The following is a 144,179-nucleotide window of genomic DNA, read 5'->3' as shown; positions in this document are numbered from 1 at the left end:
ATACAATTGGAAGGTGGTAAAGTAAATTTAAGATAACTAAATAGTTATATCGGACAGACGTATCAATATGTCAGCATTCATACAATTGAAAGATGGTATAGTAAATTTAAGATAACTAAATAATTACATTTTAGTGCTAATATATTATGCTAGCAAGGCAGTCTCAGCAGATACTTTAACAGGATAAAGGTACAGGGAACGTCACAAATGATGTCCCAGTAGGATGGTAGAAGGCAGTAACAACAGATAGTATTGGCGAGATAGCACAGTAGGATATTAGAAGCCAAGGTTAGGACTAATTTTGTTATATGTGAACAATTCTGTGACTCTCAGAGCATCAAGTATGCATGCACATGAGTTGTATAGGTTCAGTTACATGGTGGCACAATTGTATATTTGTTTGTATAAGTATACAGTCGCAGGAGTTTTATAGGTTCAGTTACAGAGTGGCACAATTATATAAATGTACAGTAGCTTTGCTGTATTGACTAAGCGGGAAGTGACACGATGTTGCTCACCATAGTCTCCTCATGGTTCCCTGCAGCCCAGTTCTCTGTTTCTGCTGTTATATCTGATTTTCACTCTGCAAATTGGTTGTTGTCGCTGTTAGTTCCCCTTTGGTCGATGTGGTTGGATCGGGTGTCTGTTCTGCTGATCGCGGTGGATTCCTTGGTGCAACCTCCGCACGTGTCTTTGTTGCCCCTGGTCTTTGTTTTCGCTAGTCGTGGAGAGATTTTGAATGTGCTGGTAGGGCAGGGTGAATCGAAGGATCGTCTGATCTTCTTTCTGGGGGTCACAGATTCCCCTCGTGTCGCCACTCGTTTGGTTGTAGCGTAATAGTAGTGGGCCTGATCACCTCAAGAGCCCTCCCAGCAGTACACTGGTGGCTCTGGCACTCACCCCGGGTCGCTGTACGCCTGGATGAGGTGCGTCAGTGAGGGCAGTGTCCGCGAGTTGGTAGCTGGTTCTGCCGGTTCCGAGCTTGATCTCAGGGTGTGTATCAATGAGACCGCGGATTGTCGGCCCTGCTGGCGGTCAAGTTGGGTTCCTGGAACAGCATCTTAGAGGTCGCAGGACATCGGGCGGACTGGACCGTACGAGTGTGCGCCTCTGGATAGGACGATCGACGCTGATTTCTGAGTAAAACTGCGGAACCGATTTCGGTTCTCGTTCCGGCTTTCCACCGTTCACTTCGGTAAGCGTGCTAGGGTAGCCTACAGTCGGGATGTCGGATGGCCTAGCCACTCGAATGTGTGCCTCTGGTGGGGCGATCTCCGCTGGTTTTCGTGTAAAACTGTGGATCCGATTTTGGTCTGCAGATAGGCTTTCCGCGTCTGCTTCCATATTCGTGCTAGGGTGGCCTACAGTCGGTCAACCAGGCAACTGCCATTTCGGACTCTGGAAGTGGAGATCTCTGGAGGAGCTTCTCACAGCACGTCTTGCCAGTCGGCCGTCTTGGTTCACAATGCAACATACATAATGTAAAAGTGACAATAATTGCAAAAAATTAGGGAGTGCCAGGGAGATAAAATTTCTAGATGTAATAAACGACTGTTTCTTGGAGCAACTGGTCCAGGAACCAATGAGAGGGAGAGACATTTTGGATCTGGTCCTTGATAACATGCAGGGCATAGTGCAAGAGGTTGTGGTGTTTGGTCCCCTGAGAGACAGTGATCATAACATGATCAAGTTTGAGCTACTATCAGAGATGAACCCAGAAAGGAACTCTACTGTAGCTGCATTTAATTTTCAAAAGGGTGACTATAATAAAATAAGGAAAATAGTTAAAAACAAACTAAAAGGATCAGTTGCTAAGGTTAGGACACTAAATCAAGCATGGACGTTATTCAAAAATACTACCTTTGAAGCCCAGACCAGATGCATTCCACGAATTTGCAAAGGTGGAAATAAGAGAAAACGACAGCCAGCATGGTTAAAAAGTGAAGTAAAAGAGGCTATTACAGCCAAAAGATTGTCCTTCAAAAAACTGAAAAAAAAAGACCAAAATGAAGAAAATAAAAAGCAATATAAGCACTGCAAAGTCAGATGCAAAGCATTAATAAAGAAGGCTAAAATAGAATATAAAGAGAAACTTGACGCAGAGGCCAAAATTCACAGTAACAACTTATTCAGATACATCAGAAGCAGAAAGCCTATGAGGAAATCCATGGGATCACAAAGGAGGACAAGGCCATAGCAGAGAAACTGAATGAATTCTTTGCTTCGGTCTTTGCGGAAGAGAATGTTAGAGATCTGCCTGTAACAGAAATGTTTTTCATGGGTGATGATACTGAGGAACTGAAAGAAATCTCGGTAAACCTAGAAGATGTACTGAGTCAGATGGCATACATCTAAGGGTACTCAAAGAACTCAAGCATGAAATTGCTGATCTGCTGTTAGTAATATGTAACTTGTCATTAAAATCGTCCATAGTACCTGAAGATTGGAGGGTGGCCAATGTGACACTGATATTTTTAAAGGGTTCCAGGGGTGATCCAGGAAATTTCAGACCGGTAAGCCTGATGTCAGTGCTGGGCAAAATAGTGGAAACTAGTATAAAAAATAAAATTATGGAACACATAGACAAACATGGTTTAATGGGACAGAGTCAGCATGGGTTCAGCCAAGGGAAGTGTTCCTCACCAATCTGCATCATTTCTTTGAAGGCATGGATGAGCCAGTGTATCTAGATTTTCAGAAAGCTTTTGATACATTTCCTCATGAGAGACTCCTGAGAAAATTAAAGAGTCATGGGATAAGAGGCAAGGTTCTGGTGTGGATTAGGAATTGGTTACTGGACAGAAAACATAGGGTTGGGTTAAATGGTCATTTCGCTCAATGGAGGAAGGTGAACAGTGGAGTGCTGCAGGATCAGTACTGGGACCAGTGCTATTTAACATATTTATAAAATGGAAATTGGAACAACGAGTGATGTGATTAAATTTGCAGATGACACAAAACTATTCAAGGTTGTTAAAACACGTGCGGACTGTGAAATATTGCAGAAAGACCTTAGAAAATTGGAAGACTGAGCATCCAAATGGCAGAAGAAATTTAATGTGGACAAATGCAAGGTGAATCACACTGGAAAGAATAATCTGAATCATAGTTACCTGATGCTAGGGTCCACCTTGGGGGTTAGCACTCAAGAAAAAGATCTAAGATGTCGTTGTAGATATTACGCTGAAATCTTCTGCTCAATATGTGGTGGCGGCCAAAAATGCAAACAGGATGCTAGGAATTATTAGGAAAGGGATGGTGAATAAGCAAAAATATTATAATGCCTCTGTATCGCTCCATGATGCAACCTCATCTTGAGTATTGCATTTAATTTTGGTCGCTGTATCTGAAAAAACATATAGCATAATTAGAAATGGTTCAAAGAAGAGCAACCAAAATGATAAAGGAGATAGAACTCCTCTCGTATGAGGAAAGGCTAAAGAGGTTAGGGCTCTTCAGCTTGGAAAAGAGATGGATGAGGGGAGATATGATTGAGGTCTACAAAATCCTGTGTGGTGTAGAATGAGTAAAATTAAATCATTCCAAAAGTACAAAGACTAGGGGACACTCAAGGAAGTGGACAGAAGAAAAGAAGCATCTCTAGAGTGAGGGAGGGATGAGCCTGTGTAGCTAGTGGGAGAGAGGGACAGACAAAGGGGGAAGGAATGGAGAGACAGATGGAGAGATGGTGTGAAGGATCAGGAGAATGGCGGGGCTGAAAAGCAGTATAGAAAAGGGACTATGAAAAGGCAGAGAACATATGAAAATGGAGAGGCTGAAAAGGAAGAATGGGAAACTGAGGAAGGGGTAACAGAGGAAATGGCCTACATATCAGGAATTACATGGAAGGAGATGAAGCTGTTGAAGAAATGAGAATCCGAGAAGATGAGGGCTTTGGAGGGGGTGAATATAGAGGATGGAGACTAGAGGGAACTAGAGACTGAGTGAAAGGCAAAAGAATAGGCTGGAAAAGGAAAGCGAGAAACAGGAGACAACATCACAGTACGGAAACCACACTCTGGTATTACTACTTTTCTTTACCATACACTTGATTCAAGGTAAATATGTGCTCTTACTTACCTTAGACCTCTCATCAGCTTTTGATTCTATAAACCATTCAATGCTCTCACCTCTTCGTTCCACTGACCTATCTGGCAGCACCTTAGACTGGTTTATCTCATTCTTTACTAATAGACACTACACAGTATCTTTTAACAACTCTGCCTCTGTACCATTTAATTCTGTTTCAGGTGTTCCCCAGGGCTCCATCATTTCCCCTATTATTTTTAACATCTTCCTTGCGCCACTTCTCACACTAGCTCAATCACTAGAACTAACAATGTTCATTTACACTGGTGATATACAAATTCTTTGTAGACTAGAAAGCTGCGCTGTCTCTGATATTACCTCACTATCTATCAAACTCTCTAAGATAACAACTTGGTTACATGATCATCATCTAGTCCTAAACCCTAGTAAAACAAAATGTATTCATTTCTCTGAGAAATCAAGTAAATCCCTATAACACCACTTCTTCTTTGTAACACTCCAGTACCACAATTAGACACCATCCGTATACTAGAAGTTCTACTTGACTTGTCTCTGTCTCTCAGACCACAAATCTCCAAGGTGGTGAGAGGCTGTTTTTTCAAATTAAGGATGATACATTCAGTACACTCATTGATTTTTTCCCTCTGCACTCAATATTCTGGTCCATTTGCTTGTTATTTCACAGCTAGATTACTGTAATTCTCTATATCAGAGCCCTAGAGTCAAGGATGTCTGACAGTTACAACTTATTGAAAACACTGCTAGGAAATGCTAGAAAATATGATCATATTACTCCATATAACCTACAAACTTTTACTGCTTGTCTTTAAAACATTTTTATCCAATGAACCCTCTTATCTCTCCTGCTTCCTGACAGTCCAGCCCACCCTCTCGGGTCCACTTCCCAAAATCTGTATGCCATTCCATCTTATTATCTGATCATTCATAAACATACAAGACATTCCGTCGTTTCTGTCTAAGGTCCCCACCCTTGGAATGCCCTGCCCAATTCTCCTCATTCCCAATCCTCCTTTGCAACCTTTAAAATTGAGCTTAAAACATATCTTTTTGCATATGCATATGGAAACTGATGCTGCAGTTCCTGAGTGAGCTGTCCCTTCCCCCTTGCCATACCCCACCTCCTTTCCTATTGAAATGGTTGTAGTTCCTTCCTCCTACCCCTACCCCCTTTCCTACTGAAATTGTTGTAGTTCCTTCCTCCTACCCCATTCTATTTCTTCATTTGTCATTTTCTGTTGCTTTCTTCAATTTTTCTTTTATTTTGTCTCTCTCCTATACAACATTAGATTGTAAGCCACCCTGATGGTCCTCCAAAGGGCAGGATAGGAAGTTTTGAAAAAACCTTGGAGACAATTGGAAGACAGGAAGAGAGAGAGAGATGGGAAGGAGACATTAAAAAGAGAACTTAGGAAAAGGAAAGTGGAAGAGAATGGAATCAACCCATTCAGAAATACTAAATGGCAAAACAGAGGTAGAAAAGAAAAATTATTTAAACATTTTTTAAATTAGATCTTTCTATTTTTGTATTTTGTAGCCTACAGGAGGAAATACGTTTCTGTTTTTCAGTTACTGGTACTACACTGCTTATATAGTCTAGCTTTCTTAGACATTTCCATGTCAGGTTCCATGCCTGTTGCTTTCTAATTTATGGTCTCTTATTCTGCATTGGTGAGGTTCTGTCTGTGTTCTGTATGTATGACTAAGGTGAAGGATTCTGTTAGTGTTTAGTTCCTGTGTAGGGATCTGTACCACTCTAGCTTTTTCTAGTTTCCCAACAGTATCTATACTGGTGCTGTAGAGGGCCCGATATAATAGGGGGTGTGGGGGCTCCTTTCCAGCTGGAAAAAGATTCATATATGCAGCCTACATTTCAACAGAATCCCTCATTTTTAAAATGTATTTGTTTATTTTAACATGTATACCCTGCTTAAAAAACTAAGCAGCTTATAGATTAAAAACATACATAAAAGCAATTCAACAGAAATATGACATCAAAACACACACAAAAAAAGCCTAAAGAGCAAACAATTCCTTCCAGCCTGTACAATGGATATGTTACACAAGGAAAACAAAGGTCATCACTTATTACAAAAAATAAAAAAAATTGTAAACTGGAAACATATGAAGACAAAAAATTAAATGGAAAACCAAAGAAAACAGACCGTGAGCAGCAGGACCCCGAAGGAGAAACAGGTGTATTTCCTTCAGTACAGAACAAAAAACAAAAAAATGGGGAGAGGTGGGTGCTGTTGAGCTACTGATGAACAAGCACATTTGAAATCACCTCTCCTCTCCCTCTTTCTAGATAATCATTCCAAACAGATTATTTATTCTTACAAACTGAATTTTCTTTGCAAACTTCATGTCCCTGTCGAAATCGAGCAAGAGAGAGTCTGCTTCCCTCTTACAATCTGGATCCAAGCGAAGCAAGATCCTCCTTTGCCAGAGAAACCTTCTTCCAGAAAAACTTCTCTCTCTTCGTCAGATCTTATGATGGAAGAAATCTGTGCTTTAAATGATCTTACCACCAAAAATTGAGGGACATTTTCAAAGTCTGAAATAGGACCTCCTCACAAAGTCGTCCAAAATCAGGTAGGTATAATCAAAAATAGTATGGACATCCTTAGACATTCCAAAATCGCAGTGCAAAACGTCCATATCAGGGATGTCCAAAGTGTAGTAAAAAGGACGTGTCTCGCAGAACTGTAGAAGGACGTCCATCTTACAGAACCCCCGTCCTTCGGCAGTTCTCCAGGAAACACGTCCTTTTTACCGTACTTTGCACTATGAATGTTATTTATATTTCCCGTACCTCGATGTTCCGCAACTACATTTACTGTACTTGCGGAACATCCAGGTAATAGAAATATAAGGAACATTCATATTTTATTGTATATATGAAGAGGTTCACACACTTGATAATGATCCATATAAGGAAGGCTCCACACATATGAACATGTACTCATTCATATAAGGCCGCGCACGCGTGACAACAGTCCATGTGTGATGGTCGTCCATGTGCACACCCATCATATATATGGGCCAGGATGTCTATGACCCTTCCATATATGAGATGGTCGTCCATATATGGAACTGTGAATGTAAGGATGTCCATCACACATGGACGCCCATATAAGTCGATGCACGTTTTACAATGGTTATTCAGTGAGAAAACATGTCTCTGAGAAGAGAGCTGTCAGCAGGTCTCCCTTCCACTCTTTGGCCTGGGTTGACCCTGCTTAGCAGATATGCTTCACTGCCAGCTTCTACCTCTTTAGACACTAGTCAATACCTGTTCTCCTTTCTCCCACAGCCAGGACCTACTGGATTCACTGTTCCTTTGACTTGTACTTCAGTGATAACCCAATAAACGGACAGGGACTCCAACATTCTTATAATAAAGGTTTCTCATTTATTTATACCAGTTCGTTTGTAGCAACTTTAACAGCACAGCATACTGCATTATCTCAGGTTCTTTGACATTTGTTCCCATTCACAATGTCACACGGGGTTATATCCACTAGCTTGCTGCTTATAGTTCAGTCCTTTAACATCACTTTCTCTTTTCAGGTAGCCACTAATTATCTTGTTAATCACCAGTTTCTTACAACATACAGTATTTTAACTTCCCATATTCTTAACCTTTTGAGTTACCTTATAGAAGTACCCAACCCTCGAGCAGGTGAACAGGGTCAAAATGACACCATGTTCATTTACCGATCACGGTCTCTAAATGATGTAAAGAAGGCCACAGAAGGCATTCCACACCCCAAAATTAAATCATTAGATTTTGAAACTCTGATTCGTAACTTATGGCAAAGTTACCAGCTAAATGGGGTGGAAATAGAAAGAGCTCTTAGGCAAATTCTTGGTCCTGATTGGTGCCTTATCAGTGGAGATTGGCAACCCCTCAAAGGCAACAACAGACCACTGAATTATGATGACGCCGTCCTTGCCCAAGCTTTGAATAATTTACTGGCACGTATTAGAACTAAATTTATACCAAGGGCAAACTGGACTGTTATAAATAAATGTGTTCAACAAGGAGAAAATGTAGAGCCATATTTTGTTAAAGGAAATCTTTGATATCCATAGTGGCATAAATCCCCCGCCATATGAACAGCAGCTTAAAATGCTTTTTTAAAAGGGTGTTTACCATCTATTAATAGCTTCATTACTAAACATATGGTAACACACTGCACGTGTCATCTCAGCTCTCTTCTTGAATATGTAAAACATGCAGAGACACATTTTCAAGAAAGGAAAAAACAGAAGTCCAACCTATGGTTTTGGTTTGCATTCACCTTTGAGGGAAAAAGATATACCTATACTCATCTTCCTCAAGTACACTATGAATCACCCAACATTTTTTCACAGATTATGTCTGCAAACCTAGCAAAATTTGAACCACCACAAGGAAGTCAGATACTACTGTATGTAGATGGCATTCTCCTAGCCTCAGAAACTAAAGAGCAGTGCAGGCTTGATACTATCAGTCTCCTTCAATTTTTAGCTGACCAAGGCCATAAGGTAAACAAATCAAAACTTCAGTTATGGCAAGCTACTGTATGGTACTTGGGATATAATCTTTCACATGAAGGAAAGCATTTAGATGAAAACCCTAAAATTGCCGTATTACAGGTGCCAAAACCCATTAAGAAAAAAAACAAATGATGTCCTTCCTAGGGATGACAAATTTTTGTAGGCCCTGGATACTTGATTATGCAAGCAAACAAACAGTGGATCCAAAAAACTCCTCTCTCAGATGGTGTTTCTCGAACAAGGTCTTTATTCAAATCAATAAAAACAACCCGACACGAGTCATGTTTCAGACTTAGAGGCCTGCAACAGGGGTCTATGGGTAAATACAACAAAGTAAGCAAAAACCACATGTATATAAGAATTACATATATAAAAAATATATATGATTTAAAAGAGTAAAAAACATTGTAAATAATGTCAACAAATGGATATAATCAAAAGAAATAAACTAAAATAAAGTAAAACATAATATAATAAACATGTATATGAAGGAACATACCTAGTGATTTTTGATACAAAAAATCTTTGATAGAACAATTGTCTGTCTCAGTCAATTTTCTATGATCTGAGATATCTATGACAACAAAAAATAATGCATAAAGTATAACACATATATACAGTGAACATAAAGTGGTAAATATAAAGGAGAAGTAAATCATATATATAAAACTTGTATATACATAGATGTACAAAAATGTTTCATGATGAGGAGAGGAATGTATAATAACAGAAGCAAGCTAAATATACAGACACGAAGTACCACTAAAAAGAATACATATGTGTACCTCTACATATATTTGAAAATACCTATTTATAAAACCTGTTTGTAAAAAATTGTTTATAAAAAAAGTTTTGGAAGAATACCAAGCGTGGAAAGATGTGTGCCTTGATATGGATCTCGAAAAAACAAAAAATTAAAATAGTGTAATCAAAATAAAATATATATGTATGTGATAAAAGATACAAAATGAAAAAGGACAAAATAAAAATATATATATGTATAATAAATCATAAATTAAAAAGTAATGATAAAACTACAAAATAAAATATTACTAATACATGAACATCATGGATATACAATCTGCATATTTTAGTACACCACACAAACATAGCTTTCACTAGTGACTTGAAAAAACAGAGAATCTTTCCATAAAAAAGTTGTTGCTTGTATACTCAAAAGTAACTGCACTAGTGCTTTCTGCATATATATATATATATATATATATATATATATATATATATATATATATATATATATATATGAAACATAAAAAATTAAGTAAAAAAATGAGAATAATGAAACAAAAAATAAACAGTAGAAAATGAAAATTAAAAAGGCAAACAATAAAATATATAATAAAAAAATAGAAAATAAAGAATCAAAAAGAAGAACACCTACTACAGGACCACAAGATGTTACTGGTATGGCTATCGGAAGGGCAGGACGCCAATGTCTGGTGTATAGGGACGCTGTATATCCACGAACAACACAAATATGCCGAGGATCTCTTGAAAAACTTAAATCAATGGGAATAAGGCTATAAATATACAACTAACCACGTACCTCCTCAAGAACACCGCAGCTCGCAACCTTACTGTCAAATGTGATCTTACCAAAGGTCACAGAAAAAGAAGAAGAAACGCCACTATGCAGAATTAAAGCGGTGCTTACCTCATTTGGCGCCAAAAATGTAAAAACAAAAAAAGCTTAAAAGACCAAAACGTATCAAAATTAAAAATATCCTAAAAGTAACATAATATAAAATGATAAACAGGATCAATAAGTTATACTCAAAAAAGAGTCAAATAGACAATGAAAAAGTAGAAAATAAAAAATCAAAATCAAAAAGGAAAACGCCTACAACAGGACCGCTAGATGTAAATGTCTGGTTTATAGAGACACAGTATATTCACGAATGAAGCAATCGTGCCAAGGATCTTCCAAGTAAATTAAATAAATTGGAATAAGACTATAAAATATACCAACTGTACCACATACCGCATTCAGTGTACCGCAGCTCGCAGCCTTCCTGTCGAATGAAATCTACCAAAAAGGTAACAGAAAATGAGACGCCACTGTGGAGAATTTAAGGTGGAGCTAAAAATGACGTGACCTCTTTAGGCGCCAAAAATGTTAAAGCAAAAAACTTAAAAGACAAAAACGTATCAAAATTTAAAAATAAACAAAAAGTAACGTAATATAAAAAAACGATAATGATAAAAAGTATAAATAGGGTATACTCAAGTGAACATAATCCTTAAAATAATAATTAAATAAATGTTGCGTGACGAATGATGTCAGTTTATCTAATTCAATGGTAAACGGATAAATAATGATATACATGTAAAAACATCTATTTGCCATTATATAAAGTGTAGGGGAATAACAGGTGATGTAATGCTCGTCCTCTTCTGAAAGAAGCGTTAAGTACATAAGTATCACCATGCTGGGACAGACCAAGGGTCCATTGAGCCCAGCACCCTGTCACCGACAGCATCCAATAGAACAAGCAATTTGTCCCACCCATCCTAGAAATACTGTATTATTCCCTCGGCCATTCAATAACATTCTATGGCTTTTTCCTCCAGGAAGCCATCCAACCCTTTTTTGAAGTCCACTAAGTTAACCACCTTAACCACCTTTTCCGGCAGCGAATTCCAGAGTTTAACTACTCGTTGAGTGAAGAAAACTTTCCTCCGATTCGTTTTAAATTTACCACACTGCAGCTTCATCGCATGCCCCCTTGTCCTAGTATTTTTGAAAAGCGTAAACAGACGCTCCACATCGACCCATTCCATTCCACTCATTATCTTATAGACCTCTATCATATCTCCCCTCAGCTGCCTTTTCTCCAAGCTGAACAGCCCCAGCCTCTTCAGCCTATCCTGATAGGGAAGTCGTCCCATCCCCTGTATCATCTTTGTCGCCCTTCTCTGCACCTTTTCCAATTCCACTATGTCTTTTTTGAGGTACGGTGACCAGAATTGAACACAATACTCAAGGTGCGGTCGCACCATGGATCGATACAACGGCAGAATAATATCCTTATTTTTGCTTTCAATCCCTTTCCTAATGATACCCAACATTCTATTTGCTTTCCTAGCCGCAGCAGCACATTGAGCAGAAGTTTTCAATGTATCATCAATGATGACACCTAGATACCTTTCTCAGTCCGTGACTCCCAACGCTGAACCTTGCATGACGTAGTTATAGTTTGGGTTCCTCTTTCCCAAATGCATCACTTTGCACTTGTTCACATTAAACATCATCTGCCATTTAGACGCCCAGTCCCCCAGTCTCGTAAGGTCCTCTTGTAGTTTTTCACAATCTTCCCGCAATTTGACTACGTTGAATAACTTTGTGTCATCGGCAAATTTGATTTCCTCACTAGTTACCCCCATCTCTAGGTCATTTATGAATATGTTAAAAAGCAGAGGTCCCAGCACTGATCCCTGAGGGACCCCGCTAACTACCCTTCTCCATTGCAAATATTGACCTTTTAATCCTACTCTCTGTTTCCTATCTTTCAACCAGTTTTTAATCCACAGTAAGACACTACCTCCGGTCCCATTTCCTTCTAATTTCCTCTGTAGTCTTTCATGAGGGACCTTATCAAACGCCTTCTGAAAATCTAGATACACAATATCAACTGGCTCACCTTTGTCCACATGTTTGTTTACCCCTTCAAAGAAATGCAGCAGATTGGTGAGGCAAGACTTCCGTTCACTAAATCCATGTTGACTTTGTCCCATTAATCCATGCGTAAGCAGACGCTCCACATACCATTTTGACCGGCACCGACATCAGACTCACCGGTCTATAATTTCCCGGGTCTCCTCTGGAACCTTTTTTAAATATCGGTGTTACATTGGCCACCCTCCAATCTTCCGGTACCACACTTGATTTTAAGGATAAATTAGAAATCACTAACAGTAGCTCTGCCAGCTCATTTTTTAGTTCTATCAGTACCCTAGGGTGAATACCATCCGGTCCAGGAGATTTGCTACTCTTCAGTTTGCAGAACTGCTCCATTACGTCTTCCAGATTTACAGATATTTCAATAAGTTTTTCTGACTCTTCAGCTTCGAATTCCCTGTCCGGCACCGGAAACCCACCCAAATCTTCCTCGGTGAAGACCAAAGCAAAGAACTCATTTAGTTTTTCTGCTATTTCTTTGTCTTCCTTGATCGTCCCTTTTACACCCCGGTCATCCAGCGAGCCAACCGATTCTTTTGCCGGTTTCCTGCTTTTAATGTATCTAAAAAAAGTTTTACTATCAGTTTTCGCATCTAACGCTATCTTTCTTTCAAAATCTCTTTTTGTCTTTCTTATCAGCGCTTTGCATCTGACTTGACATTCCTTATGCTGCTTCTTATTTTCCTCATTCGGTTCCTTTTTCCATTTTCTGAAGGATTCCTTTTTAGCTCCAATAGCCTCCTTTACCTCACTTTTTAACCACGCCGGCTGTCGTTTGGTTTTCCGCCCTCCTTTTCTGATACATGGAATATGTTTGGCCTGGGCCTCCGGGACAGTGTTTTTGAACAGCATCCATGCCTGTTGTAGGTTTCTTACCCTCTAAGTTTTTTTTTTTACCGTTCTTCTCATTTTATCATAGCTTCCTTTTTTAAAGTTAAATGCTAACATATTTGACTTCCTATGTTTACCTTTTTGAAAGCAAATTTCAAAGGTGATCATGTTATGATCACTGTTGTCAAGTGGCCCCCGGATCGCTACCTCCCGTACCAGAACGTGCGCTCCACAATGACTATGTCTAGAATTTTTCCCTCTCTTGTCGGCTCCTGTACCAGCTGCTCCATAAAGCTGTACTTTATTTCATCAAGGAAGTTTACCTCCCTAGCGTGCTCTGATGTTATTATGATGTGCACATTATCTGGTACAGCAGCAAAAGAGAGAGAACAGATACTCTGTTGTCTTCTTACAGTGACTCCATATCCTGTAGTATGTATATTATTTCTTTGTTTATATTTGATGTAACAAAATTATTTAAGAGGAAGCTGGAAATATTTTATTTTTATCTGTAGTCTGCCTAATTCAGGGCTTCCCAAACTTGCCCAGGTGACCCCACTCCTAGTCAGGTTTCAGGATATCTACAATGGATACAGATTTGCATTCACCACTTCCATTGTATGCAAGCATGATCTTCTGCATCTAAGTACATAAGTAATGCCACACTGGGAAAAGACCAAGGGTCCATCGAGCCCAGCATCCTGTCCACGACAGCGGCCAATCCAGGCCAAGGGCACCTGGCAAGCTTCCCAAACGTACAAACATTCCACACATGTTATTCCTGGAATCTTGGATCTTTCCAAGTCCGTTTAGTAGCGGTTTATGGACTTGTCCTTTAGAAAACCGTCCAACCCCTTTTTAAACTCTGCTAAGCTAACCGCCTTCACCACTTTCTCCGGCAACGAATTCCAGAGTTTAATTACACGTTGGGTGAAGAAACATTTTCTCCGATTTGTTTTAAATTTACTACACTGTAGTTTCATCGCATGCCCCCTAGTCCTAGTATTTTTGGAAAGTGTGAACAGAAGCTTCACATCCACCTGTTCCACTCCACTCATTATTTTATATACCTCTATCATGTCTCACCTCAGCCGTCTCTTCTCCAAGCTGTATAGCCCTAGCCTCCTTAGTCTTTCTTCATAGGGAAGTCGTCCCATCCCCGCTATCATTTTAGTCGCCCTTCGCTGCACCTTTTCCAATTCTACTATATCTTTCTTGAGATGCGGCGACCAGAATTGAACACAATACTCAAGGTGCGGTCGCACCATGGAGCGATACAACGGCATTATAACATCCTCACACCTGTTTTCCATACCTTTCCTAATAATACCCAACATTCTATTCGCTTTCTTAGCCACAGCAGCACACTGAGCAGAAGGTTTCAGTGTGTTATCGACGACGACACCCAGATCCCTTTCTTGGTCCGTAACTCCTAACGTAGAACCTTGCATGACGTAGCTATAATTCGGGTTCTTTTTTCCCACATGCATCACCTTGCACTTGCTCACATTAAACATCATCTGCCATTTAGCCGCCCAGTCTCCCAGTCTCGTAAGGTCTGCACTATGGTTGCCCACAATTCTTAAATGACTGTGAGGTCATCCAAACAAGTCTAAGCCCTGCCCTAGTTGACCTTTGGTGTTTTGCTGCAATGATATGGTAAATTCAAGCACATAAACATAGTAAACGATGGCAGATAAAAGGAAATGGGACTTGATATACCACCTTTCTGTGGTTTTTGCAACTACATTCAAAGCGGTTTACATATATTCAGGTACTTATTTTGTACCAGGGGCAATGGAGGGTTAAGTGACTTGCCCAGAGTCACAAGCAGCTGCAGTGGGAATCGAACTCAGTTCCCCGAGATCAAAGTCCACTGCACTAACCACTAGGCTACTCCTCCACTCCAACCTGTACGGTCCATTCAGTCTTCCCAACAAGAATAAACTCATTTTACATGGTATGTGATACTTTATATGTATACCTGAGTTTGATTTGTCCTTGCCGTTTTCATCTCTACCACCTCCTGCGGGAGGGCATTCCATGTATCCAACACCCTCTCCGTGAAAAAATACTTCCCGACATTACTCCTGAGTCTGCCTCCCTTCAACCTCAATTCATGTCCTCTAGTTCTACTGCCTTCCCTTCTCCGGAAAAGGTTTGTTTGTGGATTAATACCTTTCAAATATTTGAACATCTTTATCATATTATCCTTGTTTCTCCTTTCCTCCAAGGTATACATGTTCAGGTCAGCAAGTCTCTCCTCGAACGGTTTGCAATGCAAATGCCATAAACAGGTAAAACTTGGACTGGTTATGTCTGTTTTGGTAGTGGTCATCCTATTTAGGTTAGAAATCACTTTGCTATGTTTGACCAACTGGATGGATGTATGTTAACCAGGAAAGCTGAGCCAGACCCTGTTTTGCCCCTAATGCATCTCTGGATTATATACATTTATTTTTCTTGGAGATTCTGTAAGTACAAATTTATACGTGCATTAGGGGTAAGAACAGGGCTGTTACAGCCTCTCTAATGATGTGGTAACCAGTCTGGTCATGCTACCAGTATCATTTTATTTTTAACATGTGTCAGACATTAATGATGGGCCTCCAAAACCTGAATATGCATGTTATATTTGCATAAAGACTGCTCAATGCATACAAAATTTATTGTACTGGAACACTAACTATGGATATCCTGAAAACTCAACCAACTGTAGCATCTCTAGGTCTGGTTTGGGAAGTTCTGTAATCCATAGGATGGTGCTAGAGATGTTTGCCAATTGTTTTCATCATGTCCATGTTTGAGGAATGCAGACATTTCAAATGCAGTCTCTCACCCTGGAACCTTATCTCACACACCTGCAGATTCTGAGTGGTATAACCACACCTAATTTAGTACAAGCTCAAAATATTTGCACAGCTGGCTAATGAAAGAATTTCTCCCTTCTGGCTGAATTTCTTGTTTAAAGTGGACTGTTTTCTATAAGAATGCAACTGCTGTGCTAAAGAGGAAAATCTCATCCTCAGCCTGAAATCAGTGTTTGTATTATTAAAGACCTGCCCGGCTCGGCTTGGAATCAGTGTTTGTAGAGACTATAATCTGGTATCAGTGTGTATAGTGATAAAGGAAATCTACCCCTTCCTCAGCCTGGAATCAGTGTAGCATTAAAGGAGATCTGCCTATCCCCCAAGCTAAATTCAAAGTATGAATGTAATAAAATATGAGATATGCTTTTCCTCAGCCTGGAATTTGTGAACCTGGATTGGCCACTGTTGGAAACAGGATGCTGGGCTTGATGGACTTTGGTCTTTCCCAGTATGGCAATATTTATGTACTTATGGAATCTGGTAATTAGATACAGTATGTGTAATATTAAAGGAGAATTCTGTATCAATATAATAATCTCCGGGTATATATATAAGGAGAGGTTTGTGTTTTACATTTATGACAATCTCAAAATACACACAATAGGGGAACAGGGGCTAGGTATACAAGGATTAATCAGTATATAAACAGGGTGGGTATAAATATTGTACCTATAGATTAATCTTGGCATACACATAGGATGGAGTATGTATGTATCCTGAATCAGTCTTGGGTAGAACACCCTGACTTTAATCCATGGGCAATAAAATATATATCTATGGATATTCCAATAAATTTGTGGTAGAGCACATGTATACCTCATCCTATACATATCCTGAAATTAATTCATCAGTACAGCATAAATATCCCACCCTTGGATTATTCATTTCAGGTAGTATCTCTCTTGTAGAGTTAAACCTGCTTGTTTTCTTCTTGAGAAAAGACATGGCTAATTCTCAGAAGGGAGGTTCCTTCTTTTCAGGCACAGTACATCAAACTCTTTGTCCTGGCTGCCACTGAATATCACTTTCCTTAGTCACATGTACATTTTCCTCACGCCAGCTCTTTAATAATACTTATCTAGTTACTGTAAACACATGTCCTTCCTCTCCAATAGTTACAACATCCCTCAACTTATATATAAGGAAACAGTCACCCTCTTATGTTAGGTGAGGATCTGGAACAGGGGCATAGCCACGGGCCAGCCACTTTTGCTCCAGGCCCGCCCACCCGCCCGCCCTAACTAGCCCCAACCTAACAACATCGCTGCTTTTGGGTCTGGTCCGGGAGTGTTGCCTGCCTGAAATTGTTCTCCCTGCTGCTGCCTCGGTCCCTGCAGCATTCTTTTTTTCGCCCGTCGGCGTCGCCGGCAGCGCTACGATTCACAGAGGCCACTCCGCTCCCCCCTGCTGCGTCCATCTGGCCCTACGAAAACAGGAAGTGCATCAGAGAGGGCCGGATGGACACGGCAAGGGGGAGCGGAGCAGCCAGTTTTGCCAGGTGGGCGGTTTTACCGCCCAATTGGGCGGTTTTCCGTGACCCGCCGCGGGAAATTTTGCCTGCAGCGGGTTGCGGTTTTTTTGGCTTCTTTTTTGTCTTTTGGCCGGTTTTTAGGCGTTTTTTTCGGCCGCGGGGGGCGGGGTTAGTGACGTTCTGGGCGGGGCCGATGACGGGGGAGGCGGGGGCAGGGGTGATGACGCGGGGGTGGGGGTGTCAGGGGCGGGGTTTGAGTTTGGGCGGGTTTTGGGCTGGATTTAGGCTGGTATGGGTGGGAAAAAAAATTTCCACCTGGCAACCCTGGGAGCAGCCTGTGTGAATCACAGCGCTGCCGGCGACGGGCAGAAAAAAAGAATGCTGCAGGGACTGAGGCAGCAGTGGGGAGAAGAATTTCAGGCAGCAGGCACCGAGCAGTGGAAGACGCTGAAGTTCCTCGAGGTAGGAGCAGGAGGACAAGCTGATGTGATAAATGTTTGGGAAGGGAGAGGGGAGATTCAAATAAAGGATCACAACAAAGGTAAAGAACTGCATGGAGGGAAGGGGCTGAAAGAGGTGCTGCACATGGGGAGGGAAGAGAGAGGATTAATTTTTTGAGGTGAGGGAGGAAGAGATGCTGCATGGAGTGTAGGTAAGAAAAAATAATTATTTGGGATGGGAGGGAAAGAGAGGTGGGGTGGGAGGGAGAGTTGCTGCACAGGGGGTAAGGAGTGAGGGAGAAAGTTGGACATGGGATGGGAGAGATGCTACATGGGTTGGGGGAGACAACTGTTGGAGGTGGGAGGAAGAGCTGCTGCATGGGATGGAGAAAGGAAGAGATGCTGCACGGGGGGGGTAGAGGTGAGAGAGGGAGAAATGGACATGAGGATGGGGGGGGAGGGAGAGATGCATGGGGAGAGAGAGGAAGAAATGCTGGATGTGGAGTGGGAGAGAGGGAGAGAGAGAAATGTTGGACATAGAACGAAGTAGGAGAGAGGGAGAGATGCTGTATGGGGAAGAAGAAGGAAGAACGAGAGAGATGTTGGACCAAGGGCACAAGGAAGGGAGACAGTGAGAGTGATGTAGACAAAAGGAGAGAGGGAGGAAGAAAGAGAGGTTGAACATGGGGGTGGATAAGAGGGTGAAATGTGGGGGTGACATGTGGGAGTAGGACAGGGGCAGAAAAATGTTGTGCCCATCCAATTTGGGCTCAGGCCCACCCAAAATTGGCTGTCTGGCTACGCCACTGATTCTGGAAGGTTTGTTATTCTCTTTGGGGCTTCCATACTTCTCAATTCCAGCATGGCAGAACCGTCTTCAGCTACACAATAAGCTCTGATTAGGTCATTGTTGAAACACAGGGGCCTTTTTATTAAAGATTAGTACATGCTAATGGACATTAGCGTGTACTAAGTACCACATGGCCCATAGGTATAAAATAGGGCACACAGTATTTAGCACATGCTAGTGTCCATTAGCTTTTGCTAAGCTAGGTTCAGTCTTTTTATTGAATTTTAGAACAATACAAAACAGCATAAAAAGCAATAAACTTTGTACATTATAGTATGTTACAAAGTAACAGTAATTGTAAAAGTAGTATAAAAATTAGAGCTGTACCAAATAGTATAATTTACTATTTGGCCGAATGTGAGTAATGGGCATTTAGCTTTAACATAGCAAATAATAACAGAAGCAATATGAAATCAGAGATCAAGTATTTATTGCAGTAAAATGTAGCAAACTAAAGCCCTGGATTATTCATATTTGAATTTAAATCACTATTCGGATGAATACGAATAATGTATTTGGGGACCAAATTGAATATGAATATTTAGTGCAGCCCTAACAATGATAAAGAGTGAGAATAGCAGTACAATAATTATGATGTACTTTCATAAATTGGAATCACAAAATTTTAGTAACAGATCCCAAACCTCTCTAAAATTGTCCAAAATATTTCAACATAATGCTAATTTTTAAAAAGGGTTCCAGAGATGATCTGGCAAATTATAGACTGGTAAGCCTGACATCAGAGCTGGGCAAAATGGTAGAGACTATTATAAAGAACAAAGCATGGATTAATGAGACAAAGCCAACATGGATTTAGTGAATGGAAATCAGGGCTGATGCATTCCAGTAAGTGTGATAAGCATGTCAGGGTGGTGCCACCGGCGACTCATAGTTCCAGCCCCAGCTGTAGCCCCTGGTCCCCACCTGCCCGCCCTCAGCTCCCGCGACAGCTTCCTTTTTGTTCCTGCCGCCCTGCGTTTAAATATGTTTTACCTCAAAGTGGCGGCAGCAGCAATGAAAGAAGCAGGCTTGCCTTGAGCCTTCCCTCTCAGTGTCCCGCCTTCCTTTGATGTAATTTTCCGTTTCCATGAGGGTGGGACCAGGACACCGTGAGGGATAGAGAGCAGCATAATCAGAGACTGGGACCAACATGATCAGAAAAACAAAGTCACCAGACAACAAAAGTAGAAAAAATAATTTTATTTTCATTGTAGTGTTTTGAATATGTCCAATTTGAGAATTTACATCTGCTGTCTTATTTTCCACTGTATAGGAGGAAACGAGTTCCTTTCTGTTTTTCTGGTATTGTGATGCATGCAGAGTCTAACTTCTTAGGATTTCAGTTTTTTTTTTTTTTTTTAATTTGAAGAGGGGCTTTCTCTGTTCTGCATGTGTGACTGCAAGGCCAAGTGTCTGAATAGGGATCTGTCTGTTAGGTTCTGAGATTTTGATAACATATTGTGTTTCAGATTTGGCAAGAATATTCTCCTAATTCCTGGTCTGTGTGCTAATTTGGTTTGTGTCATTTTGGGTATACTGGAGTTGTAACAGTTTACAGAAAATGTTTATAATAGATGGTCAAGGGAGAAACCGGCTCCAAAGACCCTGGCTGGAAACCGGCAGGGAAGGGGCCGTATGACCCCAAGCAGACCCAGAGGTCAACAGACCGACGGTCGGCCGCTGCCTGGCCTGGATCGACAATCTTACCTCGAGAATCAAGCGATCAAGTGGTCATCCTCTCCGGTCGGGTCAGGCGGAAGGCGTGGACAAACCAGGCCATCCCGCTGATATCCTCCCGAATGGGCCGCAGAGAAACGACCGCAGCTCTTCCCTGCATCGGCAACTCAGTACTGCCCAGCCGGACCTCAGCACTCACCCGCACTCCCAGGGGCGCCAGCCAGCCAGACGGCTGCCCAGAGCCATAGCCACTGAGAGGGGGGGCAGGGAGGACAAAATTCCCCAGGCCTCCAAGGGGGGCCCGGCGCCACAGTCCCACCCTCCCTCCGTCATCGACCGTCTGCCACCGGGCCGGGCCCCCTGCATTGAAATCACAGCATCTCTCACCTCCGTGTGAAAGCGCTGCAGGCAGCAGGAAAGCAGATCGCCTCCCTTCGGGCCTCCATCCCTCCCTGTGCCCTGCCCTTGTCTGACGTAACTTCTGCGAGGACGGGACACAAGGAGGGAAGAAGGGCCGAAGGGAGGCAATCTACTGCCCTGCTGCCTGCAGCGCTTTCATACGGAGGTGAGAGGTGCTGTGATTTCAATGCAGGGGGCCCAGTGGCGACCTCTGGGAGGTGGAGGGGGGAGCGGCGGAGGCAGGGCCCCGGGGGGCAGCCTTGCCCCGGGCCAGCCTCTTGGCGACCCTACCCAGAGCGGCAGGGAAAGAGAGTGGCAAGCGCCGCACACGAGACATGCGCCGAGAAGGACAAGCGAGAGGAGCAGCCGTGAGAACCGACAAACTCGACCAGTCCACGCTGGCCAGCACCTCACGCACCAGCCGTCGTGGTGAGGGCAGCTGTGCCCACTCGGGGAGTGGACAGTCTCTCCATGCACAGGAGCACCAAACTGTGAGTTGTTCGCGGGCGATCGACAATAGAGGGAAGCGCTGGGAGTGGAAGACCTCGGGTGCCTTTCGGTGCTGCAAGCACTGCTAGATGTGCACAGCGCTGCGTACCTGAGCATGGTAAGATGGTCCCTACTGGGACAGAGCTTACAATCTAAGCACATCCCCGCAGCCAAATTGTCTTCTACTGGTAGTGAGGCAAGGAGCTGAAACCCTTTCAATCACCTTCCCACATGTATATTATTGACTAGTTCTCTGAATCCTCGCAAATGTGTGCATGTGAGTATGGGTTTGCACCTAAGTTATACTAGTATCTGAGGTCAGAGGGATGAAACCTGCCTCCCCTCTGTCTCCAGCCAAAGCCTAAATCGAGCTTGAAGACCCCCCCCCCCCCCCGGGCAAAGAGGGAGGAGGGCAATCAGTTGCTGAAAGACAAACTGAGGGAGGACCAATCTTGGAGCAGCCCCCCCTCACCTCCTAGGTCCACTGAACCCCACACTAACCTCAATACTGCTCTCAACAGCTGGAAGGCAAAAGGAAATAACACACAAGACCAGAACACCAGACTCCACACCTAAGAACAAAGATCTCGAATGCACCCAATCATCAGAACACGATCTTACTAACAGCTCACAGTGAGTAGAAACCAAAATGAATACCTTATTTATTTATTGCATTTGTATCCCACATTTTCCCACCTCTTTGCAGGCTCAATGCGGCTTACAATACATCATGAGTAATGGACATATATCAGAAAATGGACATTTAGTGTTACAGCAGGATTTTGATAATGATAAAACATTGTATTAGTATAACAAACAGTTATTGTAAGACAGTTCAGAATATATGTGGTGGAGTTCTGTATATTCACATTGGTTGGTTTTTGTGGTATGCTGAGTTAAAGAGATGTGTCTTCAGTAGTTTGCGAAGTCCGATAGTTCGTGGATCATTTTTAGTTTGCGCGGCAATGCGTTCCATAGCTGTGTGCTCAAGTAGGTAAAGTTTGATGCGTGCATTAGTTTGTATTTTAGACCATTGCAGTTAGGGAGTGCAAGTTAAGGAATGTGCGGGATGATCTTTTGGCATTCCTGGGTCTGACATGTAGGCTGGTGCATCTCCATGAGTGATTTTATGGACTAAGGAGCATATTTTGAACGTGATGCGTTCTTTAAGTGGGAGCCAGTGAAGTTTCTCTCCTAAGGGTTTAGCACTTTCGTATTTTGTTTTACCGAATATGAGTCTAGCTGCAGTGTTCTGGGCTGTCTGAAGTTTCTTGATTATTTGCTCTTTACATCTGGCATAGAGTGCATTGCAGTAGTCAAGATGGCAAAGCACCATAGATTGTATCAGATTGTGGAAAACTGACCTTGGGAAGAAAGGTCTTACTCTTTTTAATTTCCACATAGAGTAGAACATCTTCTTGGTTGTATTTTTCGCGTGGTTCTCGAGTGTTAGGTGTCGATCGATGGTAACTCCAAGAATTTTTAGGGTGTCCAAAATTGGAAGATTCAGATTTGGTGTGTTAATGGCGGTGAATTTGTTCTTGTTATGTTGTGAAGTGAGTATTAGGCATTGGGTTTTATCTGCATTAAGTTTCAACCAGAATGCATCCGCCCATGAGTGCATGATCTGGAGACTTTGGTTGATATCATTGAAAATTTCCTTTAGTTCTTGTTTGAATGGGATGTAGATCGTTACGTTGTCTGCATATATGTATGGGTTGAGGTTTTGGTTTGATAATAGTTTGGCTAAGGGTATCATTGAGTTAAATAGAGTTGGCGAGAGGGTGGATCCCTGTGGGACTCCACATTCAGGTATCGATGTGGCTGAAGTAGACGAGTTGGATGTCACTTGGTATGATAGTGTGGTTAGGAATCCCTTGAACCAACTGAGAATGTTGCCTCCTATTCCGAAGTACTCAAGGATATGTAGAAGTATTCCATGATCAACCATGTCAAAAGCGCTTGACATGTCAAATTGTAGAAGTAGTATATTCTCTCCAGTTGCAATCATTTGTTTAAATTTGGTCATAAGAGTAACTAGTACTGTTTCAGTACTGTGGTTAGACCGAAATCCTGACTGGGAATTGTGGAGTATTGAGAATTTGTTTAGGTAGTTTGTGAGTTGTTTAGTCACTAACCCTTCCATTAGTTTGGTTATTAAGGGAATGGATGCTACTGGCCTGTAGTTGGTTAGTTCACTGGCGCTTTTCTTTGCGTCTTTGGGTATTGGGGTGAGTAAAATGTTTCCTTTCTCCTTCGGGAAGAGTCCATTTTGTAGCATATAGTTCAAGTGTTTCGTAATGTCTGTTATAAATTGTTGAGAAGCAGATGTCATAAGGTTGTTTGGGCATATGTCTAGTTTGCAATGAGATTTGGCAAATCTTTTGAGCGTTTGGGAGATGATGTCCTCAGATAGTGTCTCAAAATTGGTCCAAATTCTGTCTGCTGGGTAAATGCCAGGGTCTGGGTCTAGACAATCGAGGAGTTCGGTGTAGTCACAATTGTACGATTTTTTCGTTGAAGTATCTCATGAGATTGTCTGCACCTGGTGCGTCTTTGCTGTTGATTGTGACTGATGTAGTATTTAGTAGGTTATTCACAAGTTGGAAAAGTTTGTGTGTCCTTGTAGCTTGGTCCAATTATAGTTTTGTAATATAATCTTTTAGTTTGTCTAATGGTATATTTGTATTTTCTTTGGAGTTGTTTCCAGGCGTTAAGTGTGGGTTCATCTTTTGTTTTGTTCCATGCACGTTCTAACCTTCTGACATGGGTTTTAAGTTTTTTCAGCTCTTCATTGAACCAAGGTATTGAATTCTTTCTATGTGAGGATCTAGTTTGGATTGGAGCAATGTTGTCTAATATAGATCTGCATCTGTCATCCCATTCTGAGAGGAATTGGATAGTATCTGCTTTTGTTGTCCATTCGTTGTAGTAGATCTGTTGCCAGAATATTACCGGGTCTATTTTTCCTCTCGTGGTATAGGTTTTTCGTTCTTGTTTATTCTGTGAGTCTTTCTTTCACCATTGGAGGGAGATGTATGCTTTATAGTGGTCGGACCACGGTGCGGGTGTCCATTTTGTTTCTGTTAGTATAAGGTTTGAATCGTGATCGAATTTGTGTGTGACAATGGCTAGTATGTGTCCTTTGATGTGAGTTGGTTGCGTGATTGTCTTGTGGAGATCCCATAGTTGTAGGAATTCTTCACATTCTCGGGTGTTTGTTGAATTCGGATCTTCAAGGTGCAGGTTGATATCTCCTATGATGATGAGATTTGAGATGGAGACACAAGTGTTCGAGATGAAGTCCATGAATTGTGTTTGTGAGTCTTGCCAATTGCTTGGTGGTCTGTAGAGCAGGACTGCCATAAGGTGTTCCTGCAAGTTGGGGTGATTGATTCTTACCGAGGCGATTTCAAGTTGTGGCAGAATGGATTCGGCTGTGGTTGTAATGTTGAACTCGGATTTGTTTATTATGGCTATTTCTCCTCCTTTTTTTCCGTTTCTTGTCCAGTTGGTGATTTTGTATCCTGGTGGACACAGATCTAAAATTATGGGGTCTTCAAGGTCTTGGATCCAGGTTTCAGTAATGAATAGGAGATTGAGATTGTCTGCGGCGATCCAATCTGTTATAATCTCTGTTTTATTTACTACTGATCTGGCGTTTGCGTATCCCATTTGGATTAGTCGGTAAGGGTCAGTATGGGACTTGGTTGTGTTAATTTTTATTATTTGCCTGTTTTCTTGGTATTTAGTTCTGTTGTGTCCTTTCTTCCCTTTCTGTTGGTTATTTCCGAATGTATTTATTTTTCCTTTTAGTTGGTTGTTATTCTTTTGGACTGGTGAGCTGTAGTTAGTTTGTCTGTAGGGTTTATGTGTTGTGGGTAGGTTGTTATTTATGTTGGGAGTGGTCCACGCATAGTGAATTAGGGGGATGAAGTAGATTATCATGAGCAGTTTGTTGATATTCATGTTGGCTGTATTTGGTACCTTAAAATTACTCCTAACAGTCCACTGCTTAACATTGATCCACTTAACGTTAACCACCCCATTATCAGAAAGCAACATTATACGAATACTACACAATCATCAAAGGCTGATTAGAGACACCACACCTCATCGAATTGACAACAGCCTAAACAAAGGAAGAGCACCACCATGCAAACAATCACAACAGAAAGGAAAGAAGGGCCCTAACAAACTCACCTTAACAAAGACACGACAACTAATAAAAATCCACACAACATCAAACACAGGAAATCCATTCCAAACAATCCAAGTGGGCTACATCAACGCTAGATCCACTGTAAATAAAACAGAAATACTAACAAACTGAATCATGTCAGAAAACCTTGACCTACTCCATCACTGAAACCTGGATCCATGACCAAAAGGACCCTATAATCCTAGACCTGTGTCCACCAGGATATAAAATCATGCACTGGACCAGAAAGGAAAAGAGAGGTGGTGGCATAGCACTAATCTATCGATCCTACTTCACCACCGAAACCACTGCCGAGTCCATAACTCCTCAACTCGAAATTGCCTCAATCAGAATCCACAACAAAATCCTACGCGATCATTTGAATTGTGTCCTGTTCTACAGACCTCCAAGTAACTGGAATGAAGGCCAGATAAACTTCATGGACTTCATCTCAAACACGTGTGTAACCAACTCAAATATACTAATATTAGGAGACATCAACCTTCACTTAGAAGACACAAACTCAACTAACGCACGAGAATGCAAGGAATTCTTCCACTTATGGGATCTCGACTGGCCACAAATGCAAGCGATCCGCATCAAAAGGCACACACTTGATCTCATCTCACATAAACTTTCAACAGACCAGAACTTAACTGTTACAGATACTAAATGGACAGAAACACCCTGGTCCTATCACTACAAACTAAACTTATCCTTACACTGGTAGAAGAAAGACCTACAACAAATACAAGAACACACACCCTACAGCACAAGAGGTCAAGTAGACTCGAAAACTTTCTGGCAACAACATAAGTACATAAGCACTGCCACCCTGGGAAAAGACCAAAGGTCCATCAAGCCCAGCACTCTGTCTCCGACAGCGGCCAATCCAGGCCCCAAGAACCTAGCAAAAACCCAAAATTTAATAACGAATGGACAGCACAAACGGACTCCATATACTACCTCCCAGATTGGGATAAAAGATGCAAAAGCATACTAGATAAAATAGCACCCTTACGAACAAAAACCTTGCATAAACACAACTCAACACCATGGTTCAACGAGGAACTGAAAAAAACTTAAAACATAATATAGGAAACTCGAACGAGCATGGAGAAAAGCAAAAGACGATTATACTCACAATGCTTGGAAACAAATACAAAGAAAATACAAATACGCAATAAGATGGACCAAAAGATCATACTGTAAAACTAAAATAGGGACAGATTACAAAGACACGAAGAAACTATACCAACTCGTGAATAAACTCCTAGATACCAACTTGGTCACTACAATGAATACAGACATCCCATCTGCAGATGAACTTGCCAAGTACTTTAAGGAAAAGATTATAAACCTACGCAACACGCTACCTCAAGACAACACTGTTGGAATGTATTGTATTTTTACATGCATTGCCTGTCACCTATTATTTCTCTGTGATTACTCTGTGACCTCTGATGTGAATTACTTAGAGAGGTCACACAGCTATGCAACTTCCTGTGGGGGCAGATGCAGCAGATGCAGCACATGGAGCACATGGAGCTCATGATCTCTCCTAACCTGAGAGAATCTATGGTGGTGTGAGCATCCATTACCATCTAAGCACATGGAAGGAGCTGATAATACAAATGTATAGTAATATGTATATATAAGCCTGTCTGATTATAATCTAACTACAAACTGTGAGTAAACAGATGTTTTGTTACTTCAACTTTAAAGTGACTCAGCAGTGAATTATTCTGGGGTGAATGAGAGAGAGATGAAGAAAGAAATTAACATTTCTAAAGCTGAAGCTGTGTGTACTAAAATCTGCTAATTATTTACTACAAATAATCCAACAAAAGGGTTATGGGCCCAGGGCTCAGGAATTGAAAAAGAAGAGAAATATTACCAGGCAGAAAAAAGGCCACATTTTTCTCTTAAGTTTTAAAGGAAAGATTCAGTCTGTCTCTCTCTCCCCCCACACAGCAGACAGAAGGCTAAGAAAATGGCTGAGGGAAGAAATTCACCATTTTTCTATTCTCTCAAGGTGCCTAGATTAACTGAGTTTAATTATCAGCAGTGGGAATTAAGATTCATATGTCTCCTTCGAGCAAAAAGATTAAATATATGCTTAGACCAAGACAGAACAGCTGAAAATATGGCTGAATGGGACAATGCAAACTATTATGTGAAGTGCATGCTTTTGGAAGCTCTCTCAGAGAAACAAGCCATATTAGTAGAGGGAAAAGATACACCAAAGGACATTTTATATAAACTGAGAACTATGTATGCAACTACATATGCAAAGCAGCAACCAATTTGGTTGGCAGAGTTGAATGAAACCAAATTAAGGGATAAAAGTAAATGTAATGATCACATTATGCATCTTATGTCTTCATTTCAAAAGTTAGATCTTTCTGGAATTCCCATGTGTGATGCATTGAAAAGAGCATTTCTTTTTACCTCACTATCAAAGAAGTTTGATGTTTTTAGGTCTGTAAATGAGGCCATTGAAGGGCAATCTTTTGAACAGGCAACATCAAAACTAAGGCAGGAATGCATAATAAATGATTCTGAGGAGATGTGTTCTCAAAGCAAGTCAGAGAGAAATGAAACAAATTTCTTGGCAAAGAACAGAGGAAGGCGGAGCTATGGGAAAACTCCACCCAAGGGCAAGCTGATTTGCTACTCATGTGGAAAGGAGGGACATGTATCTAAATGGTGTAAGGAAACACAAAACACTCCCTCTAGCTCACCTAAGCCAATGGAACTAAAGAATTCTCAAACCAGGAAATGTATGAAGGACAAAGATAAACACAAGGGCTTTCTAATGGCAGAAAAATCTTTGACTATGGTAAATAATAATTCAAATGAAAGTACTTGGATTTTGGATTCAGGGAGCACATGCCATTTAACCAATTGTAAAGATTTCTTTCAGGAAATGTGTCCAGAGGAAGGTATTCTTAAAACTGCAAACGCAGGGACTGCTAAGATCCAAGCAAAAGGTATTGGATTCTTAAAATGCAAAGTGTCTAACGAAGTTAAAGAAATTTCTGTAAGTGATGTCTTGTATATTCCCCAAGCAGTTTGCAATATGCTTAGTGTATCTACATTAGATAAGAAGGGATTTGTGATTCATTTTGAAAACAGTAAGTGCACAATCTCTAAAAATGATGAAGTGTATGCTGAAGCTTTTATGCATAATGATGTTTATAAACTGAGCATTTCAGGTGAAGCCTCACATATGGCGCAAGTAAGGAAGAATGATGGTAAATGTAGTCTGGAAATCTGGCACCGCCGCCTGGGACATCGTGATTCTAAGGTGATCCAGGATCTTTACAGTAAGCAACTGGCCACCGGCATTCAGATAAGTGCAGATGCTGGTAAAATGGAGAAATGCATAGACTGTGTTACTCAAAAAGGTGTGAGACCCTCATTTCCTGCATACACAGGAAATAGGAGTAATAAAGTGCTGGACTTAATACACAGTGACTTATGTGGACCGTTTAATATCCCATCATTGGGAAATAACAGATTTGTGCTAATATTCTTGGATGATTTCTCTAGATATTGTGTGGCCTATTTGCTGAAAGAGAAAAGTCAAGTCACAGACATGCTGAAGAAATACGTAGCCATGGTGAGCAATAAATTTGAAAGAAAACCAAAGGTTCTTCAGACCGACAATGGTGGTGAGTTCACTTCACAAAGCATGCGCACATTTCTAGAACAAGAAGGCATTCAACATATCACAACAGTAGCTTATACACCAGAGCAAAATTCTGTTGCAGAGAGAAAATTTAGGTCACTTGTGGAAATGACCAGATGTATGCTGTCAGATAGCAATCTCCCTAAAAGACTATGGGGGGAAGCCATTCTCACAGCAGTGTACCTACAAAACAGAATGCCAACTAAAGGCGCTGAGCGCACACCACATGAGACATGGCATGGTAGGAAGCCAAACCTGTCACACATAAGAACATTTGGAAGTACAGCATATGCTCATGTACCAAAGCAAAGAAGGCATAAGCTGGATTCCACAACAGAAAGGGGCATTTTAGTTGGCTATACTCCAGGTCACAAAGGATATAGAATTTTGAATCTGAAAACTGGCATTGTTGGCATAAGACATGTTACATATTTTGATGAAAACAAAAGGGTTGATAAAGGCTGGATTATCCCAGATGAGCCTTATCATCCAGAATATGAAACTAGAACCATAATAGACATGCCAGTGTATATAAATGCCATACCAAGGCAGATGTCTGAAAGCAACTCATCTGTATCTAACGAGGAACAGGCAGAGGAAGCAGACACAGAAAGGATCATTGAAGAAGACAGTACAGTTGGAGAAGGGGAATCAATTGGAGAAGAACTCTCAGATTTAGAGGATGCGGAAAGGTCAGACCAACCTGTTGTCAGACGCTCATCCAGGGAAAACAAAGGTGTTCCACCCCCAAGACTGTCTTACCTAACAAAGTCAGCAGAAGCTCAAGAGCCCTTAACATGGGATGAGATTGAGAAAATGCCAGCAGAAGAAGCTGCTGAATGGCATAAAGCTGCACAAGAAGAAATTGATGCATTGGATAAAAATAATACTTGGATTCTTACAAAATTACCTCCTGGCAAGAAAGCTATAGGATGCAAATGGGTATTCAAGTTAAAAAGGAATGCACAAGGAAAAGTGGAAAGGTATAAAGCCAGATTAGTGGCAAAGGGATATCTTCAAAAATATGGAGAAGATTTTGATGAAGTGTTTGCACCTGTAGTGAAACACACGACAATCAGAACACTTCTGAGCATTGCAGTCTCAAAAGGCATGCAAGTCAAACACATTGATGTGAAAACAGCGTTTCTTCACGGAGATATAACTGAAGACTTGTATATGGAACAGCCAACAGGTTTCATAAATACAAAACAAAGACAGCTAGTGTGTAAATTAAACAAAGGTCTTTATGGATTAAAGCAAAGTGCAAAATGTTGGAATGATAAATTGCATGAAATATTGACAAATTTAGGATTTAAACAAGGTGAAGCAGATAAATGCTTGTACACTAGGTGCACAAATGGACAATATGCATACATTTTAGCTTTTGTTGATGATCTGCTCATTGCAAGCAAAAGTGAGCAAGAGTACAAGGACATTGTAAAATATTTAAACCACAATGTTGAGATAAAAGAACTTGGTAATGTGTCATACTATCTTGGTATAGAAATTGAGAAACAAAATGATGGTTCTTATCTTCTAAGCCAGAAGCAGAAAATAAATGAGCTTATTGAAAGTTTAGGTATGCAAGATGCCCAAGTTGTAAGCACTCCCATGATCACTGATTTTCTGAAGGATGAAACAGTAAGAGAACCTTTACCAGATAACATCCAATATAGATCAGCCATAGGTAAGCTTTTATATCTAGCTACCACATACAGGGCTGATATAGCAAATGCAGTAGGAATTTTGAGCAGAAGGGTCAGCTCACCTACCAAATCAGATTGGACTGCAGTTAAAAGGATGGTAAGGTATTTAAAGGGTACCATTGATTGTAAATTAAAGATTTCAGCCAATAGTAATCCAAAACTAATATGTTACTGTGATTCAGATTGGGCAGGGGATCATTCTAATTATAAATCCACAAGTGGATATGTGTTTATGTATGGAAATGTACAAATTTCATGGGCCAGTCATAAACAAAGTATTGTGAGTTTGTCTTCTACAGAAGCTGAATACGTGGCTGTATCGGAAGCGTGCAGAGAACTGATGTGGATTGAAAAACTTTTGCTGGATTTTGGAATAGCTGAAAAGAGACCAATCCAGATAATGGAAGATAATCAGAGCTGCATCCGACTGTCACAGAATGACAAGGTTCAGTCACGCACCAAGCACATCGCAACGAAATACCACAACGTGCGAGAGTTGGTGAAAGAAGGGGTCATCAGTCTACACTATTGTCACACCAGTGAGATGACAGCTGACATCATGACCAAACCGTTACCCAGAGAACATTTTGTGAATCTGCGTATAAAGCTTGGACTTTGTATGAATAAATAATTGCATGACAGTTATGCATGAGAAGGGGTTTGTTGGAATGTATTGTATTTTTACATGCATTGCCTGTCACCTATTATTTCTCTGTGATTACTCTGTGACCTCTGATGTGAATTACTTAGAGAGGTCACACAGCTATGCAACTTCCTGTGGGGGCAGATGCAGCAGATGCAGCACATGGAGCACATGGAGCTCATGATCTCTCCTAACCTGAGAGAATCTATGGTGGTGTGAGCATCCATTACCATCTAAGCACATGGAAGGAGCTGATAATACAAATGTATAGTAATATGTATATATAAGCCTGTCTGATTATAATCTAACTACAAACTGTGAGTAAACAGATGTTTTGTTACTTCAACTTTAAAGTGACTCAGCAGTGAATTATTCTGGGGTGAATGAGAGAGAGATGAAGAAAGAAATTAACATTTCTAAAGCTGAAGCTGTGTGTACTAAAATCTGCTAATTATTTACTACAAATAATCCAACAAACACTGACATCGAAAACTTCCTTGATGAGTTGGACCCAACCTCTGGTGAATACCCGGCCGACCGAACCTGGTCAAACTTTGACCTCCTGACCATCAAAACAGTTAACCAGGCGAACACCAAGTTCTCCAACACCCACTGCAAACTAGATACCTGTCCTAACCACCTAATGAAATCCGCCCCTGATCGCTTCATAGCAGACCTCACATCCCACCTAAATTACATGCTCCAACAAGGTCTCTTCCCCAAGGAATATGGCAATATCCTACTTACCCCGATACCAAAAGATACCAAGAAAAAAACAAATGAAATTACTAACTACCACCTAGTAGCATCTATCCCGTTGGTAGTCAAACTGATGGAAAGCACAGTAACCAAACAACTTACAGATTATAAGCAAATTCTCAATATTACACGAATCACAATCAGGATTTCGTCCCCTCCACGGCACCAAAATAGTACTAACCACCCTCTTGGTCAAATTCAAACAAGAAATTGCAACAGGAAAAAACATCATCCTCCTACAATTCGACATGTCGAGCGCATTCGACATGGTAAACCACAATATATTAATAAGACTACTAGACAAGTCCGGGATCGGTGGAAACATACTCAGATGGATCAAGGGTTTCCTAACCACGAGAATATATCAAGTAAGATCAAACTCAAACATATCACCGTGTAGGGCAGACTGTGGAGTACCACAGGGATCACCGCTATCTCCAACCCTCTTCAACCTAATGATGACCCCACTAGCCAAGTCCTTATCCAACCAAGGCCTTAATCCTTCCATCTACGCAGACGATGTCATAATATACATTCTTTACAAAAATAAACTGACAGAAATCACCAACGAAATCAAACTAAGCTAAAACATCATGGACTCGTGGGCAAATGCATTTCAGCTAAAACTCAATAAAGAAAAAACACACTGTCTCATCCTCTCATCCCACCACAGTGCGGACAACCCCACAAGTATCAACATCCCAAATTACACTCTCCCTGTCTCAGAACAGCCTGAAAATTCTCGGCGTTATAATGGACCATAACCTAACACTGGATAGCCAAGTGAAATCTACTACAAAGAAAATGTCCCACTCAATGTGGAAACTCAAACACGTGAAACAATTCTTCCCAAGGGAAACTTTTCGCAACCCGATACAATCAATGGTAATAAGCCAATTAGACTACTGCAATGGAATCTATACAGGATGCAAAGAACAATCCTTAAAGAAACTTCAAACTGCTCAAAACACGGCAGCTAGGCTTATATTTGGAAAAACGCAATTTGAAAGTGCAAAACCCCTCTGCGAAAAATTACACTGGCTCCCAATCAAAGAACGCATTGCCTTCAAAATCTGCACCCTGGTTCACAAAATCATCTACGTCGAAGCTCCTGGATACATGACAGACTTAACTGACTTACCAATCAGAAACGCATCCAAATTACCACGAACATATCTAAATCTGCACTACCCAAGCTGTAAAGGACTTAAATACAGATCTACCTACGCATCCTGCTTTTCCTACATAAGCACACAACTGTGGAACGCGCTACCAAAAGCTTTGAAAATGACGTAGACCACCTTTACTTCTGGAAAACACTAAAAACCACCCTGTTCAAACAGGCATACCCTACCGATCCAACTTAAATGCCTGATCTCGGCTACACAAGAAAACTAAAGCACGTAATGAACATAACACAACTCTTCCACTCTATGATTCCTATTGTGGCTTCTGCTACACGAACTCCTATCTTACCACAAATCACATTGTATTTGTTCACACCGGAGTCGGCTAACGCCTCTCCGGCACTATGTAAGCCATATTGAGCCTGCAAATAGGTTGAGCCTGCAAATAGGTGGGAAAATGTGGGATACAAATGTAACAAATAAAATAAATAAATATTTTCAATGATGCCTGTTTGTTTGTGCCATGGCTGGTAAAAGGGGTGTGGTTACTGTGGGTGTGGCTACTGTAGGGGCAGAGTCATAGTGATCCCGACCCTAAGGTTACCCATAATGAATACCTCTACCTTCAGTTGTGTAGCTAGATGATCACACTGCCTATGGAGAAGCTGAGTTCTGCACAAGGTCTTTGGAGAGAACCAGTGGAACCATAGTAACATAGTAGATGACGGCAGAAAAAGATCTGCACGGTCCATCCAGTCTGCCCAACAAGATAAACTCATGTGTATACCTTGATTTGTACCTGTCTTTTTCAGGGCACAGACCGTATAAGTCTGGCCAGCACTATCCCCTCCTCCCAACCACCAGCCCCGCCTCCCACCACCGGATCTGGCACAGACCGTATAAGTCTGCCCACCACTATCTTCGCCTCCCCACCACCAACCCCTCTTCCCCCCACCGGCTCCACTACCCAATTGCGGCTAAGCATCTGAGGATCCATTCCTTCTGCACAGGATTCCTTTATGTATATCCTATGCATGTTTGAATTCCGTTACCTTTTTCTTCTCCACCACCTCCCGCAGGAGGGCATTCCAAGCATCCACCACTCTCTCTGTGAGAAAATACTTCCTGACATTTTTCTTGAGTCTGCCCCCTTCAATCTCATTTCATGTCCCCTCGTTCTACCGCCTTCCCATCTCCAGAAAAGATTTGTTTGCAGATTAATACCTTTCAAATATTTGAACGTCTGTATCATATCACCCCTGTTCCTCCTTTCCTCCAGGGTATACATGTTCAGGTCAGCAAGTCTCTCCTCATACGTCTTGGAACGCAAATCCCATACCATTCTCGTAGTTTTTCTTTGCACCGCTTCCATTTTTTTTTACATCCTTAGCAAGGTACGGGCTCCAAAACTGAACACAATACTCCAGGTGGGGCCTCACCAACGACTTGTACAGGGGCATCAACACTTCCTTTCTTCTGCTGGTCACACCTCTCTCTATACAGCCTAGCAACCTTCTCGCTACTGCCACCGCCTTGTCACACTGTTTCGTCGCCTTCAGATCCTCGGATACTATCACCCCAAGATCCCTCTCCCCCTCAGTACATATCAGACTCTCACCGCCTAACACATACGTCTCTCGTGGGTTTCTACTCCCTAAGTGCATCACTTTGCATTTCTTCGCATTGAATTTTAATTGCCAAACCTTAGACCATTTTTCTAGCTTCCGCAGATCTTTTTTCATGTTTTCCACTCCCTCCCAGGTGTCCACTCTGTTACAAATTTTAGTATCATCCGCAAATAGGCAAACTTTACCTTCTAACCCTTTGGCAATGTCACTCACAAATATATTGAACAGAATCGGCCCCAGCACCGATCCTTGAGGCACTCCACTACTCACCTTTCTCTCCAAGCGAATTCCATTAACCACCACCTTCTGGCATCTGTCTGTCAACCAGTTCCTAATCCAGTTCACCACGTTGGGTCCTATCGTCAGCCCATCCAGTTTATTTAAAAGCCTCCTGTGGGGAACCGTGTCAAAAGCTTTGCTGAAATCTAAGTAGATTATGTCTATAGCTCGTCCCTGATTCAATTCTCCTGTCACCCAATCAAAGAATTCAATGAGATTCATTTGGCACGATTTCCCTTTGGTAAAACCATGTTGTCTCGGATCTTGCAACTTATTGGCTTCCAGGAAATTCACTATCCTTTCCTTCGGCATCGCTTCCATTACCTTTCGAATAACCGAAGTGAGGCTTACCAGCTTGTAGTTTCCAGCTTCTGGGCCCTTCTGTGCCTTCTAGAGACTATCTGTTAATGCTGTGGCAGAAACTTCAAGTTTTAAAACTATGGGGAAAAGAGTATGGAGATTAGCTAATAAAGTTTGCATGCCTTTTTTTATTTTAGAATTCTGTGTTTATCTATGTCCCACAATTCCTCTTTTAAATCCTAAACTTTAAGCTGTGGCAGAAACTTAAAGTTTTAAAACTATAGGGAAAAGGGCATGGAAACTAGCTAATAAAGTTTGCTTGCCTTTTTTTTTTTTTAATTCTGTGTTTATCAATATCCTACAATTCCTCTTTTAAATCCTAATCTTTAAGTTACCAAGCTCAGAATAAAATTAAGTCACTCACCCACAGAAATGTCTTCTCATAACATTTTTTAGTTTCATCACAACAGAGTAGTCCTCTGCACGCACCCTAAGTTTCTGCCGAAGGTGGTGTCGGAGTTCCATCTGAACCAGTCGATTACCTTGCCAACATTCTTTCCCCATTCTTATGCCCATCCTAGCCAAAGCAGCTCGCACACCTTGGACTGCAAGAGAGCATTAGCCATTTACATGAATCGGATGAAGCCCTTCAGACAGTCCACCCAGCTTTTTGTTTCTTTTCATCCCAACAGGATGGGGGTCTGCCATCAGGAAACGCACCATATCAAATTGGCTAGCAGACTGCATTTTCTTCGCTTATGCCCAGGCTGAGCTGACTTCGGAGGGTCATGTTACAGCTCATAATGTCAGAGCCATGCCTGCGTTGGTAGCCTACTTGAAGTTAGCCTCCATTGAAGAGATTTGCAAGGCTGCGACGTGGTCTTCAGTTCACACATTCACATCTCACTACTGCCTTCAGCAGGATACCCAACACGACAGTCAATTTGGACTGTCAGTGCTGCAGAATCTGTTTGGGGTCTAGAATCCAACTCCACCCTTCTAGTTCTGTTTTATTCTGTTCCAGGCTGCACTCTCATCTAGTTTGCATATAGTTTCAGGTTAATCTTCGTTAAGTCCTCACTGTTGCAAGGCCCAATTCACCAATGTTTGTTGTTTTGGGTGAGACTGGATGCTAGGGATTCCCCACTTGTGAGAATAACAGAGCCTGCTTGTCCTCGGAGAAAGCGAAGATACTTACATGTAACAGGTATTCTCCGAGGACAGCATGCTTCTTATTCTCACAATCCCGCCCACCTCCCCTTGGAGTTGTCTTTTTCTGTGTTTTTGTGTTTTTTTTTTTTTTTTTGCTTTTGTGTTAAACTAAGGTGGCGCATTCACATGGCAAGCGGGAAGGCACTCACACATGCGCGCTAGAGCACAGCTCACGTTCCTAAAAGTTCCGGATTTTTCTTTGGCATATTTGCCAAGCCAGGCAACACGGGATGGCGTCTACCCACTTGTGAGAATAAGAAGCGTGCTGTCCTCGGAGAATACCTGCTACAGGTAAGTATCTTCGCTGTCCCTGCCATAAGATACATGCTTATAAGTCTTTGGCAATGCTTCATGAGATTCTATCTTAATGCAAGTAATACATAAGCTACATCAAATAAACACTGTAATAAACAGGCAATAATGAATGCATAAGCATCGCAAGTGAAACTGTACTACTGATAGCACAATGCAAGTGTGGGAAAAACCTGTTCAGGACAAAACCCTACAGAATTTATTTGCATTATAACGACAGTGAATATCATTGGAATGTAGTAACAATCTAATATATGACAATGCAGATAAAACAAAATTAAAACATGAATTAGTAACACTTGGTCTAATCAAGTATTGCTAATTCATGTGTTACTAGGTTTATATGTACTGTATATAAAACCATAACGTGGAGAAAACCTTATATTTTATCATAATAACTACAATGTACCAGCCAAACATAACTTAAGATATCACTTAGAATATGTAACACTGTCGGTAAAATAACACAATCAGTGTGAAATTGTGTAAGATATGGGAACAGTTAGATGTGAGCGATGAAAGTAAATTAAGCCTTTCTACTACCTAACTGATCTAACACAAAAAACCCTTTATTTAGGAAAAATTATGTGCAAATATCAAATAAAGACATACATGTATAATTAAAAAGCCTGTATACCTAAGGAAGACAGGTATATAAGTATATAAGTAATGCCACACTGGGAAAAGACCAAAAGTCCATCGAGCCCAGCATCCTGTCCACAACAGCAGCCAATCCAGGCCAAGGGCACCTGGCGAGCTTCCCAAACGTACAAACACTCTATACATGTTATTCCTGGAATTGTGGATTTTTCTACTACTACTACTTAGCATTTCCACAGCGCTGCCAGGGTTACGCAGCGCTGCACAAGTTTAAACATGGGGAAGGACAGTCCCTGCTCAAGAGAGCTTACAATCTAAAAGGTAAAAACTATGTAGTCAGTGTAGGTATCAGGAATGGGAAGGTGGTTAGGCACCAAAAGCAAGGGAGAAGAGATGGGCCTTGAGTAAGGACTTGAAAATGGGCAGTCCATTTAGTAGTGGTTTATGGACTTGTCCTTTAGGAAACCATCTAGCCCCTTTTTCAACTCTGCTAAGCTAACCGCCTTCACCATGTTCTCCGGCAACGAATTCCAGAGTTGAATTACGCGTTGGGTGAAGAAACATTTTCTCCGATTTGTTTTAAATTTACTACACTGTAGTTTGTGTACCTAAGTTAAACCTGTTATGAATATACAATGGATGTAAGAAAGGGAACTGGTACCTTATGCCTTCCTGTACTTAGGAGGATATGTATGTACACACATATTTATCATAGTAACACTATTTCCACAGTGTTAATATGCAAAACCAAATTTGAAATGCATGCATATGATCTTGAAATTGAATTGACCTTAAAAGTATAAAAGTAAGTCATGACTTAATTGTTTTGCTAGCAGGATTATAAAACCAAAAATCTATGCCCAAGGCAAGAGACACTATGGCCATAAGAAAAAGTATTGAACCATGGTTTCTTCTTTGCTATAGCATAAACAAGATTTATTTTAACCATGTACATGGGTACTAAAGTTTAAAATGGTAAAAGGTGCCCACTGGCAAACATGATTTATTTTGTAGTTGTCAGGATCTGTAAACACAACCCTTTAAATGATAGGTCAAAAAATTGCTTTAAAAAAAATTGTTTAGCAACTAGCTGGACAGAACTAATAAGATTCAAAACAAACCCCACCTAGGAAACAGAAACAATTGGACAGTCCAGAGAAGTATACAGTACTAACTTTTATTACTGGGTGTTCGTTGATTAGTTATGCAACCTCCCAAAGGATAGTGTTAAACATGACACCCTTTAACATTAAAGAGAGTTAGTAAATTAGTAATGTAAACATGTTATCTCCCCCCCCCCCCTTTTTTTTTTGCTGTTCTTCCTTCTTCCCTGAAGACCTGGAGAGGCAAAATTGAAATTTAGTTAATTCTAACCCAGGAGGATCCTTGAGAACCTGTCCTGCCCAGCTGATTTCCCTGAAGACTGCCTAGAAAACAAATACAAAAAGTTTATTCATCAGAACCAAAGTTTTCATAATTTTTTTTCTCGTTCCGTATGGCAGCAAGCTTACCACAGTAGTACAGCCTGAGCTGATTAATATGGACCCACTTTAGTGTACTTTCCTCATCGCCAGACTTCCTAATGCATAGCCTAATGGCTTATCAACAATTTTGTAAGGGCCATTCCAGGTAGGCAAATATTTACGAGACTTGGCCCTTTCTTTCTCAAAATTATAATAGAAGGCCTTATCACCAACTTGATATTCTTTTGCAGTAGCTTTTAGAACGGTTTTCTCCCCTCTAGCCGTTTTATCAAGGTTCCTTTGGGCAAAGGAATATGCGGCCTGCAAGTGTTGGCGTAAATGTATTCTGAGCTGTGGTGGAGCTGGTGTGTTCAGTACAGGTGGATGGGTAGAGTCATTTCCCTACCCATCATCATCTCAAATGGTGACAGCCCCATGAAATGTTGATGTATTGACCTAATAGCCATTAATACCAATGGTAACTTTATATCCTAGTCTCTACCAGAGGTGAACACATACTTTTTAAGATATACTAACCACTGTCTAGTTAACTCTTTCCACCAGACCTAAGGATTGAGGTTGGTAAGCAATATGATATCTATTCTCCACACCTAAAATTTTCACATATGTTGAATGGGGCCCCTGGTGGGAGTCTACCTGTATTGGTAGACCCCAAGTAAACACATGGTTGATGAGAATAGCTGTCATTTTGGCAGTGCAGTTGGGAGCTGGCAAACATTCAAGCCACTTGTTGTATTGTCACGGGTAGACTGAACTACTAGTCCTACCCAGTCAATTTGTGTATCAGACCAGCCATTGATATCTATGGCTCATACGCACCAGCAGTCCTTTGTTCATTTGGAACATCCCTCATGTGGCATCCTTAGCTCCTCATCGTTCTCAACATCTGCTTGAGTGATAGGATTCTTCAAGGGGTCTGAGATGTATTATTTATTTATTTTCTATTTAAAAAAAGGCCCGTTTCTGACACAAAGGAAACGGGCGCTAGCAAGGTTTTCCTGGGAGTGTGTATGTTTGAGAGAGTGTGAGTGTGTGTGGCAGAGAGAGATTGAGACTGGATGCAAGTGTGTCTGTGACCGAGAGAGATTGAGACCAGGTGTGAGTGTGTCTGTGAGAGATTGAGACCGGGTGCGAGTGTGTCTGTGAGAGAATTGAGACTGGGTGCGAGTGTGTCTGTGAGAGAGTGTGTGTGTGAGACTGAGAGTGTGTACCAGGGCCCCCTCCCTCCCAGTCTGTGTCACCCCTTCATCCGTGTTCCAGGGTCGTTGTTCCCCCCTCTCCCTCCGAGTTCCAGGGTCGTTCCCCCCCCCCCCCCACACACTTTTTTTTTTAAAGTTTTTGTACAGGTGGTGCATTCCCCCCTCCTCTCTCGTCCCCTCCTCCTCTCCTCCCAGACTCCCCTAAGTTCCAGACCTCCTCCCTCCTTCTCTCCCTCCCCCGAGTTCCAGACCCCACCTCCCTCTAATTTCCAGACCCCTGGACCCCCCTGCCGCGACCCTCTCGAGCCCCCATCCCACCGCTAACCCTCCCACGCCGCTGTCGCATACCTGTGCTGGTGGGGGACCCCAACCCCTGCCAGCCAGTCCTCTTCTCAGCTGCGTGATGTGGACGAATGATCTGATCAAGCTGCAATCTGTGTGCATGCGTCTGACGTCCTGCACACAGGACGTCAGACGCACGCACACAGATTGCAACTTGATCAGATCCTTCGTCCACGCCGCGCGGCCGAGAACTTCGGCTGGAAGGGGTTGGGGTCCCCCGCCAGCACAGGTATGCGACGGCAGCGGGGGAGGGTTGGTGGCGGGAAGGGGGGCTCGAGAGGGTCGCAGCAGGGGGGGGTCCAGTGGTCAGGAACTCGGAGGGGGGGTCTGGAAATCAGAGGGAGGGAGGGAGGGAGGTGGGGTCTGGAACTCGTGGGGGGGTCCGCGCGGCCGAGAAGAGGACTTCGGCTGGCAGGGGTTAGGGTCCCCCACCAGCACAGGTACGCGACGGCGGCGGGGGATACTGGGAAGGTGATATCAGCCTGGCTTCGGAGCCTAGTAGACCACGAACACAGGCAGCAAGACAGAACGTTTGAGGTGAGAATTATTATATAGGATTGGGATTTATTTACCGCCTTTTTGAAGGAATTCAATCAAGGCGGTGTACAGCAAGAACTCAAACATAAGCTACAGACAATGTCAGCAGTGTTTAAACAATACGAAGTATGGCATAGTATGCTACATTACAATGTCAACAGAATACATAATAAAACATTTTAATAGACAGCATAGGGTTAAGCAAAAATGGAACGTATAGATAAGATTGAGTAACAGGAGTAAGAAAATAAGGGACTAATTTAAAGTAAGTTTAAAATGAGGTTAGAAAGGTGCTTGAACATTATCTTAGCTTGGGTAGGAGTGGATAAACATGTATTGCTATGGTATGTACAGCTGGTGTCATTCTTTGTGTGTGTGACTAGTAAGTTAGTTACTTCTTCCAGGTGAGAAATTTAAGACTCATAAGACAGTTTTTTGAATTTGTACAGTTTACATTAGTTGCACAGGTGCTGCGTTTGTCCAAGTTGGATTACTGCAACTTTATCTACTTGGGCGCACCTAAACATCCAGTGTATGCAAACAATTCAGAATCTATATAAATAAAAATGTAAATGTTCGTTTGTTCAAAATCTCAAATCTCCGAAAGTTCTTCACCGATTGCTTTCAAATTTGGACACAACGTTGCATTCAAATACGCGCATGTTTTATATACCTAATATTATATAGATGTCACAGCTGTCGTACTCGTGGAGCGCAAGCAGTGAGACGAGTAATCGCAAATCAAACTGAGGAAGAACGGCCATCAGCGAACGAGCGAAACAAAGAATGGCTCAAATACGTGCCGAGGAAGCAGCAGAGCGACGTGCAGCTAGACTTGACGATGCACGGTTGCGAGCACGGCGATCGCGTTCTGCAGTTTCAGATCTGCTTCGTTCTCAACAGAATCAACGCGACAGGCTGACAGTGGCTTAAATCTCCGAAAGTTCTTCACTGATTGCTTTGAAATTACACACGTTTTTATATACCTACTATAATATAGATGTCACAGCTGTCGTACTCGCGCAGTGGATGCAGTGCGACGAGTAATTGCAAATCAAACTGAGGAAGAACGGCCATCAGCGAACGAGCGAAACACACAAAGAATGGCTCAAATACGTGCCGAGGAAACAGCAGAGCGATGTGCAGCCAGACTTGACGATGCATGGTTGCGAGCACGGCGATCGCGTTCTGCAGCTTCAGATCTGCTTCGTTCTCAACAGAATCAATGCGACAGGCTGACAGTGGCTTAAATCTCTGAAAGTTCTTCACCGATTGCTTTGAAATTTCGACACAACGTTGCATTTGAATACGCGCGTTTTTATATACCTTGTTCGCTGATGCCCGTTCTTCCTCAGTTTGATTAAACTGAGGAAGAACGGGCATCAGCGAACAAGCAAAACAGACAAACAATGGCTCAAATACGTGCCGAGGAAACAGCACAGCAAAAAAACATCGCTCGAGGCTCTTGATCGATCATTGCAAGATTTGTGTGGAAACATCAGACCATTTGGGAACAAATTAATATTGCTTGCAGGACATTTCAGGCAAACATTACCTGTACTTCCTCGATCGACACCAGCAGACGAAATAAATGCTTGCCTAAAATACTCTACTTTGTGGCAACAAGTAAAGACGTTAAACTTAACTACAAATATGCGTGTCCAGCTGCAAAACGATCAAGTGGCCTAGTGGTTAGGGTGGTGGACTTTGGTCCTGAGGAACTGAGTTCGATTCCCGGCACAGGCAGCTCCTTGTGACTCTGGGCAAGTCACTTAACCCTCCATTGCCTGCCGCATAGAGCCTGCCATGAGTGGGAAAGCGCGGGGTACAAATGTAACAAAAAAATAAAAATAAAAAAATCAGCTCAGATATTCTCACATCAATTGCTGGAAATTGGGAACGGAAAGGTGCCGGTTGATCTGACCTCAGGACAAATTTCATTGCCTCATAACTTCTGCAATTTACTGACCTCAAAACAATTGGTTGAAAAAGTATTTCCCAATATTCAAACTAATTATAAGAATCACGATTCACTGAGTGAACGAGCTATTCTTGCAGCCAAGAACAAAGACGTCTACGAACTGAACAATATTATTCAGTCTAACATTCAAAGTGAGCCACTCACATACAAGTCCGTCGACACTGTTCTGGAAGCAGATGAAGCGCTTAATTATCCAACAGACTTTTTCAATTCACTCGATCTGCCAGGGATGCCACCGCACGTACTGCAATTGAAAATCGGCGTGCCAATTATCATGTTGCGAAATATCAACCACCCAAAGCTTTGCAACTGCACGCGGCTTGCAGTAAAAAAAATTAATGAGCGATGTCGTACAAGCAACAATCTTGACAGGACCTTTCAAAGGTGAACATGTCCTCATTCCTCACATTCCTATGATTCCAACAGATATGCCATTTCAATTTAACAGATTGCAATTCCCAATTCGATTGGCGTTTGCAATCACCATCAACAAAGCTCAGGGCCAATCTTTAGAATTCACCCGTTTACATCTACACACGGATTGCTTCTCACATGGACAATTTATATGTTGCATGTTCTTCAGTCAGCAAACCAGACAATCTCTATCTCTGCACACACAATGGAACAACAAAAAATATTGTATACCCACAAGCATTGTGAAATTAAACATATTAGAAATGTGCGCTTCCTCTTTTCTTTCTTTTCCATTTAACCAGATTGAGCCACAGCAACGCGTGGCCGGGCACAGCTAGTACTGCAATAAAATTATTTCTTTACAGAAGCAAGAGAAAATCTCTTTATACCTCATTGAATTGCACTGGATTAGTTTTAAATTCTTTTGCATTTTATACAAAAATCTGAATAGTGAATGTCAAGTTATTTGATAGATCATGTAGATTTTCTGTTTGTTTTCCCCATTTATTAATAGTATAGAAAGATTTACAATATTTGATAGACTTTCAGCAGTTCAATCATCTAGGCTTTGGAATGATTTTTATATTTGCTTTACTATACAGTCATCCTACTGTCAATTTAAGAAAAATGTGAAAACTCATCTTAAGAGATTTGTTCAAAATTTGTTTGATGTCAGTTATTTGGATTCTTATTATTCTTACCAAGATATTGTCTTTTTTTTTTTTTTTTTACTTATTGTAAACCGCTAAGAACCTGGTAGTTTCAGCAGTATAGAAATACATTGTAATTGTGTCCTGTTCCAGTTATACTATTTGTTGCAAAAGGCGAAAGCTGATTTATGCTGATCCCAGGGATGCACTGGTAGTCCAGAAGCCTGAAGCTACGTCTAGGCTGGTGGAGTATCTGGAACATCTTATTGTGGCAAGGCTCAAGTCTAACGGGGTCATCAGCCACTGAGACAGTGGTATCCACTCGTTCAATTGAAGATAGTCCACAGTAACTCTCCATGTGTTTTTGTTCTTCAGAATAGGACATACGGGAGAATTATAGGTGCTGTTATACTGCCTCAAGCTTCCAAGGTTTTACTCATAAAATGCCAATGGGATTTTACTACCTTTTACTACCACACAAAGACGGGCTTATTATTGGGTTCAGTTGGAACATGAGTGACATGGGAGATCAGTTAACCAACAGTTATATGAGTCAACCACAAAGAGGTCCCAATACTTGTATATCAGATTCTTAAGCTGTCTCTTCTTTGTTACTATAGGCATCAGCCTGGGTAACCTGATACTTCACCATATTCTCAAACCCAGGAAATGGATGATTGTTGCTTATTTCTATGGATTCTTCTACCTTGTCATGCAGAGGTCTGTACAGTATGCACTAAATGCGGAGTAGAGTGGGGTGGGTTTGGAAGATGCCCCACCACCCTCCGAGTCCTATGAGAGGAGCAAATAGTTTTCCTCTAACCTCCTCACAGTAACTTGTTCTCATGTGGTCAAATGAACAACACATCAACAAGACCCCGCGGAGCAGTATACACACATTCAGGTGCCTCACCCCCTGGGCCACAATCTCAGGTTTTGGGTGCCGGGCCAACAGGTAGACTAGCTTCAACCCTACAGAAAGATATCCCGACTAGTAAGCCTAAGGCTTCCTTCTTGCGGATGGTGACTGCCTCCGGTAGAAGGTTATTGACCAACAGAGAGGGGTCTCGGCTGTCTCCATACATGGCACTGCACAGATGGTCAACCCTAATTCCCCAAATCAGGTATTTGGGTTGAAAAAGGCCACTGTATCAAGGATGGCCTGGGAGAATACAGAGCTTTAAAGGAAAGTTCTGCACAACTCCAGGTATCGTAACGTTTTGGGCACTTTTGAACTCACACACCTGTCTGTCCAGGGATGAGGGCTCTGAGTCCCCAACAGGTCCACGGGATCGCCTTCCAGTCTACCCCACAATATATTGTGTAAGAGAACAACTATCGCTCCCAACCATACCAGTCTGATCCCAGCAGTATTTGTATAAACTCCTTATTTCCCACTCACTTGCCATGGGATTGGTAGCATGGAATGTTGCCACTATTTAGGGTTTCTGCCAGGACCTGCCTTGGCCACTGTTGGAAACAGGACACTGGGCTCAATGGACCATTGGTCTGTCCCAGTATGGCTATTCTTATGTTCTAACACTGATGACCCCCAGAATATGCTTGAGACCAAGGCCTGGTACAAGAAGGGTCCTGGTTTGACGTTTTACCCACTAAGCAAGCCCTTGCTCTCTAAGTTGTTGAGAGTGCTGTTAACGAGCAACACATCACCGGGCACCATCAACTAGCCCTGAAAATGGATAGCGCTGGAGCATCAGACCCATACCCGGTCGCTGCCATCCCTGCGCTACCCAATGATGGAGCTAAGCTGCAACAAGAGGTCCACCGCAGTGGGCACAGAACCCCAGTGCGAGGGCCTGAGTGCAGCCACCGCAAGTGCAGATCTCAATGGATCCTCCAGTTGTGGGTCATACACAGGAAACAACCTTTTGGGGTATTACTGGGAACGTGACGCTTAGTATTGATTGTCAGGTATGAAAACAATTGCTCACTTTTATCTATAGAACCGAACTTACAATGCCCAAACAATAACAGAACTCACTCCACAACCAAGTATTATAAAAATATGATGCTTATTTATTTACAGTAGCAGCAAGAACAAAATGAAAAGGCAGGAATGAAGACAGTGAAGGTCTTATCATAAAAACAGCTCAAAGTAAACGCACATTATCTTAGACATCTTATAATTCCGCCACCTATTCCCATAGCGCTACACAGAAGTATATGGCAAACATACAACCTGAATAGATGGTGCCCACATCCAGCAGATGGCAGAGTGTTCCTTAGATGGTCGGTCAGGGGCAAAGCAGGAGCTGCTCAAATGGAATGCCCTCTTTATAGAGAAAAGGCCAGCTCCAGCTACTGAGGTGATTTAGCTCTTAACTTGGCACAGACCCAGTGTTGCTTACAACACCCTTGTTCATTTCAGATTGTTGTGACTTCAAGGACTGCAATGCTGACTCACTGGCACCTTGACACTTGAACCACAAAATCAGTGTTTTCAGGAAATGTGCTTTCCTAGGGTGCTTTCCAACATTGAGTTAGAGAATCAAAACATTACGTGACATGCGTAATGAAACCAAGGTACTTAGACCGAGGAGTGCTTTGTCCCAGTAAACAAGGTGTTGTATTCCGTTTCTTCAGTCATTATGGCTCAGTCACTAAGAGAATTTCAAGTGGTCCTTGGCTGGCCTGCACACACATTCTGGCCTTAGGAGTGGAGTAGCCTAGTGGTTAGTGCAGTAGACTTTGATCCTGGGGGTGGGGTGGGGTGGGGGGGGGGTGACTCTGGGCAAGTCACTTAACCCTCCACTGTCCCAGGTACAAATATTTACCTGTATACACTATGCAAACTGCTCTGAATGTAGTTGCAAATAAATAAACACCCAAAGAAAGTCGCTAAATCAAGTACCATTCCCTTTCCCTTAGCAGTGAAAGAAGAAGTTAGCCACAGCCTATATCTTCAAAGTCAGGTAGGAAATGCTGAATGGTGCCATGTATTAATTCTAAAGAAGTTTGTTGTATAATGGCATGTAGTGCTGTATACACTGTTTTATCTAGGGCTTATTTTGCTACTACAGTTTTGATATCACTAACAATTTGGCCTTCTCTTTGTAATTCATGGTCTATGACTCCATAAAGTCCAGCCCTGTTTGGATCTTGCTTGTTGCACAATTTATAACTCCCGTAAAAGGGGGTGTATATTGTAGTCTGCATATATATAGTATTTTTGATCTCTCGCTTCTAGTTTACTGCATAGGGATGCCATCATAATGTTGAACAGTTAGGGACAATGAGGACCCTTGTGGTACTCCACATTCTGGGGTCCATAGGAGGGAGATGTTATTGGCTAGTTCAACCTGCTATAATCTGGAATTGAGTAAACCATCTTAACACAGGACCTCCAAGCCCGATTCTATCTAGCAAATATAGTATATCATGGTCCACCCTCCTCCATTGAGACAAATGGCCATTTAACCCTACCCCTCTGTTTTCTGTCCAATAACCAATTCCTAATCCACAACAGAACATTGTGTCCTATCCCATTTTCTCAGTCACGAGCGACTGTCAAAATCTTTCTGAAAATCTAAATCCACTATCATCAACCAGCTCACCTTTATCCACATGTTTATTCATGCCTTCAAAGAAATGAAGCAAATTGATGAGGAAAGACTTCCCTTGACTGAAACCATGCTGACTCTGCCCCAATAAACTATGTTTACCTATATGTTCCATATTTTTATTCTTTATAATAGTTTCCACTATTTTGCCCAGCACTGACATCAGGCTTACTAGTCTGTAATTTCTGAATCACCACTGGAACCCTCATTAAAACTCGGTGTTACATTGGCCACCATCTAATCTTCAGGTAGTGTTACAGAACACTAACAGATCAGCAATTTCATGTTTGAGTTCTTTCAGTACCCTTGGGTGCATGTCATCTGATCGAGGCGATTTAGTACATGTCGATTGAGCTCAGTACATCTTCTAGGTTCACAGAGGTTTCTCCGCATTATCACCATTGAAAACCATGTCTGGTACAGGAAGATCTCTTGCATCTTCTTCCATAAAGACTGAAGCAAAGAAATCATTCAATCTCTCCACTATGACCTTGACCTCCCCGAGTGCCCTTTTGCTCCTTCATGATCTAACAGTTCCATGAGTTCCCTCACAGGCTTTCTGCTTCTGATGTACCTGAAAAACTTGTTTCTGCAAGTTTTTGCCTCTGTGGCACGTTTCTCTTCGTATGCTCTTTTAGCCTTCTTTATCAATGCTCTGAACCTAACTTGTCAGTGCTTGCGTTGCTTCTAATTGTCTTCATTCGGGTCCTTTTTCCATTCTTTGAAGGATTGAGCAGGTATTCTCTGAGGACAGCAGGCCTTATAGTCTCAAAAGTGGGTAACACAATCCACATTGCCCAGTTCGGAGCTTATATCAAGCTGAAAGAGACTTGTGAAGTGAAAGACTCGCTCCACTACATGTGCACAAGTGCCTTCCCACCACTGCAAGAGCGTAGGACCGCAAGTTCTATACTATAGCATACGAAAAAAAGTAGACAACTCCTCAGGGGAGGTGGAAGGGTTTGTGAGAATATAAGGTTTGCTGTTCTCAGAGAATACCTGCTACAGGTAAGTATCTTAGCTTTTTCTGAGGAGACAAGCAGGCCTATAATACCAGGCTAACTAAAAACAACCATAGGTCAGTTGGGCCTCGCAGTAGCGAAGACGTAACAGACAACTGTGTGAGAGTGCAGCCTGAAACAAAATAAATCAGGCCTAGGAGGGTGGAGTTGTACTCCAGACCCCAAATCCTGCAGTTCTGTCTGTCCAAACCAACTTAAGCGACAGGTGTCCTGCTGAAGGCAGTAATGAGATGTGAATGTGTGGACTGAAAACCACACTGCAGCCTTGCAAATTTCTTCAATAGAGGTTCACCTCAAGTGGGCTACTGACGTAGCCATGGCTCTGACGTTGTGAGCCTTGACATGACCTGCTAGGGTCAGACCAGCCTGGGCATAAGTGAAAGAAATGCAATCTGCCAGCCAATTAGAGACTGCCATTGGGAAATGCACATTCACCATTTTGTTGGGATCAAAAGAAAAGTTCAGTAAAACTGTGGGGCTTAGTCTGCTCCAAATGAAAAGCCAATGCTCGCTTGCAGTCCAAGGTGTGCAAGGCACTTTCGCCACGACAGGCATGAGGTCAGGGAAAGAATGTTGGCAAGACAATCAAATGGTTCAGATGGAATTACAACACAAACTTAGGCAGGAACTTTAGGATGCATGCGGAGGACTAACCTGCTGTGATGAAACCTAGTATAAGGTGCACCCACTACTAAGGCCTGAAGCTCACTGACACTGCGAGCTGAACAGTCAACCAAGAAAATGATCTTCCAAGTCAAGTACTTCAGATGACTGGAATCCAGTGTCTTGAAAGGAGCTTTCACCAGTTGGATGAGAACAACGTTGAGGTCCCATGACACAGGCAGAGATCTGACAGGGAGCTTTGCAAAAGCAAATCTCCCATGAAGCAAACTAGAGGCTGTCCAGAGATAGGCTTATCCTCTATACGTTAATGATAAGCACTGACTGCACTGAGGTGAACCCTTACGGAACTGGTCTTAAGACCAGTCTCAGAAAGGTGCAGAAGGTAGTCAAGCAATGTCTGTGTAGGGCAGGAAATAGGATCTAGGGCCTTGCCCTCACACCACATGGCAAACCTCCTCCAGTTAAAAGAGTAACACCTCTTAGTTCAATCTTATCTGGAAGCCAGCAAGACCCAGAAGACACCCTCTGGAAGAGAGAAAGAAGCAAATTCTAAGCTCTCAACATTGAGGCCATGAGGTCCAGAGACTGGAGCCTGGGATGTAGAAGAGATCCCTCATTCTGCGTGATGAGGGTCGTAAAATACTCCAATCTCCATGGTTCTTCAGCGAATAACTCCAGAAGACGTGGTAACCAGATCTGTTGGGGTCAGTACGGAGAGATCTGAATCATGATCCCACAGTCTTGCTTGAGTTTCAGCAAAATCTTCCCCACGAGGGGTGTGGGAAAATATGCATACGGAAGACCTGTCCCCCGATACAGGAGGAAGGCATCTGACACCTTATAATTAACCTGAATGGCAGAGAGATCCAACCGATCTCTGGAAGCCTTTAGATATAGTGGAATTAAAAAAGATTCAAAGTGAACAAAATGATATAGGGGATGGGACTAATCCCATATGAAGAAAGGCAAAAGAAGTTACAGCTCTTCAGCTTGGAAAAGAGAGGGCTGAGGGGGGGATATGATTGAGGTCTACAAAATCCTGAGTAGTGTGGAACAGGTAGACGGGAATCGATTTCTCACTTATTAAAAAGTTCAAAGACCAGGGGACATTCATTGAAATTGCATGGAAATGCTTTTACAACAAATAGGAAGCAATATTTTTTTACGTAAAGAATAGTTAAGCTCTGGAACTCATTGCCAGAGGATGCGGTAATGGCGGTTAGCGTTATCTGGGTTTTAAAAAAGGTTTCGATAAGTTTCTGCTTGTGCTGAGAGCTGAAGTAATGAGCTCTCTGTGGGCAATTTGGAGGTTTTTGATGCCAATTCAGGGCATAACAGAGAAATACTATCTGAAGAACCCACCTTTTGCGAAAAAAAATTCAGCCTCTCCCCAACCAGCAAGTATGGTCACTGTTACTGCGGCTATACTCTGCTGGAGTCAGTCAAAATCTCGCCCTCTGCTTCAACTGGAGAGCTACTGCTGTCGACGGGAATAAGTGTGCTCAGGTTGAGCCTGAGGCAGGTGAGAGGAGGCAGCATATTTACATCTGTATGAGTAATTGGCACCTTTCCTCAACTTGCCAAAATACCTCCTAGAGGAGGTGGCCGGCAGGACAGACAATGGATGGTATCAGTATGTTTTTTATATATGGTCAGCAACCTACTCCACACCTTCTCCCCAAAATGTTTATCCCCTCTGCTGAACCACCAGTTCTAAGTCTGAGACATGCAGCCATGAGTCTGCACATCACAATACTTTGAGCAGAGATCCCGGAAGCCACATCAAAAGTGTCAGACGTCCCTGGCTAGGAACTTAGGACATGCCTTCTTTTGCTTGACCAACCGGCAAAGCAATTCAGCCTGCTCAGGAGGGAGAGTGTCTGCCAAATCTAGCAACCTGTGCACCAACTCCCGCAAGTACACAATCATGAAGAGCTGTTATGATTGAATACAGGACACAAGCATAGAAGACTGCAACATCTTACACCAAAAGAGTCCAGAACTCTTGGCCCTTTTAAGGGTGGATTCAACTACCAGGGAATGATGAGACAGCTGAAGCTTATCAAACCAATGGGGTAACTCTGAATCCAGAACATGGTATCAAATATTTTTTGGAAATACCAGGACAGAGAAGACCAATTCTGCATAAGAACATCCTGTGAGATCTTGTGAAAATGGACTGTAACAGCCTCCCTAGGAGAGGACTCAGAGTCCAGGATCTTGAGCATTGTGGCCCTGGGCTCGTCTTCCACTTCTAAAGGAAATGGAATGGCAGCCACCATTTCCTTAACAAAAGAGGGGAAGAAAAGCCTCTCTGGGGGAGACTCTCGAAAGACTCCTCCTCCAAGGAGTATTGAGGGTCATCATTTGACTCCCAAGATCATCAGTATCAGCCAAAACCTCCTGTGGAGAAGAATGAGACCAAGCCTGCCTTGACCTAGAGGAGCCATGTCCTTGAGAGGGGTATTGAGGAGTTGGTTCCCATATTGAAACTGGCGAAGCCTCCTCCATCGATGAGAGAATGCTGACCTGGGTGGCAGTCGATGCTGGGGCTATACATAACACCAGGATCGGAAGCCTCACTACAAGCCGAGGGGGCAAGCGTGGCTGCAACTAGCGGCAAAGCAGGAGCAAGCACCCTTGACGCTGATGCACTGCCAGCCAGCAGCTCAAGGAGCAAGGCCTGGATGCGCTCATCGAAGGCCAACACCGGGAAAGGCTGGGGCATCGGTTTAGAGACCATCTACAGATCTGCTAGAGTACAGACAGGAGGCTAGTCTTGGCTGCATGGAGACTTCCGCACAGCACCTCTTGTATGAGGGGGAGTGGTCCTCCGACGCTTCTCGGGTGCCGAATCCATCGGCGTCCTAGAGCTCCTGGCATGGTGAGTCAAGGAGGTTGATGCCGATTCTTGGCCTTCGCCTGAAGCTGGTCATCGAGGCTCCTTGGTGCTGAGGACAACATCGAATCCTCCCATTGCCTTGGGGTCAGGTCCGATGCAGGTCGGTCCCAGTCAGCATCGAGGCACAACTACTCCCAGTGTCGAGGATGACGTTGAATCCTCCTGTTGCCTCAGGCTCAGGTCTGATGCAGGTCCACAGCAATTGGCGTGAAGGAAAGTGGAGACCCACTCGATGCACAACTGCTCCCAGTGTTGACAGTTCTAGCAGCCATATTGACTGATGCTCCAGATGCAATACCTGACGTCGATGTTGATGCTTTGAGGATTCGGGCTAGGCTCCGAAAATCTCTCACTGAGCCTCTCTGGCCAACTGAGTCCTTTTCTTCATACGAAGACACAGGACACAGCTGGAACGGTAATGATCAGGCCCCAAACACTGAAGACACCAAGAATGGGTGTCTGTACCAGAGATGGTCCTACTGCACTAGGAACAGCACTTAAAGCCATTGGGCACTTTCGTGGACATGGAAGGAAAAACCTCCATAGCCCAATCAAACGACTCTATGGTGCCAAAAAAGGGGCAAAGCACCTGAGAAAAAATAAAGGGAGAATCCGACCAGTCAAGGCTTAAACGTAGGCTAGTGATTCAGAAAAAGAATGGAAACTTAAAAGCTGGAAAAAGACAACTGAAAAATATGGAAAGGGAAAGGACAAAACCCAAACACAGGAAAAGCAGACAAAACACAGCATAAACACCAAAAAAGCACTCAAGCTCTCTCTTGAACCAGGCTGTGTGGAGCAGAAGTAAAATAGCGTCCACTCCACATCACAGTAAAAAAAAAAACAAACAAACAAACAAAAAAACCTTCCGGTCCCGCACTCTCACAGTGGGTAGGAAGGCACTCGCACATGTGCACTGAGGCAAGTCTCTCAATCCAAAAAGCTCTTTCAGATTGCGTTACCCACTTTTGCGTTACTTCTTTTCTGGGCTCCTAAAACGGTATTTTTAAACAACGTCCATGCACCAGATGTGCAGGTCTGTAAGGAAATCCTCTGATTACATTGGGCACACCTTTTGAAGCCATTAGGGGTCTTCTTGGGCATCGAGAAAAGGATCGCAGCCAAATTAAACTCTTCAATTTTGAACCAGGAAAAGGGGCAGTGTTCAAATCGAGGTCATGGCAATATGCAAAAAATAAAGCAAACTTCATGGGCCAAAAAACTAAAAGAAATTAAAAGGGAAACGGAAGAAAGGGCAAAATAAAGAGAAAAATATCTGAAAGGAATGAAAACCCTGATGGGAAGACATAAGGAAAATAAAAAGCACAAATTGCACTTGTACAGAATACAAAGATGCATACTCCCTACTCCACGGAATAACAAAGACCGAAGGACCTGCACTCCCGAATTGGGCAGGAAGGCACCAGCGCATGTAAAGTGGTATGCTGCTTGCAAGTTCTCGATCTCGCTAGTCAGTGTCCACACCGGGCTTCGTGGGATGATGCCACCCAGCTGTGAGAATACAACTGCCTGCTTATCCTTGGAGACATGACCACTCATGCGGTCAAGTTTCCCAATTCTTTGCATATAGCTAGGGGATATCCTGAGAATAGTCAAGGCTGTAAAAAACAAAAGGGATACTGAAATATAGCTGAAGTTTATCAGCACACACCTTCTTGGATTCAATAAACTGTGTGTCTACTCCACTCTTGAAACAAAAGGGCTACTAAAATTTAGCTGATGTTTATCAGCACACACCTTCTTGGATTCAATAAACTGTGTGTCTACTCCACTCTTGAAACTTGAGAAGAAGAAAAAAACCCCAACAACATAATTTCAGGGATCAGCTTTAAGTAAGACTACACACTGGATAAACTAAGAGAAGAGGCAGGCTCACTACAGAAACAATCATGGTAAGCTTGGAACCTAGCTGGTTAGCAGAGACGCAGATAGCTGTGTGCAACTTTTCTTCAGAGATCATGTTATGTGCCAACTGAGAAGGTAAAATAACCAGAAGCTTCAGATTATACAGGACAGGATAAGCCATATGTCTCAAATATGTCCCTACTTCATCTATGGACTTGTAATTTTGCCTTTTCTTAGAGACACTGGGGCTACAAGTCCCAGAGATGCAACGCGTAATAATTTCAAGACTTTGTTCATCTGCTCCATGCCATCTTGAAGCCATCTGCTCATCTTAAATACCCATTCATTATTAAAAAGAAACTGAAAATTGTTGATCTCAACACCTCTAATGCCATAATGAGAATTTAAAAAAAGGTTCTGCAGAAGAAGCTCCATTTTCTCTAGGCCTTCAATGAATCATGTAACTCTATCAGTACAAAAGTACAAAGCATGGCCTTACAGCACTCTAAATCATTCTGGAAAGGCATCATCTCCAAGATATTGCTGACCATGCCCATACAACACACCTTTGCTTTGTTTGTACTGCAGGAAATGGGTATACAGTGCACTCCATTTAAGTGCACGTCGGATAATTGCATGCCGTACTTCAGTCCCGTTTTTGGTGCCATCAATTTCTATGGGGACAAACTTCGGTTTAACGCACCACTGATAAGTCCAAGATTCGCTTATATGTATGGTTTAAGACCGCTCCTCTGCAGGAAAGACTTCGCATAAGCGCACGCACAGAATATGAAAGCCGAATGGCACGTGACAAAGCATTTTCAATGCTGACGAAAACGGTCTCTACTGGCGAGCGATTCTTGATGGAACACTTGCATTCAATCATGCCGAAACTACAGGAAGTAAAACGTCGAAGGCCCGACTGACAATCCTCCTTTGCTGCAATATGGATGGGAGTGAGAAGTTGGAACCCCTCGTCATTGGAAAGAGCAAACAGCCCTGTTGCTTCAAGAAAGTTAAGCAACTTCCTGTGTCATATGAGGCTAACGCAAATTCATGGATGACTGGGGAAATTTGGAAGCACTGGCTAAAGAAGTTAGACACTAGAATGCGGACACAAAAGCGTCAGATTTTGTTGCTTTGTGATAATTGTGCTGCACACAGTGATGATGTCAGGCGTCTGCCACCAAACACTACCTCTCTGATCCAACTTATGGATCAGGGCATAATAGCCAATTTCAAACAACATTATCGGGCTCTTGTGCTACATAATCTGATGGGCGTTATGGTTGACCAGACTGGCAAGGATAAACGTGCTGCTGAACTGGCTCATAATCTATCACTGCTGGATTCCCTACATATGCAGAAAGAAGCCTGGAATCATGTTACACAGGCAACTATTGTGAACTGCTACAAGCGAGCAACCTTTAAGAATGTGGAGAGGGACGAAACAGATGCAGCTGTTGCAAACGTGTCAGATGAACAGGTTATTGACATCCCAGCCAGTGTTACTGAAGAGGAGTTTCATCGCTACGTCGCTGTTGATTACGATCTACAAACAGCTGACAACAGCACTGATGTCGAGATATGCGCCTACACGCAGCAGGCAACAACAGCTGATGAAATGAGCAACGAGGCACATACTGACGAAATTCAACAACCTCCTCCTGTCACTTTTGCAAGAGCGCTGGGGAGTCTCGACACCGTGCGAGCCTAGCTGGAGGCCACTGGATGTCAGTGCTATAACAGTGTTTACCGTCTGGCAGACGTAGTCTATGGAACTCACAGACCCAATGGTGTACAGAGGACTATAACTGATTACTTCAATAAAGCTTAACGTCAGTTAACGGAGACTGTATACTGTACGTATAATAATAAACAGTACTGTACATATGTTTACAAGATGTCAAGCTTCTTTGGGTCACAATGGTTAAATGCACGCTCCAGTTAACTGCATGTATTTCTTTGGTCCCAGACCCTTGCACTTAAGCGGATTGCACTGTATTGGAACAAGCAAATGAACAGAGAGATTATCTTTTAATATAAAGGATCCCGATTAGAAACACTTTAGTTACATACGAGAGTGTAAAGTCTGCATTCTCTGTTGGCCATAGTAGACCCCTTTAATGCTTTAGAAATGTCAAGTAGTAGTAGTAGTAGACCAACATGAAAATTCCCCAAGGATGGCAGCTTCCTAAAAAGATCGTACAGGTCCCTTCTGCGGATCTGAGGAGGGGATTTGTCTGTTTGTTTCTAAAACTCCTGAACAGAATCATCTCTGGATAATTTTCATGTTAGTCCAAAATATGTTATCACAGCCTGCCAAGTATTAAGTGTTGACGGCTCTCTGGTTCCATACCCATCTCTCTATTCTATTCTCTACCTATTGCTGTTCTCTCTTTTCTTAATTGGTTGGAGTTCCTTTCATTTTATGTATTGATTTTATTAATTTATTTGTTAACCGCTCTGAGTTTATGAAGCATGGTATACCAAAACCATAGTAAAGTAGTAAAGTTCCTACAAAACCATCAATGTGAATTAATGAAACATACACAGTTTTAATATTTCTATGCAAATCTGTTGTTTAAGTTATTATGCATGTTACATAACAAAATTAAGTCATTCCTCTTCCACCTCCTCCCTCTCTTACAGAACATGTGTTAGAAAGAGCTGCAAAAGAAAGCAGCAGGTTTTCCCCTCCTTCATGTCCACAGCTGTGAAGTAAGGCTGAATCCCATCTCAGGGGGCCAAGAAAACTTTGGTTGGTTGTCAGTTCCCATTTACTTTGATTTGGCAACTGCAAGCCCAATCAGACCAGCAAGCCCAGCAACTCCCAGCGCCATGCCACCAATGATCGCCATGCCAACGAGACCATCTGCAGGGACACAGAGAGAAAAATTAAAAACAAAGGGGGTCTTTTACTTAGACACACTGGTGATTTTAGCGCACGCTAAAAATAGGCACACACTTAATGCTAAAAACGCCCACAGGAATACTACTACTACTACTTATCATTTCTATAGCGCTACTAGATGTACACAGCGCTGTACACTTGAACATTAAGAGACAGTCCCTGCTCGACAGAGCTTACAATCTAATTAGGACAGACAAACAGGACAAATAAGAAATAAGGGAATTGCTAAGGTGGGGATGATAAAATAAGGGTACTGAACAAGTGAGTAAGGGTTATGAGTTAAAAGTAGCTTCAAAAAGGTGGGCTTTTAGCCTAGATTTGAAGACGGCCAGAGATGGAGCTTGACGTACCGGCTCAGGAAGTCTATTCCAGGTATATGGTGCAGCAAGATAAAAGGAACGGAGTCTGGAGTTAGCGGTGGAGGAGAAGGGTGCAGATAAGATAGATTTACCCAGTGAATGGAGTTCCCGGGGAGGAGTGTAGGGAGAGATGAGAGTGGAGAGGTACTGAGGAGCTGCAGAGTGAATGCACTTATAGGTCAATAAGAGGAGTTTGAACTGTATGCAGAAACAGATAGGGAGCCAGTGAAGTGACTTGAGGAGAGGGCTAATATGAACATAGCGACACTGGCGGAATATAAGTCGTGTGGCAGATGTTTGAACAGATTGAAGAGGAGAGAGATGGTTAAGTGGGAGACCAGTGAAAAGCATGTTGCAATAGTCTAAGCGAGAGGTGATAAGAGTGTGGATAAGGATTCTGGCTTTAGCATTTAGTGCATGCCTATTTTTAACGCGTACTAAAAACGCCAGGGTGTCTAAGTAAAAGACCCCCAAAGTATTAATGAAAGAGAAGAAAGAGAATGGGGTTTGATTTACTAAAGAATTTTTTTACATCCAATTCTATTTTTAGAGAACAAAACACTTAATAAAATCAGGCCTAAAATTTGGAATAATCATTAAAATATTTGTATGAGAATACCTGCTATTTATTTATTTTATTGCATTTGTATCCCACATTATCTCACCTCTTTGCAGGCTCAATGTGGCTTACAATACACTGGATCAGACTATCAGGGTGATTTTCAAAATTTCCCTGTAAGCTCCCATTGGAGTTTACCCTCGAAACTTGAGCAATGCATGCAGAGACCTAAAATAAGTTAATCAATAAACCATGATTGCTAGAAGAAGGTTATGACAGCAGATGAATAGCTTGTGCTAAAAAGCACCTTCTGTTCCTTCCTATGAATGATATTCAAAATGTTTTTTTAGCTATATAAAAATCATGGTCTGAAAATTGCCCCCTCCCATTTCCACTACTCTGGGGTAAAGTTGCATGTGCAGTCCACAATGCATGAAACACAGATTTCACTTTAAATCTCTGGATTCACTGCTCAAATTTCAAAGGGAAACTCCACTGGCAGCTTACAGGGAAATCAAAACCATGGAGTTATAACACTACCACAGGTTTACATACACACACACAAAACAATTTAAATACAGTACATAATCATAAAGACACAGCCATATGTATCTAAGTTGGAAGAAAAGAAATCAGAAAATATAAGACTTGCTCTAAAATTATTCAATCACTGGTCTAAAAACTACCATTTTTCTTTCATTTTAATTATGTGAAATGGTATAGATAAAACTATTTAGTCAATGCATTATTTACAATTATACAGACAATAATCTTTCAAGAAGTCCAAATCTATTCTGATGGTGTCCAGTGTTTGCAAAGATGCATCAGGGACATAATCCAGAACCAGTCTATGCGTCTGCTCATTTCAATACATTCACAAAGGTGACCAATTGTCTGTCAGGTTACCTAAATGATCACTTCTTAAAACATCTGTGTAGTGCAGATCAATACCATTGCTCTGCTAGAAAACAGAAATTTTGCCCTAAGGTCAGTATAATAGCATAGGATTTGTCTACTGGGCTCGAAATGAAAGGAATTCCTTCCCCTTTATCACTTTGGTTGCTCTTCTTTTGAACCTTTTCACATTCCGCTATATCTTTTTTGAGATATGGTGACCAGAACTGAACACTCATCGTGAGGTTGTACCATGGAGCGATACAGCGAAGATACATACCTGTAGCAGGTATTCTCCGAGGAGAGCAGGCTGATTGTTCTCACATGTGGGTCGACGTCTGCAATGGCCCAGGAATCGGCATTTTGCAAGCAAACTATAAAAAAAAAGTTTTGCCAGAGTCTTCTGGCGTGCGTGCAGCAAGCACCGCGCATGCACAGGCCAATTTCCCGCCCGTCGCAAGAATACGTTCCTCAGTTAAATCAAAAGCATAAAAAGAAACAAATCAACACCAAAGGGGAGGTGGGCGGGTTTGTGAGAACAATCAGCCTGCTGTCCTCGGAGAATACCTGCTACAGGTATGTATCTTCGCTTTCTCCGAGAACAAGCAGGCTGCTTGTTCTCACATGTGGGGTATCCCTAGCAACCAGGCTCATTCAAAACAATGACATAACATAGAGTGACATAACAGAGTGACCTGAAACCATAAACAACTAACTGAGAGTGCAGCCTGGAAATTGGGTCTAGGGGGGGTGGAGCTGGAATCTAAATCCCGAACAGATTCTGCAGCACTGACTGCCCAAACCGACTGTCGCGTCGGGTATCCTGCTGAAGGCAGTAGTGAGATGTGAATGTGTGGACTGATGACCATGTTGCAGCCTTGCAAATCTTCTCAATGGAGGCTGACTTTAAGTGAGCCACTGATGCCGCCATGGCTCTAACATTGTGAGCCATGACATGGCCCTCCACAGTCAGTCCAGCTTGGGCGTAAGTGAAGGAAATGCAATCTGCTAGCCAATTGGAGATTGTGCGTTTTCCGATGGCGACTCCCCTCCTGTTGGGATCAAAAGAAACTGGGCGGACTGTCTAAAGGGCTTTGTCCGCTCCACGTAAAAGGCCAATGCTCTCTTGCAGTCCAAGGTGTGCAAACTGCTTTTGCCAGGGTGGGTATGAGGACAGGGAAAGAATGTTGGCAAGACAATTGACTGGTTCAGACGGAACTCTGACACCACCTTTGGCAGGAACTTAGGGTGCGTGCGGAGGATTACTCTATTGTGATGAAATTTGATATAAGGTGCATGTACTACTAAGGCCTGAAGCTCATTGACCCTACGAGCTGAAGTAACAGCCACCAAGAAAATGACCTTCCAGTTCAAGTACTTCAGATGGCACGAATTCAGTGGTTCAAAAGGAGCTTTCATCAGCTGAATGAGAACAACGTTGAGATCCCATGACACTGGTGGAGGTTTGACAGGGGGCTTTGACAAAAGCAAACCTTTCATGAAGCGAACAACTAAAGGCTCTCCAGAGATAGGCATATCCTCTACATGGCAATGATAGACACTAATCGCACTAAGATGAACCCTTACTGAGTTGGTTTTGAGGCCAGACTCTGTTAAGTGTAGAAGGTATTCAAGCAGGGTCCGTGAAAGACAAGAAAGAGGATCTAGGGCCTTGCTGTCACACCAGACAGCAAATCTGCTCCATTTGAAAGAATAACACTTCTTTGTGGAATCTTTTCTAGAAGCAACACTCGGGAGACACCCTCTGAAAGACCCAAGGAAGCAAATTCTAAGCTCTCAACATCCAGGCTGAGAGAGCCAGAGACTGGAGGTTGGGATGTAGAGTGATGAGGGTTGGAAAACAGTCCAACCTCCATGGTTCTTTGGAGGACAACTCCAGAAGAAGAGGGAACCAAATCTGATGCGGCCAGAAGGGTGCAATCAGGATCATGGTTCCGCAGTCTTGCTTGAGTTTCAGCAAAGTCTTCCCTAATAGAGGTATGGGAGGATACGCATACAGAAGGCCTGTCCCCCAATGTAGAAGAAAGGCATCTGACGCTAGTCTGTCGTGGGTCTGAAGTCTGGAACAGAACTGAGGGACCTTGTGATTGATCTGAGTGGCAAAAAGATCCACCGAGGGGGTGCCCCACGCTCGGAAGATCTTGCGGACTACGCCCATGTTCAGTGACCACTCGTGAGGTTGCATTATCCTGCTCAACCTGTCGGCCAAACTGTTGTTTACGCCTGTCAGGTAAGTGGCTTGGAGAAACATGCCATGACGGCGAGCCCAAAGCCACAACTGGATGGCTTCCTGACACAGAGGACGAGATCCAGTGCCCCCCTGCTTGTTGGTGTAAAACATGGCAACCTGATTCTCTGTCTGAATTAAGATTACTTGGTTGGAAAGCCGATCTCTGAACGTCTTTAGAGCGTTCCAGATCGCTCTTAATTCCAGGAGGTTGATCTGCAGACCTCTTTCCTGAAAGGACCAGGCTCCCTGAGTGTGGAGCCCATCTACATAAGCTCCCCACCCCAGGAGAGATGCATCCATCATCAGCACTTTTCATGGCTGAGGAACTTGGAATGGTAGCCCCACGGTCAAATTGGATCGAATCGTCCACCACTAAAGAGAATTCCGAAAGCTGGTGGACAGTTGGATTACATCCTCTAGATCCCTTGCAGCTTGAAACCACTGGGAAGCTAGGGTCCATTGAGCTGATCTCATATGTAGACATGCCATGGGCGTAACATGAACTGTGGAGGCCATGTGCCCCAGAAGCCTCAACATCTGCCAAGCCGTGACCTGCTGAGACGCTCGAACCATGGACACCAGAGACAGAAGGTTGTCCGTCCTTGCCTCGGGGAGATAAGCTCGAGCTGTCTGAGTGTTCAGCAGAGTTCGAATGAATTCCAATTTTTGGACTGGGGTGAGATGGGACTTGGGATAATTTATGACGAACCCCAGTAGCCCTAGCACCCGAACAGTCATTCGCATGGACTCCACAGAGCACCTTCCTTTGAGGTGCTCTTCACCAGCCAATTGTCGAGCTAAGGAAACACAGGCACTCCCAGTCTGCGTAGCAACGCTGTGACTACAGCTAGGCATTTGGTAAACACTCTGGGCGCAGACGCCAGGCCAAAAGGCAATACACGGTACTGAAGGTGCTGTGTTCCCAGCCGAAATTGAAGATATTTCCTGTGAGCTGGAAGTATTGAGATGTGTGTGTAAGCATCCTTTAAGTCCAGAGAGCATAGCCAATCATTTTCCTGAATCATGGGACGAAGGGTGCCCAGGGAAACCATCCTGAACTTTTCTTGGACAAAAAATTTGTTCAGGGCCCTTAGGTCTAGGATGGGACGCATCCCCCATTTTCTTTTGCACAAGGAAGTACCTGGAATAGAATCCCAGCCCTTCTTCCCCTGGTGGAACGGGTTTGACCGATTGGGACTGTAGAAGGGCGGAGAGTTCCTCTGCAAGTACCTGTTTGTGCTGGGAGCTGTAGGACTGAGCTCCCGGTGGGCAATTTGGAGGCTTGGGGTCCAGACTGAGGGTGTATCCTAACTGGACAATTTGAAGAACCCACCGGTCGGAGGTTATAAGAGGCCACCTTTGGTGAAAAAAACCATTAACCTCCCCCCAACCGGCAAGTCGTCCGGTACGGAAAAGTTTACTGAGGCTATACTGAACTGGAGCCAGTCAAAAGCCTGTCCCTTGCTTTTGCTGGGGAGCCACAGTGGCCTTAGGTGCATGCTGTTGACAAGAACGAGTGCGCTGGGACTGAGCCTGGGCAGACTGACGAGAAAGCAGGATTGTACCTACACCTAGCATAGGAATAGGGAGTACTCCTCTTCCCTCCAAAAATCCTCCTAGATGAGGCGGTAGTAGCAGAAGATGCCTGGTGAGAGAGAGAATCCATAGCATCATTGTGCTTCTTGAGCTGGTTAACTAGATCCTCTACTTTCTCACCAAAAAGGTTATCCCCCCGGCAAGGAACATCCGCCATCCACTGCTGGACCAAATGATCCAGGTCAGAGACACGCAGCCATGAGAGTCTGCACATCACTATACCTTGGGCAGCGATCCTGGATGCTACATCAAAAGTGTCGAACGTACCCCTGGCCAAAAATTTTCGAGATGCCTTCTGCTGCCTGACCACCTGGTGAAAAGACTTGGCTTACTCCGGAGAGACTGCATCAACCAAGCTAGACAGTTGCCTCACCGAGTTCCGCAAGTGGATGCTCGTGAAGAGCTGGTATGTCTGGATTTTGGCAGTGAGCAAAGTGGACTGATACGTCTTCCTCCCAAAAAGAGTCCAAGGTTCTAGATTCTCTGACTGGGGGTACCGAGGCATAGTCCCTAGTGCTCTTGGCTCTTTTGAGAGCGGAGTCCACCAACATGGAATTGTGAGGTAGCTGAGACCTCATCAATCCAGGTTCCCCGTGGATCCGATATTGGGATTCAGTTCTTTTCGGGATCACGGGGTTAGACAGAGGGAACAACCAGTTTTGCATAAGGACTTCCTTCAGTACATTATGCAAAGGAGCCGTTTCAGCCTCTCTAGGTGGAGAAGAATAATCCAGGACCTCGAGCATCTCAGCCCTGGGCTCATCCTCAACCTCCATAGGGAAGGGAATAGCCGCAGCCATTTCCCGAACAATGGAGGTAAAGGATAGACTCTCCAGTGGAGAAAATCTCCTTTCTAGTGGAGGGGAAGGCTCAGAGGGAATCCCATATGACTCGTCAGAAGAAAAGTACCTGGGATCCTCCTTTTCCTCCCACGAACGCTCATCTCCAGTATCGGACAAGACATCCCTCAGAGCAGTCCGAAACTGAGTCTGCCTTGACGCCGAGGAACAACGTACTCGATGGCGGTGCCGAGAAGTCGACGCCCACCTGGACTCCGGTGAAGCTGCCTCTACCAACGTCGAAGGGGACTCGACCTGGGTGGCAGGCGGCACCGAGGTCAGGGACCTCACCACAGGCGAAGGCCCAGATGTCGCTGCAGCAGATGGTACAGAATGCGCAAGCACCCCAGAAACCGAAGCAGACTGGTGCAGCAATCCTTCCAGAAGCTCTGGAAGCAGGGCCATGATGCGCTCATCGACAGCCACTGTCGGACAAGGCTATGGGGTCGGTAAAGAAGTCGGTGGCAGAATCTGTCGAGGCTTGGGAGCAGGTACCAAGCTGCCAGAACACCGACACATCGGCACCTCCTGAATAGAGGGGGAGCGATCCTCTCGACGTCAACGCTTCTCGGTGCCAAATCCCTCGATGCTCCCGGCACTGTGTGTCGAAGGAGAACAATGATGGTGTTTCTTCACCTTCGCTTGACACCCGTCATCGAGACTCCTCGGTACCAAGGACATAGAATCCTCACGCCTCCTCGGGGCCGGGTATGATGAAGGTCGGTCCCGGGGAGGCCTGCATAACAGGAGGCCTCGAGGCAGGTGGAGACCCACTCGATGCCTCACTGCTCCCAGCGCGAATAGGTCTTTCAGCAGCCATCACCTCTGCTCCCGACGTCGATGCTTCCCTCGAAGTCGACGCCGCTGACCTCAGTATCGAAGTCGAAGGACCGGACCGAGCCCCAAAAAGCTTTTCTCGTTGGGCTTCTCGAGACGCTTGGGTCCGTTTCTTCATAAGAAGACACAGACTACAAGTGGCTGGGCTATGGTCGGGCCCAAGGCACTGGATACACCAGGCATGGGTATCAGTACCTGAGATGGTCCAGTTGCACCGAGTACAACGTTTGAAGCCGCTGGGTGTCTTTGATGACATGGATGGAAAAACGGCTTCGGCGAAATCAAAAGACGCGATTGTGCCTGTTAAAAGAAAAAAAAGGGCACAAAAAGAAGGGAGCAACCCGACCGCGCGGCCTAAGCAGTCGAAAACAAAGGAAACTTTAAAAGGGGCAAGAATAAAGAAACTACGGGAAGTGTTTTTTTTTTTTTTACTGTAGAATTTTGTTTGGAAAAAGGTTATCAATAGAAATCAAACAAAATAAAACATGGAAAATAAAATAAGAAGATACCTTTTTTATTGGACATAACTTAATACATTTTCTTGATTAGCTTTCGAAGGTTGCCCTTCTTCGTCAGATCGGAAATAAGCAAATGTGGTAGCAGATAGTATATATGAGTGAGACATCCAAGCCTTACTTTGACAGTCTGACAGGGTGGGAGGGTGGGGGTGGGTAGGAGCTATGCATGGGGACAATAGATTGCCTCATCCCTCAAAACACCCAGGGAAAATCTGCTACAGTACAAAGAAAAAAAAAGCCACAGACAGAATCCCTCTTGTAGTGACATACAACCCAGAGCTGGAGAAACTGAGGAAAATCATAAGAGACTTACACAGCCTCTACTTCAGGAAGATGAATTACTGAAAGAGATATTCCCATCCCCACCAGTGCTTGCCTTCCAACAGACACCCAACTTAAAACACAAGCTAATCAGAAGTAAACTCCCAACACAGACTGAAAAGGAAAAGGGCTCATTTCCCTGCAATATATCCAGCTGCAAGCTATGCCAAAACATTTCACAGGACCCCACAGTCATTCACAAAGGAAAAATATTCAACATAAAGGAATCCTTCACATGCTCATCTTCCAATGTGATATATATCATTCAGTGTAAAAAATGTAACGAAGGATGCTATATTGGAGAAACAGGCCAGATGCTTAAGACAAGATTCAATCTGCACAGACATCACATGAAGATAGTCGGTGCCAGTCAGGTTCCCACCCTGGTGGGCCAGCATTTTACAAGACCAGGACACTGCACCAGTGATTTCATAGTTAGAATCCTGAAAGGTAACTTTAAAACAATACAGGAACGTAAGACCTTTGAAGTCAGAATGATTGAATATTTTGACACCCAACAGACAGGACTTAACAAGGATCTGGGTTTTCTAGCCCAATATAAACCATAAAATTGTATTTCTCTGTTTATCACCCTCCTCTCACCTATCCACACCTATCCTGTTATATCATCAATGAAATGCTTTGATGTCCCCATGCATAGCTCCTACCCACCACCACCCTCCCACCCTGTCAGACTTGTCAAAGTAAGGCTTGGATGTCTCACTCATATTTATTTATTTATTTTATTGCATTTGTATCCTACACTGTCCCACCTCTTTGCAGACTCAATGTGGCTTACAATACATCATGGACAGTGGAAGTAAAAAGAGAATAGATATTTGGTTTTATAGAAGGATTTTGGGTTGCATGGTAATAGAATACATGATAGTAATATAGCAGAATACATTATTAAACATTTCTGGATATATGTGGGGAGTTTCACATGTGTTGATCTCTGTGGTATATCTTGTCAAAGAGATGGGTCTTCAGTTGTTTTCAGAAGTTGGTCAGTTCATAGATCGCTATTAAGTTGCGTGACAATGCATTCCAGAATTGCGTGCTCATATAGGAAAAGGTTGATGCATGCATTAATTTGTATTTTAGACCTTTACAGTTTGGGAAATGGAGATTAAGGAATGTGCGAGATGATTTTTTAGCATTCCTGGGTGGTAGGTCTATCAGGTCTGACATGTAGGCTGGGGCATCACCATGGATGATTTTATGAACTAGGGTACATACTTTAAACGTGATGCATTCTTTGAGTGGGAGCCAGTGTAGCTTCTCTCATAGGGGTTTTGCACTTTCGTAGTTTGGTTTTCCGAATATGAGTCTGGCTGCCGTGTTCTGGGCTGTTTGGAGTTTTTTGACTATTTGCTCTTTGCAGCCTGCGTAGAGTGAGTTGCAGTAATCTAGATGACTGAGTACTAATGATTGTACCAGATTACGGAAGACGGTTCTTGGGAAGAATGGTCTTACTCTTTTTAATTTCCACATTGAATGGAACATCTTTTTGGTTGTGTTTTTCATGTGATTTTCAAGTGTTAGATGTCGATCGATGGTAACTCCAAGATTTTTAGGGTTTCCGAAATTGGTAGATTTAGTTTTGGTGTATTGATGGTGGTAAATTTGTTCGTATTGTATTGAGAGGTGAGTACTAGGCATTGGGTTTTTTCTGCATTAAGTTTCAACTGAAATGCATCTGCCCAGGAGTGCATGATATATAGACTTTGGTTGATGTCGTTGGAAATTTCTTTTAAGCCTTGTTTGAATGGGATGTAGATCGTTACATCATTAGCGTATATGTATGGATTGAGGTTTTGGTTTGATAGTAGCTTGGCCAAGGGTATCATCATTAAGTTGAATATGGTCGGTGAGAGGGGGGATCCTTGTGGGACTCCACATTCAGGTGTCCATGTGGCTGATGTAATCAAATTAGATGTCACTTGATATGAGTGTGTGGTGAGGAATCCCTTGAACCAATTAAGAACGTTGCCTCCGATACCGAAGTATTCAAGGATGTGTAGTAGAATTCCATGATCAACCATGTCGAAGGCGCTAGACATATCGAATTGTAGAAGTAATATGTTCTCGCCGATTGCAATCATTTGTTTGAATTTAGTCATGAGCGTGACTAGTACTGTTTCAGTACTGTGATTAGAACAAAATCCTGACTGGGAGTCATGTAGTATTGAGAACTTGTTTAGATTGTGAGTTGTTTGGTCACTATCCCTTCTGTTATTTTGGTTATTAAGGGAATGGATGCTACTGGTCTGTAGTTAGTTAATTCACTCGCATTTTTCTTTGCATCTTTGGGTATGGGGGTGAGTAGAATGTTTCCTTTCTCCTTTGGGAAGAGTCCATTTTGTAGCATGAAATTCACATGTATCGTTAGGTCTGTTGTAAATTGTTGAGGGGCCAATTTCATGAGGTTATTTGGGCATATATCTAGTTTGCAATGAGATTTGGCGAATCTTTTAAGCGTTTGAGCGATGAGATCTTCCGATAGCATCTCGAATTCAGTCTAGATCCTATCTGCTGGGTATACTCCAGGGTCTGGGTCTAGACAGTTTAGGAGTATAGCGTATTCGATGGGGCTGACAGGTATTTTAAGTCGTAGTTGTACGATTTTCTCTTTGAAGTATTTTGAGAGGTTGTCAGCTCCTGGTGTGTCTTTGCTGTTGGTCGTGATTGGTGTGGTGTTTACTAGTTTATTCACGAGTTGGAAGAGTTTGTGTGTGTCCTTGTAGTTTGGTCCAATTTCCATTTTGTAGTATAGTCTTTTGGTTTGTCTTATGGTGTATTTATATTTTCTTCGGAGTTGTTTCCAAGCATTAAGTGTGGGATCGTCTTTCTTTTTTTTCCACGCACGTTCTAGTTTCCTAACTTGTGTTTTGAGTTTTTTCAGTTCCTCGTTGAACCACGGTATTGAGTTCTTTCTGTGCGAGGTTCTGGTTTGAATTGGGGCAATCTAGGAGGAATTGGGTTGAGTCTGCTTTTGTTGTCCATCCGTTATGGTAGATCTGTTGCCAGAATAATACCGGGTCTATTTTTCCTCTCGTGGTGTAAGTTTTTCGTTCCTGTTTTTTAGCTGTGGATTTCGTTCGCCATGCAAGCTTTGTAGTGGTCTGACCATGGTGTGGGTATCCATTTTGTATCTGCTAGTATAAGATTTAAGTCTGGGTCGAATTTATGAGTGATGATGTCTAGTGTGTGTCCTTTAGTGTGTGTTGGTTGTGCGTTTGGTACGTGGAGATCCCATAATTGTAGGAATTCTTTGCATTCTTGGGTGCTTGTTAAGGTAGGATCTTCTAAGTGCAGGTTAATATCGCCTATTATGATAAGGCTTGAAGTAGAGGCACATGTGTTCGAAATGAAGTCCATGAGGTGTGTTTGGGAGTCTTGCCAGTTGACTGGCGGTCTGTAAAGAAGGATTGCATTAAGGTGTTCCTGAAGGTTTGGGTGACTGATTCTTACCGAGGCAATTTCGAGTTGAGGTAGAATGGATTCAGCTGTGGTTGTGATGGTGAACTCGGCTTTGTATATTATGGCTATTCCACCTCCTCTTTTCCCGTTTCTTGTCCAGTGGGTAATTTTGTATACTGGTGGGCATAAATCTAGGATTATGGGATCTTTAAGGTCGTGGATCCAGGTTTCAGTGATGAATAGGAGGTCGAGATTGTGGTGATCCAGTCTGTTATAGTCTCTGTTTGGTTTACTACTGACCAGGCATTTACATATCCCACTTGGATCAGATGGTAAGGTTCGTTCCGGGCCGTAGATGTGTTAATTTTTATTAGTTGCCTGTTTTCTTGGTATTTGGCTTTGCTGTTACCTTTCTTCCCTTTCTGTTGGTTATTTCCGTATGTGTTTGTTTTTCATTTTAGTTGGTTGTTATCCTTTTGGTCTGGTAGGTTGTAGATAGGTTGTCTGTAGGGTTTATGTATTGTGGGTAGATTGTTGTTTAAGTTGGGAGTGGTCCATACGTGGTAAATTAGAGGGAGGAAGTAAATTATCATGAGTAATTTTTTGGTGTTCATGTTGGCTATGGTTCGTGGTGTTGGTTGTGCTTGTTAGGTGTTAGTGAGTAAGCTTTTGTGCGAGCATTAGGCAGTGTTGTTTCTAAAGGATATTCAAAGGATGTCTAGAACTTAGAGGTTGGAGAGCATGTCAGACATCATTATAATAATAGTCATTACAGTGTTGCTATAGTTCATCAATATAGAGAGTGTTACCGTAAGCAATGTGGTGGTAAGCAGTGCTGTACGGCAGTGAAACAAAGCATTACAGTATGAGCAATGCAGTGCAGTATGAACAGTATAGTAGAAGCAGTACAGTATGGCAGTACAGTGTAAGCAGTACTACTTAGACAGTAGGCAACACAGTATATGCGGTATAGTGTAACCATTACAGTATAAGCAGTGCATTATAAGCAGTACAATTTAAACAGTAAGCAGTACATAGTGTAGTCAGTAAATGCAGTGCAATATAAGCAGTACAGTATACGCAGTGCAGTATAATTAATGCAACGTACCCAGTGAGCAGTACAGTATACGCAGTATAGTATAAGCAGTGCAGCTTAGACAATAAGCAGTGCAAACTGATGGGAAATTGTAATCTACATAAGTTAGAAAAGAGAAATACTGGGCTAGAAAATACTGAGTAATTCAATTCTTGTACCCTAATAAATTAGGTAAAATACTGATCTAGAAGGGTATTTCAAGTAGTTAGTCAATATGCAGCGAAACATGCAGCTAAACAAAGGAGTTAACTTGTATAGCGATTTTAGTTATCATCCAAGTTAGGTTTAGTTGTCGTTCAGCTTTTTTCTCAACAGTTCAGCTCAAGCGCCTACAATAGGCTGAGTGCCTAGCCCGCGTGGTCGGCTTGTTTGTTTCCACTGGATGGGTGTGTTGCCTTTTCGGTGGCTCCGATGGCTAGGCTGGACGCAGTGGTGTTTGGTTGGCAGCAAGAGGTCATCCGGCCACACCATAATCGCCTCGGCGGTCCGCTATCTGCCGCTCCTGGCCAACTCTAGTCTCTTTCAGCTGCGGGCCTATCGCCTCTGCTCACCGTTTCCCACTCGTACGTCCACAGTCTCGGGTCTCGTCATCCTTCGCGCTACGTGCAAGGCAGCGCCATTTGTCGCGGGTCAGTACCGTTCACTCTGCAGCTCTCCGGCCGTCCACTGCAATCCTCCACTGGTCACGTCGCACACCTCTTGGGCACTCATGAGGCTCCAGGGTCACTCCGCTGCACTCCGGTTCGGACCCAGGGAGGTCAGGCCTTGTATCGATCTCCTGCAAAGGTCGTCAGCTGGCGTGGTCGGCCGATCCCAGCTCAGCTTGGCCTCGTCCGGTCGGGACCCGCCTTTGCCACGAGGCACGCCGATAACCGCGGCCCACTTCGGTTCGCGCTGGAGCTCAGAAGATCCTCCCGGTCCTCCGATGTGTTATTAGTCGGCTCCCGCTCAGCTCCGGTCCGTTCTGATCCGGTCATGGGTGGTCCGGGATGGACAGCTGGGCTTCGTCCAGTCGGGACCCGCCGTTACCACGAGGTAAGCCAATGGCCGTGGGTCACCTGATCTTCCTGGTCCTCCGGTGTGTCACCAGTCGGCTCCCACTCTGCTCCGGACCGGTCACAGGTGGTCCGGGATGGCTCAGGTAGGTCCACTTCCTCGGGGCCCCGGAGCTCGCGCGCCGGATCTCCTTACCTGTCGGCCATCTTGTGAGATTATTATTATTACATACTATCTGCTACCACATTTGCTTATTTCCGATCTGACGAAGAAGGGCAACCTTCGAAAGCTAATCAAGAAATGTATTAAGTTATGTCCAATAAAAAAAGGTATCATCTTATTTTTTTTCCATGTTTTATTTTGTTTCATTTCTATTGATAACCTTAAGAGTGGACTAACACGGCTACCACACCTCTCTACTTAAGTTTGGAAAAAGAAAAGAAGGCAAAAAGGCACGAAACGGACGAAGACTCTTTCCCGGGCCTGAGAGGGGCGCAGAAAAAAAACTCTACCATACCTCAACGCAGAGAAAAGAAAACTGAGGAAAGCGTTTGTGCGACGGGCGGGAAATCAGTCCATGCATGCGCGCCAGAAGACTCTGGCAAAACATTTTTTTATATTTTGCTTGCAAAATGCCGATTCCTGGGCCGACGCGGACGTCAACCCACATGTGAGAACAAGCAGCCTGCTTGTCCTCAGAGAAAAAGGCATTATAGTATTCTTGGTCTTATTTACCATCCCTTTCCTAATAATTCCTTGCATTCTGTTTGCTTTTTGTCCGATGCCACACACTGGGAGAAGATTTCAGCATATTGTCTACAATGACCCTTAGATCTTGGGTGCTGACTCCCAAGTTGGACCCTAGCATAAGAAAACTATGATTTGGATTATTCTTGCCAATATGCATCATTTTGCATTTGTCTACACTAAATTTCATCAGTCATTTGGATGTCACATCAACATCTCATCTCACGACCATGGGGCTCTACTGGCTAGATCAGGTTATATATGGCACATTAATATTATTTATCTATCATTTGCAGTACCTTTCTGCATGGCTTTCTCAATAAGCTTCTCCAGTTCTAGTGCCTGCATGTTCTTTGGTTCCATTTTTAGAAGATTCCGGACATACTTAAGTGCCTTCTCGTACTCCTGCATTAAAGACAAGGAAGTGAGTCCTCCTGAGGAGAATCTCCACGTTTCAGTTTCCTAGCTCAACCAAGTACAGACTGTAAGGCTAGCCAGCAGCAAGTACTCATTCGGCTCCCCAGATGCCGAGATGCTTTATCACAAAAACTCCGGAGAAAAAAAGGAATGCAGAAAAAATCTAGAATTACATCCCCTGTACTGCAGCTGGAGGCAATCTGATGTGACGCACAATAGCAACAAGAAAAAGGGTATAGTAAAAAGAGAGGGAAAGGGTTGATCTGAGGAGAGTCACATATAGGAAAAAGAAAAGAGGACTGGAGAGGAAGAAGAGTATTTGCACAAGAGGCAGTGGATAATGTCTTAGTAATTAAACAATGTTACAACCTAATACTCACCTTCAGCCTGTAATTGGCCACAGACAGATAAAAGACATAGTCCCTCTGTTCTTCTTTGCCTCCTTTAGGTAACAATTCTAAAAATATAACATATAAAGAACTGCTGCACAGAAATGAAGTTCAGATGAAGAATCATAAAATTTAAGGAGATTGACATTTGAGTCTCAGTACAATGAACACATCATCTGTGGTCTGGGATATATTCACTTTCTCTCCCAGAGTCTCCATGCTAATCCTAAACTCAGTCAACTCTATCGCTTCACCTCATTCACTGGACCCCAATCATAGCTTTTACCAAACCAATTACACATGCAGGTCATCTATCTTCTAGTGTTACCCCCACCCCTTATGTTCAAAGGCCAGTGACCCTTACCTTCTAGAAGCAAGATTCCCTTTCGAATATCATCGCTGTATTTGCTGCGGATTAAGCACCAGGCATACTCAAACTGGGTGCTCTCTGAGACGATGCCTTTGCCAAGTTCGGTGTTGTATTTCTTTTCAAATTTCTGCCAGAGAAGGGTAAAAGAGACAGACAAAATATGGTTAACTTCGTAAGTCCACAACTTTCAACCAGATATTCCTGGGAAACACTACTACCAACTGTCAAGAGAAACGGAATCCATGGTACAAACAGCGAACAGAACAAAAAAAAAAAGCAGCTGAGACCATGTGAGTAAATATTTTATTAAGAAACTAGGGACTGAAGGGGATCCCCTACCAGCACAGATAAGAGCATATCTGCCTGAGAATTAAAGTGTGTCTGGGCCAGACACAGAGGTCAGCGGGAAGAAAAATTGCTCAAAACAACTGGGCACACTACACTAACCAAGCCTTATATAGGATAGAAAGTATGGAAAAAAAATGATTGCTTGCTAAGCAGAAGACAGCCTGAGCATATTACAGCTTACAAATTCTAGGAGGCAGCTCCCTTTGGAATGCAAGTGCTGAGAAGAGCATTAACACTGAGAAATAAAGATCATCTCCAGCATATCCTGGCACTGAGAGACTTCTTTCCTGTTATGGTGTACACAAAATTAACAGCAGAAAAGAAGTGAGGTCCAAAAGATGTCATAACAGTTCCTGTTTATTCTGAATTAAAGATAAAAGGTCTGAAACTCCTGAGAAATTAAAAAGTCGTGAGATAGGAGGCAATGTTCTGTTGTAGATTAGGAATTTGTTGTTGGACAAGAATGTAGGGTTAAAAGGCCATTTTTCTCAAAGGAAGCTGGTGAACAGTGTAGTGCCACAGGGATCTGTACTGGTACTGGTGCTATTTAGCATATTTATAAATGACTAGTAAAAAAGGCCCGTTTCTGGCTGAAATGAAACGGGCGCTAGCAAGGTTTTGCGTGGAGTGTGTATGTTTGAGAGAGTGTCTGTGAGAGTGACTGTGTGAGAGTGAGAATGTGCAAGTGTGTGTGTGTGACAGAGAGTGGGTGTGAGTGTGTCTGTGAGAGAGCGTGTGTGTATGTGAGAATGAGTGTGTGCGAGTGCTTATGTGAGACAGTGAGTGTCCTTCCCTGTCCCCCCTGTCAGGTGTCAGGACTGGGGGGACTGTGGACAGTCATGAAGGCAGCCCCTACCAAAATAATGAAAGTAAGACCATTTGTATAATAATCACTGCATTCCAGAGAACAAAATGGAGCAAGTTCCCACATGCTATCTTTTGCTTTCTGTATTCAGTAGCTAGACTTACCTAAGTGGCTGCAGGTGCAATACACTGAAAAGAAAGCAAGGAAACCTATGAGACGTAGATATGGCCGTCCCCTTGGCCTCTCACGCTCCTCCCTTCTTCTATTTGACTTCCCTCTGATAGGTCCGTCATTCGGTGTGACGCTCCTCCCTTTTCCTGTTTCAGTTCCCTTTGATAGGTCAGAGCGGTGCAGCTGTGACACTCCTCCCTTCTCTGATAGGTCAGGGCGGGGCAGAGATGTAGTGTGCTTAAAAATGGTTACAGAGCTTCGAACATACGAACTGTTGAAGCCTCAGAGTGTGCTTTAGAACGTTGAGGGTGCTTTTTATGTGCAGATGGGGCGTGGCCTACGACCCAGATGGGCGTGGCTGAGACTGAGGGTGAGTAGTCCGAATAGCCTAGCCTACCAGGAGGACAGGAGTTCAGGACAGATGGAGTGAGCTTCAGAACGTCTGAGGGGGGATTTTATTTATATAGATCTGGAAAGTGGAACAAGTGAGATGATTAAATTTGCAGATGACACAAAACTATTCAAAGTTATTAAAACACATACAGGCTGTGAAAAATTGCAGGAAGACCTTAGAAAACTGGAAAACTGGGCATTCAAATGACTGATGAAATTTGACGTATGAGGAGAGACTTGCTGACCTGAACATGTATACTCTGGAGGAAAGGAGAAACAGGGGTGATATGATACAGATGTTCAAATATTTGAAAGGTATTAATCTGCAAGCGAACCTTTTCCGGAGATGCGAAGGCGGTAGAATGAGAGGACACGAAATGAGATTGAAGGGGGGCAGACTCAAGAAAAATGTCAGGAAGTATTTTTTCACGGAGAGAGTAATGGATGCTTGGAATGCCCTCCCGCGGGAGGTGGTGGAAACGAAAACAGTAACGGAACTCAAACATGTGTGGGATAAACATAAAGGAATCCTGTTCAGAAGGAATGGATCCTAAGGAGCTTAGTTGAGATTGGGTGGCAGAGCCGGTGGCGGGAAGTGGGGATGGTGCTGGGCAGACTTATACAGTCTGTGCCAGAGCCGGTGGTGGGAGGCGGGACTGGTGGTTGGGAGGCGGGGATAGTGCTGGGCAGACTTATACGGTCTGTGCCAGAACCGGTGGTGGGAGGCGGGGATAGTGCTGGGCAAACTTATACGGTCTGTGCTCTGAAAAGGACAGGCACAAATCAAGGTAAGGTATACACAAAAAGTAGCACATATGAGTTTATCTTTTTCTGCCATCATCTACTATGTTACTATATTACAAATGCAAAATTATACATATTGGCAAGAATAATCCAAATCATGCTAGGGTCCACTTTGGGAGTCAGCATTCAAGATCTAAGTGTCATTGTAGACAATACGCTGAAATCTGACTTGTGTGCGGCAGCAGACAAAAAAGCAAACAGAATGCTAGGAATTATTAGGAAAAGGATGGTAAATAAGACCAAGAATACTATAATGCCTTTGTATCGCTCCATGGTGCAACCTCACGATGAGTACTGTGTTCAATTCTGGTCGGCAAATCTCAAAAAAGATATAGCGGAATTAGAAAAGGTTCAAAAGAAGAGCAACCAATGTGATAAAGGGGAAGGAATCCCTCTCATATGAGGAAAGGCTAGAGGTTAGGGCTCTACAAAATCCTGAGTGGTGTAGAACAAGAAAAAGTGAATTGATTTTTCAAAAAGTACAAAGACTAGGGGACATTCAATGAAGTTACATAGAAATACTTTTAAAACAAATAGGAGGAAATATTTTTTCACCCAATGAATAATTAAGCTCTGGAACTCGTTGCCAGAGGATGTGGTAACAACAGTTATCGTATCTGGGTTTAGATAGGGCAAGCAGTGGCTTCCCCATGTCTAGGATTGGTGGCATGGAATGTTGCTACTATCTGGATTTCTGCCAAGTACTTGTGACCAGGAGTGGCCGCTGTTGGAAACAGGATACTGGGCTGGATGAACCACTGGTCTGACCCAGTATGTTAGAACATAAGAGCAGCCATACTGGATCAGACCAATGGTCCATCTAGCCCAATATCCTGCTTCCAACAGTGGCCAAGCCATGTCATTAAGTACCTGGTAGAAACCAAAATTGTGGCAACATTCCATGTTACCAATCCTGGGGCAAGCAGTTGCTTCCCCATGACTGTCTCAATGGCAAACTATAGACGTCCTCCAGAACTTGTCCAAACCTTTTCTAAACCCAGAAACGCTAACCACTGTTACCACATCCTCCGGCAAAGAGTTACAGAGCTTAGCTATTCATTGAGTGAAAAAAGTATTTCCTATTTGTTTTAAAAGTATTTCCATGTAACTTCCTTGAGTGTCCCCTAGTTTTTGTACTTTTGGAACAAATAAATCGATTTACTTCTACAAAATCCTGCATGGTGTAGAAAGAATAGACCTCAATCATATCTCCCCTCATCCGTCTTTTTTCCAAGCTTAAGAGCCCTAACCTCTTTAGCCTTTAGAGGAGTTCCATCCCTTTATCATTTTGGTTGCTCGCCTAAGAACCTTTTCTAATTCCGCTATATCTTTTTAGACATACCGTGACCAGAACTAAATGCAATACTCAAGGTGCAGTCACACCATGGACCGATAAAGAGGCATTATAGTATTTTCGGTCTTGTTCATCATCCCATTCCTAGCATCCTGGTTGCTTTTTGACCGCCACTGCACACTAAGCAGAAGATTTCAGTGTATTATCTATGACACCTAGGTCTTTTTCTTGAGTTCTGACCCCCAGATAACTATGATTCAGATTATTCTTTCCAATATGTATCACCTTGGATTTGTCTACATTAAATTTCATCTGCCATTTGGATGTCCAGTCTTCCAATTTCCTAAGGTTGCCCTACAATATTTCACAGTCTGCACGTTTTAACAACATTGAAAAGTTTTGTGTCATCTGAAATTTAATCACCTCACTCATTGTTCTGATTTCCATATCATTTACAAATATGTTATAGCACCAGTCCCAATACAGATCCCTGCAGCACTCCACTGTTCACCCTCCTCCATTGAGAAAAATGACCATTTAACCCTACCTTCTGTTTTCTGTTGAATAACCAATTCCTAACCCACACCAGAACCTTGCCTCCTATCCCATGACTCTAATTTTCACAAGAGTCTCTCAGGAGGAATGTATTAAAAGCTCACCTTTATCCACATGTTTATTCATGCCTTCAAAGAAATGAAGCAAATTGGTGAGGCAAGACTCTGTTCCATTAAACCTTGTTTGTCTACATGTTCTGTAATTTTATTCTTTATAATAGTTTCCACTATTTTGCCCAGCACCGATCTCAGGCTTACTAATACTACTTATTTCTACAGCACAACTAGATGCACGCAGTGCTGTACACTGGACATAAAGACACAGTCCCTGTTCAAGAGAGCTTACAATCTAATTAGGACAAACAGGACAAATAAGAGATACGGGAATTACAAAAGTGGGAATGTTAAAACATGGGTACTGAACAAGTGAGAAAAGGTTAGGAGTTAAAAGCAGAATCAAAAAGGTGGGCTTTTAGCCTAGAATTGAAGAAAGCCAGAGATGGAGCTTGACGTACCGGCTCAGGAAGTCTATTCCAAGCATATGGTACAGCAAGATAAAAGGAACGGAGTCTGGAGTTAGCAGTGGAGGAAAAGGGTTACAGGCTTACCGGTCTGTAATTTCTCAGCTCACCCATGGAACCCTTTTTAAAAATCGTCATCAAATTGTCCACCCTCCAATCTTCAGGTACTAAGGACAATTTTAAAGACAAGGTTACATATTATTAACAACAGATCAGCAATTTCATGCTTGAGTTCCTTCAGTACCCTTGGATGTATGCCATCCGATCCAGGTGATTTACTACTCTTTGTCAGTTTGGCTCAGTATATCTTCCAGGTTCACAGAGATTTCTTTCAGTTCCTCCACATCATCACCCTTGAAAACCATTTCCGGTACAGACAGATCTCTTACATCTTTAACTGTAAAGACCGAAGCAAAGAATTCATTCAGTTTCTCCAGTATGGCCTTATCCTCCCTGAGCACCCCTTTTGTTCCTTTGTGATCTAACGGATTCCCTCGCAGGCTTTCTGCTTCTGATGTACCTAAAAAAGTTTACTGTGAGTTTTAGCCTCTGCGGCAAGTTTCTCTTCATATTCTCTTTTAGCCTTCGTTATTAATGCATTTGCATTAATGCTTAATGTTGCTTCTTATTTTCGTCATTTGGGTCCTTTTTCCATTCTTTGAAGGACAATCTTTTGGCTGTAATAGCCTTTTTTACTTCACCTTTTAACCATGCTGTCGTTTTCTCTTCTTTCCACCATTGCAAGTACATGGAATGTGCTGGTCTGGGTTTCCAAGATGGTATTTTTGAATAACATCTACACTTTATGTTTGAATCATTTTTATTATCACAAACAGACCCATACAGTCGATAGAGCAGTACAGCCTTGTCTTGTAAATTCCATGTCAAATCAGTGAACATTATGTGATACAATACACTGTTTTCAAAACCCCTCACCCCCCAACATTCCCGCCCCCCTCACCCACCCATATCAAGCTAAAGGTTCAATAAGTAGCTTCTCGCTCTGGATGACAGTGTGAGCCACATCGGCTCCCACATTTCTCTAATCCGGGAGCCCGGTGCACTATCCAAATTTACAATTCCACACCTATCCAACCTCATCTGGTATAACAGCTGTGATCTCCAACTTGCCATCATGGGCCCCTTATCTGACACCCAAGTCGCAAGAATGACTTTAATCCCAAAGAAGATGGCCAATTGTATAAAGCCCTTAAACCCTTTCAGAGGAGGAGACGTGTAGGTGTAACAGTAAAAAAGGAGCAACAGGTCATACATGAGCGTGCAGCACCAAAATGAGTCCACAGCATGTAGTAGACCCTTCCAAAAGCACTGAACTATGGGACAGGACCAAAACATGTGTCCCAATGTAGCAACGCCAGCCCCACATTTACTACAGGCCCTGCTCCTAGTCAAAGTTGCTTTAAATGCTCGATACGGAGAAACATATAGTCTTAATAAAAATTTATACAGTTTTTCTCTTTGTAACATCGATAAGCATTATGAGTAAAGGTGTTTTATATAGTTCCTACAAGATCAGGAGTCACATTGCATCAAAGATCCTGTGACCAGCGAGAGGTCAAAAGAGCATAATCCAAATCTGGTGTAGTGTCCTTCAATTGTTGATGATGATATTTTAATGGCACCGCTTAGGCCTCAGAAACCACATCCATCACATCCTCTGTCAGGTCAGTCCAATTCAAGGAGGAGACAATGTTTTATGGTTCATTTATGGCACAATGTGGCTTACAGAAAATTAGGAGGAATTACAAATTATGAAGATACAGATAAAGCGAGAAAAAAAAAGGTTAAACAAGGGGAGCATTGGCTAATAGCTCTACCATTTTCCCCGGCACCGACGTCAGACTCACCGGTCTATAATTTCCCGGATCTCCCCTGGAGCCTTTTTTAACGCCCATTTTTTAAAAAGGCTCCAGGGGAGATCCGGGAAATTAAATTTGCTGATGACACAAAGTTATTCAAAGTCATTAACTCGCGACAGGATTGTGAAAAATTACAAGAGGACCTTACGAGACTGGGAGACTGGGCGGCTAAATGGCAGATGACGTTTAATGTGAGCAAGTGCAAGGTGATACATGTGGGAAAAAAGAACCCGAATTATAGCTACGTCATGCAAGGTTCCACGTTAGGAGTTACGGACCAAGAAAGGGATCTGGGTGTCGTCGTCGATAACACGCTGAAACATAGTAAACATAGTAGATGACGGCAGAAAAAGACCTGCACGGTCCATCCAGTCTGCCCAACAAGACAACTCATGTGTGCTACTTTTGTGTACACCCTACTTTGATTTGTACCTGTGCTCTTCAGGGCATAGACCGTATAAGTCTGCCCAGCTCTAGCCCCGCCTCCCACCACCGGCTCTGGCACAGACCGTATAAGTCTGCCCAGCGCTATCCCTGCCTCCCAACCTCCAGTCCCGTCTCCCACCACTGGCTCTGGCACAGACCATATAAGTCTGCCCCGCACTATCCCCGCCTCCCAACCTCCAGCCCCGCCTCCCACTACCGGCTCTGCTATCCAATCTCGGTTAAGCTCCTGAGGATCCTTTCCTTCTGAACAGGATTCCTTTATGTTTATCCCACGCATGTTTGAATTCCGTTACTGTTTTCCTCTCCACCACCTCCTGTGGGAGGGCATTCCAAGCATCCACCACTCTCTCCGTAAAAAAATACTTCCTGACATTTTTCTTGAGTCTGCCCCCCTTCAATCTCATTTCATGTCCTCTCGTTCTACCACCTTCGTATCTCCGGAAAAGGTTCGTTTGCGGATTAATACCTTTCAAATATTTGAACGTCTGTATCATATCACCCCTGTTTCTCCTTTCCTCCAGGGTATACATGTTCAGGTCAGCAAGTCTCTCCTTCTGCTCAGTGTGCTGCTGCGGCTAGGAAAGCGAATAGAATGTTGGGTATTATTAGGAAAGGTATGGAAAACAGGTGTGAGGATGTTATAATGCCGTTGTATCGCTCCATGGTGCGACCGCACCTTGAGTATTGTGTTCAATTCTGGTCGCCGCATCTCAAGAAAGATATAGTAGAATTGGAAAAGGTGCAGCAAAGGGCGACTAAAATGATAGCGGGGATGGGACGACTTCCCTATGACGAAAGACTAAGGAGGCTAGGGCTATTCAGCTTGGAGAAGAGATGGCTGAGGGGAGACATGATAGAGGTATATAAAAAAAATGAGTGGAGTGGAACAGGTGGATGTGAAGCGTCTGTTCACGCTTTCCAAAAATACTAGGACTAGGGGGCATGCGATTAAACTACAGTGTAGTAAATTTAAAACAAATCTGAGAAAATTTTCTTCACCCAACGTGTAATTAAACTCTGGAATTCATTGCCGGAAAATGTGGTGAAGGCGGTTAGCTTAGCAGAGTTTAAAAAGGGGTTGGACGGTTTCCTGGATTGGCCGCTGTCGTGGACAAGATGCTGGGCTCGATGGACCCTTGGTCTTTTCCCAGTATGGCATTACTTATGTACTTATGTAACAGTGGAAAACTAAGCAGGGTGGGAAACGTAAGGGAATATTAATCAGCAGGGGAACAAGGGGAGTAGGTTGCAACAAAGAAGTAAGTCTTCAATAATTTCTTGAAGAGGGTGTGCTCCATTTGCATTTTGAGGTGCCTCGGCAGAGCATTCCACATTTTTGGGCAGCAGTAGCGGAAAGACGAGGAAAAAATTTTCTTGTATTTGATGCCCTTGCAGTTTGGAAAGTGGAGTTGAAGATATGACCGGACAGCAGGCACAGAATTCCTGAGTGGAAGATCAATCAAGTTAAGCATGTAATCCGGAGCAAGCCCATTAAAGCACAAACTTTAAAAGGTGATACGCTCCTGTACAGGTAGCCAGTGAAGGTTGTAGCGCAGAGGCTGCGCATCTGCGAATCAGTTCTCACCCAAAATCAGTCTCGCGGCTGTGTTCTGGACTGTCTGGAACTTTTTTAGGAGAGAGGGTTTGCAGCCCGCATAAATCCCACTGCAGTAATCAAGGTGGGACAGTACTAGCCAGTGCACAAGGGTGCGAAACAGCTCTCTTGGAAGGAAATATTTAATGCGCCGGAGCCTCCACATAGCATTAAACATTCGTTTGCCGACCAGTTGTCTAACTGTAGGTGCACATCCAGATTCACACCTAAGAGACGCAAACTGTTGGAAATTGGTAGGACATAGCCTTGAACTGGAAGAGTAGTTTCAGTGAGTGGGCTGTGGGGGGACGAGAGTATGATACATTGGGTTTTGTCCTTGTTAAGTATGAACCGAAACACCTTAGCCAGTGTTCGATTTTGGAGAAGCTAGCGTCAATGAGATCAGCTATTTCAGATAAGGTGGTATGAAAGGGGATGTAGATGGTTATGTCGTCAGCGTAGATGAACGGATTGAGGCCAAGATCCGCTAGAGCTGTGGCTAACGGCACCAGCATGATGTTAAATAATGTTGGAGAGAGGGGCGAACCCTGGGGTACCCCGCAAGAGGCAGTCCATGGAGCAGAGATGATTGAATTCACGGTGACCCGATAGGATCTGGAGGTTAAGAAGCCCTTGAACCAGCGTAGAACCGACCCACCTATGCCGAAAGAGTCAAGAAGATGAAGCAGTATGTTGTGGTCCACCATATCGAAGCAAAAGTACTTTCCGACCAATGGATAGCTCTTGTTTGAAGTTTGATAATCTGGTGACTAGTACTCTCAGTGCTATAATGGGTACGGAAACCTGACTGCAAATGGTGAAGGATGTTAAAGTTAGTCAGGAATTCATTCAACTGGACGTTCACCATACTCTCCATTAATTTGATAACCAATGGTATGGAAGCCACTGGGCAATAATTGGAAATAACATCGGATTTAACCTTAAGGTTCTTTGGTATGAGAGTGAATATAATATTACCATGCTCTGGTGGGAAAGTCCCAGTTTCTAGCATATAGTTTAGATAGGAAGTCAGATCTTCAACAAGACATTTCGGAGCAACTTTCAAAAGGTGGTCTGGGCAGAAGTCCAGTCTGCAGTATTTATTAGAGAACTTTTTTAGGGCAGCGGATACGTTGTCAAATAATAAAATATTGAAGCTGGTCCATGTCCGATCAGCTGGGCAGAAATCCTCAGACTTTGGCAAGGAGCCTAAGAATGCGTCCACAGCTGGAATAGTACTAACTGATGTTGAACGTAAGGTTGCAAGTTGAATGGCAGAAGGAAGGTCACCATCAGAGACTTCTAACCTTCGAGTATCAAGGAAGGAGTTTAGGAGTTGATGCACCTTTTTAATGTCCCAGTCCGCTGACTGCAACGTAGTTGAAAAATAAGTTCGTTTTGCTTGCCTGATGGCGTATTTGTATTTTCTGTGACAGTCTTTCCACGCACTAAGTGCTAGATCTGTTTTCCGTTTACGCCAAGCTCTTTCTAGACTCCTGGTCTCAGTTTTTAGAGTTTTAAGGCTGGCAGAGAACCAAGGTGTGGAACTGTGGATGTAGGAAGTTTTCAGGCGTAATGGCGCAAGAGAATCTAGAACGGCCAGACATTTAGTTTCCAGATTGGTAAGGTAATGAGATGATTGTGTATTGAACACGCTGTCAGCACTATAAAAATACTTCCAGAACACAGAAGGGGCAATGACACCTCTGGAATAGTACGTTTGAGTCTTTCGAGGCTGGGGGAGACCTGAGGTTCGCCAGCGGAGGGAGAAATGCAGTTTGTGATGGTCAGACCAGGATGTTTCGGACCAGCTAATGTCACGCAGGAGAAAATTGGCATCATTCAAAAATTTAAAAGAGAGAAGATCTAACGAGTGTCCCTTGCAGTGGGATGGGCAAATGTCAGGGCAATTTAGGTCCCAAAGTCGAAGGAAGTCAAGGAATTGAATAGTGTCGGGCGAACTAGATTGATCAAGTGGAGGTTAAGGTTTCCCAGCAGAAGGATGTTTGAATTCGCCATACAGATATGGGAGATAAAGTCCAGTAGGTCGGATTGACTACTATTCCAATGAACTGGTGGTCTGTAAAACAACACACAAACTAGGTGATTTTGAAGTGATGAGTGATGCACGGTGATTGCAGCGATTTCCAGCGAGGCAGATAGGAGTCCCAAACTTGGCTCTACCTTGAGGTAGGAGCGGTGTATAAGTGCGATGCCACCAACTCTTCTGTCCGTCCTGTCCCAGTGGATGATCTTATATCCTTTAGGGCAGAGATCCAGTACGATGGGGTCTTTGGGAGTTCTAATCCAGGTTTCTGTGATGAACAGTATGTCAGGTGCCTCAGAAGTAATCCAATCCGAAATGAGTTCAGGTTTGTTCACTACTGATCTTGCGTTGATATATCCAACTCTGAATGAATGGAACTGGGCTGTATGAGCCCTCCCGAGTGGGATGACTGTATGATGACATAGCTTGTTCACACAGGGCTTGGACGAGTCTTGAGGAAACGACTGGTCAGAGCAGGTGTGTAGACGAGATGAAATTCGCCTGGTACCAGAGACGAGTGGAATGAGCATAGAACCCTGTTCTGTAGCAGTAAAGGAGAAGTGTATTAAGGTGGGCAAATAGAAAATTTGTAATGAGGTCGACGAGAACATGATTGCATCAAAGTGAAAGTTGGGTACGGGAAAACTTGACGGCGTACAGCTACAATGGCAAATAGCAGTCCAGCATGGATGAAGTAGCATGGTTGGAAGCTTACAAAACCCTGTTGAAGCTGTAAGTATGCAAAATGATGCCCTGAGGGAATTCCATACTTTTGCTGAAGATAATCCTAAGATCTAATATGTCCCTCCTCATCCACGCTTTATTTAAGGCTAGATGCACTAAAGTTAATGAGCCAGCAACATGGGTTTTAAACTGGTTCTAGCCAGTTTAACGTGCAAGTAGTAAACAGGGACATGCACAAAAGGGCATTTTCCTGTCACGGTAGCAGCTAACGAAAATGAAATGCAAATGATCCAAAGGCTATTATAATGAGCTGCACTACCGTTGCAAGGCTATTATAAAGAGATGCACTACCGTTTTTCGATCCCCTTACCATGGAAAACCTAACGGGAGGTCTACACCTCTCGTTGGGGCAAAGGAAAGAATTGGAAGAAAAAAAATGTCGTCAGGGACATCCTTTTTGGACGTCCTTCACTCAAAAAAAAAAAACCCCTACTGAAAAGACATCCTTCACCTGTAACAAAAAAAAAAAAAACCCCACTCCAAAAAGATTCTTTTTGCACGTCCTTCACTTATTATAATAATAAAAAACCCTCTCCAAAAAGACGTCCCTTTTTGGACATCCTTCACTCGTAGGACCCCCCCCCCCCCCCCACTCCAAAAAAGAAGTTCTTTTTGGACATCCTTCACTGCATGATCCCGTTTAGCTCAGCTGAGAGACCTGGAGGTCTCTCAGCCAATCACAGCACGTTTAGCTCAGTGATTGGCTGAGAGAAACCTACGGGCGGAAGATGGACGGGTGTCAAAGACATGTACGTCCTCAACTGCGCTCTCCTGCTAGGATCACGGGAGGAACCCAAGCCGCATCGGAGCCTTCCTGCAGCAGGCCATGGAGGGGGTGAGCGGCACGGCATCTTCCTTTCCCGGGCGGCACAGTGTAGGGCTATTTCCCTGTGGTCTCACCCGGCTGGTCTCAGCCTGTGCAATCCTATTACATCAAGATGGAGTCTGCAACCTCTGACCCTGCACATCAGTGAGCCTGCTTAGCTTTCTGCTTGTGGAAAATCACTGGCAGTCATGTATCATCCAAGGACATGCTGTGGGTAATCAACCCCCCTTTTATCTACCTGAGAAGCTGAAAGGGAGTGAGACATGGCTCCAGCAAGCCGGGTGAGAAACAGAAATGCATATCAAGAAGTAACAGTTTCAAGGTCATGAACAACAGCCGTTTCTTGCTAAGGGAATGAGCTGGACAAAATCGTGATTGGTCCCGGCTACTCACCTGAGAATAAGGGACTAAGGAAAGCAGGAAAAGGAGAAGTTAGTTGGTCGGAATCCATGGAAGAAGTTGGAGCTGGCAAGAAGACTCGTGAGACCTGACGTGGTCCACAACCTTGTGAACTGTCTATCTGGAGAGTGTACCGGTTGGTTCAGCTGTACCCGCACGGAGTGACTGTGACCCCTGCTTGCTGCAGAGACCCTGTCCTATTTCTGAGACTCGCTGTGAGAGACAGCTTGAGTCTGCGAAGGAATCCACTCTTATCTCATCCTAACTGCCGGAGAGATAGCCTGGTGCGACACAGAGATTTATTTCCTATTAGTCTTGGAGTAGCGTTTAGTGTTGTCTTAGCCAAAGACTGGTTACGTCATACTTGTGGTCAGGAGATTGCTGCTAATAACCGTACTTACCTCACATAGTTCAGTAGTATTCCAAATCCAGTTGTGTAATTTACCTAGTAACCAGTAAGAATCAGAGTGTTTAGTGAGTGACAATATATTTTTGAAATTCTTATCAGCAAGTTATATAAATATATTTGTATTGCTCAGCTTTGCTACAGAGTTCTATTTTGTATATCTTCTATTATATATCTATAATAAAATCTAATATATATTTCAGCCTGCTTTTTCAGTTTCGTTCCAGATTCCCGCCTTCCCTAGACACAGATCAGAGTATTTTGCTTGCAAATAATTCTGTATTGGGAATCTGGGCGCAGATGAGACTTTTGGGAGATTTCTCCGATAAGTATCACCTGTGATCTACCTACAACAGGGAGGCACAGGGACGGCCACAGGCAAAGTGGAAAAGGCTGACGTCATCAGGGACATATTTGGCATGCGCAGAACAGCCAGCATAACGCTTCCGAGGGAACAAAGAATGCAAGTGAGTTACGAGTAGCTCATTTGCATTCCACTTTCTTGATGCATGGCCGTTCCCTACCGATTCACTATGGAATCGGTAAGGGAAGGGCTCTTCCGAGGACCTTAGTGCATCTACCCCTTAGAGTCCTAACCATAGCAGCCAATACTTTTAGGTTCTTTTTAACCATTTTCCTCATTTTATTATAGTCACTCTTTCAAAAATTAAATGCAGCTACAGTAGATTTCATTTGCGGGTTCATCCCAGATAGTAGCTCAAACTTCATCATGTTATGATCACTGTTTCCCAGGGAACCCAACACCGCAACCTCTCCAACTTTGTCCTGCACACTACCAAGGACCAGATCCAAAATGGCTCTCCCTCTCATTGGTTCCTGGACCAGTTGCTCCAAGTAGCAGTTGTTTATTACATCTAGAAATGTTATCTTCATGGCACTCCCTGATGTAAAATTTCTCAAGTCAATATTGAGGTAATTGAAATTACCTATTATTGGTCAATTGGGCCCCGCAACGACGAGGACATAACTTAGATTGACCTAAAAAAAAAAAACAAGTGAGACTGCAGCATGGAACAGAACAGAAATGGGCCTAGGAGGGTGGAGTTGAATTCTAAACCCTGAAAAGATTCTGCAGCACCGACTGCCCAAACCGACTGTCGTGTCAGGTATTCCGCTGGAGGCAGTAGTGAGATGTGAATGTGTGGATGGATGACCACGTTGCAGCCTTGCAAATCTCTTCAATAGAAGCTGACTTCAAGTGAGCCACTGACGCAGCCATGGCTCTGACATTGTGAGCTGTGACATGGCCCTCTAGAGTCAACTCAGCTTGAGCATAAGTGAAGGAAATGCAATCTGCTAGCCAACTGGAGATTGTGCGTTTTCCGATGGCAACTCCCCCTCCTGTTGAGGTCGGAAAAAAAACAAACAGTTGGGTGGACTGTCTGTAGGCTTAGTCCGCTCCACGTAAAAGGCCAAGGCTCTCTTACAGTCCAAGGTGTGCAACTTGTCCTCACTGACTCTACGAGCTGAAGTAACAGCCACCAAGAAAACGACCCTCCAGGTCAAGTACTTCAGATGGCAGGAATCCAGTGGCTCAAAAGGAGCTTTCATCAGCTGGGTGGGAACGACATTGAGATCCCATGACACTGGTGAAGGTTTGATAGGGGGCTTTGACAAAAGCAAACCTCTCATGAAGCGAACTACTAAAGTCTGTCCAGAGACAGGCTGACCTTCTACACGCTGATGTTAAGCACTGATTACGCTCAGGTGAACCCTTACGGAGCTGGTCTTGAAACCAGACTCTGACAACTGTAGAAGGTATTCAAGCAAAGTCCATTTAGGACAAGAAAAAGGATCTAGGGCCTTGCTGTCACACCAGACGGCAAACCTCCTCCATTTGAAAGAATAACAACTTTTTGTGGAATCTTTCCTGGAAGCAAGCAAGACTCGGGAGACAACCTCTGAAAGACCCAAGGAGGCAATTTCTAACCTCTCAACATTCAGGCCGTGAAAGCCAGGGACTGGAGGTTGGGATGTAGAAGTGACTCCTTGTTCTGGATTATGAGGGTCGGAAAACACTCCAATCTCCATGGTTCTTCGGAGGACAACTCCAGAAGAAGAGGGAACCAGATCTGATGGGGCAAAAAAGGCGCAATCAGAATCATGGTTCCACAGTCTTGCTTGATTTTCAGCAAAGTCTTCCCCACTAGAGGTATGGGAGGATACGTGTACAGAACGCCTGTCCCCCAATGAAGTAGAAAAGCATCTGACGCCAGTCTGTCGTGGGCCTGAAGCCTGGAACAGAATTGAGGGACCTTGTGATTGGTCTGAGTGGCAAAAAGATCCACCAAGGGGGTGCCCCACGCTCGGAAGATCTTGTGGACAACGCCCATATTTAGCAACCAATCGTGAGGTTGCATAATCCTGCTCAACTTGTCAGCCAGATTGTTTTTGACGCCTGCCAGATACGTGGCTTGGAGAAACATGCCGTGATGGTGCGCCCAAAGCCACATCCTGATGGCTTCCTGACACAGAGGGCGAGATCCGCTGCCCCCCTGCTTGTTGGTGTAACACATAGCAACCTGATTGTATGTCTGGATTAGGATGATCTGGTTGGGCAGCCGATCTCTGAAAACCTTGAGAGCATTCCAGATCGCTCATAGTTCTAGGTTGATCTGAAGATCTTTTTCCTGAGAGGACCAAGCTCCCTGAGTGTGAAGCCCATCTATGTGAGCTCCCCACCCTAGGAGGATGCATCTGTCGTCAGCACTTTTTGTGGCTGAGGAATTTGGAATGGACATCCCAAGGTCAGATTGGATCGAATGGTCCACCACTGAAGGGATCTGCAAAACATGGTGGAGAGATGGATTACATCCTCTAGATCCCCTGTGGCCTGGCACCACTGGGAAGCTAGGGTCCACTGAGCTGATCTCATATGTAAGCGTGCCATGGGAGTCACATGAACCGTGGAGGCCATGTGCCCTAAAAGTCTCAACATCTGCCGAGCTGTGATCTGTTGAGACGCTCGCGTCAAAGACACTAGGGCCAGGAGACTGTCTGTCCTTGTCTGGGGAAGATAAGCTCAAGATGTCCGTGTGTCCAACAGAGCTCCAATGAACTCCAATTTCTGCATGGCGACAAGATGAGACTTGGGATAATCGATTACAAACCCCAGTAGCTCCAGAAGTCGAACAGTCACCCGCATGGACCGTAGAGCTCCTGCCTCCGAGGTGCTCTTCACCAGCCAATCGTTGAGCTAAGGAAACACATGCACTCCCAGTCTGCGTAGCAACGCTGCGACTACAGCTAGGCATTTGGTAAACACTCCTGGCACAGACGCCAGGCCAAAAGGCATTACATGGTACTGAAAGCGCTGTGTTCCCAGCCGAAATCGAAGATATTTCCTGTGAGCTGGAAGTATCGAGATGTGTGTGTAAGCATCCTTTTAAGTCCAGAGAGCACAGCCAAACGTTATCCTGAATCATGGGAAGAAGGGTGCCCAGGGAAACCATCCTGAACTTTTCTTGGACAAGAACTTTGTTCAGGGCCCTTAGGTCTAGGATGGGACGCATCCCCCCTGTTTTCTTTTGCACAAGGAAGTACCTGGAATAGAATCCCAGCCCTTCTTCCCCTGGTGGAACGGGTTCGACCGCATTGGCCTTTAGAAGGGCGGAGAGTTCCTCTGCAAGTACCTGCTTGTGCTGGGAGCTGAAGGACTGAGCTCCCGGTGGGCAATTTGGAGGCTTGGATACCAGATTGAGTGTGTATCCTAACCGGACTATTTGAAGAACTCACTTGTCGGAGGTTATAAAAGGCCACCTTTGGTGAAAAAATATCAACCTCCCCCCCCCCCGACAGGCAAGTCGTCCAGCACGGACACGTTTTCCAAGGCTATGCTTAACTGAAGCCAGTCAAAAGCCCGTCCCTTGCTTTTGCTGGAAAGACCTAGGGCCCTCAGGCGCAGGGCGTTGACGGGAACGCGCATGCTGGGGTTGAGCCTGAACCGGCTGCCGAGAAGCAGGAGTGTACCTACGCCTGTTAAAGGCATAGGGAGCACTCCTCTTCCCTCCAAAAAACCTCCTAGAAAAGGAGGCAGAAGACGTCCGGCGGGAGAGAGAATCCATGGCATCATGGTGCTTTTAGATCTGATCAACCATGTCTTCTACTTTTTCTCCAAAAAGATTATCCCCCCAGCAAGGAACATCCGCCATTCGCTGCTGGGTTTCTGATCCAGGTCAGAGACACATAGCCATGAGAGTCTGCGCATCACTATACCTTGAGCAGCTACTCGGGATGCCACATCAAAAGTGTCGTATGACCCCTGGCCAGGAATTTACGACACGCCTTCTGCTGGTTGACCACCTAGTGAAAAGGTTCAGTGAGCTCCGGAGGAAGTGCTTCAACTAAACTGGACAGTTGCCTCACCGAGTTCCGCAAGTGGATGCTCGTGTAGAGCTGGTAAGTCTGGAGCATAGCGGCCTGATACGTTCTCCTCCCAAAAGAATCCAAAGTCCTAGACTCTCTGCCTGGGGGTGATGAGACATAGTCTCTAGTACTCTTGGCTCTTCTGACAGAAGAGTCCACCACCATGGAATCGTGAGGAAGTTGGGCCTTCACCATTACAGGTTCTCCATGGACTTACTAGGACTCTGATTTTTTGGGGAACAGAGTTAGAAAGAGGGCACAACCAATTTCGCATAAGCACTTCCCTCAGTGTATTATGCAAGGGGACCGGAGCAACCTCAGCAGGCGGAGAAGGATAATCCAAGACCTAGAGCATCTCGGCCCTGGGCTCATCCACAACCTCCATAGGGGATGGAATGTCCTTAGACATTTCCCGAACAAAAGATGAAAAAGAGAGACTCTCAGGTGGAGACATTCTACTCTCAACTGGCGGAGTAGGATCAGAGGGAACTCCACATGACTCTTCCTCTGAAAAGTATCTGGGGTCTTCCTCCTCTTCCCACGAGCGCTCCTCATCGGTATCGGACAAAAGCTCCCTAAGAGCAGCCCGAACCCGAGCCTGTCTCGACGTCGAGGATCGACGACCTCGTGGGGGGTGTCGCGAAGTTGACTCCTGCCTGGACTCCAGCGAAGCTTCCTCCACCAACGTTGAGGAGAAATCGACCCGAGTGGAAGCCGACACTAGCACTGCAAGTGGTACCGACGGGGACCTCTTCACAGGTGATGACCCCGATGCTGCCTCTGCAGTCGGTACGGAAGGCAGCATCGGGGCCATCTGAGGCAGACTGGCGAAGCAACCCTTCCAGAAGCTCTGGAGAACGGCCCTGATGCGCTCGTCGAGAGATTCCATCGGAAAAGGCTGGGAGGCTGGTGCAGGGGTTGGTTGCAGAATCTGAGGAGGTTCGAGAGCCGGTACCAGGCTGCCAGACGACCGACGCATCGGCACCTCCTGTATGGAAGGTGAGCGGTCCTCCTGGCGCCGACGCTTCTCGAGTGCCGGCTCTCTCGGCTCCCCGGAGCTCCCGGTACCGTGCATGGAAGGAGATCGATGACGGTGCTTCCTAGCCTAGCCCGTCATCGGACTCCTTGGTACCGAAGAGAAGGACGTGGAATCCTCACGTCTCCTCGGGGCCGGGTCCGACGAAGGTCAGTCCTGGGGGGCCTGCGTAGCAGTAGGCCTCAAAATGGGTGGAGACCCACTCGATGCCTTGCTGCTCTCAGCTCGATGCAGTCTTTCGGCAGCCATTACCTGCGCTCTCGGTGTCGCTGCTTCCCTCGATATCGATGCAGATGCCCTCAGTACCGATGCTGATGCTGACGTCGAAGGACCAGACTGGTCAGGAAAAAGTTCCTCATGCTGAACCTCTCGAGCCACTTGGGTCCGCTTCTTCATCAATTTACACAGCTTACAGGCAGCTGGGAGATGGTCGGGCCCAAGACACTGAAGACACCACACGTGGGGGGTCGGTGCTCAAGATAGTTCAGTTGCAGCGAGTACAACGCTTGAAGCCGCTGGGAGTCTTCGATGACATGGGCGGGAAAATAGCGGCCGCGAAATTAAAAGGCTCAATGGTGCCAAATGAAAAGGGCACAAAAAAAGGGAAAAAGACCTGCCTAAAGGCCAGCCGTGACAAAAAATAAAGGAAACTTCAAAGGGTGAGGAAAACAGAACTTTTTTTATATATACACTAAAAAAGAAAAAAAGAAGAAAATAGCGGTAAACACTAGAAGTCGTCTCCTGAGCCGGAAAAAAACTGTGCAGCGGCAAAAATCCTCACTGCCCAGAATCACGGAGTAAAAGAAACTAACTAAAGGTGACATGCTCGCGTCGCAGGCGGGAACCTGCTCGCGCATGCGTGGTGCGTCTTGTCCCGCGCAACGCCGTGTTCTCAAAAGTTCTTCTTTTTAAAAAAAGTTCTGGTCTCCTGGGCCGTCGCGGACGACCCATCAGTGATAATATTCAGCCTGCTTGTCCTCGGAGAATGTGTTCAATTATGGTCACCGCATCTCAAAAAAGATATAGTGAAATTAGAAAAGGTACAGGGAAGGGCGACAAAAACATGGACTGATGAGACAAAGTCAGCACGGATTTAGTGAAGGGAAGTCTTGCCTCACCAATCTAATGCATTTTTTTGAGGGGGTAAGCAAACATGTGGACAATGGGGAGCCGGTTGATATTGTATATCTGGATTTTCAGAAGGCGTTTGACAAAGTGCCGCACGAAAGACTCCTGAAGAAATTGCAGAGTCATGGAATCGGAGGTAGGGTATTATTATGGATTAAGAACTGGTTGAAAGATAGGAAGCAGAGAGTAGGATTGCGTGGCCAGTATTCTCAGTGGAGGAGGGTAGTTAGTGGGGTCCCGCAGGGGTCTGTGCTGGGTCCGTTGCTTTTTAATGTATTTATAAATGACCTAGAGATGGGAATAACTAGTGAGGTAATTAAATTCGCCGATGACACAAAATTATTCAGGGTCGTCAAGTCGCAGGAGGAATGTGAATGATTACAGGAGGACCTTGCGAGACTGGGAGATTGGGCGTGCAAGTGGCAGATGAAGTTCAATGTTGACAAGTGCAAAGTGATGCATGTGGGTAAGAGGAACCCGAATTATAGCTACGTCTTGCAAGGTTCCGCGTTAGGAGTTACGGATCAAGAAAGGGATCTGGGTGTCGTCGTCGATGATACGCTGAAACCTTCTGCTCAGTGTGCTGCTGCGGCTAGGAAAGCGAATAGAATGTTGGGTGTTATTAGGAAGGGTATGGAGTCCAGGTGTGCGGATGTTATAATGCCGTTGTATCGTTCCATGGTGCGACCGCACCTGGAGTATTGTGTTCAGTACTGGTCTCCGTATCTCAAAAAAGATATAGTAGAATTGGAAAAAGTACAGCGAAGGGCGACGAAAATGATAGTGGGGATGGGACGACTTTCCTATGAGGAGAGGCTGAGAAGGCTAGGGCTTTTTAGCTTGGAGAAGAGACGGCTGAGGGGAGATATGATAGAAGTGTATAAAATAATGAGTGGAATGGATCGGGTGGATGTGAAGCGACTGTTCACGCTATCCAAAAATACTAGGATTAGAGGGCATGAGTTGAAGCTACAGTGTGGTAAATTTAAAACGAATCGGAGAAAATTTTTCTTCACCCAACGTGTAATTAGACTCTGGAATTCGTTGCCCGAGAACGTGGTACGGGCGGTTAGCTTGACGGAGTTTAAAAAGGGGTTAGATAGATTCCTAAAGGACAAGTCCATAGACCGCTATTAAATGGACTTGGAAAAATTCCGCATTTTTAGGTATAACTTGTCTGGAATGTTTTTACGTTTGGGGAGCGTGCCAGGTGCCCTTGACCTGGATTGGCCACTGTCGGTGACAGGATGCTGGGCTAGATGGACCTTTGGTCTTTCCCAGTATGGCACTACTTATGTACTTATGTACTTATGATAAAGGGGATGGGACAACTTTCCTATAAGGAAAGGCTGAAGCGTCTAGGGCTCTTCAGCTTGGAGAAGAGACGGCTGAGGAACAACTTCCCTATGAGGAAAGGCTGAAGCATCTAGGGCTCTTCAGATTGGGGAAGGGAAATTAGATTCTTACCTTGGCAATTTTCTTTCCTTTAGTCACAGCAGATAAATCCATTAGCTGGTGGGTTGTATCCACCTACCACCAGGTGAAGATAGAGAACACTGAAGAACCACAGTGACCCTTGGACGGCTAGCCCCAACTGCCTTCAGCATTTGAAATTTCCAAAGCAGAGTGAATAAGAAAGGTAACATCATATAAACTTTCCTCACAGCGAACAAATGCCCCAGAACCGGAGCAATAACCATACAAAGGAGGGACGATCTCAACCTCCTGTAATAGAACAGCATGTAGAAATTCTGAGAACTGGTTTCCAACTTCTCCCAATGAGAAGATCTGAACAAAAAACAAAGTCAGACAGGGAGGGATCATGGATTCATCTGCTGTGACTAAAGGAAAGAAAATTACCAAGATAAGAACCTAATTTTCCCTTCCTTGTCATCAGCAGCAGATGAATCCATTAACTGATGGGATGTACCAAAGCACTCCCTACTTAGGGTGGGAACAGGCCACTCCGCGAGCAAGCACCTGCACTCCAAAATGCGCATCCTGCTTCGCTGCAACATCCAGACTGTAATGCCGGACAAATGAGAGCTAAGAAGCCCAAGTAGCCGCACTACAGATCTCTTGAAGAGAGAGTGCACCCGTTTCAGCCCACGAGGAGGAAATCGCTCTCGTGGAATGCACCTTAAACGCTTCAGGCGGAGACCAGCCTGAAAGCAGATACGCAGAAAAGATGACTTCCTTGAGCCAACGGGCTATAGTGGCTTTAGACGCCGGGCACCCGCGTCGAGGACCTGTCAACAATACAAAAAGGTGATCAGAAGCCCTGAAGTCATTTGACATCTGTAGATACTGCAACAGATCCCTGCGGACATCCAAAAGATGTAATTGCCCAAAGGAGCCCAGGAAATCTTCCCTAGAAAAGGAAAGAAGAAAAATGAGCTGGTTCAGGTGAAACACTGAAACTACTTTAGGCAGAAAGGAAGGCACCGTACGTACCGTTACTCCGGACTCCAAGAACTGCAGAAAAGGGTCCCGACAGGACAGCACCTGCAGCTCAGACACGCGTCTAGCTGATGTCATGGCCACCAAAAAGACTGTCTTGAGAGTCACATCCTTCTCCGCTCGCATAAACGGCTCGAAAGGCGAACGCTTCAGAGCCTTCAATACCAGCCCCAGGTTCCAGGCCGGACAAGGCGACCACACTGGAGGACCACACTGCAGCACCCCTCTGAGAAATCCGGCAATGTCCAGGTGAGCAGCAAGGGAAAAGACAGAGACTTTCCCTCGGAAGCATGCCAATGCCGCCACTTGAACCCGCAGGGAATTGTAAGCCAGGCCTTTTTTGTAAGCCATCCTGCAAAAAGTCCCAACACAAGCGAGACAGTAGCCCGCATGGGAGTGATTGCCTTTGAAACACACCATGCCTCAAACTTGCGCCAGATCCGAGCATAAGCTGCGGAGGTGGACCGCTTGCGGGCCTGCAAGAGTGGAAATGACCTTGTTAGAATAGCCCTTGTCTCTCAATTGCGCCCTCTCAAGAGCCAGGCCGTAAGACCAAATCGGCAGGGATCCTCCATAGACACCAGACCCTGAACCAACAAGCTCGGCTCCTGGGGCAAATGAAATGGAGCCTCCACCATCATCCGACGGAGATCTGCATACCACGGACGCCTTGGCCAGTCCGGAGCAATAAGAATCGCCAATCCCCGGTGTAGACAAATCCAAAGTAGGACTCGCCCTATCAAGGGCCAAGGAGGGAACACATACAGGAGGCTCGAGGGCCAGGGTTGAGCCAGAGCATCAAACCCTGCCGAGTGAGGAGCTCTCCTTCTGCTGAAAAAGCGAGGCACTTTGGCGTTTGCACTTGACGCCATTAGATCCATTCCGGGTGTCCCCCCCCCCCCACTTGGCACAAATCTGAAGAAAAACTTCTTCTGAAAGTTCCCATTCCGCCGGGTCGATTTGATGCCTGCTGAGAAAATCGGCTTGCACGTTGCTCTGACCTGCTATGTGAGCTGCTGACAGAAGCTGCAGGTGGAGCTCGGCCCAGTGGCAAATCTGAGCAGCCTCCGCGGCCAGGGTCCTGCACTGTGCGCCGCCCTGACGATTTATGTAGGTCACCGCTGTCATGTTGTCTGACAGGACCCGGACAGCAAGCCCCTTCAGTCTTTTGAAAGGCCATAAGAGCCTGGAATATCGCTCTCAGTTCCAAGCAATTGATGGACCACACCCGCTTCCACGAATGTCCACTGACCCTGAGCATAGCTTCCCTGGCAATGCGCTCCCCAGCCCAAAAGGATGGCATCTGTTATCACCAGGCACCAAGAAGGAAGCGCAAGCGGCATTCCTTGGCGCAGCATCCTGTCGGAGAGCCACCACTCCACACTGAGCCGGGCCCTAGGGAGCCACGTTAGTCTGCGTTGATATTCCTGGGAAATCGGAGACCATTGTTGAAGCAGGGCAATCTGCAGAGGCCTCATATGCGCTCTCGCCCAAGAAACCACCTCCAAGGTGGTCATCATCGACCCCAGCAGCTGGACAAAGTCCCAAGCTCGCGGGCGAGGCATCCGCAGGAGCAGACGGACCTGATTCTGAAGCTTGCACCGCCTTTGGTCGGGGAGAAAGACAAACCCCGAGGCCATGTCGAACCGGATCCCCAAATACTCGAGAGACTGAGAGGGGGTCAGGTGACTTTTGGGTATATTGACCACCCAGCCTAGCGCCTGCAGGACTGTAACCACTCTGGCTGTGGCAAGACGACGTTTGGTTGCCGAATCCGCTCTGATGAGCCAGTCGACGAGATACCATAGTAGATGACGGCAGAAAAAGACCTGCATGGTCAATCCAGTCTGCTCATCTTGTTGGGCATCTTGTTGGGCAAACAAGATAAACTCATATGTGCTACTTTTTGTGTATACCTTACCTTGATTTGTACCTGTCCTTTTCAGGGCACAGACCGTGTAAGTCTGCCCAGCACTAAGGGTGATAAGGGTGAACTCTGATACCCTCTCGCCTGAGACAGGCAGCTACGACCACCATTACCTTGGAAAAGGTACGGGGAGCTGTGGCTAGGCCGAAAGGCAAGGCCCGAAACTGGAAATGTTGTCCCAACACCGCAAACTGGAGAAACCGCTGATGCAGGGGCCAGATAGGAATGTGCAAATACGCTTCTTTTAGGTCCAGAGACGTGAGAAACTCTCCTGGCTGTACCGCCTCAATGACGGAGCGCAGGGTTTCCATGCGAAAGTGTCATACGATGAGGGCCTCATTGACTCTTCGTAAGTCGAGGATTGGTCTGAAAGACCCGCCTTTTTGAGGCACGACAAAATTAATGGAATAGCGGCTGCAGCCGCGTTCAGGGGGAGGCACCGGGATCACCGCTTCGAAGTGCAGCAAGACTTGTAAGGTCTCCTCTACCGCCGCCCGTTTTACGGCAGTGCTGCATCAGGACTCCACAAACACGTCTCTCACCAGGGCACCGAATTCCAGTCGGTAACCTTCTCTGATCAGGTCCAGGACCCACTGGTCCGAGGTAATCTTGGTCCACTCCTCTAGAAAGAGGGAAAGCCGTCCTCCTATTGCAGGAATCAAGGAGTGGACCGGCGTGCCATCATTGTGGAGGATGCCCCTGAACTCCTGGCCTTGAACTGGCCGCTGCGGAGCGTTTGTCCGAGTGAAAGGAGTTCCTCTGCTAAAAATGGGCACGTTGAGAAAAGCCAGCAGAGCGCCCCGGGCGATACCTGCAAGCTTCACGGAAGCAAGGTCTGGAAGAGAAGGGAAACACAGGACCCTTGAAAGAAGGCCTCTCGGCCTACCCTCAGGTAACCGCTGAGGCTTAGAGTCCCCCAGGTCTTTCACAATCTTCTCCAATTCCTCTCCAAATTTTTATTTTTGTTACATTTGTACCCCGCACTTTCCCACTCATGGCAGGCTCAATGCGGCAGGCAATGGAGGGTTAAGTGACTTGCCCAGAGTCACAAGGAGCTGCCTGTGCCGGGAAACAAACTCAGTTCCTAAGGACCAAAGTCCACCACCCTAACCACTAGGCCACTCCTCCACTATAACAGGAGGCCCTGAAAGGGTAACCTCACCAGCCTTTGCTTAGAGGCCATGTCAGCCACCCAATGCCGCAGCCAAAGAAGGCGGCGGGCAGAAACCGCAACAGACATCTGTTTAACCGAAGCTCTGACCAGCTCATAAAGGGCGTCAGCCAAAAATAAAGGGCTGACTCCATCCGCGGGGCAACCTCAGAGAGGGACCCTGCACCATCCGCAGGCTGTTCCACCGCCTGTTGTAACCAGGAAAGACATGCCCGGGCTGCATAGGAACTGCAAATAGACGCCCTTAAGGCAAGGCCCACAATTTCAAAAGACCGTTTCAGCGCGGATTCCAGCCGCCGGTCCCGAATGTCTTTCAAAGCGACCCCATTCTCTACAGAGAGAGTGGTCTTTTTAGTCACCGCCGTGACTAACGCATCCACTTTAGGCATCCCCAAAGGGGCCAAGTGCTCCTCACTCAGAAGGTAAAGCTGACCCATAGCTCTGGCCACTTTCAAAGGCCCATCGGGGTCAGACCATTGAACTGAAATAAGCTCTTGGATGGAGTCATGCACAGGAAAAACCCGAGTAGGCTTCTTAGTACTCGCCATCCTAAGATTAACGAGGCATCGCCCTCGGCAGGATCATCAATCGAGAGGGCCTGCAAGGCGTCAGTAATGACAGCTGGCAGCTCGTCACGGTGAAAATTCCGAACCGCATTGGGATCATCCACATCCAGTGGCAAACAGGCACCCTCATCTGGATCATCCGTCCATGAGGGCCTGCCAGATCCCTCAGACTCCCCACAGTCTGACCACAGGGGGAGGGGGGGAAGGAGGTGCGCCACTTTCAGACGGGGAATTTACCCATCTACGTTTAGCGTCCTTCCAACGCTCGGGGGAAGAAATAACCTCTGAAGTCAGCCCCGGGCCATCAACACCCGGGGGGGGGGGTACCAGAATGCAATGCAGTGTCAGACACCTGTGGGCAGAGCTCTTTTCAGCATGAACGCCCTATGCATTAAAAGCACAAACTCAGGGGAGAAAAACTCACCCTGACCCTCCGCTTCCGAATTAGGAGAAACGGATGTTGGAGCTCCTCTGGCAGCCTCTAAACGAGGCGTCCCCCTATACTGCGAGGGTCGAGACATACGGCGCTTCCAAAATGGCGCCCGCTGCCAGCTCCATCAAGCGGGAAGAATCATCGCTCGGCATGCTCGTACTAGCGCGAGCGTCTAAGGAGCACGTTTTGCACAGCCCCACTGCTGATCTGCGCTTTCCACAATGGGAGCAGCGCTTAACTCCCTCAGCAGCCATCGCCCGACTGGATGGAAATATAGCAATAAAATGGCGGCTTCGCGCCAAAACTTACCCCGTTCGGAACAGCGTCCGCGGGGGAATGGGTAAGGCAGGGAAAGGGCGAACCTATATGCCTTTAAAGTGTGCACCACCAGCCACAACACCCCTGCTCAACTGGCAAAGCACAGGAGCCACCCCAGGCAGAAATCCAGGAGCTGATCAAGCTACATCCATACCTGCTGGGAGATAGAGAAATACTGAAGGCAGTTGGGGCTAGCCATCCAAGGGTCACTGTGGTTTTCCAGTGTTCTCTATCTCCACCTGCTGGTAGGCGGATAACACCCATCAGTTAATGGATTCATCTTCTGCTGATGACAAAGAATAGGCCATTGTCTCACATCACATGATTTTATCCTCGGGAGTCTCAAAGTCAAGAAAATGCAACAATGCAAACACTGGGACAACTCATGCCCCACAAAAACAGCTCAGTGGGGGGGGGGGGTAGTTCAGTGGTGGCAGCATTAGGTTTATCTAGCTAAAGAAAAGGAAGTAAGAAGTTTGGCAGAGATTTTATCCTTTCTATGTTGCCTCAGACCTTGCAGTAGTTTTGTCACAAGACACAGCAGATATTAGAACACAGATAAGAAAGGGTCTCTGAATTACTAATAGCCTCTTTACTATATATTTTAATATGATGTATGCTGATGTCTACCATGATAAATCTACAGCACTAAAAACCATTTCTGCATCGTACAGCCCTTAACAAGCTCGTAAACCACTCATTAACAGAGTGCTTCTGCTGGCAGTAGCTTTCTGCATTAGCCCCTTTTTCCTATGCTTCTGTCTTTTGTAGCTTAACTACTAAAATGTATTACTGTGGCAACTGACAACATAATGTAAATTTACCAAGCCAATGTTATCTAAATGTTTCCTTTCCTGAATATCTACCAGCAGCACTTCCCCTCCCCACTGGCAGCTACAAGCAGGAAGTTTGTCTATCCTAGGCTACAGCAGATCAGGATCAACAGGTAGGGTACAGAAGCATTTCCTCCCTGTCTTCCCTAGCAGCCCTGCAGCACGGAGCTTTCTGCTCCAAACCTAGAAAAGGACAACAAAGAATAGGGTTACCAGATTGTTAGCTTGCAAATTTGAGACACCTGGGTGAGGATGAGGCCTTCCCATGGCAATTTTTCAATAGAAAAATTATCATCTTTATTTCTCTCTTCTTCCACCCTTCCCTTCCAGCCCAACCACCTCCATCTCTTGCTTCCCCCTTCCAGCCCAGTTTGCTGGGATATACAATTAGCATTGTTTCAATGGAAAAGCCCTAGGATTCCTGACCATCTTGTTATTTAGAAGAGTATAAGAAATCACACAGTGATTACACTTAAGCATCAGCTCAGTTAGCCATCACTTACCGATATGTGGGCTATAACCAATAAAATTTATGTTTGTTGCAAAAGAGAACAAGCTCAGTGCTTCTAGACGAAGAAAAATGCATAGTGTAACTAATCCCCCCACCCTCTTAAAAACAAAAAAAAACTATGGCTCCTGCTTCTTCCTTCTGAACTACAATGCTATGATGTGGAGGTTCTTCTCAACCACACTGCGCGTCTCAACCAGGTCCTACCCCCCTCCCCCACTACACCACGTCAAAGGAGGTGGGACCCGGCCGAGTCACGCAGTGTGGTGCTGGTTCAGGAGAGCCTCTGCATTGCAGCACTGTACTTCTCCCTGCCCCCCCCCCCCCCACTACACCACATCAAAGGAGATGGGGCCCGGCCGAGACATGCAGCGTGGTGCTGGTTCAGGACAGCCACTGCACTGCAACGCTGTACTTCTCCATGGCCTAGATCTTGTAGCCACACAGTGACGTGACCGACCCGAACTTCCATAAACATGAAAATTCTAAATATTGATCTGAGCATGCTCGTAAATTCCCGCCATTGTGGTGTGCTATATATACTGTGAAGCCCACAAAGCCCCTCAGTTTCTTTTTGTCCACTGTTACAGAACGACCCGAGTCATTTTTCTCTATCTCATCAGTTATTTCTTTTTCATTCATCATTTGAGAATTTAATTTAGCGACACTTTTATTTACTATGTCTACTCATAAACCATACTGGCCAAGGCAACCCTAGTTTTCGGTGCTCAAGGCCTTAGCTCCTCTTCCTTCACAGCTCCTACCACAAGTTCCAGATTTGCTAACACAACAACAGGGAACTTTGGTGCATCCAAACCTGCGACATCAACAGTTTGGTATATCCAGGTAGTTCGCTATCTCCACCAATGTTTTCCCAGTCAGTGTTTAAGGAGAAATTAGGCCTTACCTGATAATTTTCTTTCCATTAGTTCTTCACACTATTCCAGGACAAGTGGGTAGTTATGTCCATTGACCAGCAGGTGGAGATAGAAAATCCAGCAATGAGCACTACTACCTAGCCACGTGCTAGCCGCCCAGTTCCTTAGTATTGTACATAAGCCAGCAGAAAACCAACCTAAATGCATGAACAGCAAGCAACCAACCAACAAAGGCAAAAAAAAAAAAAAAAAAACCCCAAAACCAACGACAGGATCTAGAACAGTGGGCAGGGCAGTCAGAAGCAAAATAGGCCAAAAATACCGGGAGGGCTCCTGGAATAGTGTGAAAAACTCATGGAAAGAAAGTTATCAGGCAAGACCTAATTTCTCCTTCCATTACGTTCTATCTCACTATTCCAGGACAAGTGGGATGTTCAAAAGCAATCTCTGCGAGGGTGGGACATTGGCCCTGCTGCTCTTAAGACCGCCGCCCCAAAGGACGCACCTGACCGCGCAACATCCACCCTATAATGCTTGCTGAAACAATGCAACGATGACCATGTCGTCGCCCTGCAAACGTCTACCGGAGAAGACAAAGACTTCTCTGCCCACGATGTTGCCACACGCTTAGTTGACTGGGCCTTCAAACCCAAAGGAGAAGCCTTCCCTGCCAGAAGGTAGGCACATGACACCGCCTCCTTCAACCAGCAGGCAATGGACACTTTGGAGGCCATTAGGCCCAAATTCTGTTTACCGAACAAAACAATCTATCCGAGCGACGAAACTCATTTGTCACCTCCAGATACCGGATAAGAACTCTTCAAACATCCAGAAGCCCCAAGGATGCATACCAGCTCCCCACGTCCTGCCAACAAAAGGAAGGCAGCTCTACCAACTGATTAAGATGAAATTCCGAGACTACCTTAGGAAGAAAAGACGGCACTGTTCGTAGAAGCACCCCCCTCCAAAAAACGGAGAAAGGGGTCCCTGCAAGAGAGCGCCTGGAGCTCAGAAACGTAACGGGCTGAAGCGATAGCCACCAAAAATACCGCCTTCAGAGTAAGATCCTTCAGAGAAGCCTGACGAAGAGGCTCAAAGGGAGGATGCTGAAGCGTTCCAAGCACCAGATTGAGATCCCAGTCAGGGCAGGGAGCCCAGAAGGACAGCTGAAGACAACTCACTCCTTTCAGAAAACGGACCACATTCGGGTAAGCCGCCAGTGAAGAATTGCGCAAGCACCCTCAGAAGCAGGCCAAGGCCGCCACCTGGACCTTCAAGGACCCCAGCACTAAGCCCTTGTGCACTCCCTGCTGCAGAAAATCAAGGATGCTGCCCACTGAAGCATTAAAGGGATCCAAACCCCTTTCCGCGCACCAATCTTCAAATATACGCCAGACACGGGCATAGGCCAAAGAAGTAGACCGCTTGCAAGCCTGAAGCAGGGTAGTAATAACCAAATCCGAATAGCCCTTCTTCCTGAAACGAGACCTCTGAAGACCAAAGTGGGAGGGATGTTCCATGGCTACCAGTCCCTGCCGGAGAAGAACCCTCTCCTGCGGAAACCACAGCGGCTGGCCGTCCAGAAGACTGAGGTCGGCATACCAAGGATGCCTAGGCAGTCAGGAGCCACCAAAATCACTCTGCCGCGACGAGTCGCTACTCTTCTCAGCAGACGGCCCAACATCGGCCAAGGAGGAAAGACATACTGGACTCCCTCTACCAGCCACAGTTGAAGTAGGGCATCCAGACCTAATGAATCCTGCTCCCTGCGACGACTGAAGAACTGTGGAACCTTGGCATTGTCCTTCGTGGCCATCAGGTCCATGCAAGGAAGTTCCCAATGCCGCACCACTAGGTGGAACGCCACGGCAGACAGCTCCCACTCACCGGGATCCAAAACATGACGACTAAGAAAGTCGGCTTCTACGTTGAGGACCTCGGCAATGTGGGCGGCTGAGAGGTAAGACAGGTGCCGCTCCGCCCAGACCATCAAAAGGCTGGATTCCCTGGCCAGACGGTTGCTGTGGGTCCCCCCTGCCTGTTGATATAAGATAGTCGCCACATTGTCGGAGAAGACTCGGACCGCTGTCCCCTTCAGGAACGGGAGAAAGGATTTCAGAGATAGCCGCACCGCCTGAAGCTCCAGAAAATTGATGGTCCAGTGGGACTCCTGCAGTGACCACGTACCCTGAGCTAAATGGCCCCTGAAATGGGCCCCCCAGCCTGACAGGCTGGCATCTGTGGTCACTACCTCCCACTGCAGAATGGGAAAGGACATTCCCTGCGCCAGAGACTTGGGGCAGAGCCATCTCATGCTCCGTCTAGTCTCCAACGTCCAAGGCAGTCTGACTTGGTAAGCCTCCGACACCGGAGACCAGCAGGAAAGCAGAGACCCCTGAAGCGGACGCATGTGAGCTCGCGCCCAAGGGACTACCTCCATGGCCGCTGTCATGGACCCTAGAAGCTGGACGTAGTCCCAAACCCGTGGCCTGGTGGCCAACAGAAGGGAACGTACCTGCCTCACCAGCTTCACCCGCCGCAGGTCGGTCAGAAAGACCCAAGCCCGCTGGGTATCGAATAGAACACCTAAGTATTCCAGACACTGAGAGGGGACCAGGCAGCTCTTCTCGAATTGATCACCCATCCCAAGGACTGAAGCAGCCTGACAACTGTGGAAGTCACTTCCAAGCTGTCCTGGTAGGACAACTCGCAAATTAGCCAGTCATCCAGGTAAGGGTGCATTCGAACACCCTGCTTCCGGAGGAAGACTACCACCACTACCATCACTTTGGAGAAGGTCCATGGGGTCGTAGCAAGGATAAATGGGAGCACTCAAAACTGGAAGCGCTGACCCAGTACTGCGGAACGAAGGAACTGCTGATGGAGGCCCCAAATTGGAATATGAAGGTACGCTTCTCTGAAATCGAGAGAGGTGAGAAACTTGCCCTCCCGCACAGAGGCAACGATGGACCTGAGGGTTTCCATCCAAGTGGGTAACCTGCAGGCACTTATTGACACTCTTGAGGTTCAGAATGGGCCGGACCGTGCCTCCCTTCTTGGGGACCACAAAATAGATGGAGTACCTCCCCTGTCCGCGCTTGTCGAGCGGCATGGGCACAATGGCCTGAAGAGACAGTAGTGCCTGAACGGTAGACTTGACTCGTGCCTCTCGGACAGAACCTCGACACGGAGACTGTAAGAAAAGAGGTGCAACCGGGCGGCAGAATTCTAAACGGTAACCATCGCGCAGGATGTCCAGCACCCACTGATCTGAGGTGATGGAGGCCTGCGCGTCCTGAAACGCCTGAAGACGTCCCCCTATCGGACCAACACACCATCATTGCGACTGTTGGGCAGGAGGACCTGTCAGACCTGACTTGACGGTCCCCTTCCTGTCCCCCCGAAAGGACTGACTGGGCTGAAACTTAGGCGTTGCCCAAAGACCGGGCAACCTGGCCTGTATTTCTTACTATCCTGAAGCCGAGGACGAGAGAACCCGGACTGCCGACCAGACGACCTAGGCCGGTCCTCAGGCATCCGCTGGGGTCTAGACTCTCAGAGTTCTTTCACCAGATTACTCAAGTCTTCGCAAAACTACTACTACTACTACTACTACTTAGCATTTCTATAGCGCTGCCAGGGTTACGCAGCGCTGTACAAGTTTAAACACGGGGAGGGACAGTCCCTGCTCAAGAGAGCTTACAATCTAACGGTAATAGACTACGCAGTCAGTGTAGGTAACAGGAATGGGGAAGGTGGTTAGGCGCCAAAAGCAAGGGAGAAGAGATGGGCCTTGAGTAAGGACTTGAAGATGGGCAGGGAGGGCGCATGGCGTATGGGCTCAGGAAGTCTGTTCCAGGCATAAGGTGCTGCGAGGCAGAAGGGGCGGAGTCTGGAGTTAGCGGTGGTGGAGAAGGGTACAGATAGGAGTGATTTGTCCTGAGAGCGGAGGTTACGGGTGGGAACATACGGGGAGAGGAGGGTAGAGAGGTAATGGGGGGCAGCAGATTGAGTGCACTTGAAGGTCAATAGAAGAAGCTTGAACTGTATACGGTAGTGGATTGGGAGCCAGTGAAGCGACTTGAGGAGGGGGGTGATATGAGAGTATCGGTTCATGCGGTAGATAAGACGTGCGGCGGAATTTTGGACAGATTGAAGGGGGGATAGGTGGCTAAGCGGGAGGCCAGCGAGGAGAAGGTTGCAATAGTCAAGACGAGAGGTAACGAGTGAGTGGACGAGGGTGCGGGTGGTCTGTTCAGAGAGGAAGGGGCGAATTTTGCTAATATTATAGAGGAAGAAGCGACAGGTCTTAGCTGTCTGTTGGATATGGGCAGAGAAGGAGAGGGAGGAATCGAAGATGACTCCGAGATTGCGTGCTGAAGAGACGGGGAGGATGAGGGTGTTGTCAACAGAGACGGAAAGTGGGGGAAGAGGAGAAGAGGGTTTGGGTGGAAAGATAAGGAGCTCAGTCTTTGCCATGTTCAGTTTCAGATGCCGGTTGGACATCCAGGCAGCGATGTCGGAAAGGCAGGCTGAAACTTTGGCCTGGGTTTCAACTGTGATGTCGGGAGTGGAGAGGTAAAGCTGGGTGTCATCGGCATAGAGATGGTACTGGAAACCATGACATGAGATCAACGAGCCAAGGGAAGAGGTGTATATCGAGAAGAGAAGCGGTCCAAGGACAGATCCTTGGGGAACCCCAACAGAGAGCGGGATGGGGGTGGAAGAGGAGCCATTAGAAGATACTCTGAAGGTGCGTTGGGAAAGATACGAGGAGAACCAGGAGAGGACGGAGCCCTGGAACCCAAATGAGGACAGTGTGTCAAGAAGTAAATTATGATTGACGGTGTCAAAGGCGGCGGATAGGTCGAGGAGGATGAGGATGGAGTAATGGCCTTTGGACTTGGCGAGGAACAGGTCATTGCAGACTTTAGAGAGTGCTGTTTCTGTCGAGTGTAGTGGGCGAAAGCCAGATTGAAGCGGGTCGAGGACAGCCTGAGAGGAGAGGAAGTCAAAGCAACGGCTGTGGACAGCACGCTCAAGTAGTTTGGAGAGGAAGGGTAGAAGAGAAATGGGGCGGTAGTTGGAGGGACAGGTTGGGTCAAGTGATGGTTTTTTGAGAAGTGGTGTGACTACTGCGTGCTTGAAGGTGTCAGGGACAGTAGCAGTGGAGAGAGAGAGGTTGAGGATGTGACAGATTGAGGGGATAACTGTAGGAGAGATGTTGGTAAGCAGATTGGTGGGAATGGGATCCGAGGAACAGGTGGTGCACTTGGAGGAAGAAAGAAGGCGAGCAGTTTCCTCTTCGGTGATCTCAGGGAAGGAGGAAAAGGAGGCCGGGTTAGGTTGGTTGAGGGAGTGGGTTAAGAAGTCACAGGGAGGAGAAGGCTTGGAAGTGAATTCAAGGTTGATCTTCTGCACTTTATCGCGGAAGTGGTCAGCTAGTGATTGAGGAGAGAGTGAGGGAGGGGTGGGAGCGGAGGGTACTTTAAGTAGGGAGTTGAGGGTGGCAAAGAGGCGACGAGGGTTGGAGCCAAGAGAATTGGTTAATTGAGAATAATATTCCTGTTTGGCAAGGAATAGGGAGGATTGGAAGGAGGATAGCATGAATTTGTAATGGGTGAAGTCTGATAGGGTGCGAGATTTCCTCCAGAGTCGTTCAGCAGATCGGGTGCAGGAGCGAAGGTAACGGATGCAGGGGGTTAACCAGGGCTGCGGATTAGTGCGCTTAGTGGGGCGAGAGACAGATGGTGCTAGGGTATCCAGAGCGGTGGAGAGAGTTTCATTGTAGGTAGAGACAGCCGTGTCGACAGATTCAGAAGACGAGATGGAAGGGAAGAGATTGGAGATGTGGGAGGATAGGGTAGGGGGGTCGACAGCTTGGAGATTCCTGAAAGGCGTGGTTATAGTTGGGCGAGGTTGAGGGGGAGGGTGATGAAGTGTGAGGGTAATTAGGTGATGATCTGAGATAGGAAGGACTGAGGTGCAGAAATTGGAAGGTGAGCAGGAAGAGACGAGAACGAGGTCGAGACAATGGCCATCACGGTGAGTAGGGGTGGTAGAGCATAGTCGGAGGTTAAAGGAGGATATCAGAGCAAGGAATTTAGAAGCGTAGGCATTGGATGGGTTGTCAACGTGAATGTTAAAATCACCAAGAATGAGGGAAGGAGATGCGGGATCAAGAAAGACGGTGAGCCAAGCGTCGAAGTCAGTAAGGAATGAAGAGAGGGGTTTGTCAGGGGGGCGGTAGATGACTGCAACTCTGAGTGGTAATGGATGGAATAGCCGGATGGAGTGAGCTTCGAAGGACGAGAAGCAGTAAGACTGCGGTAGGAGGAGGGGTTGGAAACTACAGGAGGGTGAGAGAAGTAGCCCGACGCCTCCACCGCGGCCATCTGGGCGGGGAGTGTGGGAGAAGAGATAGCCTCCATGACAGAGGGCCGCGACTGAGGCAGAGTCGTCAGGGGAGAGCCAGGTTTCAGTTAGGGCGAGCAGTTGGAGGGAACGAGAGATGAAGAGATCGTGGGTGAAGGGCAGTTTGTTGCCGATCGAGTGGGCATTCCACAAGGCACATGAGAAGGGGAGGGAAGAGGGGGGGAGGAGGGGAATAGGGACGAGGTTGGAGACATCACGGAAGCGTTTGAATGGAAAGGAGGAGGACAGGTGGGGGGGGCCTGGATTAGGGTTAATGTCTCCCGCGGATAGCAGGAGGAGGAGCAAGAGAGTGCGGAGGAGGGTGGGGGAGGTCGGGCGACGAAGGCGACGAAGACGGGGTGCACATAGGAGGAATGGTGAAGGGTTAATGGTAGGAAGGAGATGTTGGAGATTAAGGGCTAGGAAGGAGGAGGGGGACAGGAGAGATGGTGAGGTGGTGAGGGATGCCGTAGCGGGCAGGATGGGAGGGAACACGGGAGGGCAATGGGTTCCAGCGGTAGACAGCGGTAAGGGGAGGGGAGAAAGATTAGGAAGGGACAGGGCAAGGAAGAAGATGTGGACAGGGGCCATAAGTAGTGGTTACAGTGTGACAGGTGTAAGTGTAGTGACAGAGCGAAGAGCCGGAGGCTTGGAATTGGTGGGATTGATGTACTGGAGAGTGGGTAAGTGCGTGGCTGGCAGGTTAGGAGGCAGGCAAGTGTGGCAGTGGCTGCAAGCTTGTAGGCGGGGTGAAGCAGGCTGGTGCGGATGGACAGGAACGAGCAGGGAGAGGCAGGTGGGCTGGAACAAGCAGTGAGGCAGGTAGGTTGACAAGTTAGCAGGTCAGCAGGTAAATCAGTGGGAGACAGGTTAGCGGGCGGGTTGGGGCATGCTGGTGCCGATGGATAGGAATGAGCAGGGAGACGCTGGAGAGCAGGTAAGTTAAGGGCTGACAAGTTAGCAGGCGGGCTGGAGCATACTGATGCAGGAGGACAGGAGTGAGCAGGGAGAAACTGGAGAGCAGGTATGTCAATGGCTGGTGAGTTAGCGGGCTAGTAAGCTAGTAGGCAAGTAAGTCAATGGCTGACAAGCTAGCAGGTTGGCTGGAGCAGCTGGTGCGGATGAATAGGAACGAGCATGGAGAAGCTGGAGCAGGCAGTCTGGAGCAGATGGACTGAGACAGGCAGGGAGAAGCTGGTTCAGGTGGATTGGAACACGCTGGAGCAGATGAGCTGGAGCAGGCAGGCTGGAGCAGGTACTGGAATAAGCAGGGAGAAGCTGGTTCAGGCGGACTGGAACACGCTGGAGCAGATGTGCTGGAGTAGGTAGGCTGGAGCAGGTGTACCGGAGCAAGTAGGCTGAAGCAAGCAAGGAGAAGCTGGAACAGTCGGACTGGAATGCTGGAGCAGGTGTACCGGAGCAAGTAGGCTGAAGCAAGCAAGGAGAAGCTGGAACAGTCGGACTTAAAATCCTCTTTGCTGCACCCAGGTAGCCGCAGTAGCACTCATAGGCTGCTTGTGGCCTGCATAACTTCCCCCGAAAGAGCAGGCTTGACCAACCGGGCTTTGGACGCCGCATCTGCAGACCACACCCGGAGCCACAACTGTCGCATTGCAGAGACCACCAACGACATACCCTTGGCCGAAGCCCTAAACATGTCGTACACAACGTCTGCTAAATAAGCGAGACCTGCCTCCATCCTAGCCGCCCATGAGCCACTCCTGGCCCCCGACCTTTGATGCCATTGCAGACAGGCACGGGCCACAAAGGAACTGCAAATCGCAGCCTGCAAGCCCAAGGCAGCCACCTCAAAGGCCTGTTTCAGGGCCTGCTCCAATTTCCTATCCTGAAGGACCTTTAAGGCCACCCCCACCTTCCACAGGCAAGGTCATCTTCTTGGTGCCACTGTCACCAAAGAATCCACCTTAGGAAAGCCCAACTTCTTCCTTTCCTCTGGAACCAAAGGGTACAGACAGGCCATGGCTCTCCCCACTCACAGACCCGCCTTGGGGGTATTCCACTCTGCAGAGATTAAATCCTGAATATCTGGATGCATCGGCAACAACTTAGAGGGACTCCTAAGCCCCTGCATGTGAACAGACTGCTGGGAACCTGAAGAATCCCCCCCACCCAAGTTCAGATATGGAGAGAGCCAATAAGGACTCCGAAATCATTGCACCCAATTCATCTTTTTGAAAAAGCCAGAGAACCCGAGGGTCATCCCTGTCTCCTGAGGGGAGCTCCCCCTCCTCTAAAGACTTCAGGACCGAAGGGCCCCCCAATGAAGCGGACTCTGCGTCTGACCCCGGAGAAACGGGTGAACAACTCTCCAAAGGGTCGTCCAACAGGATAGGCCAAAGTCTCTTGGGAGGAGGAGAGGCTGAGTCCGACTCCGCACCCCCCGGGACCCCGAGTAGGCAGAGCAGCCCCCCTTGCTTCAATAAAAATGCCTGGTGCATTAACAAGACAAATTCAGAGGAAAAAGGCATACCCTGATCAGGTAAGCCCCCTACTGTGACTGACCCTTTCTCTGCCACTGGCAGAGCACGTTCCCTGACCGCAAAGGACAAAATGGCCGAAGTTCCTGCCTCTGCCAGAGAGGTCGCCAAGAGATCCCCCCCCCGGGGACCCAGAGCACTGATCCAGGCCCGTTATCCCCAGAGAAAGGCCACCAGGATCTCCTCCTCCACTTGAGGACACCGGTCTACACACCATGCAGCGGCCGGAGGAGCGTCTACCCCCACAGGAGGAGCAGCGCTTCACCACCTCAGCAGGGACCGACATGCCGCCGCGCCAAAAAACACCCAGTCAGAGGCCCGACTCGCAAGAGCGCACTGCAAGCCCGCTAACTTGCTCCCTCTTCTTATTTTTTTTACTTTGGCGCTAGTGTTTAATAGAAAAAAAAGCGCACCGCGGGAACTGTGCGACTGTTACCCTGGCCGGCAAACAGATCCACAACTCACCACCTGGATTCTGCAACAGGGTGTGCACCCCTCGAACTCGCCAACCTCCACCTCCCCAGCCAGAATCGACACCGCTGGACTGGAGCCATTCTGATACAGCCAGAAGAAACGTGGCTCTCTCTCTCTTTTTTTTTTTTGTTGGTAGCTGCACAGACACTACCACAAGAGAAGCTCAGGAGGGAAATAAAGGGAAGAAAGCCTCCAGGCCGGAGCAAGACAGGAACCCAGCACCACCAGGTATGTCTGCATTTCCTCAGGTGTGACTCAACTAGGAACCAGTACCCAACCGGACCAGGAGAAACCAACTGGAACACAGAGAGAAACGAAGTGTGTTCATCCACTTGCTGGAGATAGAAGATACTGAGGAACTGGGTGGCTAGCACGTGGCTAGGTAGTAGTGCTCAGTTCTGGATTTTCTATCGCCACCTGCTGGTCGATGGACTTAACTACCCACTTGTCCTGGAATAGTGGGACAGAACATAATGGAAAGTTTTAATAGCCTCCAGAAATGAGTCATTATGTCATTCATATACGACCAAGTGGTACCGTTTTATTACGTGGTGTAAATCACAAGGTCTAGATCCAGTTTCTTGTCCTATTTCTACACTTTTAGATTATTTTCTCCATCTTTCAGATTGTGGCCTAGCATGTTCTTCTCTTAAGGTACAGATGGCTGCACTGTCTGTATTCTATGATTCTATTGATAATACCACCATTAGACATCTTATTACAAAGCGCTTTATGAGAGGACTGATCAATTTAAAGCCACCCCTGCAACCTTGGGATCTTAACCTTGTGTTTGAAACCCTTATGGAGCCTCCACTTGAACCTTTGCAATCTACAAATTTAAAGTTTATTACTTGAAAGACAATATTCCTCATCTCAATTACCTCTGCCCGTTGTATTGGAGAACTTCGAGCTCTAGTTTACGATGCCCCCCATATACTCAGCCAGTACATGATAAGGCCACACTACGACCTCATCCTACATTCCTGCCAAAAATTGGGTCACCTTACCACATCAACCAATCTATTTTACTAACCATTTTTCATCCACTCCCTCACCAAACAAACGATTACACACTGTACCAGAGCACTACTTTCTATATATTTACAACGTACAGCCTATCCAAACAGAACTTCTCAGCTACTCCTTTCTCACTGCTTCTTCGGCTTTGGTCATCATCAGCCAGCGTCCAAGCACACCTTATTGAGATATATGGCCAGTTGCAGCCATTTCTGTTAAACACAATGTACTCTTTAAGATCCCAAACTATTCCTCATGTCACAGCTCATAAACATAAGAGCTATGGCAGTTCTCTATACACACGCTTTTGAAACACTACTGTCTGGAAAAATCCATTGCTTGTTGATTCCAGTTTGGACAGTCAATACTTGATTTTGCCATCTGAACTTGCCTCTGCCTCCATACAAAGGTACCAGGCCTTTACTCTTATTACATTTGGACTGCTAACAAAATGTTATAGTTTTTAACTGTTACCTGTGCAAGCTCGGTAGTCTTCATCTGTGTGACTACAAGATCTTCTGTCCATGGAGAACAACAGGTAAGCAACTCTTATTTCTGTGCTGCCAGCAGAGGCAACATAGAAAGAGCCAGAAGCCGTAAAAGGAAGTTGAGGGGACAGCCAGCTGACGTCAGTAGTGGTGGAAAATGGCAAAAGAGAAAGCAGGCAAAGATACGCACACTAAGTCACCTCTGCCCCCAATGCTAAAATCGGGAGCGCAGATGGTTGAAAAAGGGACTTCTGTTAACCTAGCAAATAATATTGGGGTGTCTGCACACCCCCAGACTGGTGCCTATGCAGGCTGATACTTCTTGCCCTTCTGTATAATTCTGACATCTATTCGGTTGCAAAGACTAAAAATCACTATAAACTAAACTATGAAAGGATGGCTCCTAGAACCACGTCTGCAACACAGCTTCTGAAAGTATCTGTCTCTAAACCACCACCTCCTCCTATTGGTCACAATCCTTTATGGAATGGGGGGAAATAATCAGTTAAAAACGCATGTACCAAAATATTTACTGCAAAAGTTAAAGTTACTGCTCTAACTACTGTACAAAACTCCAAAAATCGGACCTACGGACCAAGACTAACAGTCGATAATACTAGGAGACGATTGTGTGTAAATCAAAGATCATGTACTGTACAGAATTATACTAGCTCCATGTCTGTATGGACAGGTTCAGTCGGTCCTATCTTAGTTACTTTTAATTTCTGCTTCTATAGGAACCAAAAACCACACATGCCCAAATTTAGGAAGAATGCACTAGAGGTCCGGTACAGTCGCTCTCTGACGAACAAGCGGCTGTAAGGTTCAAGTAGAGGAGGAACGGGCTGGAACATGGGTGAAGATCCTGATGCGTCAGTGAGCCCAGTGCGGGTGTGACGAGGAAATGCGACTCTGAAAGCTCTTCTTCCCCACAAAAACAACGCCACTACCGCACAACCTATCAGGCTTTTTACCAGGAGATCCTCCACGGCCACCACCTCGCTCAGCATTGCCTCCATCTTCTGCCCCCCTGCCCCACCCCTTCTGAAGCGCCACCACCTCCTCCCAGGAGCCCACGCGAGCCAGGCCAAAACAAAGATGTTTGCCAAAAGCACACGCAGCGCGTGACGTCTGCACTGCCTACTCTTCCTGCCTGCAAAGACTGTTGCCAAGGAGGTTGGAGAAAGCAAGGAAATTATCGGTAAACCTTGGACAAACATAACGGCATGACGTAACGAAACTGAAGTCGGCTTCTCGCAACAGCCAGCCGCCATAATGGTACACTCAAAAGAAAGTAATCCACGGTGTTCATAGGTATTTCATTTCCGTTATACTTAGAAACACGCCGACTTGTGCAGCATACAGATGTACACAGAGGAACTATCACAACGGAATAACCTCTCATCTGTCAGAGCAGTAATTTGTCCTAAATCTTAATCATTGTGTCACCCTCATCTGTCCGCAACCTCAGTCATCTTCGACTCCTCCCTCTCCTTCTCTGCGCATATCCAGCAGATAGCCAAGACCTGTCGCTTCTTCCTCTATAACATTAGCAAAATTCGCCCTTTCCTCTCTGAGCACACCACCAGAACTACACTGACTCATTACCTCTCACCTTGACTACTGCAACCTACTCCTCACTGGCCTCCCACTTAGCCATTTATCCCCCCTTCAGTCTGTTCAGAACTCGGCTGCACGTCTTATCTTCCGCCTGGACCGATATACTCATATCACCGCTCTCCTCAAGTCACTTCACTGGCTTCCGATCAGGTACCGCATACAGTTCAAGCTTCTCCTACTAACCTACAAATGTACTCAGTCTGCAGCCCCTCCTTACCTCTCTACCCTCCTCTCCCCTTACGTTCCTACCCGTAACCTCCGCTCTCAAGACAAATCCCTCCTCTCAGTACCCTTCTCCACCACCGCCAACTCCAGGCTCCGCCCTTTCTGCCTCGCCTCACCCCATGCTTGGAATAAACTCCCTGAGCCCATACGCCAGGCCCCCTCCCTGCTGCCCATATTCAAATCCTTGTGTAACAGAATCTTCGGCTAAGTAAATCAGGAGACAAGAGGCAAATGGTTCCGAAAACAAGGCAGCTTTATTGCTAGCAATGAACAGTACTGAGTTCAGTCTCAGGATACTGTGTGTCAGAAATCACCTGACACTCACATTTATACCTCCCTGCTGGGCCTGCGCATTAGGCCCCTTGTACGTCACAGTATGACATGTGCAGTAAACATTTGTAGTTCTTGTAGTTCTCACAGTACATATACACGTCATAATACTGAAATAATACTGGCAAAGAAAACGAAACTTATCATCCTGTTTGCACACACACACATAATCATACAATGCTTCTTTCACAGAGGAGATAAGACTCGTTAGGCTCAGAGACGCAGGATGGGGGTGGCAACACCCTCACAGGCTATCTATTCATGTGGCGTCTACGTCAGGCTGAATTCTATGTGCAAGCCTTGGCAACTAAATGTTACAAGCTGTTTATCTAATGCACCTGCATCCTGTCTCAAACAGTTATCAATCTAGCTAGCAGGAGCTGACAGTTTGTGGTTAAGGCACACAATACAAGAAGATGCAAGTGTTCAGTAAACATTCAAGTATAGAGTATGCCCCAAAGAAGGCAAAGTCCATAAGTTGTATGCACAGAGCAAAGTCTATAAGTAGTCTGCACAGAGCTTGAGGTCGTCCTGCCAGTCTAGTGATGGCTGCAGGCTGTGTCCAGTGTTCAGTTGTCCACTCCTACACTTGCTCAAAGCCCACCTCTTCAATGTCGCCTTCGGCACCTAACCACTTTACCTCTATTCAGGAAATCTTGACTGCCCCAACTTGACATTACGTCCTTTAGATTGTAAGCTCCTTCGAGCAGGGACTGGCCTTCTTTGTTAAACTGTACAGCGCTGCGTAACCCTAGTAGCGCTCTAGAAATGTTAAGTAGTAGTAGTATTTGGAGGGGCTGGTTATTGGGGCACCCTAGCCGCGTATTGGTATTTACATTTTTTTTTTCACCTAGGGGCTCAGATGCACTAAAAGCCCAACCCTTACCGATCCCGGTGGCTGCTTGGCGATTTTGAAAAAGCCAGGCATGCATGAAGGCTCAGAGGAGTGGCCTAGTGGTTAGGGTGGTGGGCTTTGGTCCTGGGGAACTGAGGAACTGAGTTCAATTCCCAATTCAGGCACAGGCAGCTCCTTGTGACTCTGGGCAAGTCACTTAACCCTCCATTGCCCCATGTAAGCCACATTGAGCCTGCGCAGGGTACAAATGTAACAAAAATAAAAATAAATAAATTGCATACAAATGAGCAGCTTACTGTTAGCTTATTTGCTTGGAGGGAAGCCAGTCTGAGCATGGCACCTAAGCCGGCTGCTCTGTGCATTCTACAGATTGACTTCCTACACGTGCATAGGAAAGCAAGTAGCCTTTTTTTTGTTTGTTTTTAGAGTAAAGCTGCAAAGAAAGCATCCACCCAAAGCAGCCCCAGGCCTCTTCTAATCAGTGTGCTCTGCATACCAAAGATCCAGGCAGTAAAAGCAAAACAAAGTGATTCATACAACGGTCTAGCACAAAAATACAAATAGATGTAATTACATTTCTGACAGGAGCAGTTCTCCTCTAGCTGGGAGGGGGGATGTCAACATGTGACAAGCTTGGAGGGGTTTTGTTTTACTGCTATGGGAATGCCAAAATATGATAGAAAAAAAGAATAGAGCTGGCTCTGAGCTGCAGATTCATTTTCGCTTTCTAGTTCTCTGTGAATGTCAGCTCCAGCTGACACAGCTTCCCTTACAAAGGAGAGGAGAGAGAACCAGGAAAGAGAGGCTCAGAGCAGACAGGAATCTCCAGAGAACAGCTGGCTGACACGTCCTTTATCACATTGTTCTTCCCCTCACATCCTTTGCAGAGGCAGAGGAGGAGGACAGAGAAGGACCTACCAAGAATGGTAGATTATGTGCTTATCTTCAACTTATCCCAATATATCCTCAAAGAAGCAGAAATAAAGGTATTACGGAAAGGCCTCTCCTTTTCCCCCACCTCTAACTATGATGCTTTTCAAACCCGCATAGATCTTTACAAATTTCAAAGGAAATTACAGATTAAACAATTTTTCTCAACCACTGATCATCCTCATGTTGACATGTCCCTTGTTAAAAGGAATTCTAAATGGATTCCTCCGGGCCCCACTGACCCTATTATTAAGGCTTTTCATGAAGTTGTACTCAGGGACATTACAAATCATGAAAATAGTAAGAAAAGACGCCCGTTCTACAACCTTACGAAGGCTGAAAATTCAGCCCTACGTTCTCTATCATTTAACACGGATATTGTCACCAAACCAGCTGATAAGGGCGGGGGCATCGTCGTTATGGATCGCACATCGTATATCGAAGAAGTGATGAGACAACTCAGTGACACTACTTTTTATGTGCCCCTTTCATGTGACCCAACTGAAACTTTGAAAAATGAAATTATAGAAATCGTTGAACATGCTCACAAAATGGGTTACTTAACATCTAAAGAGAAACAATTTTTGGTAACAGAACACCCAATCATTCCTACCATATATATTTTACCAAAGATCCACAAGTCTATGACGAACCCCCCTGGAAGGCCCATTATCTCAGCTAATGGTTCAGTGCTTGAACCTCTATCTATCTTTACTGACTACTGTTTGAGGCCTCATATCTCCAGAATTCAATCCTATGTGGATGACTCCTCTCACTTCATCACTATGTTAGAAGAACATGATGGTGACCTGGAGGGTCTACTTTTAGTCACACTCGATGTTGAATCTCTATACACCAACATACCCCAGCTTGAGGCACTGATTGTTATTGAAGAAACTGCGCAACAGACAGACCGATATACGGATCCCCAATAGACTCGTTTTGACTTTGGCCACCCTGGCCCTCACCAAAAATTATTTTTATTTTGATGGACCTTTTTATCGACAAACCAAAGGCACAGTTATGGGGGCGTCCATGGCCCCCAATATAGCGAACCTCTATATGGCAAATTTTGAAAAAACACACTTATCCAATCATCCATACAAACACCAAATTCGGATGTACAAGAGTTATATCGACGATATTTTTATCTTATGGAAGGGTGACATTGACTCACTACATCTATTCTTCAGATGGATCAATACCCGTGATTCCAATCTCAAATTTAAAATGCAGTTTGATATGGAAAACATTCCATTTTTGGACATTATGGTGAACAAAGACAAATATTGGCTGTCAATATCTCCATACAGGAAGCCTACAGACAAGAATCGGTACCTACATTATTCTAGCTATCACAATTGAGCCTTAATAAACAACTTGCCAGTTTCTTAGGCTTAAAACATTCAAGCATTACTATGACAGTCTGACAGGGTGGGAGGATGGGGGTGGGTAGGAGGTATGCATGGGGACATCAAAGCATATCATTGATATTCTAACAGGATGGGTGTGGATAGGTGAGGGGTGGGGTGATCAACAGAGAAATACAACTTTATGGTTTATAATGGGCTAGGAACCCCAGATCCTTGTTAAGTCCTTTCTGTTGGGTGTTAAAATATTCAATCATTCTGACTTCAAAGGTCTTACGTTCTTGTATGGTTTTAAAGTTACCTTTCAGGATTCTCACTGTGAAGTAATTTCCCTGTAATTTATCCAGTTGCAAACTATGCCAAAATATTTCACAGGACCCCACAGTCATCCACAAAGGAAAGATAGTCAACATAAAGGAATCTTTCACTTGCTCATCTTCCAATGTGGTATATATCATTCAGTGTAAAAAATGTAATGAAGGATGCTATATTGGAGAAACAGGTCAGATGCTTAAGACAAGATTCAATTTACATAGCCATCACATGATGCCAGTAGGGCTCCCACCCCTGTTGGTCAGCATTTTACAGGACCAGGACACTGTACCAGTGACTTCACAGTGAGAATCCTGAACGGTAACTTTAAAACCATACAAGAACGTAAGACCTTTGAAGTCAGAATGATTGAATATTTTAACACCCAACAGAAAGGACTTAACAAGGATCTGGTTCCTAGCCCATTATAACGACATAAAGCTGTATTTCTCTGTTGATCACCCCACCCCTCACCTATCCACACCCATCCTGTTAGAATATCAATGATATGCTTTGATGTCCCCATGCATACCTCCGACCCACCCCCATCCTCCCCCCCTGTCAGACTGTCATAGTAATGCTTGAATGTTTTCACTTATATACACTGTCAGCTATCACATTTGCTTATTTCCGATCTGACGAAGAAGGGCAACCTTCGAAAGCTAATCAAGAAATGTATTAAGTTATGTCCAATAAAAAAAGGTATCATCTTATTTCTTTTCCATGTTTATTTTGTTTGATTTCTATTGATAACCTTGAGAGTGGACTAACACGGCTACCACACTCCTCTGCTTAAGATGGAAGATACCGCATACAGCCGCATGAAAAAGCAAATGAACAAACTTTTGGAAAAAGAAACAAAAGTGAACAGTCATCTTTACTTTCTGACAATCTGCATGAAGAATGACATCATTCCCAAAGGACTGAGGATCAAAAATCCTTTGGCTACTACTTACAATTCTGACTATGCAGAGAAACTCTGCAAACGCACTAGTCAGAAACTAAGAAATGAACTTACACATCAACTCTACAAGAAAAAAAGAATAATACAAACCCAAAGAGATGTAATCATGAGGAACATGGAGGAATTACATCCACACCTTGTGAACCAACTTAAAGAGGACCTACATAACATCAAAGGAGAAAAACAATACATTGCTATCCGCAAAAAAAAGAAATAAAGCTATATTCTCTCCTGCAAAATCAAAGAGAGAGAAACTGCTTATCCTTGAATAGCTACAGCTCTGCAGAACCAACATCCCCAGACACCTTGGAGACACATCTGAGGCATGTGAAAATCAGAGCCCAAACAAACCAGGGAATACTGATCACACCTTTACAGATGCAAACCAAATGGGGATAATAAACCTTTCAAACCATCAATTATCACAGCATGAGGTCTCTGTGCTCTCCAAAGGGCTCTCATTTAGCCCATCCAGTAAACTAGATGAAATCCAACTATATTCAGACCTAGAAGAATTCTTTAGAAAAATGCGCCTTAAAACACATTTCTATAATAAAGGGACACAAACAGACCGGAATACAGTCTTAAACAAAAGAACACTTATTTCACCCCACAGGAGGGACAAAACTACAAGCTGGATAATTACATAGAAAGTTTCAGACATAGGGTGAAATCCCAACTTTCCAACAAACAAAAGAGAATCCTGTACAATCTTACCCCACCAGAAAGAGCGGCCATAAGAACCCTACAAACTATCGAACGCATTATCATCAAACCCGCAGACAAAGGAGGCGCAGTGGTAATTATGGACATACAAAAATACATTGAAGAGGGGCACAGACAGCTCTCAGACAATAAATACTACAGGAAACTAACTGAGGACCCCACACAGGATTACACAAAACAGCTGAAAGACCTTATCAAAACATTTCCTACACAAGCGCAACCTCACCTGAAGAAACTCATACCAAACCAGCCTTCTGTGGGCACATTCTACATGCTACCCAAGATCCACAAACCGGGAAACCCTGGCAGACCAATCATATCAGGTATTGGCACACTCACGGAAGAAATATCTGGATTCATAGAGGGAATTCTGAAACCTCTCGTACACAAAACTAACAGCTTTATACAAGACACCACAGACTTTCTGAATAAATTGAAAAAATATCAAGCAACTACCACCTAACACCCTTCTGGTCACGATGGATGTAGAATCACTATACAGCAACATTCCACATGCGGATGACATAGCTGCATGTGGAAGACTCCTAAAAAAATCCACACTGGACCATCAATACTCACCAGAAACTATTACAAAATTAATAAAATTCATTTTAACTCACAACTACTTCTGCTTTAACAATGATATCTATCTCCAATAATGGGCACTGCGATGGGCACCAGGACAGCACCCCAATATGCAAACCTTTTTATGGCTGAGCTGGAAGAGACATTTCTGAATACACACCAGACCAAACCTCTAAAATACTACCGGTACATCGATGACATTTTATGATTTGGACGGAGGGTGAAGAAACTCTGAAACAATTTTATTCTGCCTTCAATACATACCATCCTACAATCAGATTCAAAATTGACTACTCCCCAGAAAAAGTCAATTTTTTGGACACCACGGTCTCAATCAGTGATGGCTGTATACAAACATCTATATACAAGAAACCCACAGACACATGCAGCTACCTCCACAACTCCAGCTTCCATCCTTCACATACAAAAAGATCCATCATTTACAGCCAAGCCACAAGATACCACCGTATCTGCTCTGACCCAGGGGTCAGAGACAGACACCTTAAAAGCCTGACTGCATCCTTCAAACAGAAAGGCTACAACCCCAAAATAATCTCCAAGAATATTGCCTCCTCCCTCAAAACACCCAGGGAGAATCTGCTACAGTACAAGGAGAAAAAATCCACAGACAGAATCCCCTTGTAGTGACATACAATCCAGAGCTGGAAAAACTGAGGAAAATCATAAGAGATCTACAACCTATACTCCAGGAGGATGAATTACTGAAAGAGATATTCCCATCCCCACCAGTACTGGCCTTCCGACAGCCACCCAACTTAAAACACAAGCTAATCAGAAGTAAACTTCCATCACAGACTAAAAAGGAACAGAAGGGCACACTTCCCTGTAATTTTTCCAGTTGCAAACTGCCAAAATATTTCACAGGACCCCACAGTCATCCACAAAGGAAAGATAGTCAACATAAAGGAATCTTTCACTTGCTCATCTTCCAATGTGGTATATATCATTCAGTGTAAAAAATGTAACAAAGGATGCTATATTGGAGAAACAGGCCAGATGCTTAAGACAAGATTCAATTTACATAGACATCACATGAACAATACTGGTGCCAGTAGGGCTCCCACCTCTGTTGGTCAGCATTTTACAGGACCAGGACACTGTACCAGTGACTTCACAGTGAGAATCCTGAAAGATAACTTTAAAACCATACAAGAACGTAAGACCTTTGAAGTCAGAATGATTGAATATTTTAACACCCAACAGAAAGGACTTAACAAGGATCTGGGGTTCCTAGCCCATTATAAACCATAAAGCTGTATTTCTCTGTTGATCACCCCACCCCTCACCTATCCACACCCATCCTGTTAGAATATCAATGATATGCTTTGATGTCCCCATGCATACCTCCTACCCACCTCCATGCTCCCACCCTGTCAGACTGTCATAGTAATGCTTGAATGTTTTCACTTATATACACTGTCAGCTAGCACATTTGCTTATTTCCGATCTGACGAAGAAGGGCAACCTTCGAAAGCTAATCAAGAAATGTATTAAGTTATGTCCAATAAAAAAGGTATCATCTTATTTTCTTTTCCGTGTTTTATTTTATTTTATTGATAACCTTAGGCTTAAAAGAGTGTGTGCCAATACAGATGATTTTCACAAACATTCCAAAGAATTATCAAGTAGATTTAGACAACGTGGGTGCCCTAACGAATGCATATTACAAGGCTTTAACAAAGCCAATACTAGGACAAAAGAAGAATTATTGAAAACTGGCACAAAATCCAAGAAAAATCCAGACATAGTATGTACATTTCGGTTTTCATCCATGAGTCACACCTTCAAAGATATTATTTTTTTTATGTATTTTATTTGTTGCATTTGTATCCCACATTTTCCCACCTTTTTGCAGGCTCAATGTGACTTACATAGTACCGTGTAGGCGTTAGCCAACTCCGGTGATGAAACAAATACATAGTGATGTTGTGGTCGAATAAGATTCTGGATATCCAGTTGTACAAATATAAATTACACAGATGGGAAAATAAAACGGGCAGCCTACTGGCAACATTGGTACGTAATAGAGCGGCGAAACAACTAGTAACCCAAATTAAATCATCAGGGGGGCAGTTGCTGGCTAGGGAAGAGGAGATACAAAAAGCGTTTGTGGATTTCTACAAAACCCTATATGATGCGGGAAGTTGCGATGGGCACAAACGGGAGATGTTTTTTCAAGGACTCGAGCTCCCCTCCCTGACGCAAGAGCAGTGAGAGGTATTGAATCTGCCAGTACAGGGGCCTGAAATTCAAGCGGCAATAAAGAGACTTAAGCTTGCGAAAGCCCTGGGACCTGATGGGTTGGGACCTGAATTTTATAACATCTTAGGAGGGAGGATAGCAGGGCCATTTAGCTAACTTTGTGCAGCATTGTGCACAGAGGGGCAGCATACAGGAACACTCACACACGCCACCATAATAGTATTGCCTAAGCCGGGTAGAGATCGGGAGCTCTTGGGCTCCTACCGCCCTATCTCCCTATTAAATCAGGACATAAAACTGTTCGCCAGCATTATGGCCACCAGATTGGGAAAAAGTTTTGCCAGTCTTAGTACACGCAGACCAGTCGGGCTTTGTGCCAGGCAGGTACGCTTCCTCTAATATTCTCAGAGCACTCAGCGCAATCCAGGCAAAGGGAAATAAGCCAGGAGATAACATCATTATTAGTCTCGACGCGGAGAAAGCATTTGACAAAATCTTGTGGGAACATTTGTTTTGGATTTACCACAGATGGGTATATTTGGAGAGTTTCTCCGCAGGATTCATGCCCTATACCGGTACCCCACAGCGCAAATTCTGCTCAACAACTTGCTAACTCCGTCTTTTACGTTAAAGAGAGGGACGAGACAGGGGTGCCCTTTGTCGCCCATGCTATTCGTGCTGGTGCTGGAGCCGCTGGCGTGCAAGATCAGGCAATCTGGGGAAGTAAAGGGAATTAGAATTGGGCAAGAGGAATACAGAATTAACCTCTTCGCAGATGATATGTTAATAATCCTGGGGGAGGCGTCGAGGGGGATCCCTGTCCTGATAGACATTATCCAGCAATTTGGAGCCTTTTCTGGTTTGAGAATTAACTTCGACAAATCAAAGGCTATGGCGTTATCCAACAATTGCGCTTGCCAGAGCTGCCCCAATTTCCCGTTGGCCTGGACGCAGGGACCCATGAAGTATTTGGGGGTCTTATACTTAGATTTCAAAATTATGTATAAGAAAAATGTCCACGAAAAGCTAGAGGCCATTAAAAACTTATGTCAGCAATGGAGGGAGTTGCCGGTGTCCTTCTTGGGCCGGGTGGCACTTGTCAAGATGGTGCTTTTCCCTAAAATACTATTCGCTCTACAAATGATGCCTTTATGGGTATGTAGCAAAGATGAGGAGGCCTATAGGGGAGTAATATCATCTTTTATATGGGGAGGTAAAAGAGCCAGAATAGGATATAATAAGTTAGTCCGACCACGTTGCGAGGGAGGAGTCAATCTACCTGATCTCAGGCTTTATAATGTAGCGGCATTGCTCAGATGGATCCATGAATTACACTCTGGCCATTATGTCTTTGCACCAGCAGGAGTCTGGGAGAGCGCTGCCCATTCTTACTCGGTTCTCAATTCACTGCAGAGTAAGGGCTCTCAGATTGTGCTTTCCCTTCTTGTGAAACCATTAAGGATAGCGTGGGAATGGTGGCGCCGCAGAGTGGGAGGAGTGGTAGGACCATCTCCATTTTTGGAGGTTCAGGATAACCCAGGCTTTCCAGAGGGGGCAGGGGGCGCGCATTTTAGGGAGTGGATCCAGAAGGGCTGTAGATACGTGGGAAAACTGGTGGTGGACGGGGGAGCCCAGATTCTCTCCTTTGCAGAATGTCAGGAGAAATGGACCATACCGAAGAGCTTGTTTTTCTCATATTTGCAACTTAGACACTACATATGGTCCCTGCGGACCGCAGATAGATGACTACCGACCTTTAATGCACTGGATATAGTGTTTAAGCAAGTGCCAGCAGAGGGCAATAAGTTGTCACGTTGGTATTATTTGGGGAAAGCATGGAGGTCTACGAAATTCACAACACTGTTGGCAGAGAGATGGGGCTCAGTAAAAGAAATGGAGGTCTCGCCTAAGGAGGTGCAGAGATGTTTTGACCTAGCTTATACAATAACCCCCAATGTAAGTTGCCATGAGACCCAACTTAAAGTTTTGCACCAGGTGTATCTTACAAGATGTAGGGGCAAAAGCAATGGGCCTATGGGAATCAGAGGAATGTGAAAAATGTGTGAACCACAAGGGTACCATAGTGCATCACTTCCTAGAGTGTAGGGTGCTCAAGATGTTTTGGACGGGGGTACTGACACACTTGGAAGAAACAGTGGAGCACCCTGTAGAATGGAATTATAGAATTCTATTAATGGGCATAGACTCCGATTTGCTTAGCCAGGGGCTAACAATACCTCAGTGCCGATTTGTGCTATTAGCCTTGGTACTGGCTAAGAAAACCATCTTGCAACATTGGGCGGATGCCCCCCCCCCCCCCCCGCCCCTTGCTAAGTGGTATGCAAGTATGAGGCAGATGGCGGGATGGGAAGGGGGAGGCCAGTTTGAGTATGAATGGACAAAGCCCCCACAAGGCTGTATGATCTGGAAAAAGCTTTGAGCGAATAACACGATTAGTGGCAGCACAGATCACCACGAGCTGAATACAATAAAAGGACCCAGCTTGGTATTTCAACCTCAAGGTTGGGGATGGGAGGGAGGGGGATTGGGAGAGGGGGGGAAAGGGGAGGGTAAAACAAAACAGAAAATCAAGAGGAATGGGTGCTTGATGTGTGTAGTTAGATAATTAAAGTTTGTGATGGCAATGGAAAGGAGATGTGGTGTAGGGGAACAATGAGATATAGAGACTGATTCCATGTCTTCTTGTACAAGTAGAGGGCTCTAGTGGCCCATGAGTATGTAATAGGGAATTTACTATGTGCATACTTTGTAAATGTTGCTTATAACTTTTGTAATGTGAAGGCGATAACGAAGTTTGACTGTTTTTGATACTTGTGTGTTGCTCTTGACAATAAAAATATTATTAAAAAAATCATTGAACCACGGTGAGGGTTTACGAGTATGTAATTTTTGGGGGTGTAGTGGTGCAATTTCATCTAATATCGTTTTGCATCTATCATCCCAGAGTGTGAGGAAGAAGTCAGAATTGGGTTGTGTTGACCAATTGTTGGCATAGATACGTTTCCAAAAAGTATCATTGTCGATCTTACCTCTTGTTAGAATTGTTTTGAGGTCTGGTAATTTTGGTTGATACTTTTTTCGCCATTCTAAGGTTAAGTGTGCTTTGTAATGGTCGGACCATGGTGTGGGAGACCAAGCAATATCAGACATAATTAAATTTTGATCATCAGAAATTTTATATGAAATTACATCTAGCGAGTGACCCTTAATATGAGTGGGTTGTGGAGGAGGTAGAATAAGGTCACACATGTCAAAGAGGTCTAGACAATCTTGGGTATGAACTGATTTGGAGTCCTCCAAATGTAGATTCAAATCACCTAATAATATAACATTAGGGTTATTGATGCACGAGTTGGATATAAAGTCCATAAAGGTGGTGTGGCTGTGGGTCCAATAACAGGGGGGTCTCTAGAAAATCTTAGATTTCAGCAAAGCTTTTGACACGGCTCCCCACAGGAGGCTCTTAAATAAACTGGACAGGCTGAAGATAGGACCCAAAGTGGTGAACTGGATTAGGAACTGGTTGACGGACAGACGCCAGAGGGTGGTGGTTAATGGAGTTCGCTCGGATGAGGGAAAGGTGAGTAGTGGAGTGCCTCAGGGATCGGTGCTGGGGCCGATTCTGTTCAATATATTTGTGAGTGACATTGCCAAAGGGTTAGAAGGTAAAGTTTGCCTATTTGCGGATGATACTAAGATTTGTAACAGAGTGGACACCCAGGAGGGAGTGGAAAACATGAAAAAGGATCTGCAGAAGCTAGAAGAATGGTCTAAGGTTTGGCAATTAAAATTCAATGCAAAGTGATGCACATAGGGAGTAGAAATCCACAAGAGACGTATGTGTTAGGAGGTGAGAGTCTGATATGTACGGACGGGGAGAGGGATCTTGGAGTGATAGTATCTGAGGACCTGAAGGCAACGAAACAATGTGACAAGGCGGTGGTCATAGCTAGAAGGTTGCTAGGCTGTATAGAGAGAGGTGTGACCAGCAGAAGAAAGGAGGTGTTGATGCCCCTGTACAAGTCGTTGGTGAGGCCCCACCTGGAGTATTGTGTTCAGTTTTGGAGGCTGTATCTTGCTAAGGATGTAAAAAGAATTGAAGCGGTGAAAAGAAAAGCTATGAGAATGGTATGGGATTTGCGTTACAAGACGTATGAGGAGAGACTTGCTGACCTGAACATGTATACCCTGGAGGAAAGGAGAAACAGGGCTGATATGATACAGACGTTCAAATATTTGAAAGGTATTAATCCGCAAACAAACCTTTTCCGTAGATGGGAAGATGGTAGAACTAGAGGACATGAAATGAGATTGAAGGGGGGCAGACTCAAGAAAAATGTCAAGAAGTATTTTTTCATGGAGAGAGTGGTGGATGCTTGGAATGCCCTCCCGCGGGAGGTGGTGGAGATGAAAACAATAACAGAATTCAAACATGCGTGGGATAAACATAAAGGAATCCTGTTCAGAAGGAATGGATCCTCAGAAGCTTAGCCGAGATTGGGTGGCAGAACCGGTGGTGGGAAGCAGGGCTGATGGTTGGGAGGCGGGCTAGTGCTGGGCAGACTTCTATGGTTTGTGCCCTGAAAATGACAGATACAAATCAAGGTAAGATATACACAAAAAGTAACACAAATGAGTTTATCTTGTTGGGCAGACTGGATGGACCATGCAGGTCTTTTTCTGCCGTCATCTACTATGTTACTATTTACTGTAATAATTTCCACCGCCAACGTTCTGAAGCTGACTCCGTGGCTTCGCTGAAGTGAAGGGTTTGATGCCCTCACGTCAAAACGTGATGACGTCAAGAGCGGAACAGTGAGAGGCAAGGCAACCAACCAACGAAAATAGTTGTAAGCGTGCCTGCGCACTGTCTACCCTCTCTGTGTCTCGCGGTTGGCGGCCGAGCGAGCGAAGAACTCAGCAAACAAGAAAGGCGGTGTGGTGGTGAAAGCCGCACGGAAATATCTGACAGCTGCATACTCGGAGAAAAAAACCGGGAGGTGAACTTTATCATGCTGAGTGCCCATGGCTGCGTCAGCCCCGCCGTTGCCTCTCAATGTGTGTGAGTGAGACAGTTTGAGGGAGCTCCTGCTGGCTGTGGGTCAGGCCAGGACTTAGCTGGTGGACAGGAGAAGCACTGTGGTAGGGTGGGAGGGAGGGAGGGGAGGGAACCCTGGAACTGGGTGGGTGGGACCCTGAAACTCGGAGGAAGGGATGGATGGAGGGGACCCTGAAACTTGGAGGGAGGGAGGGAGGGACCCTGAAACTCAGAGAGAGGGAGACCCTGAAACTCTGAGGGAGGGTGACTCTGAAACTCGGAGGGAGGGAGGGGGGGACCCTGAAACTTGGAGGGAGGGACCCTGAAACTCGGAGGGGGGGTGGACCCTGAAACTCGGAGGGAGGGGGTGGGGACCCCTGGCACACACACTCATTCTCACACACACACTCTCTCTCTCACAGACACACTCACACCCAGTCTCACTCGCACCCAGTCTCACTCTCTCTTTGTCACACAGTCACTCTCACACACACTCTCTCAAACATACACACTCCGAGGAAAACCTTGCTAGCGCCCGTTTCATTCATGTCAGAAACGGGCCTTTTTTACTAGTGTTATTATGATGTCCTGAGGCTAGGATTCCAAAGTAGCAGCTGCTTGTTGAACATTGTGAAGATAAAAATGCAGCTTCAGGAAAACTGTAAGGATCTCAGGAAAAGACTGAAGCTCTAAAGGGTGGGGGGTGTTCTAAAACAATTCAAAAAAATACCTCACGAATCATGTAAACCACAGGCTTCAAAATGGCCTCTTTCCCATGGATAAAGGAAACATCTTACTTACTTCGCTGCCAAAAGATGCTAAGAAAAGCACAATGGACATAACCAACTATCGCCCAGTAGCATCTATTCCACTCATAACCAAACTCTTGGAGGGCATAGTGACGAAACAACTCACTGAACACCTAAATAAACATTCAATTCTACATGAGTCTCAATCAGGATTTTGGTCAAATCACAGCACCAAAACTGTACTAGTGTCCGCAATGAATTAATTCAAACAAACAATTGCAACTGGTAACAACATACTCCTCCTACAATTCGACATGTCCAGCGCCTTCGACATGGTTGATCATGGAATACTATTACATATACTAGAATACTTCGGAGTAGGAGGTACAGTTCTCAAATGGCTTAAAGGATTCCTGACCACAAGATCATATCAAGTAACAACGAACGCGGACACATCACCTCCATGGATACCTGAATGTGGAGTCCCGCAAGGATCCCCCCTCTCACCAACTCTCTTCAACCTAATGATGATACCCTTGGCCAATCTTCTAGTCAATCAGAACCTCAACCCCTACAAATACGCAGATGATGTTACGATTTACATCCCATTCAAACATGATCTAAACGAAATCACCAACGAGATCAACCATAGCCTCCAAATCATGCACTCCTGGGCGGATGCATTCCAACTAAAACTCAACACAGAAAAGACACAATGTCTTGTACTTACCTCACAACACAACACAAACAACTACTCCACCATAACCACACCATACTGTTCACTTCCCGTCTCACAAAACCTGAAAATTCTTGGAGTTACCATTGATCAACACCTCACACTTGATACCCACGCGAAGAATACGACGAAAAAGATGTTCCACTCCATGTGGAAACTCAAAAGAGTAAAACCTTTCTTCCCGAGATACATCTTCCGTACCCTGATACAGTCTATGGTAATAAGTCATCTGGACTATTGCAACGCATTGTACGCTGTCTGTAAAGAACAGGCTATCAAAAAGCTCCAAACAGCCCAGAACACCACCGCCAGACTCATATTTGGAAAAACCAAATATGAAAGTGCAAAACCCCTAAGAGAGAAGCTTCACTGGCTCCCACTCAAGGAACGCATTGCATTCAAAATCTGCACGATTGTACACAAAACCATTAACACAGGCGCTCCAATCTACATGCTAAACCTCGTGGACCTGCCTCCCAGAAATGCTAGAAGATCAGCCCGCAAATTTCACAATTTACACTTTCCCAGCTGTAAAGGACTAAAATACAAGCTGATACATGCTACCACCTTCTCTTACATGAGTACACAGTTGTGGAATGCACTACCTAAGGCCCTGAAAACTATTGACAAAATAATTAATTTCCGCAAATCTTTGAAGACACACCTATTCAACAAGGCCTACAAAGAGAACCCATAGCCAGACTAAACCACCTCATCAACCTACCCAGTTATTCAACTATCCTGCCTAACATTTTCCCTCTCTCTTCCCTTACTTCTCTGAACATTATTACTTGTATCTGACATCTTGGAATGACTATGTCATAACCAAACTCTGTAAGCCACATTGAGCCTGCAAATAGGTGGGAAAATGTGGGATACAAATGCAATAAATAAATAAATAAAATGCCTGTGGTCAACTTTTTCATTTCAGCAAAAGTCACTTTGGGAATTGAACTCACAAAATTGAGATGATAAAGCGGATTCCTTTAACACCTAAACGAATACAAGGCATAGCAATTTGACTGATTCCCACACCTTACCAGGCCCTTACTGACACATTACAAAGCATGTGAAATAATGGTGTAATTGTGCTGAATGCTTCAGTGTGTACCATGGTGGAGCTAGAGAAGATCATCAGTTCTGCATGCAGATCAGCTTCATGTTCTGTTTCTGGCTTACAGACTGCAGTGTGCAAAGCAAGATGTCTGAGATAGGTAGTGTGTTGTTGTGATCCTAAAATTGAGTTCAGACCAGTGGCATAGCCAGCCAGCCAATTTTGGGTGGGCCTGAGCCCAAATTGGACGGGCACAACATTTTTTCTGCCCCTGTCCTACTCCCACATGTCACCCCCACATTTCACCCTCTTATCCACCCCCATGTTCAACTCTCTTTCTTCCTCCCTCTCTCCTTCTGTCTACATAACTCTCACTGTCTCCCTTCCTTGTGCCCTTGGTCCAACATCTCTCTCGTTCTTCCTTCTTCTTCCCCATACAGCATCTCTTCCTCTCTCCTACTTCGTTCTATGTCCAACATTTCTCTCTCTATCTCTCTCTCTCTCTCTCCCTCTCTCTTCTGCATCTCTCCCTCCCTCCCTCCCTCCCACTCCACATCCATCATTTCTTCCTCTCTCTCCCCATGCATCTCTCCCTCCCCCCCATCCATTTCTCACCTCTCTCATCCCTCCCCATGTGCAGCACCTCTTTGAGCCCCTGCCCTCCATGCAGTTCTTTACTTTGTTGTGATCCTTTATTTGAATCTCTCCTCTCCCTTCCCAAACATTTATCACATCAGCTTGTCCTCCTGCTCCTACCTCGAGGAACTTCAGCGTCTTCCACTGCTCGGTGCCTGCTGCCTGAAATTCTTCTCCCCGCTGCTGCCTCGGTCCCTTCAGCATTCTTTTTTCTGCCCATCGCCGGCAGCGCTGCGATTCACACAGGCTGCTCCGCTCCCCCTTGCCGCGTCCATCCAGCCCTCTCTGATGCACTTCCTGTTTTCGTAGGGCCAGATGGACGCAGAAGGGGGGAGCGGAGCGGCCTCTGTGAATCGTAGCGCTGCCGGTGACGCCGATGGGCGAAAAAAAGAATGCTGCAGGGACCGAGGCAGCAGCGGGGAGAACAATTTCAGGCAGGCAACACTCCAGGACCAGACCCAAAAGCAGCGATGTTGTTAGGTTGGGGCTAGTTAGGGCAGGCAGGCCTGGAGCAAAAGTGGCTGGGCCTGGGCCCGTCCAGGCCCACCCGTGGCTACGCCCCTATGGACATTTCTGCTTTGGCATGAATAAAAGGTAGAGAGTTAAAAGGGCTGATGGCAGGGTGGTTCTCAGGTCTGGTGAAGGGAGGGACAAGGTGGCTGCATCAGCAGGGAATTAATAAATGAAGGTTTTGTTAATATATGGCCTAGCTTTAAGGCTACCACTGGAATAGTGATGGCCAAAGCTATGCAGCCTAAAACAACTGAAAAAGTACTGACTAGGCCAAACAACAAGTAAATGATTTAATATTTGAGAATCTGCAAAAAGCAGGTCTGAATAATGACTTCTGACACAAATTGGTACAATTTTTAAATCAAATATAGCATCTGTAATGAAAGATCAGATGAATAAAATGGAGCTTATTAGTTTTGGTATACAATGATACAGAGGTAATACAGAGTTCATGAGAAAGGTATGAAAAGTATTGCAGCCGGAAGATGTGAAACTGTTATCTCAACGCTTCCCAAAACATGTTGATAATTAGCAGTAGCTGAGAACGGAAGGAGTTGGGTACATCAGATAGCAGATCGCATGGGAAAGTATGATCTCAGAAAGTGAGAAAGATTAGGAGCAAGGTTTCTCACCATTCACTTCTATGGAGAGGATAGAGTATAAAAGATGGCAGATTTTGGCTTAGTTTGAGAGTCCTCTCCAAAGCTTCTGTCAGACGGCGAAGCCCTGTGCGGCTGAAACCAGAATCTGATGTCTGTATTTGTATCAACTTGAAGACTTGTGTTTGGGTAAGAAATAAAATGTACCTATCTATTTACACTATCTAAACCTATCTCTGTCTCTATTTTTATTGATTCTATCTTCTCTTTACCTAACATTTAGCCTAAGGTAGATCACATACAAGTGACACTCAGTTTTGGACAGAAAGCAGTAGTTATGGGAATTAGTTTTCAATTACAGCTCCTAATGCCACCCCCTTATGATTGGGTGACAATGGAGGTCAGAGAAACTATACAGAACCTGATATATGAAATAAGTACCTTTAGTCCCCCGTGTGACGGAGTCAGAAAGAGGTCTATAAAGAGGTAATTAAAAACAGTGGTGAGCCCCGAACGCTGACAGTACTCGCTATCCTTCTTTATCTTCTTTTGAACGCAAGAGGGGATACTTAATTTTGTGCGTTCAAAGGTTCTATGTTTTCTTTCTCTTATCTTTCCTTGCTGTTATTCCTTCATTTTGTTCCTCTTCCTTTTTCTCCTTCTCCCTATCACGGACACTGCCCACTTTAGGGGTATTGGGCACTATTGTTCTGTCCAATTTTCTTGTTCTTACCCCTGTCTTTCTATTTTTTCTGTCTTCTCCCTTTGTTCTTTGCAGGTTCCCTTCTTTAGCGCTAAACTTGCACACTTTTTCTGACCCCTATCTTACATACTCTTCTATCTTCTTGCTGTCTTCATGCCCTGCGCTGAACTAACACACCTGCTTCTCTGCCCTTGTCTATGCTGATCTCTATTTGCGTTCAAACCTTCGTTTCTGTCTTTCAATATTCTGTTCTGTTCTTTCTCACCCTCTTTTTCTTTCTCCTATCCTGTCCGTCTCTTTGATTTGCGTGATGTGCGCAAGAGTGTGCTTGTTGTGTGAATGGTGCATAACAACGAATCCAGGCGACTGCGATTTGGGTTTTGCCGTAAGTTTATTTCAATGTTCAAAATCTTTGGATTGGTCTTTATGCTAGCAATTCTCGCTTAACAATCCTTAGAGATTGCGCATTTTCTGCTTCCAATCCCACCCTGTGTTCTGTCTTAATCCCTCCTTTTCAAATCCCTGTCCCCTTGTTCTCACTATGTATTCTGTTCTTTCTTCTTCTGTCGACCTTATTTTCCTCCCCAATCCCTTTCCTGTTCTCCTTCATCCTAACTTCTTCTACCTATCTCTCCTATTAGTCCCCTGGGTCTATTCCTGCTCTTTTCTCTTCTATACAGTTTCTTTGATGTTCCCCCTTTTTGTCTCCGGTACTCTAGGAGAACAGCACGCTTTCAAATTGCTCTCTCCCTTAAAATCCTTTTGAATTCTCTGTTCTTATAACCACTCTTCAAAACTGACAGACAGCCCCCACCTTTTCACATCTGCTATTGCCTTCACTCCGTGTGTGCGATCTTGTGCTGTAACAGTTATCCACGAGATTTTTTTCACGTCTCGGGACTGTCCCTTTTATTATTCCTCCTCATTTTTTTCCTATTGGAAACAGTAATTACGGTGTTCAGCTTTGTAGCTGCTTACCGTCGTCCAACTGCTGTTTTCCTCTTATCTAATCAGTTCCTTCAGTCTTCTGAACTATGCTTTTTCTCTAACCACTCAGCCCACAGCCCCCCCTTCCTGTCCACACTTTCTTGGCTCTTTTTCATAGTGCAGCATGAATAACTGCGTAGTATCTCTTATTCCGTTCTTTTTCCTTTTGCATCTTTGTGTGTGTCTTTGCACTCTGTCTGAATTGTATTTTTGTGTGAACTATCCTGTTCCGTCTCTGCTTTTCTTATTTCTCATTTCCACCTGTCAAAATCTTTATTATTTACTGCGTAGTTCAACTGATTGCTCTTTTTCACAGCTGTTCAGTCCTGTGCTCTCACCCCACCCCATAGCCATTTTTCTTTCCTTAAGTCCAATCTGAATCCCTTCTTCCACAACATTTTGTTCTTGTCCCCCTTTTTCTGCCACAATACTCCTCCCTGCCCTCCTCTCTGATGCTCTACCGACTCCTACACCATATGTCTGTGGTCCGTGTGAAATTTATAAGGCTGTGGCCCGCACGGTACCAATTGGGGTAACTTAATACCTTACATACACCTTTTTGGCTTCTTGTGCAAACCAGAAATCATTTTTTTTTATCTTTTGATTTCCTAGAAAACTTTTCTTTTTCCTTCTCAGTCCCATGTGGTGTGAGGTTTGATTCTCTTTCCGGAACAAAGCTTATTACATTGCTAGTAAATATATACTCCCTCTTGGGCTTCGAATCTGCCTTTGTAAATCTATTTAAACTCGCTCGAAGAGTTGTAAGTTCTAAACCCCTTTTTCTCACATTTTTTAATATCCTTATCCAGGCTTCCGAAACTGCCATTTCTTTCGGTAGCTTTTAAAGGTTTTCCCTAACAAGTGCTGTAGTTCACTATCTCAAGGACATGAGAATCTGGGAAGATTGCCCACTTTAGCTGCCTTATCAGTCCAGCACTGCTTTGGCAGAGGAGGCTCTACAGTTCACTTTTGAAAGCTCAAAAAGTGTTTTTTTTTTTTCCCCCTTTTCCGTTCGTTTTTGTCCCTGTTCTATGCTGAAGTGGTACAACAGTCTTTTACACAGGTATCTTTCAACTCCGGTTTCCCCTCAAAATTGGTTCCTTAAGCAGGCACCATAATTGTAAAATGACTTATCTTTTCATGCCTCATGCTGCCAAGTCCGTTGTAAGTGCACTTCTGAGCATGTAAGAATGTACGGATGTATTTCTTTACTTTCACTGTATCTTAGTCTTACTCTGCATTCTCCTTTTATCAGGGCATACTTTTTCCTCCTCTTTTGTGTCATTTTATTAGGACGTTGTCCCCCACTTTCCAAAATTTTCTGCTCATATTGCTTTGACTTTTGAGCGTTTCTTTCTCTTTTATCTCATTTCCCTTAAACAATAGACCGTCTGAGACTCTAATGCTTTCTCATTCTGTCTCTGAGCCATGATTTTAACCCCGAGACAGGTTTTTCTTTCTTTTTGTGCTGCAAGTGACAGTTTGATAGACCTTATCGTGCCACACCTTCAAACATACATTACTTGACTTTCCCCTTTAAAAACCGGCTTTCTCCTTCTTTGTCCTAGTGGCCCCCCCCATGACTTATACGGTAAATGGTATTACTCACTTCCTAGAGATATATCTTAATAGTCCACTATAATGTATTTCTTGCTGAATGCTTAACCGGCAGTATTTTAGGAAGGCTGTTGCATATTTTGTTTTATTGTTCTATTTAAATGATATCATATTGTGCTTGTGTTCTATGACACAGGGGTATAGCGTGGTTTCCAAGGCATATTAGATACAGACTTTTTCTTGTAAAAATATTCGTGCTCAAATCTTCATACCTTTTACTTCCGCGATGGCTGCGCTGGTCCGCTGCTCATCTATAATCTTTACATGTTTTCAACACTAATCTTATCAGCCATACAAGAAAACATTAAGCTACGTATACCTTCCTGTTCTGCTCTACCACCTTCAAGCTTTCCTTTCATAGTTTGCTGTGTGGCAACCTTAGTATACACGGTAAAGTTAAGGTGCCTCACCCAAAGAACGTACATGTTTTTTTCCCCTTAAAATAATTTTTTTTTGCTTGCTACTTCTGGATTAGATTTCAGAGGTTCTTTCTAGGAACATGCCATATTTATTATTTCCTTTTCCCTTTTTTCCTTTATTTCTTAATATTTCTGTCTACTTTATTCTACTAGTGTCATGCAATTAACTTTGATACCGATGTCTGGGACTTACATGCATTGAAGGGGATCCTTCAATGGATGACGGCATCTTAATTATTAGGGTCAGACTTCCATTCCATTTTCGGAGTGGCCTGCGGTTTCGGCATTATTGCCCACCTATGGGTTACCTGTATAGATGATCGCTGTGGCAATACAGGGACGCCTAAGACATTAGTTGAGATTGTATACAGGTTGACTAGGGCATTCAATATTTTTGAACGGCTAGTTGTAACAGAGAAAATTCATAGTCTTTCAATGTTTTAGTTGGGTTAGTGGCAACAGAGAAAATTCCTCACCATAAATTTTTCAGTGTTTTGTTGTAAACGAGAAACATTCCAAACCACTGTAGGTCCATTAGAGGGATTAGTGGTAAAAGAGAAGATTCCTAATCTGCGGAAATCCATTGGACCGCTGCTCTTCAACTCATAGGACCTTATTCGCTGGGTTTTTTTTTGAGTTTTTTGGGAGTGTTTGCAATGTCCCTTTTTGGGGGCTCTATCATGGGCTGGAGCTCATGGCCAATTGTAACCGGAATAATTCTTGGCAGGCAGTAGAAACCGAGATTTATTCCTGTCTTTAGAAGCACACTCTGGGGAGTAGTTTTTATTAATTTGGGATAGAGTAGTATAAATATATAATAGCTGACACTACGTATTTATTTACTTTTGTACTGTCTCTCGGTTCACAGTTTTTGTCTTGCTTTCTCCTAATGTCACTTGCGATTAAAGCGTAGAGCTTTCCGCCAATTCGTAATTTTTATTTTTTATTTTGGATCCCTTTGTTGGAGCACAATAATAGATGCGTGAGTATGATTGTGTTATGTCTCTGCATGTTTTACTATTAGGATAATCATTGCATGTTTTTGTAAACTGTTAGCACATTATCATTTCTAGATCTCCCTGCTATCTCTGAAGCTGCCTTTTGAACCACTAACCTTGTACCAGGTTCTAGATCTAATCAATATATATAGTACTACCCTAATTCATTTTTTCTATAGCAAATTACAGGTCTGGAGCTTATTTACTTGTTTACTAGGTCCCGTTATTATACATATTGGGTGATGTTGTTCACTACCCGTTATATCATATCTTCCTCTCCGCACCCAACACCAAGATACTGGTGATCTGACATCTATTCAGATCTCTGGTAAGGACTTTCCGAAACAAACCTTTCTATTTTGAGGTTGACCTCCCTATGCCACCGAGAGTTCGGAAGGGCATAGTGATCCTGCCAGCTGTCCTCTTTCTCAATTGATTTTCTGCGCTGGAAATTACATTGCACGAATCGTGAGTATATTTTCATTTATTGTATGTGTTGCTATTGAACTTGCTGTTGTATACTTTCATGGCCTGTTGGATTATCTCTAATTTAAATGTTTTATTTTACCAAATTTACCAAATTTAGGATTAAGATTTTGTCCTCAATACCTCTGTATATGGGACAATAACTGTGTATATGTATGAGTGTAATTTTCCTTTTCTTGTAATTGGCTACTGGAATATTTATTTTTATATTTTTTGTTTTTTTGAAACCCTAAACAATTCCTTAACTATGCACAATTCCAATGATTGGTTTTGAACTACATTTAAAAATATCTTGCTTCCTCTTCTGAGCTTTAAGTTTTCAACGTATCAGGATTAGGTTACTGTTTTAATTTTACGTCTATATGTTCCTGTGTGTCCTGTGGTAAATAGCATAAATTACACCAGCTATTTATTAAGGAATCATTTCTTTAGTTTTAAATGTGTGCTTTAAGGTTACTCTGCGAGATTACCTATCAACTGCAGTGGTAGTAAATCTCAAAGGAGTGTTTTTTTCCAGGATTGTATATTATTTCATTTAAGAAATGTTTGTTTGATTTGTGACATGATGTTAAATATCTGATTGTTTTTGATTTCTGATAAATTGCTTTCATTAGAAAAACAAGCACTTTTTAGTTTTAATTTTATAAGTGTATGTCCGTGTATGTGTTCTTTGAAAATTGCATAATTGTTTCAGATATTTCCTATGAAAGGTTCTATATTATATGCCATCTAAAGCACTGTTTCTTTGTGATGTTGGATGAAATAACTAGTGCTGATGTTCACTTCCTGGTTCTCTATTGGGGATGTGTTCCGTAAGAATGAATTAACTGTTTTAATTTTTTCCTTTCACGTCTTATCTACAACTTTCAAACTTCCTTCCCTGCCTCTTAAAGATTTATGGTTTTAAGACAGAGTTCCAGCATTTCTGGTTCTCAATAGGGTTTGGAGATTAACCCTTGCATGATTAACCCTTGCATAACATAACTAACTGGTAAATCAGAACTAAAGAAATTCAGGTTGCTATTATTTCAGAGCTATGTTCAGATAAGACTAGCTACAATTGAGAACCGTATCTCTGGAAGCAGATAAAGTAATAACCTTCTCTTCCTCCTTTTCCTCTCCTGAAGTATTAATTCTATGAAGACCAATTCCACCAGCATGAAGTTTTAATACGAAAACTTGAACTTACAGTTTTTGTCTGATGTTTAATCCTATCTTCAGTCACCATAATGTCCAATGCTTGTAGTGAGTAGTAAACTCAAATTAGACACAGGAAGCACCGTTATTTCATGATTTCCTTAAGACCGAATGATAGAGATTAACCCTTTGTAGTTCTTATTTTCTCTAAAGTTCATCTTTATAAATGCTTTGAACTCAGTATATGATGCAGGAATTCATTACGTGTTTCAGATTTTTAATAACTGGATGGGTTATTCTATGATTCTGTGTTATCCTTGTTACTTTGTTTAGAATTCAATTTACAATGTAGGCCTACAAGCTGTTCCATTTATCATACTGGTCCATATGAACATACCCTAAGGGTCAATTTATGCATTTATTGCATTAATAAAAATTATTATTATATCCTTGAATTTTACTAAAATGTTTTAAGAAATGCTCCTACGTGTCTCCTGCTTATAAATTGGCTCCTCCTCTGTATTTAAAATATACTCTAAATTGTAAATTGGTTCCTGGGAATATATAAGCTTATTTTTAGCTATCCCTCTGAAGGTGAATCTTGATATGCTGTCATAATTTAGGGCCCAAATTGTGAAAGCATAGAAAGGATCATTTTCGAATTTGATATAATTTTCATTTTCCAAATTGGCTCTGAACTGTTACAGAGGACTATAGGTAACTGTCCTTCTCATTTGATCTATTTAAACCTTGTAAAGGTCACGTGAGGAGGCCTCATAGAAATATATAGTTTTTACATCTTTCTTTTCTGATATTGGCTTTTCTCTATCTCTCTAAATATCATATTAAAGGCTACATTTTCCTGGAGCAGACTCTGACCACGGTGTTTCCTCGGACTCTGCTGACTTCCTGTGCCGGCACCATCAACTCTTCAGAGAAAACTTGTTTTCTACTTGTAATTTGTGATATTATATATTGAGTCTATACTCCACATACTGGTGCACCAAGGAACTAACAATGCATTCTTTGATTTTTTCTTTCTAATGATCCTGTACTAAGATTTAAATACTAGGCATTACTCGTATGTCATCTCTATTTAATCAGTACTGTAGGTTGACTGAAGACTGCAAATCCAATTCCTGATCTACCGCCTCTATTCCAGTTTAGTACTTCTGCTGCAACTGACCTCTGACAAGAAGAAGGAGCACCAACTTCTCCAATGAGAATTTTCTTTTGTCCAAATGATGTCCTTAATTTAGACCTTCTCGGTTATGCTCTTAAATATTCTGCTATATTAAATATTTTTGCAGGCTCATCTTTTCCAGAACTTACATGGCACTTTACATACGAGCTCTCTATTACAACAGACAGCGATCGTGATTCCAGAAGATACTTCCATCACCTGGACTAGTTATGCATTTTAAATTCCTGCACATTAGACTTCTGCTCTGAATATGACTATTTCCTAAGCTACCCTTCTTTCTGAATCATCTAGCTCGTAAGTCCTGCTGGCCTCCTGCAGCTGAGGGCTCAACCCTTGGTGAATGGTAGTCATCGTAGGTGAAGATTCCATATCTATTGGCGATAGATTGCGATGCATTGCCCTCCATACATCAATAGTTGAACATTTACCATCATCTCTAAATTCTAATTGTTTTTTTTAATCTTCTCTTTTGTTCCATATACTTTACCATTGTTATTTGATCATGCCATTGTAATAATTACCAATCTGTCTTGCATTTATGTAAATTGGCTTTTCATTATTGAACCCTTCTGGGTTCCCTTTTGCTTTTGCACTTAATTAGCACTGTTTTCTCCATGTTGACATTGTCTTTCATGTCTATTCAATTCACACTGATTATGCCCACTAAGATATAGCAATGTATCATTCAGGCATACAGTTACTTTGCTTATTCCTTTACCAACCTCTGACTCTTGATGGACTGATTATGATGGTGTATGCCTAGAATAAAGACATGAAAAGATCCCACTTTGTACACCACAAGTACGTCTTCAAAATCTATCCTGGCCCAAATGATGTCAGATCCCCCAAGGTTGTGGCAATGACTACTGGACCACAAGTCTTGGGTCCATGTGAAAGATATACGTGTTACATCTCAAGACCGGCAACTTCCTTCAGCAAGCCAGCCTGAAAATCCAGCCCTGTTAGATCTTCCAGATCTTCGTCCAGATTCTTCAACGCTTCCACCGCCTCGACCATGTTCGATGAAAAAAACTTTTGAACTGATACTTAATTTGAGAACTACTGTTGCTGTTTATGGACATTATAGATTCATATTATGTTTTATTTTCAGTTTAGCAGCAATCCTGTCTAGATATTGAAAAGGTTTTATTTTTATTTTCCTATTATTTCCTTTAATTGTTCTAATTGTTTTTCCACGAGTTTCCCCGTCATTTCTGTTTATGTAATTTAAATTGAAGTTGATATTGCTCAGATACAAGGGTAACATCAAACCCTAATACTGGCTCTGATATCATAATGTAGATGTAAACTCTGTTAGTATCAACCTGTTATGCAATTGTTTAACTTTGGTGTAGGCTTACTTGAGCTGCATGTCTTTCTGTAGGTCTGACTAAGCTCCAAGAGGGGTAACGGATATATACAATGCTTCCCATACTTCCAGGTCATTATGCATATGTCAAGATCCATGCATAACCTTGGTTAATATAAATTTTCCTAGGATTGACCATTTTTGCTGTATGAGGCAACCTCATACTTGCTATCCACTTATTAGTGCTCATGATTGGATGCCAATGATGAGTACTAGTAAGGTCCAGGAATCCCGACCTGTTTAAGGATTCTGAATACCTACAACCTTAAACAGCCTATTAGTATGATCCACTTGAAATTGCTATTACCCGCATACCTATATTTCATGGGATTTTGTAAATGAGCTCATGGATTAGTCCCATTCATAAAAACATTTCTCGCTACAGGTTTGAGTAAGTCTCAACCGAAAACTAAACAAATTGTACCAGTTGATCTTAAGACTCAGATAATTTGATGGCCTCATAGAATACCTTCTGGAACGGATGGTACCAAGGTACGTTAACCCTGGTGTCACCCTATGGGATAGGGTGAAGAGGGGAATGTTAATATATGGCCTAGCTTTAAGGCTACCACTGGAATAGTGATGGCCAAAGCTATGCAGCCTAAAACAACTGAAAAAGTACTGACTAGGCCAAACAACAAGTAAATGATTTAATATTTGAGAATCTGCAAAAAGCAGGTCTGAATAATGACTTCTGACACAAATTGGTACAATTTTTAAATCAAATATAGCATCTGTAATGAAAGATCAGATGAATAAAATGGAGCTTATTAGTTTTGGTATACAATGATACAGAGGTAATACAGAGTTCATGAGAAAGGTATGAAAAGTATTGCAGCCGGAAGATGTGAAACTGTTATCTCAACGCTTCCCAAAACATGTTGATAATTAGCAGTAGCTGAGAACGGAAGGAGTTGGGTACATCAGATAGCAGATCGCATGGGAAAGTATGATCTCAGAAAGTGAGAAAGATTAGGAGCAAGGTTTCTCACCATTCACTTCTATGGAGAGGATAGAGTATAAAAGATGGCAGATTTTGGCTTAGTTTGAGAGTCCTCTCCAAAGCTTCTGTCAGACGGCGAAGCCCTGTGCGGCTGAAACCAGAATCTGATGTCTGTATTTGTATCAACTTGAAGACTTGTGTTTGGGTAAGAAATAAAATGTACCTATCTATTTACACTATCTAAACCTATCTCTGTCTCTATTTTTATTGATTCTATCTTCTCTTTACCTAACATTTAGCCTAAGGTAGATCACATACAAGTGACACTCAGTTTGGACAGAAAGCAGTAGTTATGGGAATTAGTTTTCAATTACAGCTCCTAATGCCACCCCCTTATGATTGGGTGACAATGGAGGTCAGAGAAACTATACAGAACCTGATATATGAAATAAGTACCTTTAGTCCCCCGTGTGACGGAGTCAGAAAGAGGTCTATAAAGAGGTAATTAAAAACAGTTTCAACCTGGGTCAAGTGGATGGTTGTCAGGAGTAGGTGCTGACAGTGAAAGGGTGGGACCCTTACATTCCCTAACCTGCTAGTAGGAGGGGAGTGAAGCAAAGGTTGAAGCTGAACAAGCTGGATTGTGTAGATTGTGACTGTGTTAAAGGAAAACAAGGGAAAACCAGTTTAATTTATGTTAGACCAAGGTGAAGGAACCTGGGGAAAGGGGGTGGGAGAGCATGGCTACTCTGTTCCCCTTTTGGGGGAGGAAAGGGGGGAATGGGAGGAATGAGAAAGATAGGCTGGGAGAAGGGACTGGCCCAGCCTGAAAGTTGGATCTAATCTGGAATTGGTGTAGACTCTGTGAAACGCTGGACAGCAGGACCACGCGGCTGCCTGAGTTGGAGCTGGGCATTTAAGGGAGGCTAAAGATAAGGAAGAAGAGGAGGCATATTTAACCCCCTGGTCTTGCCAGGGGAGAAGACTGAAAGACACAGGGGGATTGGGGGAAGAATTGCAGGGCATTGTGGAATACAACCCCCCCCCCCCCCCCCCCCCCCGTACCCTGAGGATTACAAACCCAGACTGCAAAGCGCAGAGGATTTTTGGGAGAGTTATAGAGCATTGTGGAATATAATCCTCCCTGCACCCTGTGGATTACAAAGGGTCTTAAATAAACTTGAAAGGCCGGTGCCAGGCAGACTTTGTAGGTCTGTGTCTGTATATGGCAATCCAGTTTAGGATAGGCTGGAAAGAGCTTCAATGGCAACTTCAGTAGCTAGAACCAAGGACACTGCTGGGCAGACTTTTACGGTCTGGGTCCTGCAAATGACAAGATGGATTTAGATAGGCTGGAGTGAGCTTTGACAGTAACTCCAGTAAGTGGAACATAAGGACAGAGCCAAGCAGACTTCTACGGTCTATGTCCCAGAAATGCCAAAGAAAGACTCGTGATAAAGTATATAATATCACATTCATTGTTGATTTAATCATGAATTGATAATGAGTGTGACTGTTGGGCAGACTGGATGGACCGTTCAGGTCTTTATCTGCCATCATTTACTATGTTACTATGCAAAAAGGAGCAAGTTCCTACAAATCATCTTTCTCTTTTGATCAAGGCACAGGGAAAAAAAAAGATTTTAAATGCTCCCAAGTTTCAACCTAATTCGTGTTTAATGTGGTAAATAAACAGTGGTGTGCTGGAGCCGGCTCGCAAGAGCCGGCTGTTACATTTGTTAACATCTTGCGAGCCGGTTGTTCTAGCAGGGCGAGCCAGCTCCGGTAAACGAAGTAAGCATGGCAGGAGGGCACCACAGGCCATGCTTATCCTGCTTACCTCACCTTCCACTGCCCCCTTTTGCCTGCGCCCACCCCGCGCCACCCTGGGGGTTTAAAATCTTTTATTTACCTCCGTTGTAGCTGCCACATCAGTAAAAGCCCTGCCATCTCTAGCCTTCCTGCTTCGTGAGTTCGTTCCCTCAGAGTCCCGCCTTCTGACATCATTTCCTCTTTCTGCAAGGGCGGGACTCTGAGGGAACGAACTCACGAAGCAGGGAAGGCTAGAGACGGGCAGGGCTTTTACTGACGTGGCCGCTGCGACGGAGGTAAATAATAGATTTAAAACATGCAGG

The 144,179-nt window shown here is 44.4% G+C and overlaps 1 protein-coding gene and 1 long non-coding RNA gene across 3 annotated transcripts; one reads left to right on the top strand and one right to left on the bottom strand.

The window, feature by feature from the left end:
- Positions 1–50,881: 50,881 nt before the first annotated feature.
- On the top strand, positions 50,882–54,255 carry LOC115457516. The gene is made up of 2 exons (XR_003939968.1): positions 50,882–52,580; positions 52,624–54,255. It is a non-coding gene; the product is annotated as an uncharacterized LOC115457516 (long non-coding RNA).
- Positions 54,256–56,934: 2,679 nt separating this feature from the next.
- Positions 56,935–113,768, bottom strand: LOC115457515 (mitochondrial fission 1 protein-like). 2 transcript variants are annotated; one of them, XM_030186962.1, is made up of 5 exons: positions 113,669–113,768; positions 72,921–73,053; positions 72,548–72,624; positions 72,050–72,155; positions 56,935–57,275 (listed from the first exon to the last, which is right to left on the bottom strand). In XM_030186962.1, the coding sequence occupies exons 1-5, from the start codon at positions 113,711–113,713 to the stop codon at positions 57,181–57,183; spliced, it is 456 nt and encodes a 151-aa protein (XP_030042822.1). In that variant the 5' UTR covers positions 113,714–113,768; the 3' UTR covers positions 56,935–57,180. The 2 variants fall into 2 exon arrangements, with proteins under 2 accessions (XP_030042822.1, XP_030042823.1); XM_030186963.1 differs by lacking the exon at positions 113,669–113,768 and adding an exon at positions 112,681–112,774.
- Between the last annotated feature and the right edge of the window lie 30,411 nt (positions 113,769–144,179).

This window comes from Microcaecilia unicolor, chromosome 14 (genome assembly GCF_901765095.1).
Source record: "Microcaecilia unicolor chromosome 14, aMicUni1.1, whole genome shotgun sequence".
Taxonomy (NCBI): Eukaryota; Metazoa; Chordata; class Amphibia; order Gymnophiona; family Siphonopidae; genus Microcaecilia; species Microcaecilia unicolor.
This window is presented reverse-complemented; position numbering and strand designations above follow the sequence as displayed.

Excerpts from the sequence above, each read along its gene's own strand:
- LOC115457515 (XM_030186962.1), bottom strand. The coding sequence starts at position 113,713 with ATGGAGGCAATGCTGAGCGAGGTGGTGGCCGTGGAGGATCTCCTG. Across the intron at positions 72,156-72,547 it reads TGGCCAATTACAGGCTGAAG|GAGTACGAGAAGGCACTTAA; the intron begins GTGAGTATTAGG and ends TCTTTAATGCAG. Across the intron at positions 57,276-72,049 it reads TGAGAAAGCCATGCAGAAAG|ATGGTCTCGTTGGCATGGCG; the intron begins GTACTGCAAATG and ends GTGTCCCTGCAG.